Source organism: Amblyomma americanum, chromosome 2 (genome assembly GCF_052857255.1).
Source record: "Amblyomma americanum isolate KBUSLIRL-KWMA chromosome 2, ASM5285725v1, whole genome shotgun sequence".
Classification (NCBI taxonomy): Eukaryota; Metazoa; Arthropoda; class Arachnida; order Ixodida; family Ixodidae; genus Amblyomma; species Amblyomma americanum.
In genome coordinates this window covers 215,046,194-215,180,895 of record NC_135498.1, presented here as the reverse complement: position 1 = coordinate 215,180,895, position 134,702 = coordinate 215,046,194, and the positions used below count along the sequence as shown (strand labels likewise).

Genomic DNA, 134,702 nt, shown 5'->3' with positions numbered 1-134,702 from the left:
TGTAGAAATTATACCTGGTAAAGCTGTTGAATTCCCAAGTTCTAAGCCTTGTTTCCCAGAACGAAGTCCAATTTCAGTTCAGGTTTCAAAAAACTGGCTGCAGTGCAAAAAATAGTTCTGCCAAATTCCACTGTCAAATCGAAGCCTGTTGGAGGCATTGGTGTGGAATTTTTTCATTCACACTGAGAGTAGTTGAGTACAGTCATATCTTTGTATTTTTGCTGGAATTGCAGTATAGGAAAGCGGTGCTGCAATGTGGTGGGCAAAGCCACCCTAACCACCTTGGTCTGAACGATCGCTCGCTCTGCCTTGAATTGTACGAGATGCTAAAAAAGAAAGTTGTACTGCTCTCCAAATAACAGGAATACCTCTTGGCTTATTTCTGTCTCTGGTGAGACGTGTGACCACATAATCGCGTGCCTGATTCTTGCAGACATGGTAGAGAATTGACACTCAGTGTTTGAGTAATGCGTAGTCATGCAAGCAAAAAAAATCGGGGGCGGTTTAGCTTGGGGTTAACCACGAGTTATCGTGCGCTAGCACAATTAGCCCTGGTTTTGAAGGATTTATCTTGACTTTCTATGCTTTTGCTTGACCTGAACTTGCTTACTTGAGTTGATATATCATAAGTTTGTGTGATATTGCATCATTTTAGACTTACACTGTGGTAGAAGTGGTCAATTCTCTACGTTCAGGGATCCATGGGAGTCCTGATTCCGCTCCTGGCGCAGAGGTGCAGTGGTTAAGCCATGCGCCACTGCCTTGCGATGGCAGGTGCTACTGTCAGTGGGGCTTACAAGACCCATGTCGTTCCTGAGGAATCTCTCGCGATTAATTATAAATTGAACTGCCATGGTGGGCAGTTTGCTTGCAATCTGGAGCTTGTGATGACGTCACAACGTCACGTGTAAAGGTGTCCCACGTGCTAGAAGCAGGCCTCGGACAGACAAACAACCGCTTTTCGACGGAGTGGAAGCGCTAGTGCACCAAAATGGCAATCACAGGAATCGTTCACTCCAGACTCGGGGAGTAAGTGAAAACCATTATTCAGCCTTAATGCATTTTAGCTTCGCTGCTGTCCATGTCAGCCTCCTTGTTTCTTGTCCATTGTTCATTTTGCGCTGGTTCTTCTGGAAACTACCCCAACAACAAGTTTTGCTGAAAGCATTTTAGCGACCCGTTTGATTTTCAAGTGGCCTGAATATTGTTTTATTTTAAGCGACAGCATAAGAACCTCACTGCAGTGGAAAGCCGGCATTGCACTGGGGGAAGACACTATAAAGAAATAAAAAACTTCATAGCTGTGGGAATGGGATCCGAACACGTGGCAGCGCTAAAAAATTAGTTCAGCTGGCCACTATTTCAGACCACTACACCATTGCCACAGCTTTTTTAAGCATGGTATTTATTACATTGAAAATATATTCTCTTTACATTAATTAAATTATTTACAAAGCTTTTAGGTAATGCCACGAAACACATCGCAATAAGACAGAGCAACAAAGTGCTAGACGCGAGGTAAGGCTGAACACGTCACCAAGAGGGAATGCCACTCCGATTTAAAGGCTGTCTGTTCATACACTTCTCTCAGATGAACAATCAGTTGGGAGAAACCTTAACGTCCTGCCTGTATGAACTGCCAATTGAGCTCTCGAGCTATGCTTGCAATGTAGTTGTCTTTGTCACGTACGCGCACGTGTCAAACTGCCAATGTTGTTGCCTCAAAAACGATGGCACATACCCATGGTGCCAGTCCCTTCAATGTAGGTAGGTAGGCCTCAAACATTGCTGGCACATACCCACTGCGGGGGAGTGGCCATGACACAGGCGGTTAATTGCTGGATACGGGCAAGTTTTGACGGGAAAAGGAGTGGTAATAGCATGTAGGCTGATAGATTGGAAGACGCAAGGACAGGGGTCCTGTTAACTTGGAGATTGAAGAACGGGACAATGGCTTAATGTGCATAATAGTACACAATGCCTGTAATGTTAAGTGATCTTTCCATCTTTCAACGCACTGCGACAATCCGTTTTGCGGCAACGAGTAGTAAAGGTCTTTTACATCGACTGAGAAGGCAGCCATGTTCTTTCCTTCACTTTGCATGAAATAAAATCAGTTGGAAGTAAGCGCTCGTGTTGTCTGTCTTATTCTGTGTCCGTGTTTTTTGCGCTTTTACGTTCAGCATGGAAAACCAACTCGCCCAAACGCGGCCATTATTGGATTATATTTCAAGTACAATGGGCTCTTTTTCATGCGTGAACATGGATGCATATTTTCTGGTCTCCCTCACCGCAAACGCCATCTGCCAAGCTCGTGCTCTCTCCTTCTGTATTCGCTGCTACGTGCTACCTCCGGCTGTCACAGCCCTGTTTGGAACCCTTCCACCTTCGGTCAGCCATGGCAAAAGGATTCTCAAGATACTTCGGGCGGAGTGGAGAAGGCAAGCAAGAGTGTACAAGGACTGCTTGCAAGCAAGGCTTTTCACAGGTGAGAGCCTGCCGAGTGCCAAGAGAAAATGGCAGCAATTCGCTCGAACGCTCGACCAGGCCTCCGAGTTTTTGTGGAGTACTGTCCTGCCAGGGCTTCGCAAACTGGTCCCTCCACGGCAGTCTAGGTCGCACAACCACGTCCGAACGTTTGGGGAGGTAACACTTCCTGAAGAGGTGTACCGTGCACTTCAGCTGGGGCCCAAGTTCACTGTGGAACAAAAGAAATCAAGATCAGAACTCTTGGCCATGGTCCGAACAGTCTCGAAACTTGCACCTACGGGTGATCAAGGGAGCTGCGTGTCGCAGGGCGTCGACGTTTTAAAGTGTTTGACGACAAAGCCTCAAGTTTCCCCTTTAAATGTTTTGAGAGTCCTGAAGCAAGACGATTTATGTCTCCTTCCTTGTGATAACGAAGGTGTTTTTGCCATGATGCCTAGGAGCCTTTTTCATTAAAAACTCTGTCACGCTGTTGAGAAAGTGTTTGATAGGCAACAAGGTATAAATCTGTCAAGTAAGATTGAAAGCAAAAAAAGTTGTGCATCTCCTTGAATCTCACCCGCTTAGCTCTGTCTGTAGGAAAGGCCAGTGGTCCAAGTCTTAACATGTTCTTTTCCGTTGAAAACACACGAAATGGAATGTCCCTTAAGAATTATCGTTTCGGAAGCATGCACCTGGCAAAAATCAGTCTCTGACTTCCTACAGAAAAGTCTAAAACAGCTAGTTGTTGATGATCCTTTCATGATAAAAAATTCCGGAAGTGTAATTGATTTTCTAAAGCAAAGTGAAGGAAAGAACATGGTTGCCTTCTCAGTCGATGTAAAAGACCTTTACTACTCGTTGCTGCAAAACGGATTGTTGCAGTGCGTTGAAAGATGTATTGAGAATGCTGGCCCCATTGCTTTCCAGAATTCAGCAGGGGCGAGTGTTGGGGGATTTTCAGAGCTCTTAAGTACATATCTTAATTCCACTTTTGTAATGTGGGGCAATGACCTGTTTTTGCAGAAACAAGGAATATCTATAGGGTCCAGCGTTGCTCCTTTGTTAAGTGACCTATTTTTAGCTGAATGTGACAGAAGGCTTTTTGCCTGCCTTGAAGACGTAGGGGTGTTAAAAGTTTTTCCTTTTGTGGACGATTTTTTAATCTTTTTAGACATCACTTCAATCGCCCTCGATGAGGCGGTAGGAAGCATTTTGGATCATTTTAAGCTTAGCTTATCTCCACATATCGTCACGCATGAACTTCCTGAGAACAGTAGAATACACTTTCTGGATATCAAGTTAACTTTTTTAGAAGACCACACCTGCTGGATTTATCATCCCAGGGATGGAAAAATGCCCTTACCTTTCAGTTCCGCGTATTCAAAGCTCATAAAAAGAAACATAGCTTGTTTAGGGTTTGCCAACTGAATAAAAAAGTCATGCGAACATGCAATTGAAGAAAGCCTTTTCCTGCAGTCCAACAAGTTGCAAGATATGAGTTATCTGTTGCACATGGTGGTTTCTGTGGCGAAAGGACTTATCAAAAAGAAAAAATGGGAAGCCAAGTCTCAGGAAGAGCCGGAAAAGACAAAAGCAAATAAGAAATTTGCAGTCCTTCCTTATAAACATAAGCTTTCGTACAATCTTAAGAAAAAAATCGGCAACAGGGTAAACTTTGATGTGTTGTTCTGTGCCCCAAATAAGCTGAGTTCATTATGTAAGCAAAGCACTTCAGAAAATTCAGGAAAACCTGGTTGCACAATCGGGCATCAAAAGCCGTTCACTAGGTGGACAGAAGGTGTTGTTTACAAAGTGCCGTTATCCTGTGGTAAATATTATATAGGCCAAACAGGAAGATGCCTAAATGAGCGATTGGGTGAGCACGACTATGTTGTGAACAATGATAAAGGGAGGCACATGAGCATTCATTGTCTAAAACGCAAAAGCAAAGGAAAAGAATTGTCGTCCTCTTTTTCAGAAGTGCAAAGTCCTTTACGTGAAAAAATGTCAAATTACGCGAGAAATTGTTGAGGCTTTGGAGATAGCGCGAGCTGGCGATGATTGCGTAAGTGCTTCGTCAATTCTGTTGTCCCAAAAAGAGATGTCCTATTTTACATCATTCAAGTGTGTCCCTCGATGACTGTTATCTTTCACCACTCTGTGGTAATGCCTTGCAGGCATTATTGAGAGTATAAAATTCCGCTTCTTACATGAAATAAAATCAGTTGGAAGTAAGCGCTCGTGTTGTCTGTCTTATTCTGTGTCCTTGTTTTTTGCGCTTTTACGTTCAGCATGGAAAACCAACTCGCCCAAGCGTGGCCATTATTGAAGTATTTTGGCAGAGTTTGAGGGTGCCTCTGGAAAGTCGCATCGAATGGGATCGTTGGGCGCAGGCGTTGGTGGCCTTTCTTTCTAGCGAAGCGTCCGACGTTGTCAAGCGCCTGTTGGACGGCGGCTGAGCTAACTACATTGAGCTGAAAAGCTTTTTACTGCTGAGATATGTTTGTCACCGGCGTACCTTCACGAAAGGTACCAGCACGAGCAAAACAGCACCAAACCGTTTCTCGATTTCACGTAAAAGTTTAAAGCCGACATTTTAGAATGGCTCGAAAATGGGGAATGTTTGGATGATCGTGACTAGTTATACAGCACGCAGCTTTAGAACAGCCCTGTTCGTGTGGCACAGAGAAAGGTAGTTCGTATGTGGCAGATGTAACTGCTGCTGTAACATTAGATGCCCCCCATTCACCAACTGAGGGAACCTGTCTACCTTCGGATAAGGTATAGCTACAGCATCGGACGATACAATTATAGAGGTCTCGCCCCTCGAGATGGGAGCGGAGTTATCAGAAAGTGGATTTCCTAGCGTGTCAAAAGTTGGACATTGATGAAGACGCCACTGCCGACGCAAGCGAAGTCTAAAAGGATGACACACCCTCTAGTGAATCGCATTAAACAGAAATGCAAAAACCTGAAACTCTCAGTCAGCGGAAGCAGACGCATATAGAGTTTGCGGACGCTGAGTTGTTAGTGTTTGCGCGGCAATCGATGCAATACGAGTCTCGTGCTTTCGCACCGCTGCAGCTTAGTCAAAGTCCAGAAAGCAGCTACAGTGGCGGCAACACCGCAACTGAGCTGAAACTGAAATGCGTCAGAGGCGCAAGGGGAGGTGCCTATATACCAGCACTCATGTCGGGAGATTTCGCCAGCGCCTCAAGAAGCAAAGGCGCTGGACGACACTGGAGCGCAGGACCTGCCAGACGACATGGAGGTTATAGACGTCATTTCATTTGAGATGGATGAGGACAAATGTACACTCAGAGACTCTTGAGGCGGAAGACCCAGCAAACATCGTACCTCCCCATGTGCACCCAGAAAGGATGGAATGTCCCAGTCGCAGTACAGCATTTATCGAACATTTCCAGGCTGTAGAGGCAGGACACAGAAACACAAGCAAAAGGGCAGTGCGTCCACTAATGGCCAAGAAACGTTTTTTCGAGAGTGTTAAGCAGAAATAAAAAAAAATCATAGCATTTTGCTCCCTGAAAGGTAACTGGGAGAGCTTTTTTGGGACCAATGCTTTTCAACAAAAAAATATAAATTCACTCCTCGCTCCCATTTCTCTCCCTTGCGCCAAAAGCTGCGGGGAGAGAAGGTTTTGCTCTTGCACTCGCCGTTTTGAGAGATCAAGCAGTTTTGCTTGAACAGCCGAAGGAAGAGCAGTTAACCCCGCATCTCTCTCGTGGGCCGTCGGAACCATGCTGCAGGCAGGCAGGCAACAGCGGTCTGCCTTTTCATTGCACCGCCGGAAGCGGCGGTCACCAACGTGCCCGTCTTCTATAGTGTTTCCGACTTTAGCACGGTGCGGCGGTCCCTGCAGGCACCTCCAACTACAAGCAGTCCTCGTTGCGCCGCTGTCTAGCACAGGCGCAGTAATGGCCTCCCATTGCTCGCCCGGCTTCCTCGCTGGACGGAAGCCATCTTGCGCACACGTATTCGCGCAGCCCCTAACCGCTCGCGCGCAAGCCCCAGCGCGCGGCAGCTCTTGCTCTCATCACTGGGCTGTTGTGAACTTCGTAGCTACGGATTCATGGCTGCTTTCCCGCGCACCTCGGCATGCCCACACAATTCCTTTTGGAACTGATGCAGCGGTGCGCGGCACGTCGCGTCTTTTGCGCAGCTTCACGGCCCTACACCATAATGGCGCTCTTAATTATGTATACAGGCGTCGTTCGCGGCAGTGGATTTCAAGGCAATGGGCGACTCTTAGTGCGCACTCTGCATCCCTCGGCGCCTCCGACGACTGTGGCGTGTTGTTGGTGGCAGCGTGGCCGTCCACTGCGGTCATAGGCGGGAGAGATCTTCGGAGGCCCAACAGACTCTTGCTGCGAGTGCCCATGGATTAACCTGCTCTACTTATATTGCCGTCCTGTCGCAGCGGTATAGTTTGTGTTGTGTTCGCGTCGCTGACTCCCAACCCACCCCCACCGGATTACTTGTACCTTGATCTCGCCTCCTATGTCGTATTGGGCCGCACGCGCGGTCTGCTGTACCATGGGTGCGGCGCCCCAGGGCTCCTACCTCAAGACCTCCCTACCTCCCCCCCTTTCCATCCGGCTCCAAGCAGTCTTATCTCCACACTTAGTCACAAGAAAATAAAACGGGGGTGTAACGAGGATGTAACACGTATGTTTGAGCGTTCGCTGTGCCGTGAGAAGGCGCAGGACAAGGCTGCGTTGAATTCATATATATATATATATATATATGTGTGTGTGTGTGTGTGTGTGTGTGTGTGTGTGTGTGGCATTTCCCACAGTCTCAAAAAGGTAGGCGCAAGAGCTGGTGTAAAAGTGCTCATGTCAGCACCCAATAAGTCAACAAGCCTGTGCGCCAAAGTCAACATTGAGCAAGGAAATCAATGCAAGAAAAAACACCGGAAAAAACGTGAAATGTGTGAAAAGCGGGATTTATGAAATACCTCTGTCATGCGGACGCACCTACATTGGTCAAACAGGGCGCTTTGGAAGCACAAGAAACATACACTCGGCAAAGAAAAAATATTTAACACATGACGCTTCGAGACACGTACGGGTTCCTTGTTCACAATGAGGATGGGCGGAATGGGCCGCTACTTATAAGCAGACTTGACTGCACAGTGAGTGGGCGTAGATATCAGGGAGATTCCCTCTCGTCCTGTTGATGGCATTCTTGGTCGTCTGTATGTAAAATGATTCGAAAAGTAATCGTGAAGATAAAGGCTTCTTGACGTCATTCTTGTGTTCCCTTATTCTTCTTTTAAAATCGTCTGACTCGCCAATGTATGATGCATCGCAATCCTTGCAGGGGATCTTGTATACAACGCCGGGGTAACATGTGCGCTCTAGGCGGTCCTTCACGTGGCACAGCTGCTGTTTCAGCTTGCTGGACGGTACGTGCGCAATTCGAACGCCGTATTCGGCAAATATTCGCGCCAGAGCCTCACTTGTACCCCGAGAATACGGTACAGTCGCGCGTTTCTGTTGCCCAACAAACTGGGGCTGAGCAGGTTCCTTACAGCGGCGTTATTGATTGTTTAGCATCTGACGGGGGTAGCCATTATTTTCAAGGTCGACGCGAACTTTCTGCTGCTCGGAAGAGAGAAGGCAAGGACTAGAACATAGACGACCAGCTCGCTTGAACAGAGCGGACGGGACGGAGCGTTTGTGGCCTATGCGATGGGCAGATTTAAAATCGAGGTACTTGCCGGTATGTGTGGGCTTTCGGTATACAGTAGTGGCGAGCCCATCGGGAGTGCGGAGAACGAGAACATCGAGAAAAGCAATACTTCTGGCGGCTTCTTCTTCCATTGTGAACTGAACTGTTGGTTGAAAAGAGTTCAGGTGGTCCAAAAACGGTTTGGCATCCTTGCACTGAATTACGCAGAAGCAATCGTCCACATACCGTAAAAACAGTTTCAGACGAGTATGAAACGATTGTAGGGCCGAACTTTCAATACACTCCAGCTCGAGGTTGGCACAGGTTACGGACACAGATCCACCCATGGCCGTACCAAACACCTGCTTGTAATATACGTTGCTGAACACGAAATGTGTGTTCTGAAGATAGAAGCTTAAGAGGCGGCACAGATCAACTGCTTCAAAAGGCATACGGGATGGTAGTGATGGGTCTTCTTCCAGTGCCCTTTCACAGCATTCAACAGCGAAGTTTACTGGAACGCATGTGAACATCGATTTCACATCGAACGAGACCATGGCCCATAGACCATGACCCATAGGCCACAAACGCTCCGTCGCGTCCGCTCTGTTCAAGCGAGTTGGTCGTCTATGTTCTAGTCCTTGCCTTCTCTCTTCCGAGCAGCAGAAAGTTCGCGTCGACCTTGAAAATAATGGCTATCCCCGTCAGATGCTAAACAATCAAGAACGCCGCTGTAAGGAACCTGCTCAGCCCCAGTTTGTTGGGCAACAGAAACGCGCGACTGTCCCGTATTCCCGGGGTACAAGTGAGGCTCTGGCGCGAATATTTGCCAAATACGGCGTTCGAATTGCGCACGTACCGTCCAGCAAGCTGAAACAGCAGCTGTGTCACGTGAAGGACCGCCTAGAGTGCACATGTTACCCCGGCGTTGTATACAAGAGCCCCTGCAAGGATTGCGATGCATCATACATTGGCGAGTCAGGCGATTTTAAAAGAAGAATAAGGGAACACAAGAATGACATCAAGAAAAGTCGCACTTCCTGCAACGCACTTACAGAGCATGCCCAAATGATGCAGCACTCCATTAACTGGGAGAACGCCACACTCTTGGACACGAAGAAGCATTTATCTTCACGATTACTTCTCGAATCATTTTACATACAGACGACCAAGAATGCTATCAACAGGATGAGAGGGAATCTCCCCGATATCTACGCCCACTCACTGTGCAGTCAAGTCCGCTTATAAGTAGCGGCCCATTCCGCCCATCCTCATTGTGAACAAGGGACCCGTACAGGTCTCGAAACGTCATGTGTTAAATATTTTTTCTTTGGCGAGTGTATGTTTCTTGTGCTTCCAAACAGGGCACTGTTTGAATAAACGGCTTTAAGAGCACAGAAGATCCCTAAAGGGCGCCATCAGCAGTGAATTAGCAAAACATTGCAGAGAGCATGAATGCGCTCCGCAGCTTATCAACACAATGGTCATCCCGTCATATTTTGATCAACGAATCAGGGAGATTGAAGAAGCCTTCAACATCGACCAAAGAGCGACGTATGTGTCCGCATACCTTAAATAGCGCTTCGTGACAGAGAAATTGATTATCTGCGTGCGATGTCTTAATATTTCACCACGTGTACATCTTGTGCGTTTTTCATGCTTTTTTTCTTTTCCTTCTTATAAGAGCGAGATGCATATATTCGATGACGTGCATTAAAAATATGGTTGTTATTCAGCGTCATGTCCCGCCTCTTTCTTTTTTTGTTTCGTGCTGCGCTGCTCCAGTCACAAGATCATGCACCAACCAGCCCAAATTTTCACCTTCTTAAAGCACATTTCATGTAAACAGGTAAGTCTGAATGGCCTAGCCAGCAAGCATTCATGCGAGTGGACATATCTATGTATTACACCACCTGTAACGTAAGCATGGGGCTGAAATTTGGCACATATGTGCACTTAGATGCCTGAAGTCTGCATGAAAAAGAAAAAAAATTTTATTGAGCCAGAGCCGAGAAATCTAGCATTAACCTTTTGGGGCCGTCCCTGGGACGCACAACTTTTTGGACACGGCTAGTTGTGGGGACGTTTTTTGGATGTCTTCGGGACAAATGAAGACCTCCTGGGGACATTCCAAATGTCCTGATAGGATATTTCTGCGAGATTTTGAGGAGGTTTTGTGTTTATTGGGAGACATGTACAAAGCATCGCCATTGGACAAAAGAGCGAAGCACATATATAAGCGCGCCGAGGCAGATCGATCTGGGCAGTAAGATAAACTGCAAAAAGAAAGCTTACAAGACAGCACCGTCTTGTATCTTGGAAGCGAAAAATCCAGGAGTGTGACAAAGGTGAATCTTGCCGCGAGCGCACGCAGAGCATGATGCGCAGACTCCACCCCATCCTTCCCTCGACTATTATCACCAGACACTCCGGAGCCAGCTCCAAACACGCACTTTACCCTCCCCTTATATACGCTCGCGCTATCACCAAGTCCACACAAACCCCTCCTCTACCCTCTGCCACCACCCCAAAGCCACTCTCGATCATATATCCTTTTCCTCTGCCCGGCGGATCCTCCCCCGCGGGGCCTGGAGCACCTTACCACTCGGGAGGGTTGTTAGACCCTACTGCGCTCCGAGGACCCGACCAAGCAAGCCATCTCCACAGGCCAGGCTGCCAGCGTCATGAGTCTCCGGGACATGAACGTTTAAATGCCGTGGGGCCGTGTGGGGGCCCAAGGACCTGCGTGTCCTAAACTCCCCCGTGTCTATTACGTTTTCACCACCACCACCTACTCTCATGCAGGCTGTCACTTTCCACCGCAATCACGAAAGAAACCGCGGTCCGACCGGAAGAGGCAAGCGCGCGCATAGAAAACGCGTGTATGGCGCATAAAGAGCGAGATTGTACGGGGACGTGGCACCGGCAACAAGATAGCTGGCACGAACAAACCGACTAAGCACTCGGTCAAGCACAGATCTCGCTATGAAAAGCCGCGAATTGAGATAATGCTATTCAGGACACGTAAAATCAAAAGGCCGCATAGAGGCGAACCTCGCATTGAGCGAAACGGAAAACGGGCGCGCAAGGAACTAAACACTCGTGGAAGGTCTCACTTGCCACCACGAACAAAGAAAAAGAAAGGACGGTCCCATCCGAAGAATTAAGCGCTTGCAATAGACAGTCGCGACTGGTGCATGAAGCGTAAGGAAAGGGACAAGTCAGTCAGAGAAAGCAAATCGTTCTCGTCTTGTTCCCCCCGTAGAAGCTGGAAGGACAAGTACCGAGAGAGAGAAAAGCGCGGCTACTGTGAAAGAGGCAGAGACATTTCTGTGGTATCGAATGTCGTTTAACGTCTTTTAAAAGAGACTTCGCCGCTGCACTAAACCGTGCGCTCTAAGAAAGGCTGCCTTCGACCTCCTCGTGACTTACATTTTGTCCCCTCGCGAACAGCTATGAAGTTCGGTCGTAGACCGGGGCAAATTTGATGTCTTTATTTGCAGCCTCAGCGGAGTGTTTTCTGGTCCGAGTGATAATTCAAGGGAGCAAATTTATTTGAATTCAACTCGTTCCGTGTTACATGCGTTCGACACTTTGAGTTCCGATTTTAAGAGATTTGTGTCGATGTGCCTCTTGTTGAAGAGGGAGCGATAAGGGGAACAGAACTATTGCTAGGTGAGGTTTTATGACCTTGAAGTTTGGTGTTTTGACGGGTGACAGAAGGCACTTGCTAGTGTTGGGTGTTGCCGGTTGTCGGTCGGTTCTGGTAAAGTTGCACAACGATCAAAGCCGGTGCTGAGAAGCAAGACCACCAGAAGAACCAAGCGAGGCTGGTCGACACACCTGGGCGGCAAGGCAGCAGAGCAGTGATGCTGGCTGGATGAGCGGGACTTGTTCAAGGAAGGAAGCGTGCAGCCACCTCCGGCGGAGCACCGGACGAAAACTTTGAGGCGCCTGGCTTACGAGCGCACCCCGCATCCTATCCACGTGGAAGCAGCTCGTCTTCGTATCGCATTGTCTGGCTTCGGCGGTGCTGTTATGCCCGAGCATGCATTCCGCTGGCCTCCGTGAAAGCCAGCGCTGTGCGCCTGCCAATGCAAGCCCGGAAATGTCGTGGCTTGCATGCAGCAGGATTAATCCAGGCTCGCCCGGCGGAATCCTCCCCCTCCCCTCTCGCAAACGCCGGCTTGAGCCACAACCGACGCTTCGCCGGCTGAAAACTTCGAACGGCCGAGCTCCTCTCGTCCATTTGTCAAATTCAAACTGACCAGTGCCGTGACCCGATTGGAGGGTCTGAACGACTGGCTGTTGCAACGGTCACCAGAGGCTGTAACCGAGCCGTGCCACACGGGAGTAGGAGAAATCGAGAGACGCTCTCCCGGCATATTTCCATGCCCCTTTGCGCGAGCCGTTGTGCTTTCGGCTACTGCGACGATACGTCCCCGTCCCCCCCCCTCTTTTTTTTTACTGTATATAAATGTTTTGTTGACTCCCCATCGCCTTTCCGTTTCGTCGCTCAGCTCTGAGCAACACTGGCTGCAGGCTGATATGCCCCTGTCCCCACAGCATAGACAGGCTGGGAATGGCGGCCGGGTCTTCCCGAGCGCGCCGCATTCTTGGGACAAAGCCATCCCCGAACATTTGCTGGGGAAGGTGCCGAGAGCGCGCATTTGCTGCACTCACTTCACTGCCTGGAATCAGAAGTCCAGCAGCAAGGCACGACCTTCCGCGCCTGTCGAGGAAGGTGACGAGTGTGTGCGGCTGCAACCGCTCGTGACGCTGGCCGGATTTCGAACAGACTCGCACCGGCTCTGCAGAGTTCCGCGTAACCTTCGAAGTGGCGCTCCCGTCGCTGCTTTCACTTCCCCCATGAGGGAGACTTCCCTCCTAGCCCAGCCGGTGCTGTCCTGACGCACGATGATGATGGTCGGCCGTGTCGAAACGGAGGGAAGCGTATAACTTCCTCCACAAGCTCTTTTGCCCAAGCTTTTTTACGCTTTTCCACAAACGTAAATGCAGCAGGCAAGGTGAGCTGCTGCCCATGCTTTACAGTCAACAATGCCAGTTTCGTCTTTATTGATCAATCACCCTACACAAACCCTTCCCAGTAGTCCCCAGATAAAATATACACTTTGTTGTCCTCCTAACTTCGTCTTGCTAAGTCCCATGACACTCAATTTAACAATTTCTCAGAGAACAGCTAGACTAACATTGTAGACAAAGGTCTCTCATTAACACTGCCAATTGCTTCTTTACACCAAGTGTTGGGTTGCAGGTATGACTGCTGCTTGCCATCTTGAACTTCTGCTCTACAACCCTTCAGGAAAGTGTGTCGTCTGACAAACCAGGCTGACCAGCCTCTGCTCTACTGAGGGATCATCTGCTCGTCTAAAGGTTGCACATTAACCGGCTTGCGTAGCAGGAAGTGATCCCTGGGATCGGGCAGTACCCTAAGTCTGGTTTCAATTCCATAGACACCCTCTGTAGGATGAAAATTTCGATACAGATGAAACCAGCACAGCTAATGGGCACTGACTATGACCTCTTTTTTGTTTTGGGAACCAGCTGGCCACCTGATAATTGCGTGGCCCAGTGATATTAAGGTGGCTTGCAAAACAATAAAGAGTTCCTAGTCTGCACCCATTTTGTCCCCGTTTAGCTGCACCTGTATCTGACCACTTGTTGCTCCCTTCTTTCCCTTTTACTGCGATGTATCTGCGGCAGCACCGGAATTCAGAACCAATGCTTCAGCTCTGCAGCAAGAGTGCGGTAGTACATATTTGTTCTGGGCTGGAAACTTCAAAAGCCGCTACCTCTTTAGCCAACAATGTTGCCAGCACCTTGGCAATGCATCTCTGGCCCTGGAAACTAATAAAAAGCCAAGATAAACGGACAGCTGGCACTTGTGCCGTATTCGTTTTCCTATCTTTGTGCTTCTTTTGAACTTTTAGATGAAGAAATACCATCAGCTCATTTACACTTAGATTTCTCCCATGAACATTAATATTGCAATGTATGTTTTATGTCACAGAGCCACAACTTGTGTACTATTTTGCAGCTTCAGAAGTTGCACTGAACATGCCAACTAGGTTCAGCATTCATTTGAGAGCTCCCCATCTCACGAACAATGCTTCAAATGCAGTCCAGAAACTGAGGAGGGCAACATCAGGTGTGTTGTTTGCAGTCAGCCAATAGAAGTTTCAACCAACAGTACAGGAGGAGTGCACACTTCAGCTTCCACCCTACATGCTAGGCTTTGTCAGGGCACCCAAAGGGCCCTGGCAACAGGCATTCTACAAAACACTACCACACAGTGCTGTGCAGTGCTCTCTATCTTCACAGCATGCCCCGGGTGAAGACACCCTCTGGGGGCGTTTCCAGGATGGACCTCTTGTCTGCAGTGTCGACGTAGCGCTGGAACCGTGCCAAGGTGGCCAGGCCCTGTACAGATCAAAGATAAGGATTTCCTTTGTGATGCAAATGCAAAACAATGCCGCAGCCACTGGCACATTCTTCATTCCTTCCCAGCACCTTTTGTAGTGGGAGCTACCCTACGCTAGCACTTCGAGCCTTCAGCATGGCACCCCTTGAGCTCCGTGGCTGCTCACGTGGTGTGGAGCACCTGTTGCTACTGGCGGCGCGGTGCGCCGGCGAAACCGAGTGTGGGGTGGGGGGGTGAATCTACGTCCAGGGACGAAGGTGAAGAAGGAACGCCAAAAGACTGACTGCAATTCGACTGAGTGAGTTCCACTCGGTCAGTTGTACTCTCGCGTCACTCCAGGTTTAACCAGAGCTAAACCACAGCCAACTTTTTTTTTTTCACCACCTTGCTCTGGCTCAGCCTTCTGGAGTGGTCAGTACTGTGAAAATCCCTTCCACACAAACACTACATGACCGCCAACCAGGTAGGCCATGTTTTTGAGAATCTCACCCCTGCCTTACAATGAGATGAGACAGTTTTGTACCTACTTGCTCAAAATGAATATAAATACACTTTGCCTTCCACATAAACAAAGCTACGTGGATGCAAGGGCACTCACAACAACAGCAGCAACACCAGCTGGATGCTGCAGCCATGGTGGCAGCAGCACAAAAGACAGCCTGAGAGCCAGGCTGGCGTCCGTTTGCACACAAGCAACTCGGCCCTTTCATTGCCCTGTCTGCCACTCTTCCTAGCCAGCCCATACGAAGCTGACGCACTGACCCCTCCCTCCCGCTTCTGAGTACATCCAGACATTGTTCCTGTTGTTGACACATATTTACTAATGCATTAGCATCAGAAGGGTGCAAACGGAAATGGCAACTACCGGCTGTCATTAGCCAGTGGAAAGCACCACCTTGGATACAACAACCTTTCACGTGCTAACCTCGGATGTAACGAAGCTTAGTATGGCACCTTGGATATAACGAACCTTAGTGCGTAAAACTTGGATATATGGAACCTAAGTATGCCACCTCGAATATAACAAGCGTTCGTGTCTGGACCTAGGATGCAACAATCTTAGTGAGTTGACCTCGGATATACTGAACATTTGGCTGCTAACACACTTTAAACATCCACTGAGGATCCCCTAAGAATTTTTCAGGACACTGAGCTGCACTTGTTAAGAGCCACTGCAAGAAGCCTTCATGTGCAGCAGGCTCTGCCAGTGCACCAGAAATGCTTCAAGAGGCCCTTTCTTGAAACATGGGATGCAGCGGCAACTAACAACTGTTCTCAATCTTTTTTTCTTTGGGGAGGGGGGGGGGGGGGGGGGGGACTCCCAATGGCTTTCAAAAGGTGCTAGGGAACCCTCCTGCCTAACATGTATGCAGAGAGAGCATGCGGACGCACGTCCCCTCGGGAGTAGAGTGACGCAGCCTGCTGTGAGCAATTGCATTAAGATCAGAAATTCCAGATAAGAGGTGCGCCTAAAATGCATTCCAAGAAACCTGGTCCTGTCTTTGCATTCCAACAAGGCCTCTGACAAGACAAAACTGCTGCAAAGAGAATCTAACAAAACAACACTAGCATCCATGCCAGCAGCTAACGCTCTATATTGCATGTGTACAACGAGCTTCACGCTACTCTATCCCATATCAAGTGAGCCTGACCTATCATCCCCTTCTGCTTCATCACTACTGAGGAGCAGTACAAGACCGCGATCCACAGCTAAGAGCCAAGCCTTCAGGCTTGGCTCACCCAATGGGGCTGCACAGATGCATAAGCTCTTGGCCATCCGGCGGGGCTGCGTTGTGAAGGACTCACTCAGCTAACAAAGTTTATTGCCTGTCTGTCGAAAGTGTAGATATGCATCTGTACACCAGCGGGTCTCAAAACAAAACATGGAGCACAATGGCTGTGCACTTTTTTCGGCAAGACCAGTAGGTGCCTGACATGGGAAGCCACGAGTAGTTTTCAAACTTCCTGCATCTAAACTGTTTTAAGCTAATCTGTACTGCTTTCCACTCGGAAGGTGCCTTGTGCCTGCAGGCACACTGAATGCACAACCTTGAAGGTATCGGTGAGTGCTATGAAAATATGAAAAGGGACGAACACACAGCCCCCAACACTGTGTGTTCAGACTAGTCCCAGTAGTAGCTCTTTTGAATGCACAAAAACAAGGAAAAACTCCTAAAGGCTGACTCTCTTCTGCAGGAGGTGAAAAGAACAGCGTGCAAAACGGTCAACAAGAAAAGTTCAAAACCCAAGCTGGCTCCTTGCATGGCATCCCATAACCTGAGAAGAGTAGCCATGGTGGATTTGGCACCATTCCAACTTGCCAAACTCCACTCTCGCATTACAAGAGAGAAATACAGAATGGTTTTGCCCTGTCGTGCACTGCACTACAATGTCTGGCTGTGCTAGTTATGTCTAAATGAAGATTTTAGGGGAGATCAGCAGCAGAAGCATAGCAGCCTGCAAAGCAGTGGAAATTTTTTCACAAAGGAAAATGGCCAGGAATGAATCAGTGAAATTATGCTCTGTATGTCAGTAAAATTGCCTTAGTTCTTTGTTGTAACAAGTGCTTGCTGCTCGCTACTTGCAGTGTGTGTGTGTCCGCATGTGCGTGCACACGTGCGTGTGTGTACGCACAAGCGCCTTACTGCACATCATCGAGTTCATGCAAATCACAGTGAGTCTAAAAAAAAAGCAACCAAAGAGCCTGATATGTTTTCCTAACCAGGCATGTGTGAATATGCAAATAATAATTTGCAATTTATGGCTAATTGCTGCTATAATTTGCAAAATCAACTGCAACATACAAACGGCAGCGGACACAGATTGCTACCACTAAACACGCACGAAACATTGCAGAAGTATGAACAATACCCTGTATGCAAACAGTGCTCCTGCCTTAATCTCCATTCAATATGAGCAGTTTTTGACTGCTTATTTTGAGCAAAATAAAAATTTAAAGAAGCGAGGCATCTATTTCATGTGGACTGGGACAATGAGGACAGACGTTCTGTATTGCTGAATGTCAAAACCGGAAGTTTTGCAGCATCATCGCTGTGAAGTCCCTCGGTGTGACCCAAGGAGATGTCGTTAGTAAGACTGCAAGTTTCTATTAAACAGCGTGCGCTAAGAGGACGGACACAGGAAACTTGGAGACAGAGGAAAGAAGCACACTTCTTTTGCGCTTCTTTCCTATGTCTCCAAGTTTCCTGTGTTCGTCCTGTTAGCGCACGCTATTTAATAGAAATGTGCCAACTAGTCCGTCAGAAAGTTCTTCTCCAAGTTTCTGAGCCAACTGGGTTTTTTCCTTGCTGTTTGAGCCAGAAAAAAACAGTGCATGAATGCACCTAACGGCAGCTGAACATTCAATGTTCCCAAATCCATCCTGAATATTGCCACCCGGGTCTATTCAGCAGATGCCAGTGAGCTAGAATAGAGAATGGAGCACAATGAGGCAACTCTGCAAAGAGCCAACTTGCCTCACTTCATCAGACTGCCCAGCCCTAAATCAGGCATGAGAAATCACGATCCCTTCACTGCTTTTCCTGCAGGGTTATTCATTTCTTACCACAGTAGCTCCGATGTAGCCTGCTCTATGCATACCTCTGCACAGTGCTGGCCAGCCATGTGACCCTCTGGTTTCCACTAAACCTCCTTCATAGCCAACCAGGTTAAGTAGCGCCAACTTCTCCCATGGCGCTATTTCTATGGAGGCCCGTGTACTGTGCGATGTCAGTGCACGGCAAAGAACACCAGGTGGTCGAAATTTCCGGAGCCCTTCACTATAGCGTCCCTCATAGCCTGAGTCGCTTTGGGACGTTAAACCCCAATAAGCCAATAAACCGACCAACCAAACATTAGTTTTCAGAAGCACGACTACTTTGTTATTTTGCTCACGCCCATAGCATCATCTTTTTTTACTTTCTGGTAGGAATATAAAGCTGAATAGTACTACTATAACACTGCAGTTGCAAGCGAATGTACATCACATGGCTTCAAAATTAAATGACCATTTCAAGGCACAGCCTTCTTACACATGACCAAAACCTTGCCCACTTTGTGAGGCACTGTCCCTTTTAGTCACCTTGAATGTCCGGGGCTCCGTGTAGGTGATGTCGGCCAGGATGTGGCGGTCCAAGGCCACTTTGCACTGAAACAGAGCACAAGCAAGAGACAACTGAGACTAGCTGAGGCTGCTGCATTGCTATTCTTGGCAACAAACATTAAGGGGAGATGCGGCTTTCAGCAAAAATTTTTTTATTTCTTGATATATTTGCATGCAATTCTTTTAGCATTTCAGAAATAATTTTATGGCTACTTTCACAAAATTTTCGTTATACCTCCAGAAAATTGTTTTCCAATAATATATATATATTTTTATGAATCTTGTAAAGCTTTAACATATATTAATTTCCCACTGACGTACTACAGGTCAAGACATTCTTAGAACTTTTTTCTTTGCAAAGCACAAATTTTTGATTAGAATTTCTGCGAAGCAGTGTCCACTGATATATCTAGAGTGAAAAGAAAATTTCATACAAGAAATTTAAAATTCACAAATTTGAAGAACAATGTTTTGTCCTGTAGTATGCCCCTAGGAATGCAACAAAACAAATGTGGTCAAAATAGATAAAACAGTCGCGAAGAAATACTTCACAAGGTGAGAAGCTAGTCAGAAGACCGAGACAAGAGAAAAACACATTGTTCAAGTGCTCCTCCACAATGCACAGCCATTGCTGTTCACAAAACAATTCTTTTAGAGTCCTGCCGCCGATTTCAGCAATAAAACTTCATGACCTTGGATACAACAATTGTAAAAAAATGAATTTTTTGGCCATTTTTTTCAGGATTTAAAAGCTGCGTCCCCCATTAATCTGTCGGTGTAATTGGCACTTTGGCCCAGAACAGCCGGCTGCTAGGGCAGAGCTGACATGTGCCTCAGGCTCCTTACACTTTGAGCTTCCTAGTGTGGGCACTCCAGTCAATAATTCAAAAGCAGAACAAAGCTGCTTGAGTTGCATGCAGATTAGTTCAAGGGGAGCCCTTTTAATCCACCTGTTTCCACTGTACAGAACTTGGACCAATGCAGTTTGACAGCCACCTCTTCCACGAAGTCGGCCACGCCTGCACTGCCAGCAGTTTGGCTATGTGCGCACCATGCTGCTGCTAGGGCCGAAAAAGCAGAGCGCTCAAGAACCCCAGAGTACTGCACAGCTGTTTCATTTACCCAAGGCACCACTGCCTTGTCTGCCCAAGCCAAATCTAACACACTACGAAATGTGCCAAATCCAGAACCCAAGACATTTAAGTTGAATTTTGCTGCAACGGAAAGCTTTTGCATACACCTTACTTTTGCAAAAGCTGTGAGAACGAAGCGCCCAGCAACATCTAAAGAAAAGCCTGTGCACAAATCCTCTGTCAAATCAAAAATGAGCTCAATCTGGCTAATGTACGGATTAGAATGAGCCAAATCCACTCGTGAGAGCCTTCTCTGCCTGCTTGAGCCTCATAGATTGGACTGTTTCGATCATAGTGTCATTTATTCCTTCTCCAGTGCTACTTTCTCATCGACTGCAAAGGATATGAAGAACTCCGTGGAGGATCTCAGCCGAGAAGACAAAGATAACGATGTGATCATTAGTTTCATCGCCGATGAAGCAAGGATGTGCTTCTGCTACAATGATTATTTAGTTAAAAGTGTTTTGTTGGGCTAGTGTTGACAGTGCCTTTCTCAATTCACTATTGCAAGCGAAATAGCAGAGGTAGACAGTAAACAAAACTACTAGCCATTGTCTTGTATGCGTCTGCTATTTTGCTGCTACTAATGAATTTGGACTGCAACAGTGATGTAAAATACAATCTAGATCATTCCAGCTACTGTGCACAATACAAAAGAAGGTTGCCACATCAGTGCTTGCGACAGAAGCCTGCTTTACTTTACTTGCCTGTGTTAAAGCACAGCGGTGCCTCTGATAGTACACAATGAATGTTCCAACTTTTCCTGCTGTATACACACCATAGTCATTTTAAAGCATTATTTTAATAAATAGAGCTTGAAAACAACCAGAAATAGTTTTCCAAGCAAAACTGGGTCAGATCCAAAGTTTCAGCCACCGCGGTGGGGCTCGAACCCGACCGCGGCGGCTGTGTTTCGATGGAGGTGAAAAGGCACCCGTGTGCTGTGCCATGTCAGTGCACTAGGGCATCTCTTTCTTCCTTTCTTCTTTCACTCCCCCCTTTGTCCCTTCCCTCAGCGCGCCCGCCATCTATATGTGACAGATACCGCACCATTTCCTTTCCCTAAAAACCAATTTTCATTTTCATTCATAAAAAAAAGTCAAATCCAAAATTTGCATGCTTATATTGACTAAACTGCAGTAAAACCTTGTTGATACGTTTTCAGTGCACACAATTTCCTGGTTCGTAAGCTCAAAATCGCGGACATTAAAATTGTACCATAGAGTTGCGCTATATTTCTCCCTGTTAATATGTTCCCGGATAGCATGATTTCCCGTCTACTACGTTCCAAATTTTGACAAATTGTGGTGGTATGATACGTTTACTGATAAACGACACATGTGCAAACATACAAGCGGGACGAACACGAGGGCACGCGACGCAAAGAGCTGCCATGTATTGGCAGTCACCTGCTGTGGCGGCTTCCCTGCAGTGCCGAGGTGCAAGGAGGCGAAGCATTACCACCACTGACACCACCCCCACCACTACTACTAGCACCATTACCGTCACCATCAACAACAAAACAGTGCACTAGTATTCCAGAGAGCCGTTTTTATGGGGACGAGACATGAAGAGGAGAAACGCTGAGGTTTCTTCACGGTGCATAAGGGAAAGGGGGCGAAGCATCTATGAACTACAGAGATGCGCTTTCAGAAGAGTGGGCCGGCTCTGGGAGTTGCCATGGTGGCTTCCTCGCAGTACGTAAGTGCAAAGGAGCAAAGCATCCAGAAATGACAAGGAAGCGATTTTACCTTCGTGACTGCCGTCGATGGACCGAATGCGTTACAAAGTTCCTTCCACGCTTAAGACAGCGCAAACATGGGCTGAATTCTGCAAACGCTAGAAAAGGATCTGTTCAAATCTTATGCAAAGAAATGCTAATCGACATTTTTATGAAGTGAAGTTGTGAATGAATGTCTTTGTACTTCATTGGACAGTTACATTACTGAAAATTAGGCGGTTACGTTTTCCCGGCTAATATGTTTTTCCCGAATTTTTCTTTTTAACATATCAACAAGGTTTTACTGCATTTACAGAATTTTTCATTGCGGTGTAGAGTTATTCTAACATGTAAAGCACATCATAATACTGCTCTGATAGCGCTACGATTTGTGCAGTTAACGAACTTGCACGTTTTCTCAGTTTGCATATAGTTGGATTTGGAAGAAAAACTTTTCACGCTAAACCTTAGACATAGAGTTTCCTTGAAGAATAGGACATTGAAGTTGTCACTTAAACAAATTCAATTTTCCTTCCCGTTTGTGAAGTGGCAACTTCAAAACCCCATAACTCAACTTCTATGACATGTAAGATAATTTTACTCTTACTCCATAGCTTGGTGCCAAGAGAAGCCAATGGCATGCCTTCTAGCAAGTCTCCTGCAGCAAAATTTCTTTAAAGCGCTTGGCAAAAAGTTACACAACACATTATATAAGCACACAAGAATTTGTTCAACATAGAATTAAATGACATATTTGGAATCAGCACACAAACATACAAATTCCTTGATGTTTTCATAAATATGACCTTATTAACAAAATTTTTTTTCTAAGACCAGCTTATGCCCTTAAGTCTGCAGCGAAGCTGATCCCACATTCATGACTGCCACACATGATCCCTCTGTGACAATAAAAAATTGGAGGGTGGATCAGATACGGCTATCAAGCAAGCGGCCTGATAACGTGCCAACGCCTTTCTTCCTTTCCCTTTCCCTCGCTGCAGTCGCAGTTATACATCTATGCGTAATAAAGGACCAGGGGTCTTTTCTGGCCTAGCTACTGATGTGTCGCGTCTCTGCATGAAGCGATCGATACATGGTGTCAGAAGTGGCCCGGTGTGCCCAGCTGGATTTTTCAAGCAGCCGAAGCAATGGACATCGTGAAACCGCCGGGACCACTTCAGTTGACTGGGAATGTCAGAAGAAACTGGCTAATATTCAAGCAGAAGCTGCAACTGTTCCTGACAGCGACGTCGACCGCCACCCCAAGGTCAGCAGCGGTCGAAGCAGCGATCCTTCTAAGCGCTGCCGGCGACGAGGCACTGGACATCTACAACAACTTCAGCTACGCGAAAGATGAGTCCAAAGATGATTACGACACACTGCTCAAGAAATTTGACACTTACTTCGACGAAAAAGAAAACGAAGTCTACGAGAGGCACGTATTTCGTATGCGGGTGCAAGGTGAGTCCGAGCCATTTGAGCCCTTTGCACGAGACCTCAGAACGCAAGCTAAGCTCTGCAATTTTGGTGGCCTTGAAGAATCCATGCTACGTGACCAGATTGTTTTCGGCACTAATAGTACCCCGCTCAGAGAAAAAATGCTACGAGATAAGAGTCTCACAATGCAGAAAGCAGAAGAGATGTGTAAGGCAGCGGAGATTGCCGCGCAGCAAAATGCTACCTGGTCCAAAGGCGACGTCCACGTTGACTACGCCGTAAGAAACCAGCCTGGTAAAGAAAGGCGGATTCGATGCAAGCAGTGCAACCAGGCGCACGCGCCGCGAAAATGTCCAGCTTACGGGAAGCGCTGCTACACTTGCAACAGAATGAATCATTTCTCGTTGTGCTGCAGAAGCCGCCAAGTCAACCAAATACAGGAAGAGGTAGAAAGCGATGAAAACTTCCAAGTTTTGGACGACAGCATATGTGGTGTCAACAGGCAAGCAGGGCTAGATTGGACAATGCAAGGCCAGATTGCCGGATGCGTCATCAGTTTCAAAGTTGACACGGGCTCCCAGGCAAACCTTCTTCCCTTCAGCATCTTTCGACGCATCTGCAGTACAACGCCCCTGCGCAAGAGTACAGCGCTTCTTACTACCTCCAATGGCAGCGTTATCAAGCACGTGGGTGTCGCCACAGCATCACTGCTCCTGAACAAGACGGATTTTTTTATCGTGAAAAAGGGCCGACAAGCAATCCTTGGCTTTAACACGTGCCTGCAATTTAGCCTCATCCCAACAGTTGTCGATGCCGTTAACAAGCAAAATGGGCATGAAACACCAGAGCAAACGGCCCCGCACCTTTTCAGTGGAACCGGCTGCGTCAAACGACACTACAAGATGGTCCTGCGGCCCGGTGCGGTTTCAGTGGTACAACCAGCTAGGAGGGTACCCTTCTCACTAAGGGAACCACTACATGAAGAGCTCAACCGCATGAAGAAGGCGTCTATCATCAAAAGGGTAGACGAGCCCACCGAATGGGTAAGTCCCTTGGTCACAGTTCGCAAAAAGAATGGAAGCCTCCGGGTGTGCATGGACCCAAGAGAAATTAACAAGCACATCATGCGTGAGCACTACCCTATGCCCGGACGTGAAGACATTGAGTGCGAATTGTCAGGGGCACGACTGTCTTCCCGCCTTGACGCCAACTCCGGATTCCACCAGATACCGTTAGATGAAGCCACGTCGCGGATATGCACGTTTGCGACTCCGTTTGGCCGCTACCGATTCCTTCGGCTCCCTTTCGGTATTTCGTCTGCTAGTGAGGTCTTCCAGAAGACGCTCGCAGAGATCTTCGACGGCCTGCCAGGGGTTCATGTATATGTTGACGACGTGCTAATCTGTGGCAACAGCAAGCAGCAGCATGATGAGCGCTTGTGAGCAGCACTGAGAAGGGCAGATGAAGCTGGTCTTACGTTCAACCGTGAGAAGTGTGCCTTCGGTGTGAAGAAAATAACATTTCTTGTAGATGTCATCAGTGAACATGGCATACTGCCAAGTTCTGATCTAATTTCAAGCATTCAGGCTATGCCACACCCGAATGACAAAAATGCAGTACGCAGGATGCTTGGAGTCGTTAACTATTTCCGCAAGTACGTGCCTCAACTGAGCGATAAAACGTCCCTACTTCGCAGCTTGGTGAAGGAGAACGTCGTTTTTGACTGGAGTTCGGCTCATGAGCGTGAGTGGAAAGAGGTCTGTGAAGCATTAACAACGCCTCCTGTGCTGGCCTTCTTCGACGCGAAGAAAGAAACCAAAATTTCGGCTGACGCATCCGGGCTAGGGTTAGGCGCAGCATTGTTGCAGAAGCATGGCAGTGAGTGGCGCCCAGTCATGTACGCTTCGCGAGCGCTCACCGATTGCGAAACACGGTACTCGCAAATCAAGAAAGAAACCCTGGGCATTGTTTTCGCATGCGAAAAGTTTCACCACCTGGTATATGGCTGCAGGATTGTCATTGAAACGGATCACAGACCTTTGCTGGCAATCACGAAAAAGGCAATCGGAGATATGCCACCAAGGCTGTAACGTTTCTTTATTCGTCTTCTTCGTTACGACTATGAACTGCAGTTTATTCCTGGCAAGGACCTGCTGCTGGCGGACAATGCTCTCAACATTGCATGCATGACAAAGTTGTAAGGATCTTATCTAGAGTTAGCAGTGCTTCCATCAGACTATGCGTCCATCAAATGGTCCAACTGTGACGTGAAAGAAGATAGGGACTGAGTGCTAGTAATATTATGATCCAAATGATTCCATTCACTAATGGGGAGAGGAAAGAAAGAATGCTTGAACATGTCATTATGACACATAATTGGTTAGAGTGCATGGGCATTTAAGCCACGATGGTCGTGACCGTGAGTAGGTCACATGTTTTTTGCAGATCTATTTTGTAAGTATGTTCTACCAGAACAATGACACCACTGACTGCATGACATCTAAGCACTGTATTTTTTGGTTTGTAAGTTGCACCTCCCTGCAAATTGCAGTTTTTCTTTTAAAAAAAAAATCCTGAAGTCCCACCATCTATTCGGTAAGTGCTGTAAAACGTGCTGAGAATCCCTTCGACAGGGAGTCCGACACGCTTGCAGGAGCTGCCATGCGCAGATGACTCTTGTGCTCTGGCCAGTGAGCCTTTTTCCCAAGGTCTGCTTCTTTTGCTGGCTTCATTGAGTGGAGCCCTCTTGAGGCCTTGCACCAGTCCCACATCACTTTTTCACACACTCCGAACTGTCGCCCTGCTGTGCGATTCTCATTCGCCAGCGCACATATCCAATATCATGCAACTTGAATTTTTCACTGCAGCCTCGTAGGCGGCGCCATGCTGAGCAAGAGCAATGTGCGATCCAGAAAACTGGAACAGCTAGAATGGATGTGAGACTAGATGCAGTGGTGGCGCATCACTTTTCACCATGTATAAGTAGCACCAATGTATAAGATGCCCTGATAAAAAATTCAGAAAAAAAATGCAAGTTATACATGGGAAGATACAGTAGGTGATGAGTGAGCCCTTAGCAAATGACTCCTGAACACGTGCACAGGAGCACAAGCCTGACGTGTGCACCATCGTACAGACCATCCTGCATGTTCAGAAATCCGAGAACTGCTTAAAATAGTATTAAAGACATACTTTGTTCAGGGAGATGTAGAATGGCTCGAAGGGGATACCATGTTCCAGTGACGCTGCGCCTATGCGGCCCATCCACAGCTGGAGGAGATGAGGGAGAGGTAGGAGCCACAATGAGCAAAAGGCACTGGGCAGAAGGGCTGCATTACGCCTTTGTGTCAACACATTCATTCATGTGCTTTCACATAAGTCGTAAACTAGAGAATGAAGTCTGCTTATAAGGAGGAGCAACTGGCTTGCACAAACATAGCACATCCACAAACACCATGCAAGGGGGAAGTTTCACTCCCCAGGAAAACAAAAATATATAACACTTCAAAATGTCGAGGCCCCGTATAGCTGAAAGCCATGAGTGAACATGACATCGTCTTTCACATTGTCAATGTTATCAAGAAGTAACACTTCAGATGTGCGTGGGGCACAACCACGCACAGCTAAGCTTCCCACATGTTAGCGCTAGGCCTGCGTGAATATTCGATGACTGTAATTAATTGTACGTGAAACATCGAACCAGAGAAAGGTCAAACACAATGTCCCACAAGTCATGTTATGGCAGCACACTCCTGAACACTGACACGACAGGCTTGGCTCATGATAATGAAACAAGACAGACCCATTTCACCGTTACTAGGACCTTTAATCGGCCTCTAAAATCAACACGAATGTTACAGGCTGGCCATGGCATGATGGGTATGGCATGAGGATTTTTGTGCTGAACTTGGCACATAGCACTGCCTCTCACTTGGTTGGCAATGGCACTGCCAATTCATGACCACTCAACCTATGGCTTTCAAGGCGGAAAGCTGGGCTAGTTGGTGTGTCATCATTAATTAAAAGGCTGTTACAAAAACTGTTACAACCCAGTGTGCCCATGCACCACCAAAGTGCATTTATGTACCTCTTTGTCACAGTAAAACCACAGCTGATGTTTAACGCTCGTCCTGTCTTCTTCTATGTCTATGTCCTAGTTATATGCGCTAGTCTTTTAATTAATAATGACAACATATGGCACCGGGCAATCATATTGCATTTTACTTCACTCCAGGATTCCCTGCGTGCAAAGGTGGCGCAACTGTAGCTTCAAGGCATGGGGTTAATGATCAACAATTCCTGGCATTAGTGATCATGAGGTTGCAATCAGTACTATTCTCTTTAAACCATAAAAATTCAGAACCCACCTCCATGTAAGGTCTTTTTGTACAATCGAGGCACCTTGGCAGAACAGAGGGCCTGTTCACTCTTATAACAGAGTTTGAAGACTGCTCTGAATTCATGGGAATTAATAGCCTATGGAATCTTTTCAGGTCCGTATTCGCTTCTTTTCTTCACCGACATGTCCCATTCAAAATGATTATTGGAAAACGCAGAAACGATAAACCATGGTTCAATAAACACATACGGGCTCTTATCAGTAAAGACTTTTTCAGTGCTATAGGAATGGGAGGCCTGATTGTTTGTGTGACTAGCTCAAGCAACTTGGCTCCTGTTTGAAAAAACTGATAAAGGAAGCTAAGAATAATTTTTTTGTTCTGCTGAAAAACATTATGTACAAAACCAAAGGAAGTGTGGAAATATGTGAAGTCCAATAGAACAGAGTATGTTCGTATTCCGGCTATTTCTAATGGTCAAACTACTGTACATGATGAAGTTGGTAAAGTGATGCTTTTTAATGCATACTTCAAATTAGCATTTGTAGAATGCTACAAAGGAAACCTACCACCTACCATGCAGTATCTTCCTGAACTCATGCCTGATACTGTAGCAGTCTCGGTGAGTGGAGTGTTTTCACTACGTACGTCTTCTGCTCCAGGGCCAGACACATTATCTAATCATGTTAAATATTCTGAGACAGTGACCCCCCCCCCCCCCAAGCTGTCTTCACGGCACAACATTGCGAGCCGCCCACTGTGTCTGAGGGAAGGACGCCTCGGCCGCTTCCAAGAACAGTTGGGAAGCGCCCATTAGTCCCTCCAAGGGAGAGCGGTATCGATGTGTGAGGGCCGGTTGCGCGGAGGGGACGATCGCGTGCCATGGTCAGCAAAGCCAGACACTCAGCGACCCAGGAGAAGCGAGGCTCCCGTTTCGACGCTCTCCGGCCAGTGTTTCTTTTCTCTTTGTGTAGTTGCAAATAAATCCTCGTTCGTTGTTTTCAATGGCATCACTCTCCCGTACGTCATTGAAAAATGAACAATTCTTTGGTGCCGAAACCCGTGAAGAAGAAGAAAAGAGCAACGGCAACGTGAGGATAGCGATTGCAACTACAGTGGATGGCGGCGATAGAGCGGCTCCAAACAAAGAGGAAGGTGACGCGCGCCGAACTGGACCGGCTCAACGAGGAGCTCGCGGGGCTATCGACGACGTAGGACCTGGGCCCCCAGCAACTAGATCGCATCGCAGAAATCTCAGATGAGCTGGATGTCCTTGCCAAAGAGATAAAGGAGCAAGATACCCTTATTGAGCCGCATATTCGTGACGAAGATCTAGCGGAGGAGTACAACGGTGTTCGTCAGGGCCAAGCGCTCAGCACACGAATGCGGACCCGACTTCGGCGTTACAGTGAAAGAAATTCTTCTAACGAAGCAACGAGCACTGTGAATACAGAAGCCCCCGTGACCGCATCATCTACTGACCGCACCGGACAACTGAGATTGCCGAAACTCGAGCTCCAGAAATTCAGCGGCGACAAGCTTCAATGACAACCATTCTGGGAACAGTTCCGGCAAGCAGTCCACGAAAATAACGGCCTAACAAGCACCGAGAAGTTCCTCTATTTGCGGACAGTGTCGACGGGGAAAGCGGCAGCAGCACTGACCGGCATACAGGCGACGGAGAACTACGACTATGCTGTAAAGACACTCGAAGAACGCTTCGGGCGACAGGATGTGCTCGTGCAAGAACACTTTACGCAGCTGTTAAACCTCCTACAGGTTCCAAGTGATGTGAACGCGCTGCGACGTCTCCACGACCACATTCAACGAAACATCGCAGGACTTGACATGTTAGGCGTCAAATCGGACAGTTACGGCGCGATGCTGTGCGTGGCTTTGTTTCGTGTACTGCCCGCTGAGTGGGCTGTTGAGTATCACAAGGCCCACAGTACGGACAAGGATGTGCTCGACAGCTCGAGTCTCCAAAGCATTCTACAGTCAGTTCGCTTGGAAGTAGACAGCAGGGAAAAGGTACACGGAAGAAGCACACACATTCCTCAGCAAACATCGACAGCTGAACGCTCCAGAGAACGACTTCCCGACAGTGTCAAGGGCAAGGGCTCACGCAGCGGCCAGCCTCCAGGTGGGTGCCAAATCTAGCAAGTAGAGGTGCCGTTCCTGCGCTTCCGATATGCATGAGGCGGCAGAATGCAAAGCCCCTATCCCAATGGAGAAGAAGAAGAGAAAACTGAGAAACGAAGGAAGATGCTACCGATGCTCGAAACGAGGGCACATGAAGAAAGAGTGCAAGAATTGGTCACTACGCTGTGCGAAGTGTGGCCGACGTCACATCACCTCGCTCTATGACCCCACCTGCTCCGAATGCCAGCGGAGAGACCGCAACTGGGCTGCACTCAACAGCGTCTCTCAGCAGCAGCAACAAAAACGCCGTGCTGCTGCAGACTGCACAGGTGTGGGTGGACGGGACTGAAAGAAAGCGCCTCGCTCGCTGTCTGTTTGACAGAGGCAGCCAGAGATCATTTGTCACCAAGCAGCTTTCGCGAGAACTGAATCTGGAGGTGACCAGCGAAGAAGTGACCACCTACCCTTTCGGTGGCTCGGCTAACGTCATGAAGGAAAAATGACGCCAAGTTAGAGAGTGGCCTAGAAGCCAATACAGTCGAAAAGAGCACTGCATTGAGGCGCTGGAAATTGAAGAAATCTGTTCCGACACGCTCCTTCTCCCAGAAAATGCTATCGAGATAAGTGAGGTGGCTGATTTGGAATTCGCGGATATCACTGTTCCACCAGCTCGCCAATCATCATCATCATTTATTTACCCTTAAAGGCCCTTGGTTTAGGGCATTACATAAGGGGGGGAGTAGTCGTTACATATACAATGGTACAACAAAAATCAATACAAAGTGCAGGGTTCTTGTTAAACATTAACATCATTACAAGCATCAACACTAATAAAGACACAGCGGCTCAAGAACAACTTGGAAAAAACAAAAAACAAGAAACAGACGCATACACATTCAAAAACACGGCAAAATATCTCAGCCCTTAAAATGTGCTGTTAATAAGTGCCTGAATTTATTAGGTTCTACTTCAGTAACTATGGAATCGGGTAAGTCATTCCACAATGTAATGGAGCCAGGTAAAAAGGATTTATTAAATGAGTTTGAGGAGCCATGTATGCGCTGCAAACTTAAAGAATTGAAAAGTCGGCGTGAGGTGCGAAGCGGCAGGTGTAATACAGAATTTCTTAGCTGTGGGAAGGTATGGTACAATTTGTGAAATAGGCAAAGCTGTGAAATTTTACGCCGAAGTGCCAGGGGTTGAAGATCAAGGGATGCCTTGATAAGAGTTATACTGTGTCGTCTGTCATACTGCGATGTGATAAAACGGGCTGCGCGATTTTGGATGGCTTCAAGCTGATCGATTAGATATTTCTGATGGGGATTCCAGATCGCCGAGGCATATTCGAGTTTTGAACGGATGAATGTTACATAGGCGAGTTGACGGATAGAACGGGGTGAAAAAGTGAGGGATCGTCTGATAAACCCAAGCAACTTGGAAGCATCTGTACAAAGTTTTGCAATGTGCTCAGACCATGTTAGTTTGTTGTTCACGATGATTCCAAGATACCTGTTTCAGAGAGTGGTGTAGAATTTAATGAACATGGATAGCTGAGGTTATTTCGCTTTCTTGATACATGCATGAACTTACATTTGGAAATGTTCAGTTGCATAAGCCATGACGTACACCAGGTTTCTATGAGATTTAGGTCGTGTTGAAGCAGAGTGTGATCATCGGGAGTAGATATGCGGCGGTAAAGGACGCAATCGTTTGCGAAGAGGCGGATACAAGATGATATGGCATTAGGAAGATCATTTATAAATATCAGAAAAAGGAGTGGTCCCAGCACCGATCCCTGGGGGACACCAGAGATGACTGTAGTATTTTGCGATCTGTGGTTCTCTATCACTGTATATTGTGAGCGTTCGCGGAGAAAGCAGTCAATCCATGACAAGATTAAAGGGTTAATGTGGAGGCAGGACAGTTTTGCCATTAAACGCTGATGTGGAACGCGATCGAAGGCTTTGGAGAAGTCTAGGTAAATGACGTCAGTTTGGAAGGAAGAATCTAAGTTTAAGTGAAGGTCTGTGGTGAATTCAAAAAGCTGGGACTCGCAAGAATGGCCTGATCTAAAACCATGCTGTTTTTCATAAAAGAAAGCGTTATTGTCGAGGTGTGATGCGATCTGCGAATATAAAATGTGCTCCAGTAGCTTGCATGGAATAGATGTTAATGAAATTGGGCGGTAATTAGAAGGATCGGATTGATTGCCTGCCTTAAATACTGGGGTTACTTTACTAGTTTTCCAATCATTTGGTATTTCGCCGTTTGAAACAGACTGCTGAAAAATAATGTGCAAAATACGGCTAGAAATGCTCACGGTGCCCTTCAATATTTTGGCAGTTATGTTGTCTGGCCCAAGAGCGCTTGACAACTTAAGGTTGTCGATGAGTTTAGCGATACCCTCATGGGTTATAAAAACTGGTGGCATTTGGGAAAAATTAGTGGCAGGTATTGGGGGAATACCAAGTGCAGGTTCGTGGGTGAACACGGAGGAGAAATATGAATTCATGACATCTGTGCGCTCAATATCAAGGAACATGTAAGCCATCATGGTTAACCAAAGAAATGTTTTGAGTACGGCTTTTGCACGGGGTGACCAGATTCCAGAACTTTTGGGGGTTAACGCGCATAATGTTTTCAAGACCTTCATGAAAAAATTTCTTTTTAGAACGTCGTATGCTAATGTATTCATGTAGGCATTTGCTGTACGTTTCCCATTTTTCTACAGAATTTGTGTGCTTGGCCGCGCGATAGAGGCGCTTCTTTCTGTTTGCTAACTGTCGCAAGGCGTTGTTATACCAGGGCTTGTTACAGTCACCACGTATGCAGACAAGGGGGACATAGGTTTCGACAAGAGATAAGATTTTATTTTTGTAGAGCAACCAGTTTTGTTCTACTGATCCAGTGGGTGCGGCCTGCTGGAAAAGGTGGAAAAAAGTTTCTAACTCACGGTTAATAGTGCGAAAATCTGATTTATTGTAGTCGCGGATGTACTTTGTGGAGCGTTGCTTTGTGAGGATGGGAACGGAAAAATTTAACACAAGCACCTCGTGATCACTTAGACCAGTGATGCTTGTTAATGACTCAATTAACTCCGGTTTGGAAGCGAGAACAAGATCTAGAATGTTGTCGCCACGAGTAGGCACTTTAACTGTCTGGGTGAAGTTAAACGTGAGGACTAAGTCAATAAAATTGGTCGACGGACCGGACCGTGCTGACAAGGTTTCCCAGTCGATATCGGGAAAGTTAAAGTCTCCACAAAGTAGGAAGTTCGCATGGACAAACCGAGAGTGCAGATCAAGTAGGACGGAGTGAAGGTCGGTAAGAAAGGAGGAGTCGCAATTAGGAGGTCGATAACAAGCAACAAAAATGTTTGTACAGCTAGGAAGGGCCAGTTTAACGCAAAGTATCTCGTGAGAGGAACTAACATGGACGGGGGATGTATGCAATTCTGATTTCGAGAGAACAAGAACGCCACCACCCCTTCTTCCCGCTCTGTCGCGCCTGTAAGCAATAAAAGGTTTCGTTTCGGAAAGAAGTTCTGTGTCCTCGATATCTGGAGTTAGCCAAGACTCGGTGAAAATAGCAATGTCCGCGGAACTATCTGCAAGAAGGGACCCTATTGCTTCTTTCTTTGGGAGGTAACTGCGGATATTTGTCAATATTAGAGTCATGTTCTTAGAAGACCGCATATTTCTGTCAGCAAATGATGATTGACGAGGATTGGCACGTAGTGAGCGGAAAACAGGTGGTGGTGATGGCTATGATGACGATAGCTCTGTTACAGTATCAGTTGTGTCATTGTAGACGTATTGCTTGCTACCAATAATAAGTTTGTTGAAACGTATCTTGAATGTAGCGCTATTTTGCTGAGCATACGCAAAAAGTTTTTTCCGGGCCAATCTGACACGGGCTGAATAATCTTCGCGAACAGTATACCCTGAATTTTTAAGTTGAAATGTTGCTGAAAGTATTAAGGATTTGGTTTTGAAATGCGCAAATTTTACAATAATGGGGCATTTCTTTGCTTCCGTGTAACGACCCATTCGGTGCGCGCGCTCAATGTCAGCCGGATCAATTGACACAGAAAGTTTGTCGCGGCAGAAGGAAACGACATGTTCTTCAGATTGCGCCCACGTTTCTTCTTTTACATCCGAAATTCCAAAAAAGATAACGTTCGACCTGCGGAGGCGGTTCTCCGCGTCATCACATTTTTCGGCGAGCTGTTTGATTTCAAACGTAAGCTTAGTACTGTTCTGGCTTGTATTATTGTGCGGGCAGGGGCTACTCGATTGAACATTCCCAATATTTCTTTCCAAATCATCGACACGCAGCGACAGACGATTGACAGTTTCTTCTATGTTAGACTGCGCACCACGAATAGCTGACAACTCGGCAATTATTGTGGCATGAGATTGCTCGAGGCGAGCGAAAGCTTCAGAAATATCCTCTAATGACACAGGGGGCCCAGGGTTAAGTTCAATATCACCTGACTGAACAAGCATAAAAAAAACAAGGAATGCATTAAAGTAGTGGAAACATGACAGGCGAAGCATTCGGCGACAACAATCGAGCATTTCAGGGGGGCACGCCACCGCGAGCAAGAACGGGTCATTTGAACGGAACGATGCCGAGGACGGCAGGTAACTAACCTGCGTAAGAAGGGGCGAAATCATGACCAAGTTCCGAGCGGTGATGTGCCCCAAGTGGCTCCAGAGCAGATGCGTCTTTTGTAGTCGATGCGTATCTCCCGCGCTGATAGTTCCGCCAGGTTGCCAGGTGTCGTACTTGACAAGCGGCTGGAACGGCGGTGGAAGGCAGGTTTCAAGTTCTTCGTGGACGGTGACGGAAGGGTTCCAAGGTGAGTTGATGAAATCGAAGAATCCAAGGGATAGTTGAAGCAGGAAGGCGGTGGGGTGGTGCAGAGCAGAATAAAAGCCTGCGTAAGAAGGGGCGAAATCATGACCAAGTTCCGAGCGGTGATGTGCCCCAAGTGGCTCCAGAGCAGATGCGTCTTTTGTAGTCGATGCGTATCTCCCGCGCTGATAGTTCCGCCAGGTTGCCAGGTGTCGTACTTGACAAGCGGCTGGAACGGCGGTGGAAGGCAGGTTTCAAGTTCTTCGTGGACGGTGACGGAAGGGTTCCAAGGTGAGTCCATGAAATCGAAGAATCCAAGGCGATAGTTGAAGCAGGAAGGCGGTGGGGTGGTGCAGAGTAGAATAAAAGCCTGCGTAAGAAGGGGCGAAATAATGACCAAGTTCCGAGTGGTGATGTGTCCCAAGTGGCTCCAGAGCAGATGCGTCTCTTGTAGTCGATGCGTATCTCCCGCGCTGACAGTTCCGCCAGGTTGCCAGGTGATATGACTGACGCCAGACGTGGACGATGAGCGAAGAACGTTTATTCAAACGCACACAGGATATATATATAGGCCCGAGCGGCGTGATAACAGAGCACGGAATCATGGTTCGTCATAGGCTGCGATAACGTCACAGCACAGCGTCGCGCTATCACATTTCTTCCCCCCCACAGGCTCTACTTAAAGTTCTCATGTGTGAACCAGTCCGGTTGCTTGCGCAAACGAGTGCCTCTACGAAGTGGTGGCTCCACCCTCGCAGTGGATGGCGTCGGCTCTGATGCTGGTAGCCGCCCTGGACTTTGCTGCGGTGGCAGGTCTGCACTAGCAGAGGTTGGCACTGCGTCCTCCACTAGAGGCGGTGGAAGAGGGGTCGGATTCTGTTCTCCTGCTGACAGTTGAGATGATTGTGCCCCCTCATCAAGCAGAGGACCGCTGAGTGGCGACCGTCCATTCAGTGTTTCTGTTGCAAATGGTCGCTCTGAGGCTGCCGCAGGGTCTGCATGGTGTGGCCGTAGATGGTCAGCGTGGGTGAATCGAAGGTGCCCGTGCACTTCCACAATATACGTCACAGCACTCACAACTTGGTGCACCACACCTGCCTCCCAAGAGGCATGTTCCCCGCGCACCGTTTTCACGTACACGCGATCACCTTTGCAAAACACGCGCTCAGCACCACGCGCCACGTCACGCTTCTTTTTCATGTCAATTTGTTTTTGCTGCATGTCCCCGACAAAGCTGGGCTTGAGCAAAGAAAGCTTCGTGCGCGGTTGACGCTTTAGAAACAACTGCGCCGGTGTTTGCCCCGTCACACAACTTGGCGTATTTCTGTAGGCAAAAATAAAACTATCAATACACTCCTGAAGCGAACGCACGCGAGTGACGTCGCGTTCCATGACCTGCTTTAACAGCGCTCGTTTGACCGTCTGCACGGTGCGCTCAGCCGCGCCATTGGACGCGGGGTGATATGGCGGGGTACGGACATGCTTCACACCATTGCTCTCCAGGAAATCCGAGAATTCTGTAGATGTGAACTGCGGCCCGTTGTCGCTGACCAACGTTTCAGGCAGCCCGTAGGCCGCAAACAAATTGCTTAATTTCTCAATTGTCTTCGTGGTAGACGATGATAACATCGGCCAAACTTCCACCCATTTGGAAAAAGAATCAACAACTAAAACAAGGAACACACTAGAATGTTTGCAAGCAAAATCAACGTGAACCCGCTCCCAACACCTCGACGGGTAGCTCCACGGATGGAGCGGCACGGGTTGAGCAACTGGTTGAACTGCCTGACAGATTTTGCACTTTCGGACGTACATCTCGACAGCTTGATCCATACCAGGCCACCATACAAAGCTTCTAGCTAGCATTTTCATGCGTGTGCTGCCTGGATGTTCGTCATGAAGCAAGTCCAATACACGTTCCCGCAGCTGATCCGGTATTACTACTCGAGTGCCCCATGTTAAGCACCCTTGCTCATGAGACAACTCATAACGGCGCACGTGATATGCCTTCATTTCTTCAGGGTATTGATTTGGCCAACCATTCAGTGTGTACTCAGACACACGGCTCAATGTTAGGTTCCGCTTTGTGGCCTTAGCAACTTCCGCAGCATTTAACGGCAGGCTCTCGAATACTGCTAAGCATTCTTCCGAGACATCAGTTGCCTTCTCTGCCTGCGGTAATCTGGACAGCGCGTCCGCTACTTCCAGGTTCTTGCCCTTGCGATACCTGAGCCGATAATTGTAGGCAACGAGTATCATGGCCAAACGCTGCATGCGCAGTGCGGCCAAAGTAGGCGTTGGTTTATCCTGGCCAAGGATTCCCAGCAAGGGCTGATGGTCAGTATAGAGTGTAAATTCCCTCCCGTATAAATATCGGTGGAATTTCTTTAACCCGAAAATCAAAGCCAAGGCTTCGCGTTCACATTGCGGGTACTTCTTTTCTGCGGCTGTCAGCGTTCGAGAGGCAAAAGCTATGGGACGTTCGCTGCCGTCTGCTGTCTCATGAAAAATAACAGCTCCCAAGCCATACGATGATGCGTCGCAGAGCATGCCGATAGGCTTATTGACATCATAGAAGGTAAGCACTTTGCTGCTTGTGAGCAGCTTTTTGGTGGAGTGGAAAGAGTCGCTGCATTCTTTGGACCATGACCATTTTTGATCCTTCTTTAGAAGTTGGTAAAGTGGCTGTGCTACTGTGAACACGTTATCCAAAAATTTTGAATAAAAATTTAGCATTCCCAGATATGCCTTCAGTTCGGAAACTGAACTTGGCTCCGGTGCTTCCATAATCGCCTTAACTTTGGCGTCAGTAGGATAAATGCCCTCCGCTAAATGCTGCGGAAGTTGCGTTGAAATTCAAAAACCCCCAAACTAGTGTTAATGGTCAAGAGTGGTCTGGCTTCTGGAGCGAGCGGCACTTGCTGGTAGGCAGCAGACAAGTCCAGCACACAAAAAATCTTTCCGCCTGCTAGTGTTGAATACAAGTCCTCTGGTCTTGGTACCGGGTAGTGTTCGGTTTTCAACACTGGGTTTACCGTAACTTTATAATCTCCGCATAGCCGGAGGCTACCGTCTTTCTTCTGGACCACCACAATTGGCGTTGCCCAGTCACTGTGTGAAAATTGGCGAAGCATGCCCGTTTCTACCATATGACCTAGTTGTTTTTCTACTCTTTCACGTAGCGCGAAGGGAACTGACCGTGCGCGACTGAAAACCGGAGCAGCATTCTGTTTTAGCACCATCTTCGCCTCAAAGTTGCGTACTGTGCCCAGCGTGCTCGAGAACACTGAAGGAAATTTTTCACGCAGTGCGTCAACGCGGCTTTCGCCTGAAATTTGGCCTATCTGTCGCCACTCCAACTGAAGGCGTTCAAGCCAGTTGCGACCTAACAGTGCTGGTAGCCGCCTCCCGTTATCGCGCGTTACGAAAACAGGCAGTTTTACATGCTGATTGCCGTACACAACTGAAACGTCACACTGTCCTTTCAAAGACAGCTGCTCTCCCGTGTATGTGCGCAGCGACATGCTAGTTGGCACACACTTTACATGCGAAAAGCCAGAATTGTACACACTCTCTGGAACAATTGAAACAGCCGCGCCGGTGTCGATCTGCATTTTCAATGGCTTGCCTTCCACTCAACATTCACTTCGTAACTTGATCGCGTCAAGTTTTTAAAATGGTACACGTCTAACTCCTCTTCCTCGTTCTCAGTATCATCCATTGCATTCACGCGCTTTGCCTTCGGGCACATTTTCTGCAAGTGACCAACTTTTGAACACTTATGGCACTTAAAATTTTTGTACCAGCACTACTGTGATTCATGCTTCCTGCCGCATCTTTCACAGGACGAATTCACTGGCACTTGGTCAGGAGTCGATCTCGGCAATCTTTCGTTCCTTGCGCTCTTGCTCTTAGCCTGCAAGGTATGCAACGATAAGTTTGCTTCCTTCGCTTGCATTGTCGCGGCGTCTTTTGCAGCCAGTTCCCGGTCCAATGCAATTTTGCACGCCCCCTCGAACGTTAAATTCTCAGCAGCGAACAATGCGCGCAGGCTTTCCTCGTTCCGCAACCCTGCAACTAACCTGTCCCGCAGCGCATCTTGCAAGAATGTGCCAAAGTCACACTTCCTGGCCAAGTGTTTCAATTCAACAATAAACTCTTCCACACCTTCATGCTCTAGTTGCACGCGGCGATTGAATTTGCAACGTTCGGCAATCACAGAGCTTTTCGGGCAGTAATGGGTTTGAAGCAAGCGCTTTACCTCAGTATACGTGTGTTCAGCGGGCGTTTTCGGAACACTAAGACTCTTTAGCACCTCATAAGCTTCCGCGCCAATAACAGTAAAAAACACAGACCGTTTTTTCTCCTCAGCGATTTCGTTCGCGCCAACAAAAAGTTCAAAACGTTCCACGTATGATTCAAAGTTCTGCGGCTTAGCATCAAACTCCGCTAACTTTCCGTACGAAGGCATTTTTGGCAATACTCATCACACGTTGCGTCCGTTGTCACTTTCCTCCGTCGGCAGTTCCGCTGGGCGTCTGTCGATGCTTTCGCTCGCTGTCGTGCTCCTTGAACACGTACTGCTTAGTCCACGGTCAGGCTCTCGACAAACATGCCGGTTCCTTCCGCTGGTCTTCTTCGTGCAGAACGTTGCTGCCGCCGTGCCGAGCCGGCCTCCCCCGCGTGGCCGAAGTGCCTCATCGCCAGATGATATGACTGACGCCAGACGTGGACGACGAGCGAAGAACGTTTATTCAAACGCACACAGGATATATATATAGGCCCGAGCGGCGCGATAACAGAGCACGGAATCATGGTTCGTCATAGGCCGCGATAACGTCACAGCATAGCGTCGCGCTATCACACCAGGTGTCGTACTTGACAAGCAGCTGGAACGGCGGTGGAAGGCAGGTTTCAAGTTCTTCGTGGACGGTGACGGAAGGGTTCCAAGGTGAGTTGATGAAATCGAAGAATCCAAGGGGATAGTTGAAGCAGGAAGGCGGTGGGGTGGTGCAGAGCAGAATAAAAGCCTGCGTAAGAAGGGGCGAAATCATGACCAAGTTCCGAGCGGTGATGTGCCCACAAGGGGAATCGAAATTCTGATCGGCGCGGATTACTACTGGACTGTGGTGCACGCCGAAATGAGAAGAGTGCAAGGAGCCTTGGTTGCGCTGAAGACAGACTTCGGCTGGACCCTGCAGGGACCTAAAGTGCGGTCTGCTTCAGGTGTGTCGTGCTCTATTGTAGCCGTTCTGCGCACCAATGTCTGTGACAAAGAAGCCAGCCTATCGGACGAACTTCGAGCATTCTGGGAACTGGAGAGCCTCGGTATCACCTCAAGCAGCTGCCTTCCAGGAAAGGAAGAAGAGCAGGTGAGAGAAGAGTTCTATCGTTCTCTTACTTTGATTGATGGGCACTACGAGGCAAGCCTCCCGTGGAGGCCACTAGACCAAGAGCTAGCAAGCAACAAAGCTGTAGCAAGAGAATGCCTGGGCAGGTTGATGCGGTGTCTGAGACCCAACAGAGATAGACTAATGGTCTATGATGGAACTATCCCCAACTACCTGGACCAAGGCTTTGCTGAAAGGGTTCCAACAGACGGAATCTACAGCACTTCTGCCTGAGTGTACTATATGCCTCATCATGCTGTGTTCCGCTCCGAAAGCTCGACGACCAAGTTTCACATTGTGTTCGACGCATCTTCTAAAGCACATGGCTGCCTGTCGCTTAACGATGCCCTCTCGACCGGACCGAACCTAAACCCAGACCTGCTCGGGCTTATTTTTAACTTCCGTTGCCATGAAATAGCATTAACTGCCGACATCGAGAAGGCCTTCCTTCAAATTGGCATAAAAAGTGAGGACCGCGATGCACTTCGATTCCTCTGGTATTCATCTCCGCCATGTGAAGGTTCAGCACAGGTTGACGTAGACGTCTGGCGTATGACAAGAGTGCCATTTGGCGCCACAAGTAGCCCTTTCATGCTGGCCGCCACAATACAGTATCACCTGGCTAATGCCTTTGAGGACCTCTCTCACTCAGCACGAATGCTCGGAAGTTGCCTGCACGTTGACGATTTGATAACCGAAGTCGGCAACATAGAAGAGGCAATAAAATTTTATGAGGAGGCTCAACGAATAATGAGTTCAGCAGGAATGAAACTGCGGAAATGGAGCTCCAACAGTAAACTCCTGCAACGATTTGATGCTGATGGCGTCAGAAATCCCTACGCTGACACTGCAATGACGACATCAGCCGAGAAAACAACGAGCTGAAGTATTCCCTGAAAACAGCGCTGGAGCTTCTCACAGTCAACAGAAACACCAAACGCTTCATGCTGCAAGCCTCAGCGAGAATATATTGTTACAGGTTCTATTTACAAATAATATTTACAAGGCAGGACGAGAGGAGCCTGGTGCGCCGGCGGCAGGATACTTGACTTTCTCTTCTACTTCCAGCCGCCGCACGTCTTCTTTATTCCTCAGAGCCCATGCGCAGCACGTGACATTTCCCCGTTCGCAGACGAAGCCCTCTGGGCCAGTCAATCAATCGGGGTCCCGAGAGTGGAATGGCTTCAGCCGTGCGACATGCACGACCTGGGTTGTCCTTGAGCGGCGTCCTTGCGTTGATTGGGGAGAGATGACATAGTTGAGGTCATTGAGGCGAGCAACAACGATGAACGGGCCTGTGTAGTGGGATAGCAGCTTTTCTGATAAGCCACGCTTGCGTAGGGGCGTCCACAACCATACAACGTCACCGGGCAGGTAGGAGACATCCTTGCGCCGGCGGTCATAACGCTGCTTAGAGCGATGCTGTGATGCCAAGGTGCGTATCCGGGCAATCCGACGGGCTTCTTCAGCGCGACATAGAGTGTTGGCAATAGAAGGCTCGGTGTCGAGAGAGAAAGGTAAGATGCTGTCGAGGGAGCTTCGAGGCGGACGGGCATAAAGAAGGAAGAATGGGCTGTAACCAGTTATTTCATGCCTCGACGTGTTATAGGCGTATGTAATGAAGGGAAGCACGTCGTCCCAGTTCTTATGGCGGGAATTGACATACATGGCCAGCATGGTCGTGAGTGTCCGATTGGTACGTTCAACCAGTCCATTAGTCTGGGGGTGGTACGGCGTCGAGTGGCGAAAATGGCATGAACTAAGACGCAGAAGCTCTTCCACAACGTCTGCCGTAAACTGGCGACCGCGGTCACTGATAACAACTCGAGGAGGTCCATGCCGGAGGATGACAGCACGAAGAAGGAAGAGCGAGACCTCAGCAGCGGTGGCGCAAGGTAGGGCGGCGGTCTCACAGTAACGGGTGTGGTGATCAACGCACACTATAATCCAGCGGTTACCGTTGGACGAGCGGGGAAACGGGCCGAGCAGATCGAGTCCAACTTGTTCATATGGCGTGCTTGGAGGTGGCAAAGGATGCAGGCGTCCAGGCGGAGAAGTCGTGGGAAGCTTGAACCGCTGACACTGCACGCAGGTGGCCACGTAGCGCTGAACCATGTGACGCATTTTTGGCCAGTAAAAACGTTCTTTGATGCGGTTAAGGGTCCTGGCAAACCCCAAGTGCCCAGCCGTGACGTCATCGTGCATTGCCTGCAGAACAGAGGAGTACAGAGTAGCCGGAACGACAAGGAGAAAGCGCGCACCTCCAGGCCAGTAATTCGTTCTGTAGAGTAAACCGTAGCGAACGCAGAAAGGGCTTGCGGATGTCGGGTCACGGGCTTCGGCAAAAAGCGGCGCCAAGTGCTGATCCTTGCGTTGTTCCATCTGGAAAGTGCCAAGATCTGGAAACTCTTAAGAAACGGCAGCGAGATAGTCATCGAAGTTTTCATCATCGGAAGTAGTAACCGTGAGCGGCAGCCGCGAGAGGCAATCTGCGTCGGCGTGTTGGCGGCCACTTTTGTAAGACACTTTGAAGTTAAACTCTTGGAGGCGTAACGCCCAGCGGGCCAACCGACCGCAGGGGTCGCGTAGATTGACCAGCCAGCACAGAGAGTGATGGTCTGTGACGACTGTAAAAGCACGTCCATAAAGGTACGAACGAAACCGTTGTACGCCGAAAACAACGGCGAGACACTCTTGCTCTGTTACAGTGTAATTGCGTTCCGACTTGCTGAGGGTGCGACTTGCATAAGCGACAACGTGTTGATTGCCCTCATGGCGTTGGATAAGCACAGCACCCACGCCGATGCCGCTGGCGTCAGTGTGGAGTTCAGTCGGTGCTGTCGGGCAGAAATGACGCAATATTGGCCGCGAGGTGAGGAGAAACTTGAGCTGCCGAAACGCGGAGTCGCATTCGGGAGTCTAGTGGAAAGGGGTGTCTTTCTGCAGGAGACTTGTAAGCGGGTAGGCTAAATCAGAAAACTTGGGAACGAAACGCCGAAAATATGAGCAAAGTCCTAGGAAACTCCTGAGCTCTTTCACTGATTTGGGTTCTTTGACACTGCTTACAGCTTCAACCTTCTGCGGATCGGGTCTGAGGCCATCCTTGTCAACGAGATGACCAAGCACAGTAATTTGGCGTTCACCGAAGCGACACTTCTTCGAGTTCAGCACGAGGCCCGCTCTCTCTATGCAGTCTAGGACAATGGCTAAGCGGCTGTTATGTTCGGCGAAGGTCCTACCAAAAATAACAACATCGTCCAGATAACACATGCAAACTTGCCACTTCAGGCCACGTAAAAGCGTATCCATAAATCGTTCAAAAGTGGCAGGAGCGTTGCAAAGGCCGAAAGGCATAACATTAAATTCATACAACGCGTCAGGTGTCACGAATGCTGTCTTCTTTTTGTCTTGCGGGTGCATCGGGATCTGCCAGTACCCGGACCGTAGATCCACCGAGGAAAAGTAGGAGGCTGAGTGGAGGCAGTCAATGGCATCATCAACGCGCGGGAGCGGGTAAACATCCTTCTTTGTGACAGTGTTAAGCCGGCGGTAGTCGACACAAAATCGCCAAGTGCCATCTTTCTTTTTGACAAGGATCACTGGAGCAGCCCACGGGCTTGAAGATTCCTGAATGATGCCGCGGTGCAACATGTCACGGACTTGTTCATCGATTATCTGACGTTCGGAAGGCGAGACGCGGTATGGCTTCTGGCGAATCGGCTGTGCAGATCCAGTATTGATCATGTGATGGGTACGGGAAGCTGGAATCGGCGGTGGTTGGTCGCGACCAGTCAAACATGTCCGCATGCTTCATAAGAACGGCCACTAGTACCTGGCGGTCGCTAGTGGGTAGGGATTTGTTGACCATGGCTAGGAATTGAGAGTCGCTCAGATCGTGGCGTCTAGTTGGACGACACACGTTGTCAGTGATCGCGGCAACTGGTACAGAAAAACGTTCTTCAAAGCCAGCAAGTTTTAAACCACATGGCAATACTGCAGGTTCGTTGGAATGATTGACAGTCCAAAGAGCGGCATGGCCCTTGGTCACATGGACGACGCTGCGGGGTACTAGCACACTTTTCTTTGCACAGTTAAGGGAACAAGGTTCCACCACAGCATCGAAGGCATCAGAAATCGTGCTCGAGGACACAACGGGAACGAATATGGCAGACATTGCTGGAACGACGGTATCTTCAGAGACAGAAAACACTTGGGCAACCACTGGCGAGACTTCTATGAGAGCTGACCGAAGGCCAGGACTTAACGATATGCCACCACTGCGGAAGTCGAGAGTAGCGCCGCACTGGTGCAAAAAGTCAATACCGAGGATGATGTCATGCGTAGAACGAGGGAGCACCGTGAATTCAGTTCGGAACATGTGGCCAGCGATCACTACATTCACAAAACAAATACCAATCGGAACCAATGATTCTCCGCCTACACCCCGGAATATAACAGCATGATCCCAAGCGAACATTAGTTTACGACCCAGACGGTTCTTGAAAGTTGAACTCATCACTGACACCGTGGCACCAGTGTCCACTAAGGCCATGACGCAAATACCGTCCACTAAAACTTCAAGGCGGTTCCTTAACATAACAATGGGCAGAGGAATTGGCACTATCGATGATCCGGCGACCGCACCTCCATCGGCCGCACACGCTAGTTTCCCGGGGACGGTGGGGAACGACGTTGGGGGGAAGGCGAGCGGCGAGAGCGGTGCGGAGGTGGAGTCAGACTTCGGTCAGAGGCAGGGGAGTCGTTCCGTGGTGGCGCGTAACTGGATGGGCGCTGAGACGATGTGAAGACACGGTCATGAACAGGCGCATTGAAACTCAGGCGAGGGTTCGACCATTGGCGCTGGGAGCGGGAAAACTGGCCCCGGCGACGGCAGAATCTAGAGATGTGACCGATCATACCACAGCGGTAACAAAGTGGTGGGTCGGGGGTGCACTCGGGGTAACACTCCTCGTAGCCAGTGTCGAAACGACCATCGTACTCCGGCTGCCGCAGGTGGCGTTGCGGATGAGCTGGCGCCCTGGGGCCGGGGCGGGTGATCCGGGGAGCGTCGCTGTAATCAATGCGAGTAGCACTGGTAGGGGCCTGGGCAGACAAACTCCAAGGGGAGGAGCGGTAGGCGGGAGCCGCCTGCAGAGAACAGCTCCCATACGGGACCTCACTGCGGCGCGCAAGATCTTGATGCCGGGAGAGTTCGTCACGCACGATTTGACGAATGACGTCAGGGAGAGTCGCCGCATTCACAGGCTCATGGAAATCCACGCTGGCGACGGTGGTGACGTTAGGCAGGCGACCGAACTTGGGAGTAATTCGACGCAGTTTTAGAGCTTCAAAGGTGCGGCAGTGCTTGATGATATCCGTGGGCGAGTCTAAATTTTCTTTACTAATAAGAAAGCTGTAGACGTCCTCTGCGATGCCCTTGAGGAGATGACCAACGCGATCTTCGTCGGACATACTGGGATTAACGACTTTGCACAGCTTCAAGACCTCTTCTATGTAAGTCGTGCAGGTCTCTCCAGGCACTTGCGCTCTCTGAAGCAAAGACTGCTCAGCGCATTTTCGTTTGGCAACAGTATCCCCGAAGCAGCTGTGGAGCTCTTCCATGAAGCGGTCCCAACTTGTTATTGATGCCTCATGGTTTTCGAACCAAGTTAGCGCGGTGCCATCGAGAAAGAAGACGACATTGGCCAGCTGAAGAGTGGCATCCCAGCCGTTGTATTTGCTCACCCGCTTGTAATTGGTGAGCCAATCATCCACGTCTTTGCCAGCCTTCCCGGAAAACGTCCGCGGCTCACGGTAGTGCTGCCAAGCGGGCGTTGCGGCGCCGGTCGGACGTGCGTCGGCTTCCTTGGGCATTTGCACGGGCAACGGTGGCAATCCGGCGATTCTTCGGCTGCAGCAGTTGCGAGAGGGGTCCGTGGTGATCGACCCAGCACCTGCACCACACTGTTACAGGTTCTATTTACAAATAATATTTACAAGGCAGGACGAGAGGAGCCTGGTGCGCCGGCGGCAGGATACTTGACTTTCTCTTCTACTTCCAGCCGCCGCACGTCTTCTTTATTCCTCAGAGCCTATGCGCAGCACGTGACAATATTGATACGTGGCGGCTAGAAGCAGCAGTAGAAAGAGCAGAGGTAACCTGCTACGCAAGGAACCGATGGCTTGGAGTAGACTCTCAGCTCACAAGCGCGCACCTCAGCGTTGTCTTCGTTACCAACCACTTCGTCGTCCTCCCAGCGTCCGCAGCATGACCCCCCCTCGCGGCAAAAGCACCGTCCCGGTGCGCACTACACAGGCCAGCTAGACGGCGAGTTGTAAGGTTTGAGGCGGGACACATGGACGATGTCGGTGCGGGGTGCAGCGGCCGGAGATGGCGGATGTAGCGGGGTGATCTCGTACATCACCGCGGTCACCGGACGTACGACCCGATAAGGGCCTGTATATCGGGGGAGCAGTTTTTCACAAAGGCCCACACGGCGGGAAGGGATCCAGAGTAACACAAGGGAGCCAGGAGAGTAGGTGACTTCACGACGGCGACAGTCATGACGTCGTTTCTGATTGACTTGGGAGGCCGACAGCCGCTGGCGGGCGACAAGACGGGCAGCGTCGGCGCGAGCGATGACGTCCCGAGCGTAAGGACTCGTGGAGGCGGTGGCGGGCAGTACACTGTCGAAGGGCAGCAAAGGATCGCGGCCAAAGAGAAGGTAAAAAGGGAAGAAACCGGCTGTATCGTGACGCGTAGAATTGTAGGCGAATGTAACAAATGGGAGGCTAATATCCCAGTCGCGGTGATGGTCGGAGACATACATGGAAATCATGTAGGTGAGGGTACGGTTCAGACGTTCAGTGAGGCCGTTCGTCTGCGGATGGTAGGCCGTGGCGAATTGATGACGGACGGAGCAGGAGCGGAGGAGTTCGGCGACCACTTTGGATAGAAAGCAGCAACCGCGATCGGTGAGCAGGTGACGGGGAGCACCGTGGTGGAGTATGACGTCGTGCAGGAGAAAGTCAGCGACATCAGTTGCGCAGCTGGTTGGGATCGCTCGAGTAATAGCATAGCGCGTGGAGTAGTCCGTCGCGACCGCAATCCATTTGTTTCCCATAGCAGACACCGGAAAAGGGCCGAGCAGGTCGAGGCCGACACGGGAAAACGGGTCTACGGGGATGGGAATCGGCTGAAGGTGCCTGGGAGGGAGAACCGAGGGCGTCTTCCGCCATTGGCACAGTTCGCAAGCGGCCACATAACGGCGGACAGAACGGTATAGACCGGGCCAAAAGAAGCGGCGGCGCACGCTGTCGTAGGTGCGGGAGACTCCAAGATGACCGGCCGTGGGAACATCATGAAGCTGTTCAAGGACACTGCTGCGCAGGTGTTGAGGGACCCCGAGCAAGAGGTCAGCGCCGTCAGGCCGCATATTGCGCCAGTAGAGGACGTTCTCATGGAGCACAAACGGGGCGAGGGACGCATCACAGCGGTTGGCAGTGAGGCGGTCAATGAGGGAACGTAGCGACGAATCCAAGCGCTGTTCTTGCGCAATGTTGCGGAAGGCCGAGATGGATAAGACGCAGGCGTCAGCCTCGCATTCGTTGGAGGAAGGCGGATCGACAGGGTAATGGGACAAGCAATCCGCGTCCTGGTGCAAGCGGCCGGACTTGTGGACGATACAAAATGTGTACTCTTGAAGGCGAAGAGCCCAGCGCCCCAGCCGGCCAGTAGGGTCTTTGAGCGAAGAAAGCCAGCATAAGGCGTGGTGATCCGTGATAACAGAGAAAGGGTGCCCAAACAAGTAAGGGCGGAATTTTGCAATAGCCCAAACCAGAGCGAGGCATTCCCGCTCGGTGATTGAATAGTTGCGCTCTGACACAGAAAGGAGACGGCTGGCGTACGCAATAACGCGAAGCTTGTTGCGTTGCCGCTGAGCAAGTAGGGCACCAATGCCATGGCCGCTCGCATCGGTCCGAAGTTCCATAGGGGCTGAAGGATCAAAGTGCGCCAACACAGGTGGAGCAGTGAGGGCACTGATAAGGGCTCTGAAGGCGTCAGCTTGGGGGGGTCCCCAAGAGAACGGGATGTCCTTCTTGAGGAGCGTGGCAAGAGGTCGGGCTATTTCCGCAAAGTTCTGGATGAACCGGCGGAAATAGGAACATAGGCCGAGAAAGCTGCGCACATCACTGGAGGAGCGCGGAGTAGGAAATGAATGCACGGCGCGGACTTTGTCGGGGTCGGGTTGGATCCCAGCAGAATCGACCAAGTGGCCAAGGACCTTGAGCTGACGGCGGCCGAAGGTACATTTCTTCGAGTTCAGCTGAAGACCAGCGCGGCGGAAGACGGCAAGGATGGCTGAAAGGCGATGCAGGTGGCTTTGGAATGTGGACGAAAAAACAATCACGTCATCTAAGTAGCAGAGGCATGTCGTCCACTTAAAACCGCGCAGGAGGGAGTCCATCATGCGCGCGAAGGTCGCAGGGGCATTGCACAGGCCGGAAGGCATGACTTTAAACTGGTACAGGCCGTCCGGGGTGACAAAGGCGGTTTTCTCCCGATCCCGTTCATCGACAGCGATCTGCCAGTACCCTGAGCGAAGATCGATGGAGGAAAAGTAACTGGCGCCGTGCAAGCAGTCGAGAGCGTCGTCAATTCGGGGCAAAGGGTAGACGTCTTTCTTTGTGACGGCATTCAGATGGCGGTTAGCGACGCAGAATCGCCAGGTTTGATCTTTCTTTTTAACAAGCATGACAGGGGACGCCCAAGGACTACTCGAAGGCTTGATGATGTTGCGGGCCAGCATCTTGTCCACCTCAACGTCGTCTGTGCCGCAGAACGTGCCCGGTTCGCGGTGGTGGGCGACGACGACCGCTGGCGGTGTTGACGGAGAGGGAGATGGCTCGGACTCGGTAGACATGTTGGCGAGACGGCGGCCACGACGGAGAGCCAGCTTGAGGTCGGGGATCGAATTTAGCAACCTCCACCAAATGATACGTGGCGGCTAGAAGCAGCAGTAGAAAGAGCAGAGGTAACCTGCTACGCAAGGAACCGATAGCTTGGAGTAGACTCTCAGCACACAAGCGCGCACCTCAGCGTCGTCTTCGTTACCAACCACTTCGTCGTCCTCCCAGCGTCCGTAGCAATATGATCCACTCGGTCTCTTAAGCCCAGCGACAATCACAGTGAAGATGCTGTTTCAAGAACTTCGGACGCATGACTTGGGCTGGGATGAAGCATTGCCACAGGGCGTGAGTGAGAAATGGGGGAATTGGATTGACACCATGCATCACCTCAAGGACGTTTCCCTACCTCGTCGATACGAGTGCAGTTCCGACGGCGGCACCGAACTTCACATATTTACGGACGCAAGCCCTCAAGCCTATGGAGCTGTCGCCTACCCGAGAAGCGAGAGCGATGGAAGAACAACGGTTTCCCTGGTCATGGCCAAAACGCGTGTCGCACCGATCAAGACACTATCACTGCCACGGTTGGAGCTTCTTGGGGCCTTGATAGGCGCGAGGATGTGCGCATACCTGAAACAATCTTTGGCCTTGAACCTCGACGAGGTAACTTTATGGACAGACTCCATGATTGCACTATATTGGGTAAATGGATCAGCTGCTCAGTGGAAGCCCTCTGTGGCTAACCGAGTCCGAGAGATTCAAGAAAAAACAAACCCAATCAACTGGAGACACTGCCCTGGAGTCCACAACCCCGCGGACCTCCTAACTCGAGGAATTTCGCCAGCCGCAATTCAAAGCTGTGAAAAGTGGTGGAAGGGACCCAAATGGCTTGCGCAGTCACCGGCAATCTGGCCTGACACACTGATATTCCTGCTGAGACAGTCGACAAAGAACGAAAACCTACAAAGTCAGCAGTCATCCACGTTGCAGCACAGGCACTGCAACCATTAATTGAAATCAAGCGTTTCAGTAATTCGAATCATTTGCAGCGAGCTACAGCTTGGGTGCAGTGGTTCGTGCACAATTGCACTCGGGGGAAAGATCGTGTGGAGGGTCCGCTCAGCGCTGATGAAATCGGGAGGGCGCAGCATTTCTTGCTACAAGAGGTTCAAAGAGAAGCATCTGGCGACGTGAACTGCCTAACAGACCAGTGCGGTCATTCTCATGGACCACCAGAACTGAGAAGTTTAAACGTGTTTCTTGACGACACTGGACTGCTGCGACTGAAAGGACGTTTACAACACTCAGACCTCAGCTATCAGACGGCTCATCCAGTTGTTCTGCCTGCATCTCACCCTTTCGTCGACCTCCTGATCCAGAGCACTCATCAACGACTCCTACATGCGGGATGCCTGGGCACTCTGACTCAGCTGCGCGAAAGATTTTGGATAATACGAGGGCGACAGATCATAAAGTCCTCGGACGTTGTATGATATGTAAAATAATGAGCCGCAAAAGCGCCACAGAGCCTGTAGCGCCACTGCCATGAGACAGGGTGTCAGAGGCAGCTCCCTTTGCAGTCACAGGCCTCGACTTCACGGGACCACTTTTAACAAAGACTGAAGGCAGGATCAGAAAGTCATATATTTTGCTGCTGACCTGCGCAGTGACAAGAGCAATACATCTGAAAACTGTGAGCGATCTCTCAACGAGCAGTTTACTCTTGGCGTTCCGCCTCTTCATAGCGCGACGTGGCATCTGCCACACAGTGTATTTTGACAATGCTAAGACTTTCCACCGGGCTGTAGCGGTGTTGAAGAAAGTTTGGACAGTCGCTCGCCATGAAGAAGTGCTCAACTATTTGTCCCAACAAGAAAATGAATGGAAATTCATCATAGAAAGGGCAGCTTGGTGGGTAGACTTTTGGGAGCAGATGGTGCGCTCAGTAAAAACACCATTAAAGAAGGTGCTGGGTTGCAGCTACGTGAACTTCAAAGATCTCTGTACCATTATAGCGGATACTGAAGCCGTGATCAACTCACGGCCCCTGACAACGGTCCCCTCTGATGCAGGAGAACCGGAGCCATTGACACCGGCACACTTTCTTGTCGGAAAGCGCGTGACATCTCTGCCAATCTGTGGTGGACATCCCACGGCTGCCAGCTCCGGCGAACTCATTCGTCGTTGGAGGTACCGACAGCGCCTGACCAAAGGCCTGTGGAGCCGGTGGCGAAGCGAATATTCGTGTTCACTGAGGTCACACCACCATTCCACTCTGACAGCATCAAGCGACCTGCAAGTCAACAATCTGGTGCTGCTTCATGACGATTTCCACCCTCGACAGACATAGAAAATTGGCCGCATCACGGAGATGTTTCCTGGACGAGACGGAAGAAAACGCTCCTGTGTGATACGCCTGCCAGGTGGCACGACAGTAAGGTGTCCCATCCAACTCCTACACCCGTTAGATGCACAAAAGGAATGAATCAACACTCATTTGACGGGGAGGATGTTAAATATTCTGAGACTGTGACGCCCTCCCCAAGCTGTCTTCACGGCACAACATTGCAAGCCGCCCACTGTGTCTAAGGGAAGGACGCCTCGGCCGCTTCCAAGAACAATTGGGAAGCGCCCATTAGTCCCTCCGAGGGAGAGCGGTATCGATGTGTGAGGGCCGGTTGCGCGGAGGGGACGATCGCGTGCCAAGGTCAGCAAAGCCAGACACTCAGCAACCCCGGCGAAACGAGGCTCTCGTTTCGACGCTCTCCGGCCAGTGTTTCTTTTCTCTTTGTGTAGCTGCAAATAAATCCTCGTTCGTTGCTTTCAAAAGCATCGTTCTCCCGTACATCATTGAAAAACGAACAAATCATGTTCTGAAGAAATGTGCCCGGGCAGTGACATCCTTCATTGTCCTTCTATTTAACCAAACGCTACAGGCTAATGAGGAAGTCCACAAATTTAGTACCCATCCATAAGTCATCCAGCAAAGAATTAGTTACCAACCATCATCCCATCTCTCTAACAAGTGTAAGTTGCAAATTCTTGCAACACATAATATATAGCGCGATAATGAAGAATCTAGAAAACTCCAGTGCCAGCAAGGTTTTCAATGCAGATTGTAATGCGTCACCCAATTATGTTTGGTTTATGGGGGTTTAACGTCCCAAAGCTCGCCCAATTATGTGAATTTTCAAAGGACATCCTTGTTTTTTACGATAAAAGCCTTCAAAATGACTCTGCATTTTTGGACTTTAAGAAGGCATTCGACACCGTTTCACATGCTTCTCTTATTGCACAGATTGCCCGTTCTTGGTATACCTGCCTTGCCAAAGGGTTGAAGATTACGTGTCGAACAGAATACAAAGCGTTTTAGTTTACAGTATATCCTGCCCATCTGTTGAAGTGATGTCGGGTCTGCCACAGTGGTCGATTTTAAGGCTGCTACTTAAAAAAAATTTTATCAATGGTCTTACCAAAGGGATCTCGTCTGACATATATGCTTTTACACTGACGACTGTGTTATTTACAGATGCTTCTGCAATTCAAGTGATGTTAACATTTTGCAAAGTGATTTCAATTGTGTGATGTCATCATGTGATTGTACATCGAAAATGTGCCTCTACATAAAGAAGTATCGTTGCATGCAGTTCACACGAAAACAACAGCCTTCCCCATCCCACTACCACATCAATGGCAACTTCCTTGACTGTGAAGTATATTTCTCATCCAACTTACGATGGAACAAGCATGTCAACTACTGGACTAACAAAGCTAGTGCTGTATTGAATTTCTTTAAGGAAAAAATTCCAAAGTGTTCTCCTGGCTCCCAAAGAAGCATTCTAACTAATACATGCCCTATTCCGGAACATGCATGCACAATCTGGGACCCACATAGACACAACCTGATTAACAAACTAGAGCGTAATCAGAACCGAGCTACATGCTTCGTCACTGACAGTTGCAACTTTAGCTCCAACATAACAAACATTAAAACCAAGCTTGGATGGCAGCCCATCCAAAAGTAATTACCTCAAGGCCCCGCACAATATTTCCTCTAGGACTGATCACTCGAACAGAGTTTGAGAGATTACTTGGCTTACGAATGTGTTTGCTCATTTATTCTTCCCTTTTACAATAAATAAATAGTATCTATTGGCCAAGAGAGTAATCAATGTTCCACCCCAAATTCTCTTCAGCTTTGCTTGAGGTCTGTTTTCTGTGAGTATCATTGTAGTTTTTTTGCATATTTTATATGATTTGTTGTTGTGTTCGGCCTTCTTTTTTGTACTTGACCTTTTTTTTTTACAGAAGACACACAATGTTCGTAACCTCCTGCAATAATGCCCCATGGGCAATGTAGGTACAGTCAACCTCGATGTAACGAACTTCAATGGAACGAAATCCTCGATATAACGAAGTATTCTAGTTTTCATAACTTCCCATGCATAGAACACCATGTATTTTTAGCCTCAATATAACGAAGTAGATTTTGGCGCACTTGCAATGCAACGAAATTTTGTTGCTGGCTGGAAAAAAAACCTGCGGAAAAATTGTATCTCGGGCGCGAGTGGTTGAGCGGAGTGCGTGCCGAAGCGCGTAAGTGAGTGCATCCGTAATATGGGCGCCGCACTGCTTTCACATACAGAGCGCATGTCAGACGTAAATACGATAACGATCATAGTGGTGAGCCTGCAGCCGGCCGGGCCATCTGGGGCAATACCGGCTAGGCTGGCATGAGCGCCTGCGCAGCCTTGGCAGCCTGCCAGGCCAGCCCGTGGCTCTCGCTATCTCGTCCAAAATCGGCGAATCGGCGCCGAATGTGACGAGTGCTTGCGCTTGAAGTCAGCGCGCCACATTTATCTTGTTTACGGATGCCCAAAGCTTGGTAAAAGGACTGGAAGGTCAGTGCCATTGGCACACCCATCAGCTGTGAAGCCCGTTGCGCGCTTCACACCTGACAACCTCGCTTTAACTGAGAAGATGCACGCATGTGCAAAAAGACACACACTCGGGATTATGGCAGAAAACAAGGAGCTGTGTTGGCCCGATTTCATTTCATTGGTTGATGATTGGAGGACAGTCTCCTCGTTCTTGCTGTCATGAAGAAAGAAGGGTAAAGGAAATGCGAGGGAGGGAGGGGGCCGATGGCGTGGCACATCGCGAGGCCACTGTCGACGGCGACGAGGTCGCAGAGGTGACAGTGGCGGAACGCGACGTCATATCTGCGGTGTGCTCGGGGCGCTTACAAGAGGATGATGATGATGACAGCAAAACCAAAACTCGAGATGAATGCGTCGTTTCCGCCACCCACGAGGTGGTCGGTGCGACGGACGTGCTGGGCTGGCTCGCGACATAAGACGCGTAATGCCATTGCTGCTGGCGAAGAAAAGGCAGAAGCATTTTAATCGCAAATAAAGGCTTTTCCTGAGAGTTATCCGAAGCACGTTTTTGGCGGATTCTTTGGCGAATTTCAATGTTGCGAAATTTCAATATTACGAAGTATACTGTCAATTTTACTGACTTCATTAAATCGACGTTTAACTGTATATGCTAAGTAAAAAAGTGAACATAGCCACACCCAAGAGGACTGTGTGCATGGCCTGTCAGGGTCTTCTTCTCTGGTCAAGCAAGCTATGGCTGTGAATGACAACAGACTGGGGAGCGTCCAGTGAAAGGTGCCATACCATTTCCTTCAGCGGGGTGCCAACCATAGTTCCTGGCCTGCTGATGATCCTAAAGAGACAACTTGAAAGAGCCCACCTGATGACTCATGGTGACACCAGACACCACATGATAAGAACTAAACACACCCTGCACTGGCTTCTGGTCAGGAACCTGCTCACACTGAAAACCAAGGCTAAAGCTACTTTGTCAATCTGGCTCTAGCTTCATCACCATTATCAGCCAAACTACATTCCTGGCAAAACAAAGGCCTCTGATCTGCAATTAAACCAGTCCTGTGTCTCATCTTTCCACCTGACCCTCTGCTGCCCCCTGCTGTGTTCCTTTTCTTGAAAGAAACCTAGAGAGACCACTTGTTTACGTACCTGCTGCCCATGTCCATCATCATCATCAGCCTGACTGTACCCATTGCAGGGCAAAGGCCTCTCCCATGTATCTCAAATTAACCCGGTCCTTTGCCAGCTACGGCCACCCTCTCCCTGCGAACTTCTTAATCTCATCCGCCTGCCTAACCTTCTGCCTCCCCCTGCTATGCTTGCCTTCTCTTGGAATCCACTCCGTTACCCTTAAAGACCAGCGGTTGTCTTGCCTTCGCATCACATGCCCTGCCCAAGCCCATTTCTTCCTCTTGATTTCGACTAGGATGTCTTTAACCCGCGTTTGTACCCTCACCCACTCTGCCGCTTCCGATCCCTTAACATTACACCTATCATTTTTCTTTCCGTGGCTCGCTGCGTTGTCCTTAACTTAAGCTGAACCCTTTTCGTTAGCCTCCACGTTTCTGCCCCGTAGGTGAGTACCGGCAAGATACAGCTGTTGTACACTTTTCTCTTGAGGGATATCGGTAAACTGCTATTCATGATCTGAGAGAACGTGCCATATGCGGTCCACCCCACTCTTATCCTTCTAGTGATTTCCCTCTCTTGATCCGGATCAGCTGTCACTACCTGCTCTAAGTAGACGCATCTTTTACCACTTCCAGCACCTCGCTTCCAACTGTGAACTGCTGTTCCCTTGCCAAACTGTTGAACATTAATTTGGTTTTCTGCACGTTAATTTTTAGACCCAGCGTTCTGCTCTGTCCGTCTAACTCATTGACCATGCACAGCAGTTCATCTCCTGAGTGACTCAGCAAGGCAATGTCATCAGCGAATCGCAGATTATTTAATTATTCTCCATTAACTCTTATCCCCAACTGTTCCCAATTCAGGCCTCTGAATACCTCCTGTAAACAGGTGCGGCTCCCATGTCCACCTGCTCTATTTCATTTCAGCTACAGCATACGTTTTTTTCTCAGTTCCATCCTGTTACACCCCTCATTTTCCTTTCCCACTGCATTAAGTCCCACGCCTTCTTTTCGCTCCTGTCAATTTACGAGTGCAGTCCATTCTTATTCCTCTCAATCACTACCTGTCCTAAGCAGATTACCTATTTCCAATGCTCTGCCGCCTATAGTAAAGTGCTGTTACTATCCCAGTTTCAGGAAGTAAACAGTGTGAGGCAAACCTGTGCTGGGGTTGCACTGCTAGTCCAGCCTAGAGCACTCTTTCCTCGAGTCAGCACACCAGGATGACGTCAGCAGTTCCCAGCTTTCAGAAAAAGGTTTCTCTGAGTTCTTTCGCCAAACCTAGGTCCTACCTTCCATCACTAAGAGATGGAAGGGGATGACCATGAATTTTCTGCAACATATATGCAGGCCAAGGCAGTTCTGTAGTGGCTCAATATTTCCTCAAGTGTCTGGCTCCACTTTCTTCCTGAGTTAGGTGTCAGGTACTGTTTACAGCAACGTAGCAAAGAACTCGCATTTATAATCTTCACCTCGAGACCCACACCATTGAGCTCCTAAAGAAGTGGTCAAAGTGGTTGGCCACATAAAAGATTTTCCATTTCCCACATATAACTGCTGCAGCAGAAGAAACACTGCACAGTGTACACTGAGCGAAGCCCATGTAGGTGTGAGCTGTCACTTGCACCGCACCACATCCACAAAAGTTTGCCGGTACGCATGATCCTGCTGGTCAAGCTTTGTTAGCTGACCATAAATGCACCCCTTGGTACATTGCTCTGGGCTAGAATAAGAGCCTGAGCATTGTGTGCTCAAAACTACATAACCGTCTGCTGACATGGTAAGTGAGACAGATGAATCCAATGGAAAATGCCCAGACTACAAGAAAGACACAGTGGCAACCCACCTGGCTCAGCTCATTGCGCTTGGTCCGCCGTCCTGCCTGCGAATGGGTCAGGGCTTTTTCCACACTGCGAAGGGCCAACCGGAAGCAGTTGCGCCGCCTACCGTAGAAGTTCTGCACGCACACAGGCAAAAGCCATGGTCAGACAACAAACAGGCTAGCATGGGAAGGCTGCAACTACAGTTCACACATTTGCTGATGGGAGAAGCCTGCTTCAGTGTCTAGACTTTTGATCCAGAAATTTGTGAGTCTGCAAAGAATGCCCTAATTTCAACTAAAATTGTCACTGTGGCTGGTAACACTTGCTCTTATAAGGTTGAAAATACTGCCAGGATAACACTTCTTCTCTTTTCAAACAAATAAAAAACAGTGAGCCATCAATTAAAGGGCATGACAGTGAGTTCTAAAAGAGTTTACCTAATTTCTCCCATTTTTAAGAAGCGTTAGCTCGTTTTTACATGAGTCATGGGATAAATGCCGAGCAGCACTGAATTTTTCACACACTGTGTTCAGACCATTGAAGGCACAGTGTTGCCACCTGTTGTGTGTGTCGAATGCTAATAATCCACTAAGTTCCGATTATGCTCAAAAGATCGTATAAGGTTTCTATGGCAATACAGCAATGGGGACCAAAGAAATTCCGATAAGGCTGATTACTGAGCCGGTACCAACACTGCAGCTAAGTAGTGCTAACTAGTAGGCTGGTTAACTAATACTGAATAGTAAACTTTTTAATTATTACTGCTGGTCTCCTAATTTACTGACAGGCATGCAGCCCACCGTAAATAATATTCATATTAGTTTCTTGAATTTCGAAAACGTCATTACTCTCGGTGCTGTGGCCCAACAAATTTTGGCCATTTCATTGGGTTAGGCATAATGGAAAGGTTGCTTTGCCTGCAAGCTTCTAGAAAGTGCATGTATTTTGGCGCGATGTAGCCAAACTTGGTGGGGCTACACCGCCGGGGGTAAAAGCGTTTTTGAAATTAAAAAAACTTTATAGATATTACTTATGGTGGGCTACATGCCTCTCAATAAGTAAGAAGCCTAACAGTAATAGTTCGAAAGTTAACCACTAGTTTACCAACCATCGATTTAGCCCTCCTTAGCTCTATTCTGATGCGCTACACCGCTGACGATGCTATGCCGGAAAAAGCACTCTGCTAATTCAAAAAGCCTACTTCTAAAACTTACAGAACATCTCAAGTAAAATGCCCAGTATACAAACGTAAAAGAGACAAACACAGTAGTGACTTGTACGGACGATCATGATAAAATCTGCTATACATAAGCTGGCAAAGGAAGCTATCAAAACAAAGCTATAAAATATGGATAGAGGAAAATGGAATAAAGGGAAACTGCAACATGGTCTAGGCAGGACAAACGTTGGAAGGACAAACTGTTTGTAGTAGCACACTGCACTGAAATAGCTACGATGCAAACCAGGCCACTAAGGCTGGCTTTTCAGACATTAACGGTGCATAAGACCAGAGATGGGCATCCACACGAGGGCGAATCCTCATGAGGTGAGGGCGAGGGAGGGAAGACATGACGAGGTGAGGGTGACGGAGGGCAGAATTCATGCCAGTATGTTTTTGCAGGCTAGTTGGTGCCTAAGCATTCTGGGTTTTTTGCGCAAAAGACACGACACAAAAGAAACGAGGTAGACAGGACAAGCGCTTACTAACAACTCAGGTGTTTATTGATGGAACATTTGCTTAAATACAGCAGCTGCTCTTATCAAACAAGAAGAGGGAAAGAAGAGCCTTCGCATACATACATATCAGATCAGCACAGATCCCATCATCGCACGAGTGAAGGCATGTGTCGAGCTCTAATTCTGCGCAAGATAACTGATTTCTTTTTTTGAGAGTACAATTGAAGGATTGCTGACACACGAGTTACCCGATTTTCCTATCTCATTAGCCTCAATTATCTCTCTTCCAAGTTGTGTCTTGCACCGGCGCAGTACTGACGTTTTTTCGAGCGCGGGAGTGCAGTTGCGGCAATTCCGAATATGGTCAATCATTTTGCTACCTGACTTGTTCTTGACATCTCTTGCGTGCTCCCTCAGCCTTTCATTAAGGCACCTGCCAGTTTGGCCAATGTACTGCTTACCACAGGCAAGTGGAATCGAGTACACAACGCTCTTTTTACAGGCCACGAATCGCTGCTGGTGCCGCTTCGAACAAGCGACGGCCGCTTCCTCCGCATTCACTCTCTTGCAAATCCTGGAGAGTTTTTCAGGAGCGTTAAAAACCACTCTAACACCAGCCCTAGCACCGATCTTCTTAACGAAATTCCGTGAATGTACGAAATAACCGCCAATTTCGTCCGGTCAATTTGATCGGGTATGCTGGCTGGTTTCTTCAGCAGGTTCTCGGCAGTTGATGCCAGCAAGGCCGGCTGGCAGCCTGCGCTCGAAAGGCGCTGCAACTGGATGTCAAAGCTGCGTCCTACCAAATGCAGGCAGGACTTGCTCAGAGCGTTGGAAAGGCACGATTTCACAATGCCTCGTTTTACGGCTTTGGAGTGTGCCGAGCTGAAGGGAAGCAGGGGCTTGTTGCCTCTGGGCTCAAAGGCCCAACATACGTGTTCACTTGAAAAATGAAGCCCTATATCTAAGAACCTGATGAAATTAGCTTCCGGTAACTCGTGCGTCAATTCTAATGGTGCTAGGCACTCTGAAAACGTCGTTAGATGCTTATGTACTCTAGCAGAAAAGGATTCTTTGTCACAATCCACGAACACAATGAAATCATCAACAAATCTAAAAAGCTTTAAAACGTTAGTGTCGCGAAGGCAGTCATGCAGCACCTTGTCACGTGTCGCTAAAAAGATGTCACTAAGACATGGTGCTAGGCAGGATCCAATGCATATTCCTTGTTTCTGAATGAATGTCATATCTTTCCACTGCGCATACGTGGAAGTCAGGTACATTGTTAACAGTTCGATGAAGTTGTCAACCGATAAACCTGCATTATTCTGGAAGGCTGTTGCACCATGGCTGTCAATACAATCGCGGACATTTTTTAAGAGACAATCGTGACGTATGGAATAATACAAGTCCTTTATATCTACTGACAGGGCTGACATGCGTTTGCTGTTATTTGATTTTAAAAACTCAATTATTTCGTCCGAATTTTTTACCCTAAAGGGATCGTTAATTTCTAAAACACTCAACTTCTCCTGCAATCCTTCAGCAATCCTTCAATTGTACTCTCAAAAAAAGAAATCAGTTATCTTGCGCAGAATTAGAGCTCGACACATGCCTTCACTCGTGCGATGATGGGATCTGTGCTGATCTGATATGTATGTATGCGAAGGCTCTTCTTTCCCTCTTCTTGTTTGATAAGAGCAGCTGCTGTATTTAAGCAAATGTTCCATCAATAAACACCTGAGTTGTTAGTAAGCGCTTGTCCTGTCTACCTCGTTTCTTTTGTGTCGTGTCTTTTGCGCAAAAAACCCAGAATGCAGAATTCAATGTTTGAGGGCGAGGCTGGTGGCCCGAACCGCACTCCGGGCTAACGCTTTTGTCTGTGCCGCCCGTTATGAATTCACTTTTGAAAGCGCTACTTCTTAGGGTGAAGATCCCGGGGAAGACGTAGTTAGTTCCTGCATCTGGAGGTACACAAGGCGAACACGTAACGCGGGTGTAGCACACCTTCTTCGTTGCAGTGACGTACTACACCACTGAAAAAAGCGCTCTTCTAACTCAAAAACCTTCTTTTTTTTTAATGTGTAAAAAAATTCGGCGAAACACCCTGTATAGTGCGCTAACAAGAGGCCACTGGCCGGGCCGTGCAGGGGGCCGCCAGTCCAACAGGAATTATGGTACCACAGTCAACAATTTCATTACCAGCCCCGAGTCTGTCAGATGATCAGAGTGTAGTGTAAACTATATAGAAATTATACCAAGTAAGGCTGTTGAATTCCCAACTTCTAGGCCTTCTTTGCCGGAATGAAGTCCGATTTCAGCTTAGTGAGGTTTCACAAAACTGGCTGAAGGGCAAAAAAAAAAAAGCTTTTGTGAAATTTCACTGCCAAATCAAAGCCTGTTGGCGGCGTTGGTGTGAAATTTTTTATTCACGCTGTGAGTAGTTTAGTACAGTGATATCTTCTTTCTGTGTTCTATTTTCTCTGGAACTGCTGTATAGGAAACCGGTGTTGCAGAGTGGTGAGAAAAGGCGACCGCTGTAATCTTACCATGAAAATAATGCAGCACCTTAACCACCTTGGTCTGCATCATCGCTCGCACCGCCTTGCATTGTACGATGTGCTAAAAAAGAAAAAGTTGTACTGCTCTCCAAATAACATCATCTCTTGCTTTATTTCCACCCCTGGTAAGATGTGTGACCGCGTAATGGCGCATCTGATTTTATGAACCAAATTTCAAGCAGGCATGATAGGGAATTGACACTCAGCGTTTGAGTAAGGCATAGAAGTGCAAGCAAAAAAAATCACGGGCGGCTTCGCTCGGGGTTAACCATGAATTATCATGCGCTAGCCCCGTTAGTCCTGTTTCGCATGGTCTATCTCGACTTTCTATGCTGTTGCTTGGCCTGACCATCATGCTTACTTTGGTCGATATGTGAGATGATGTAAGTTTGCGTGTTATTGCATCATTTTAGACCTGTACTGCGGTAGAACTGGTCATTCTCTACATTCACAGATGCCTAGGAGTCCTGATTCCACTCCAGGCACAGAGGTGCAGAGGTTAAGCTTACAGCCACTGCCCTGCGATGGCAGGCACTGTCATCGGTGGGGCTTGTGAGACCTATGTTGTTCCTAAGGAATCTCTCGCGACTAATCATTAAATTGAACTGCCACGGTGGGCAGTTTGCACACAATCCGATGGGCATCTTGTGATGACGTCACAACGTCACGTGCCCAAGGTGGCCCACATGCCAGAAGCAGGCTTTGGACAGACAGACAACCACTTTTTGGAGAATTGAAAGCGCTAGAGCACTAAAATGGCAGCCACAGGAATCGTTCACTCCAGACTCGGGGAGTTAGTGATTACTATTATTCAGCCGAAATGCTGCATTTTAGCGAGCCGCTTGATTTTCAAGTGGCCTCAATAATGTTTTATTTTAAGTGACCGCATAAGAGCCTCACTGCTGTGAAAAGCTGGCAGCGCACCGGGGAAAGTCACTAAAAAAAAAAGGAATATAAAGCTGGGGAAGTGCAATCTGTACTCGTGGTGGCACTAAAAAATCAGTTGCGCTGGCCGCTACTTCAGACCACTACGCCGTCACCACAGCTTTTTTTTTAAGCATGCCATTTAAAAAATTGAAAATATATTCTATTTACACTAACTAAATTATTTACAAAGCTTTTAGGATATGCCACGAAACACATCGAAAAAATACAGCAACAGAGCAGTAGAAGCGAGGTATAGGCTGAGCCAATCACCAAGAAGGAGTGCCACTCCGGTTTTAAGTCAGTTGGTTTATACACTTCCCTAATTTGAACAATCAGTTGGGAGAAATCCTAGCATCCTGCCTGTACGAACTGCCAAGCTCTCGTGCTGTGCTTGCAATGTCGTCGTCTTCGTCACGTAGCCGCATTCTCAAGAGTTGTTGTTGGAAGTGCCAGTCTCTCACGCTGTAATTTGAAAGCGTGCTCTTCATCATCTTCCATCCTTGCGCGTGGAAGCGTCATCAGACGAGCATGTAGTAAACCGCACGAAATGGCGGAAGATTAGAAGCAGTGAAATTCAGAAGACCCAGTGCAATCGCAATGTCATCGGGTAATAATAGTTAGCGACCTACAAAATTTCCTTGTTCTGAGTCTATTCTATGCTTAGCACTTACTGTAATCGTGGTAAACACTACTGAATTGTTTTCTAAATACTCTTGGCGTACATTAGTTTTTGTACATAGACACAACAACGCTCTGACTGATTTTAGCAGTCCATTTTATCACAGTGGGCATGGCAGCAGCAAACGAGGCAGCATGCTAAGCAATCCTTTTTGCTTTGCTATCCAGGCTAGTGATTCCAAATCTGCACACTGATTCAAAATCTGCACATTTCTACAGGAGTGACGATCGCTTTCTAGTGCTGCTGCCCTGCCCACTGTGTGTTCAGCGTTTCCTTTCTTGCGTGATTGCATTATCAAAAAAGATCTGTTGTCTTGTGGCGGTGTTGAAACAAATCGTGGCCAGATTGAAAAACAAATGCTATCCGAATTGCTAGGTGGCCAGAGCAAGATTAATTCAACAATGGAGGGCCTGCAGGCGTCTCAAGACATAACGGAGAATAAACTTTCCGGTTTAACTCAGCGAATTGCATGATAGCATGATAGCACTGAGAAGCAGTTGTTGGGCCTAAATGTCTTAGCCACGAAGGTAAAAGACATGGAATCGGCAATATGGGAACTTCAGGAGCAGCTTAGTACAGTTAGGAAGCAGATAGACGATTTAGAAAACAGAGGCAGGAGAAATAACCTGATCATTTAAGGGCACAGGGTAAGCCCTATACTTTCCATGCATTTTAGGCCATGTTGAGGTACATGTTTCTCACTAACTAATAACAGTAGCCTAATAATACATATATCATTGTTTGCCAAATTTTGTGCTCTTTTTACTGAACTAGAATATTTGAAATGTGTTAAAAATTCGATTTTTAATAAAATTTTTTCCGGTAGTACACAAATCTGGCCTTTCTTTGCGCATTTCAAAATTCATAACAGAATAACTGCTCAGTGAAATTGCTTAATTCTAGTTCAGTAGTTGGCAACACTTATGTAGATGATTGCAAAAAAAAATCAGCCGTCTGTCTTGAAAGGCATTGGAAATAATGGTACCTTTGTAAGAAAAAACACTGTTTTGAGATAATAGAGCGTAAAGAGAAAAAAGATGTGAAAAACCATTTTTTATTCGCAGAAACGCCTCCATAGTAATTGGTTTAATAGCCCCCTGCTCTGTAGTCACTGTCGCCGTCATTTTTTCGCTTTTCGGCTTGTCGTTTTGACTGTCGGGCCTCTTTTGTAAGCTGTCGTGTTGCTCGGTCCGCTAAGTACATGCGCTTATGGTCAGCTTCCCTCAGCCACTTGATGGTGTTGCTCCCTGGGTTCAATCCACACGCCTTCAATACGTTGGCCCGTGCGATGCTACCATCATTAAATGAAAGAACAGCATCCAGTGTTGCCATCCGTAGGGTCCGAAGCCTAACAAACACATTCTTTGGCGCGCGTTCCCAAACAACATGGTTGAACGACTCATTTGCATTTTGAGTTCGCCCATGCAGGCACTTCTCTAGGAGCTCAGCCTTCGATAGCTCCCTATAAATGGGTTTGATAGCCTCCAAGACAGATGCAGGCAAACTCTCCTTGTGGAAAAATGGCTTTCCCTCTGACTGACTTCGGTTGAAGGCACACCACGTATCAGGTCCCTTTGGGCAAAGTCCATGGCATGGGTCATCGTCTGTGGCCGATAAGTGGAAGAAGGTTGCCCAAACGGCCTTTCGCATTTCATCCAGGTTTCCTACATTTCTTCTGAAGGCCAAACCATATACGTCTGGAGCTTGTCTATTACTGCATCAGTCAGTTGGCCTCGGCCCGAGAGGCTCTTTCCATCAGAGAGTTTTCCTGCTTTGTTTCCTTTTTTTAGCCTTCGTAACCTTGTGCCCATCCTTTTTTGCACGTGCCCTATGCACTCAACCTTGGATATTTCAACGGAACCGCCATATGGCATTTGTGCCTTCACAGCCATAAAAGCCTTGCTGTCACCATCCCCAAGGTATTTGACGTATCGAACGCCGTGAAGCTCCTCACTCCTGCCGAAAATTTTCAGTGCTCCTGCGACTTCCATTCCACCGCTGGTGCCTTGGTAGTTGCTTTGGCACACCTCTCTATGAAGGGGGTCACTGTTTGTACCCTTGATGCTGCACTTTGGACAACGTTTAGACAAAACCTCCACATCCAGCACTTTCCCAGAGTCTACACTGGTCGCAGAGACTATGCCGTTATTGGAAGTATGGCCTCGCTTCTGCCAGCTTCCATCAAGAGCAACTGCAATGTCTTTATCCCCCTCATTCAGCTGCACAGCTTCGTCAGCTGCCCTTTTCATCGACTCCTGATCAGCAGCTTCGATGTGACCTAGAAGCTCTTGATTGTATTTCGCAAACTTTGTCGGCGGCTTAGGAAGGTTTAGCATAGCACAGAGTATATTTCCTGCAGCCATTCCCTTACCAATGGACCTCAAGGCATACACTAACCTGAGGTTGGCTTCATAGAGGCCAGAAGTAGTTTTCTTCGACGTCTCAAATCGTTGTGCGGCACTACACACTTCACAGTTCAAACTGTAAACGCTTGCAACACCTACCCGTTTTGTGACAATTTCGATGAGCTCAACACTTCCACCGCACTCTCTGCACACACAAATCTGTGTAATTGCGGCACAAATGCCGTCCATGTCCATTAAGGCATATTGGCTGCTGCTGTGTAGCACATCCTCTTCCTGGAAGCACAGAGAAAATCTTGAAAGCTTCGATGTCGAGGAGCTGGCGCGTTCGGCGTTCGGGATCTCATTCGGTCGTGGACATCCTTTTGCTTTTTCACGATGAGCGTAGCGGTTGCCGTGAAATTCACGCCTGACGAAGGCTTTCTTTGCCCTGGGCATCTCAACTTATCAGCAGCAACCAACACCGGCACAATTTACAATACTGATCGAAAGGGATAGCACTCGGACGCAGCTGCATGAAGGTTGCAGAAACGTGGAAAAAACGTGCAAAGCGTCTCAGGATTGTCTTGGCTAAAAAAGAGGAGCTGTACAATAGTTGCCAGACAATTTTTTATATGTAGCTGATTTTAGACAAGTTTTGAAATCAGGTGGTGGACTTTTTGGTTGAAAAAATTGACGTTAATCCTGAAAGGGGGCGTGGCCGCTCACTACTTGGTTTCGGAAAAAGCGTTTTTCAGCCGTAAATATGGCTTTCTGAGGAAAGTGCGATCATGGAACATGTGTAGAAAGAATTGAACTTCTAAAATTCCAAAAGAAAAAAAAAACGATTTTTTTCTAATTTTACCTTACCCTGTGCCCTTAAGGAACAAAACAGCTTAGCGAGGAGTTTAGCGAGGAACTGGAAAAGGAAGTAATTAATGGTGTTTTTTTCTGGAACCAGGTTTAACGGTGAGTGGTGTCGAAAGATGCCACAGGGTGAGGAAAAAGGAAATAAACAAGGCGAGACCAGTCGTTTTGAAACTCCTCGACTTATGTGAAAAAACTTCAATATTACAATCATGCTATTAACTAAAAACACCAAAATCAGCTCAAAATCCAAACACCAAAAAAAAGCTCAAAATCATTAGCTGAGGACTTTTCTAAACGAATTAGGAAAATACGGAAACAACAGTGGAAAAGCTCTGAAGAAGAGGAGAAAGAGGGCGCCAAGCTTTACAGCTAATCTATGACAAACTAAGGTTGATAGCGTACTGTATGGTTGGGGTAAAACAAGAGCTCCTCGCTTTAGGCTTAGAAAGAAATCAAACTGACTGTGCTCTAAAAGATCTCAGACCCTGAAAATACTAAATGTTAATTGCAGAAGTGTCATAAACAAGACAACCGAGTCGGAGGCTGTTCTGCTTTTACAGACGGCAGCGACGGTGGTGATCGGACGCCCCCTTATCTGCTTTGTTTTCGCTTTACAGATTTCAACGACGAACCCTGCTGCGCTGGCCTCAAGACAGCACTAAGTGTGACGTCACAGACTTTTGCGCCCCCGCGCTTCTACCGGCCGAGCTGTAAACGGGTCACACGAACGGCAGCGACGGTGGTGATCGGACGCCCCCTTATCTGCTTTGTTTTCGCTTTACAGGTTGGTGAAAAACCTACTTTTCTACTTGCCATTTTTTTCTTTCACCACCGCTGCTGCTGCCGTGTTGCTCGCTGCTGCCTTGTTGCTCGCTACTGCCTTGTTTTCTACTGTGCTATCAGTTGTAGTGTTAGGAGAAAGATTTTCCGAATTTAAGCCTGTATGCTGCACAAGCTATACCAAGGCTAACATGCCGGAGACATGCCCTTCCTGCGAAGAATGTCTGCCTAATGACGGACTCGCCATCAAGTGCGCCGAATGTGAGTACACCTACCATCTTGGCAATTGCTCTGGTGTTTCTGCGTCAACATATAAGGGAAAAGGCGAGAAAGGTCGCAAAACGTGGCGATGTCCAGACTGTCGCAAAACAAACGCAGGAAGCTCGGACACACCCAGTACGCAACCTGACCTTGCTGGCTGTTTAGCAGGCATATGTCAAAAACTTGATGCTCTTGCTGGCCTGCCTGGCCAAGTCGATGAAGTGAAGAAGTCTATTGAACTAATGTCAAAAAAATACGATGATATACTTGTGCAACAGGTAAAACATGAGAAAGAGATCTGTACCTTAAAGAAACGTGTCAGTGCACTTGAGACCAGAGTCGACGCTGATGATGTTGAGTCATTGAAAATGACTGTAAACGACCTTGAGTGGCGAAACAGAAAGCTGAGCCTTGAGGTGCACGGCATACCGGTGACAAATGATGAGAATCTGATGGAAAAGGTAAATGACGTAGCAAAATCTGTGGATTTGCCAGAGCTTACTTTGAATGACGTCGATGTTGTGCACAGACTTCCTTCAAAGCCAGGAAAGGTGCCTGGGATCATTGTATGGTTTTCAAAGCTCTCAACTCGTGACATGTGGTTTCAGAAGTGTACAGCTTTAAGAGATGCTCACTCGGATGTATCTGTCAGCGAAAACATGACGCGTCAAAGCCGTGAGCTGTTGCGCTATGCAAAGGCTCGAGCAGGTGAAAATGATTACCAGTACGCTTGGCACCGGAATGGGAAAGTGTTCGTTAGGAGGAAACAACATGATCCTGCGATTGTCATTCATTGTCCAGCAGACTTGGACCAGTTGTAAAGCCAGTAATGTGTGGCAATACGCGGCACTCTTTTTCCAATGGCTCTTTCTACTGATCTAGCTAATCTTTCTGACATCAATAGTTTCATTAAGCCTGATAATCTTCATTGTTGCTCTTGCATTCATATTAATCTCAGATCTGGTCGAAATAAGCAAGAAGAACTTGACTGTTTTTTCAGAGAAGTGGAAACTTGTTTCAATGTTGTTATGTTTTCTGAAACGTGGTTTACTTGTGAAGGTGACGTCTATGTGATTCCGACATACAAGTGTTTCTATATGAACCGATCCTTAAGAAGGGGAGGTGGTGTTTCAATGTTAGTTTCGAATCTAATGGAATCAGAAATGTTGCCTGAATTTTGTTGTATTACACCCCATTACGAAGTCCTGGCAGTCAAGTCTGGCACAAGGATATTTTGTGCCTGCTATCGTCCACCGGGTAGCAGTTCTGCTGAGCTCTTTTTATTTCTTGATTCATTCCTAGAATTTGTTAACATGAACCAATATGAGTTAATTTTAGGTGGCGATTTTAACATTGACATGCTGGCCAACAATAACACAACAATCGAGTTCAATACTTTACTCAACGTTCACTCCTGTGTAAATGTCATTTTGTCACCTACACGGATTATGACAGAATCAGAAACACTTCTAGATCTTTTCATAACAAACTCCAAAACAGAAAGCTTGAAATCAGGCACCATTGCTTATGCTCTGAGTGATCACGTGCCAATATTCATATCTGTTAATCTCGCTCCGAATTCTCAACGACAACCCGACCAAATGTCATTTTATCGCGTTATAAATCATCATACGTTATGCGAGTTCAAGGAACGCTTATCTATTGTTAACTGGGAACATGTTTTTGAGGAAAGCGACCCTGACAAAAATACGAAAATTTTTTAGAGATTCTTACTGACATTTATAATGCTTCCTTTCCGCTGAAGAAATTCTCCCAGTCAAAGAAAAGTAAGAAACCATGCGTCGACGAGGACATGTTGCAGTTGATAAGAAAACGAGATAAACTTTACAGACTGTTTTTACAAAGTAGATGTCCTGAAGCGCTGAAAACATTAAAAAAATTTAGGAACTTCGTCACAAAGCAACTTCGCGTCGCTGAAAAGCAATATATTTATAACCGATTTAATTCAACTGGTGGACAGTCTGAAAAAGTTTGAAAGGTTTTAAAATCTATCTTCAGTAATTCTTCCGAACCGACCACAAAAATTATTCATGAAGGGATTGAATTAAAAGGTTCTGCTCTAGCAGATGCCTTTAATGACTATTTCCTTTCCTTTGCTGACACGTCAAGCGGCGACGTAAATCTGTCCTATATGAGTGCCCGAAATGGTGAAACAATATTTCTAACGCCGGTTACAGTAAATGAAGTAATTACAGAATTTTTAGAGCTTAATAATAGTAAAGCCACAGATGCGTCAGGTTTTCAGATACAGCCCATAAAATTTACCATCGACATTCTTGCACCTTGCCTCACCCATATCTTCAACCTATCCTTGGTTTCCGGCGTTTTTCCGCGTCTTATGCAAAAGGCAAAAGTGACAGTAGTGTATAAAAAAGGAAACCAAAATGAAATGGGAAACTATCGCCCGATATCAATCTTACCTGTGTTTTCTAAAGGCCTCGAAAAAGTTATTCTTAAACGGCTATCCTGCTTCACTGAAAGATGTAACATTATCACTACCGCTCAATATGGGTTTCGTAAAAACAGATCGACTGAGTTAGCTCTCCTTGCTCAGAAAGAATTCATACTAAAACATTTTGAAGCAAAAAACATGGTACTTGGATTATTTTTAGATTTTTCAAAGGCGTTTGACCTTATTATACCCCTGTCACACGGGCATTTCGAGGGCCCTCGAACCGATAGTCTATCGACTCAAAGGCGATCGAGCGCTGCCACACGGGCAGTTTCAATGGTGATCGAGTCAATAGCCTATCGAGTCAACGGAGTAGCGCAGAACTCCATCGAGATTTCGAGGGCCTTCGAGCGCTGCCGAAGGTTGCTAGCGTTGCTCCGAGCGGCGCCAAGCGCACTTTCGTACACGACACATTCACGGTGAAAAAACATGAACAAACATTATTCGCATAAAATTTAATGTAAGCAGCCTGTAAAATTATTTTAAAATTATATTAGACTGGTTTTAAGCGCATTAAGCGCATTCATTTTACGTTGCAGTCTTTGCGTTGCTTGCGTACTTAACGTTGACAACATGGCGGCACCCTGCCCGCCCGCTTCACAGCGATAACAGCTTCGTCGCTAATCCCTCAAAGCAATATCGTGTTCTAAGCTGTTGTATTCGCCTTCGATTTGCCCATTCTTACTCTCGCATAAAGTTTCAAGAGAAAAATAGCTCTTGTTTTTCAGATATCATGGCGATGTCCCCGGTCTTAAGCCTGACGAAGCAGCGCTCCGACGCAGTTGGACTGGCTTGGTTTTGGCTCGTCTTGTATTAAAGTGGCTACAGCAGTGTATGCATATGTACGTCGCGTACGTGCAACTAAAAGGGTTTTTAACGACTTTCGCGTATGCCTGTATTTCAGCATTTAGTATACATTTATCAACTATTTTTGTTATTTTTGCAAAATCAAAAGTAGCGATTGTGGCGCCACTCATCTGTGGCGTAAGACACGAGAACCATTTCAATGACCATTGAGATTTGCCGTGTAGCAGCGGCGAGTTCGATGGCGATTGAGAATCTCGAAGACCCTCGACTCGAGGGTGATTGAAACTGGCCGTGTGACAGGGGTATTAATCACTCTGTGCTGCTCAAAAAATTAGATCCCTACGGCATTAGAGGCATAGCCCATATGCTGATTTCCTCATACTTGCGACATAGATCTCAGTTTGTTAGTATTGCCGGTGAATGCTCCCAGTTGAAAGCGGTAGCTTCTGGTGTTCCACAAGGGAGCATTTTGGGTCCGTTTCTTTTTGTTCTCTATATCAATGATATTGTTCGCATCGATAGCACTGCTAAGTACATAATTTACGCAGACGACACTAGTCTGTTTTTTTCGGGTACTTCAACGGTTGATCTCGCAAATCGAGCTAATAAAACCTTAAAAGAAATAAATACTTGGACTGCTGATAATCACTTAAGAATTAACGTTAGTAAAACTGCAGCCGTTATGTTTCACACACGTCACAAACACTTTGAACTTCCTCTAATTGAGTTAAACAATACCAGAATAGAATTTGTGCAGACTGTGAAAACTCTAGGCGTTTACTTTGCAGCAGATATGTTGTGGAATGACCATATTAATTACGTCGTTAAGAACTTTCCAGAACAGTTGGTATCATGCGCCGCCATTGCTTTAATTTTCCTACGTCAGTCAACATGTTACTTTATCACTCTTTGTTCTCTTCCATAGCCAACTACGGATGTATGGTGTGGGCAACAACAGCCGAAAATATTAACAAACTCACAGTCTTACAAAAACGTATTATACGCATTGCATGTAAAGTGCCGTATTTCTTCCACACTGCGAGCCTTTTCCACCGACACAACGTTATTCCAATGAAATCCATGTATAATTATAGGCTGTGCCATAAATATAAACTTGCCATAATGAAAAATGATGACTCCTTACTTACACTTGCTGGGTTAGAGCAAAGCAGAACTGTGTATGATACCCGCGCAGCAGAGCTTTGGAATGTTAAGAAATGCCGCACAAACTATGGTAAACAAATGTTGCAGCATACTTTACCGACACTTCTGAACCAGTTGTACTGCCACAAGAATCTTGATGTCTCCAATATTTCTCTGAAAGAATTGCCCCAATTGTTCCTGTAGTTCTTTTTTCTTGCTATTACCATTTTGAGTGGATGTGTCAATTTTGCTGTCCCTTATTTTCTCCTCTCTGCGTTTGCCTTTATAGGCTCTTGGACCTAACGTAGTTCTTTTTTCCTTTACATGCAGAATGTACTGCGTACTGAACGTACATGTGTCGTTCTATGTACTGAACATACGTGTTTTTTTTCTCCTTACATTTTGTTTGATGTCCTTTTCTGCCGCCGTCAATGCTGCACTGTAAGAGGAAGCCAGGACCTTTCAAGCTGTCTATACAGCTTTTTTCCTGGCTGTCCTCGCAACACCTAGTTGCAGAAATAAACCTTCAAACCTACATGGCCCTGAAAAAACGGTTTTGACAGAAACTTGGCTTACTAATTGTTTGACAGTGAGTTCGTTACCACTGGCTACAGTTTGTGCCGAAAGGATCGTGATGGCAGAGGTGGAGATGTCAGAATTCGGCTTAATTCATCCCTGTGAATTTTACCAAATGCCTGATGTACCCAATGTAGAGTGCATTTTTTGCACAACGTCCTATGGAAACGTTAGATATATTATTGGAGCAATGTACAGGCCTCCCCCCCACTCTACCGTTGCCGTATTATAGAAACTGAAACAATATTTGTGCACGAATGTTAAACCCGATAATCGTATTATACTGTCAGGATATTTTAATTTGCCTGAAGTAGACGGGCCAAATTTTTCAGTTAAAAAGCTTGACCACCAAGGTGTAGTTATGTTGGACATTGCTTTTGCCTTTGACTTATTGCAAATTGTAGAAGAAAATACCATATTTAAGGGCAATTCTCAATCAATGCTCGACATCTTTTTTTTTTAGCGGATCAATTACTGCCAAAACAAATAGCCTGATAGCAGATGGAATATCGGACCGCAAAGCTGTACTCCTGCTCACTACTGCAGATGCTACTTTAGATAAGAAACCTAAATGCATGTATTCATCGTATCGAAACTTTTCTCGAGCTTTTCTCAAGATACATTAAAAGTAACTCGGACTCTTTATCACTAATGACTTCACTTGGACTAAGCACATTGGCTACATAACGGCTAATGCTAATCGCAAGTTGTTCTTTCTGAGGAGAGCTTTGAGACCTTCTACGCCTTCTGTCCGACTGCTCGCATACAAAAACGTAAATCTGCCGATACTAAACTATGCATGCGTTATTTGGGACACTTTCACTAAAACTTGCACTAATAAGATATAAATGATGCAACGAAAAGCACCTCGCTTCATTTATAATAGATTTGGATGTGCGTCAGTGACAGAACTCTTAACTAAAGCGGACTTGCCCCCATTCACGCAAAGAAACAGTGTGTCACGACTAAAATTCCTCTTTCAATTTATTAACGGCCACAATAAGGCAGATCTCACGAGGATAATTTCTTTTTCATCTGGTTACGCCACTAGGCAAAGACATAACCGCACAGTAAAGCAATTTACCACGCGTAATAACGGTTTTAAGTACTCTTTCTTTCCACGAACAGTAATTGAACAGAATCTCCTAACCAATGACCACGTTTCAAAATCATCTATGTCAACATTTCTTTCCAGTATTGTTTAAAAATCTTTTGTGTATGATTATTTCAAAAATTTTCTAGCTACATTATTCTAATTTGTTCTTGTGTTTATTGCCTATGTTATTAGCTGTGTTTACTTATCTCTATCCTACTCTGCTAAAATCCCCAGTGGGGACTGCAGCATAAAAGCACAATAAATATAGATAACAATGAAGTGCAAGGCACATATATGCATGCAGTGCGTGCCATAAGTAAAGGCAGAGTGATAATTTAGGACCAACTCGTAGCTGTCTCGGTTTTTTCTCATGTATTAGCTCAAACAGCTCACACATATGTACCCGTACAAACACAACAGTATAAGCATCTAGCCTTTCGTCCAATAGAGCCTTGAGGGCTTGTCTTGTGTGTTTATTACTCAATAATATCGCCAGAAGTTGCAGACCAGAAAATATAACTCGAATTTTAAAATGACTGCTAGTGAGGGTGAGGGAGGGCCAGATAACTTTTCAAGATGAAGGCGAGGATGAGGAAAAGCCACCGATTCAAAAGTGAGGGCGGGGGAGGAAAAGTAAAAATGAGGGCATTTGCCCACCTCTGCATAAGACAATGTAAGCCTGGAATTACTATGCAACTTTATAGAGCTAATAAGGGCAGTACACAAGGACATTAAAGTGCGAATAAATGGAGGAGGTGAACACACTACATACAAAGAGGTTTACAACAGGAGGTGCCCATTGTCACCACTCTGTTTATAGCAGGAGAGCTGGGTCTAATTTAGCATATAGTCAACAAGGACCAGGAATAGCTTAATGCTAACTGGGTTTAGTGTGCTCACACGATGTGGTACTTTCTGCAGATAGCCAAAGTGAGCTAAAACTTATCTCAGATGTGATACCATGCATAGAGAAGTAGAAATACGGGAGGGGTGTGGATTAATGAATGAGGAGAATGTTTAAAGACCCATGAAGACAAAAAGAAAGAGGGATGCCACCTTAATGAAGCGTAGAGCACTATGGGGATGCAATGATATGAATACAAGGGCTGTAGAAGGGTACAATGCTTCCAAGGGCTGACATATGCGAGCGCAGTAATATACTTGAATTTCAATATGCTACAGAGGCTGAAAGATTAAGCAAAGAATGATTGCCAGATTGGCTCCAGGAGCTCCCGCAAAGCCTTCAAATGAAGCTGTACAGGGGGATATGGACTGGCCGTCCTCTTGAGGTACAGGAAGCACAGAGCAAAATATTGTTTGAGTAGAGACTAAGAAAAAAAGATGACAGCAGGTGGGCAGCCAATCTCTTCAGGTACTTGTGAAGTAAAAAAACATGGACACACGGTGGGGGAAAAGGACCAGAAAACTTATACGAAGGCAACAACTGGGAAAAGGAAGTTACCACAAACATTAAAGGTCCTCGAATCCGAGACTGCTAACTGAAGACACAAAACAGAGAAAAAGAAGAATTACTGTGTGAATACAGAGCATTCTCTCTTTTGAGGCTAGATCAGGTTGACTTAGAAGTAGGCAATGCAGAATTAAGTATGAACAGGGAGATTATATTTGTGTAACATACGGGAGCAGTGTAGAAAACATTAAACACGCATTGGTAGACAGTAAAGCTACACATCCAGATATCAAAGAGGACATGGTGACCCTCCAGAAGCTCAGGGTTTTAGGAGTAGCAAAAGCAAAATTAACACATCAGCAATGGAGACAAGCAAGACAAAACATGTGTGCTGGTGGTGTGAAAGCAGAATGCAAATAATGCACGAACTGTCACAGAAATCAAAATAATATAGGGTCATTCCACGCCAAACGTCCCAGACGTTGCGCTCGACCATCTCCAATTCGTTCAAGAAAATTCACGGACACTTATCCCAGTGTACGTAATGAAAGCCTGGCACATTTTTGCCGAAAAAAATTTATTCGCATGGTGAGCGCAATTTGAACATTTAGAAAGCGCGAGAAACTAGGCACTGCTCAATAATTAATAAAAAATCAAATATTTGAGAAAACACTCCACAATTTTTTCAATGATATCTACACAGTTTCCGGCTTTCGATAAAAATCTGAGTATTCAGCTTTATTTTGCACAAATATTTAAAAAAAACTGAAAGAGTTTGTGAAAATGTTTCATTTTTGTCGTTCTTTTTCTTAAATATGAACTTCCTCTCAGAAATTCTGAAATAGCCTTTTTGCTTCTCTAGATGTCTAGTAGCTATAAAAAAATGTTACAGGCGACGAAACTTTGAACATAGAAGTTAACAGAATACTAAAGTTGCAAAAAAGTGCATTTTGAGCCAAAAACGCTCACCAATTTCACCCTGAGGTGGTCCTAGTAAAAATACAAAAAATAGCGGGTTACATAGAAGGGTTTATTGCCTTCCCTTTCTGAAAATTTAATCGAAGTAATTTTTGTTTTAAGTAAGAAAATAATTTTTGAATTTCAGCTCTTGCGCCGCAAGCTTCGTCGTGTCTTAGCGCCTCTTCTCCACAGAGCACGACACTGTGGCCAGACGAAACGCAGAGTTCTTGTTCTCAAGTGAGGTTTTCACTGCAGGCAAGCATGGGAACGTTAAGAAGTCTTAACAGGTATGCGAGAGATATTTTTTTAACGCTGCCGGGGCGGGACATGCTCCAATCAGCTAGTTGTTAGGTGTGGTCCTCTCGCAGTCAGTCATTTTTGTCAGCGCCATGACAGACGTAAGCACCCGCATAAGACCTTCTGAGACGCCAATCTGGATATGACCAGAACCATCCGCTGTTGAAGCAATCCGCGATGTAGCAGCACCACGTGGTACCTTACCCTTGCGGCCGTCAGGGGCTCATGCCGGATTGTTTTCGATGTGATGTCTAGGTTTTATTTGGTTTAATTGTTGCGATTTCTGCCTTACTCCAGTGCAGAAATGGGCTTTATAACTACAAATTCTCTTGTACATGAGTAGGATGTAAGGCCAGCTTGCAGCCTGAAAGGTGATGTTGGCTTGAAGTAATAAAAACTCCGTGTTCCTTTGACAGGGACTGCTGAACAGAATCTTGGAGCGAGCTGAATTCGTTTTTCTTCAACCATTTCTTTTGGCATCCAAAGGATCACAATACCTTTGATGTTATTTTTGGCCCAGCTAAATAACTCATAGGGTGTCATGATTTGATTGTTGTAGGGGCTTTGAAGGCTCGCCCTTGCTGCCAAACGCTTCACGGTGCCCCCAACTCCATCACAAACACTCTTCCCGTGGGAAGTTGCAAAAAAATTCCACTGAGCACAAATTCCGAAGTCATTTTCATGCTGACAGAGGTTTGCGAAATTCTTCTTGTTCTTGTACTGTGATGATGCTCCGTCAGAGAAGTAATGGATATTTGAAATTTGTGGAAAGTCTTCCTTCAGTACCCTAATTACTTCACTCTGAAATACAGAAACGGCCACCGTGTCCTGGTCTAGACAATCAGAAATAAAGCTGAAAGATTTTACAGAAATTTCTGCAGTGTCTTCGTGCTCACGAAGGTAGATTACAACAGGGTGTACAGAGGCTTGAGTATTCACCCAGTGATAGCATTGTGGAGCGTCCTGTACAACGAAGCTATAATTTTCGGCGAAGTCCATGAGGACAATTGCCTCATGTGTCCCGATCTTCCGTTTCAGCTCCCGCAAATAGCGCGCCTGCTGTTTGCTTACAAAGTGGTGGGCCTTAAGCTCCTTAAGCATATCTAAGAATTTATCACAGAACTGGTCTGGTGTGAGTAGAATTGTTTCCAGTTGGCAACGCACCCCGCCAATCCACTGTTGCACTTGGACGCAGTCTGTTTGTTCCGAGTCGAGAACTGGAGCGCTACGGAGCAAAATATCTGCACAGTTGGTTCCCGGACATTTGGCACACGCTCCAAGCATGCACTCCTCTTTGCCCAGTTCACATACAGAAGTGGCTAGAAGTTCTTCGGCACTTTCCTTTAAACCCGCAGCCTGTATCATTAGCTTGAAGTTTTGGTGCTGCATGCACACACAAACTGTGCGAGTGCCGCTCCCTCCAGCTAAGACGCAATGTGAAGGTCGGAGACTCGAAAATGTCGAGAAGCCGCACCTTAAGTGAGAACTTTTTTTCCACTCCTCATGCACTTCCTTGAGGTTTAGCAGCAAGAGGCGCTTCTGACGACCCTTTAGCACGTCCTTCTTTCCTGGAAGACAGTACGAAACAGCGTCATCTTCATAAAAATTGATGATGGATGCCTTGACTCCTTCACTCAACGGGCGGCCTCTACGCTTTGGTGGGGTGCCTAATACGCCGCCTTCTGTTCTCATGTTCAGAGCTTGACGCACTTGCCGTTCAGAGGCCCCGAAAAAGTCCATTATTTTTTGCCGAGACCAAGACTAGGGAGCCAACGTAAGAAGTTGTATTCGTGTTTCTCGACTTTCTTCTCGGCCAAACTTATCTTTGACATCTTGCATAAGCTTCACGTAATCGCTCAGAACAAAACCTTCTCTCCGGTCACGCTGGAGGATTGATTTGTGGTGCAGTCCTAATGATTTAAAAATCCTTTTTTCCGCATTCGCTTTGAGCTTTCGAACCTTCTTTTGCGCGTAGGTTTCCCGGTCTTTTCTCCCGCGTTTTCGTTGAAGGGGGCTTTCTCCAATGGCTACAAGGGCCTCGTTGCAAGCCTCGAATGCCACCACGATGTCATCTTGCTCGCACTGGGCATCGCGAGCCTGATGAGGTGCGCCGCCGATGCCACTCTTCTTCAAGTTGAAGCAATGCCGCCAGCATGCCTGGCACAGTCGGCTACCAGGAATAAGATTAAAATCGGGGTGTGCGTCTGCCAGAGCTAATGTTATGTTGTTTGTTCCACGGTAGTTCTTTCTGTGTTTAAAGAAAGGGTTAGAACACCACTTAGATGCAATCAGCGATGAATACTTCTTAAGAAAAACTTGATAGTGATGAGCACACACGGTACTGATGTCTTCTTGTGGGTGCCCTGAGTGCAGAGAAAGAAGTCGCTTGTGTGTGTCTGTCAGTTTTTCATAAATGATAATGGAACGCTTCTTGGTCTGTGTTAGCTTGTGGCACCCACTTGGACCAAGCGAGCACGGAAGAAGTTCGGTTTCTACAAACGAAACAGAAATTCATGCGCATCTATAAAAACGCCTTGACTCATTGACACCTGACTCATGCAAGTTTTACACATACATAATTCAAATAGGACTCCACAACTCAGGTGTATAATGTAACTGCACTTGTCTTTAAATAGTTGTTTGCGTTGGTTAATTTATGCCCATCTGTGTCTCATATACCATGAACTAACCTTCATTCTACAGCGAGCATCATTCTTTTTTTATGGTCTCACTGAAAAGGCAAAACAAAAAAAAAAGATAATGCAGGAGCTAATACTGACAGAATACGTAGACCTAAATTTAAGCAACGGATACTATCACCTCAATTTAGCAAAACCAAACATTAAGATTTCTTTACTTACCCGCATCGACATCCGCAGGACCCGCAAAACTGCTAGATGGGCCTGGTTCCTCCATGAGACGAAAACAACTTCCGTCCTTAGCACACAACCGACTGCAACTGTAGACGAGCCTCCTGGCTAGGGTGTCTAGAAGGGGAGGTGTGTAAACCGGCCAGGAAAAGCTGGCCCCTTCTGCGTGACTGCCGCGCTGACAACAGCCGCGCCGCTGTTCACACAAACATGGAGAAACACAACAGTATCTTTGGGAATCTGTATTGGAACAGTATCTTTGGGAATCGCACCGAAATACACAATGACGACTGACCAAACGACGCTGTAACAACCGCCACCCTGTCGTCAGATCCGGATTTCTGACCGCGCCCCAGACCGCAGCGCTCGATTTGGCCCTGGCGGCCGTCACGCGCAGGGGACCACACCTCTCTATGGGTAGAGCGCCGCGTTTTTCACACCTCCCCTTCTAGACACCCTATCCTGGCTGAAGCTTCTTCATGCGTGCGACGAGCCTACACACTAGCGGGCTGCGCTCACCGCCAGCGAGTCTCGGGTCACTCGCTGCAGTGGTGCACACTTCGCACCGTCATGTGCGCTCCGCGATCTTATTCGGATAAAAAAATATGGATGTGGTTTAGCTCTGGTTAAACATGGAGTGACGCGATAGTTACAGCTGGCCGAGTGGAACTCGCTCAGTCGAATTGCATAGTCATTTTCACCGCGCCGTTTCGCTGGGCGTTCCTTCATCTATGTCCCACTTGACACGGCGCATGTGCACAGCTTTTCATTTAGCTCTATCCCTAAAAATGCACGACAGCAAGCGACGGCAAACTGAAGCAGTTATCTCGCCAAAAGGATCGTGCCATGCCAGGTGTCGTGTTCTGCGGTGAAGTGGCGTTAAGACACGACGAAGTTTGCGGCGCGAGAGCTCCAATTCAAACATTTTTTTCTCGCTTAAAACAAAAATTACTTCGTTTAAAATTTCTGAAATTTAAGGCAATGAACAGTTCTATGTAACCTGCTATTGTTTGTATTTTTACTAGGACCACCTCAGGGTCAAATTAATGACCGTTTTTAGCTCAAAATGCACTTTTTTGCAACTTTAGTATTTTTTTTAACTTCTATGTTCAAAGTTTCGTCACCTTTAACATTTTTTATAGCTACTAGACATCTAGAGAAGCAAAAAGGCTATTTCTGAATTTGCGAGAGGAAGTTTATATTTAAGAAAAAAAACGACAAAAATGAAACATTTTCACAATTTATTTCAATTTTTTTTAATTATTTGTGCGATATAAATCTGCACACTCAGATTTATATCGAAAGCCAGAATCTGAGTAGATACCACTGAAAAAATTGTGGAGTGTTTTCTCAAATATTCGATTTTTTATTAATTATTGAGCAGTGCCTGGTTTCTCGCCTTTTGTAAATGTTGAAATTGCGCTCACCATGCGAATAAATTTTTTTCGGCAAAAATATGCCAGGCTTTGATTAGGCACATTGGGATAATTGTCCGTGAATTTTCTTGAACAAATTGGAGATGGTCGAGCGCAACGTCTGGGACGTTTGGCGTGGAATGACCCTATAGCTTAGAACATAGAAAACAGATTAGAATGAGAAGGAAGCAAAACGAAATTCAACGCAAAAAAAAAGAAAAGTAACTAAATAAAACAGCCACTTTAGTTCACCAGGCAAGGTGGCTCTAGGAACCACCCCAATTCAAAGGGGATGCTAATCTACGTAGTACATACGAGATTTTGACCTACTTCTGTTAGCACTATCTGCACTTTGCTGCAACATTGAGTTCACTCTGCAACGTTCACCTAAATAATAATCCAGGGCCCATATTCTGGAAGTGTCCGCACTGAATGGTTCGACTATGGAGGTGGCAACAGCACACCAGTCTAGCCTGTTTAATCCTTTCGGCAGAAACCACACTTGCTACAGCACCAATAATTGCAGTGGAAAACTGAATATCACGGAACTTCAGATACTTGTGATTTATATTAAAACACTTCAAAGCAAAAACATGTAGCTTGATTTAAAGGTGGTGGGTCCAACAAAACAAGGCTGCTTCATGGGGTGGCTTGATTGGGGGTAAGAGAAGGTGCCTTTCTTGTTCTTATCCAATCACCTTTGAGCAATGAGCGAAATCAGCCCCAAAATCGTAGGCTACTGCTCTTAATATTTTACGTTACCTTTGCAGCTCACCTCTCAACCAGGCAGATTTCTGTGAAAATGTTCGCACTTCAAGAAAACCTCTGTACATGAGCATTTTTTCATTTTGCTTTCATCAAAAGGTAGCCACTGCTGCCGTAAATCGGAGCAGCAAAATTGTGCTCAACAAAAATAGAACAACGCATTCTGTTTGAATGCCCAGCGTATGCTGACGAGCGCGCATACTATGAACATTGTATGGTTCGTACAATGAACCCTCCACCTGCTTTACGCAGCACAGATGTGCAATTGCTTTTTATTTGCTCATTTAGATGACGACGATATACTCGATGAACTGCAGTGCCTCTGCTCTCCATTATGCCCTCTTCATGCAGTGAACTTTGTCTGCTCTTTTGTAGGACATTGCACTTCACCATTTAATGCACCTTGGACCAAATTTAATGCCCATATATTCTTTTACTTCTTTTCATTATAATTTTGTGCACCTCTCTCCCTACAACTTTCTCCCCAATTTCCTTCCACACGCAGAATGGCATGTCAGCGAATTTTACATGCCGGCTAAAATCTGCTTTTCATTAAAATGTTGCCCATGCACTGCAGAGGGCTTCCCCACCACCTCTGAACGTCACTCGGGGCAGATCACTCAGCTCCAGGTGTGAAATTCACCACACAGCTCCCTCCAGACGAAACTGTGGCGGCCCCACGGTACGCGCATTGCGCCTTGTTACAGGAATTTGCTTGGTCGATGATGTTCACATGAAAGTTTCCATTCATACCTTCCCACACGCTCCACAACATGCACTCGATGCGCTCTCGTTCAACTTGTGGGCTAGTCAACATGCTGCAAACAAAGTGACACAGAAGAACACGCAACGTGTTTCATAGCTGGGTCGTTGGTGCCATGTCTTTACGACACCTTTTCATGCAAAACAGACTGTTTGCACATACTGGGTAGCGCGACACCGCAGCAAGCACCGCCGGTCAAAATGAACAGCACACGTATTACAGCAAGCTTCACAATTCGCTACGCTCAGCCATAAGGCACAAACGTGACTGAGATTCCCCAGAAAGCCAAGCTTCCACATGTCGAGAGAACAATTATCTTCACTCGCGGCGCAGTCGACTCACGAGGCCGAGAGCAAGTCGGCAGCTCTTACCGCAGAGAGCTGAAAGATGCGCTGCCTCTTCCAAAACTTTCTGGAGCCACTCTTCACCTTTTGGCCCAAGTTTAGAGCTGTAAGGAACACCATTATGCCAGCGTTGAAAGGCTTAAAAAAACACTAGCCCAACCTCACCACGTGCACAGACGCCGAGCTAAGTCTCGGAGCCGTCGGCAGGAGGGAGGAGCTTTCTTCATACACGTGATGGCCGCGCGCGCGCGATTTGAACGGCTTTTGGGCGCTTGCACAATCCACGGAGCTGTGCTGACGTGTCTCGCATGGGCTCCCGCCTCGAAGCCACTTTTCGGCAGAAAGAGTGAGCCTTCGGGCTCGAATATTTTGGACGACATCCGGGCCATTGTCCAGTGCCTGCTGCAGCCGGATTTTGCCAATCTACGGACACCAAGGCATATTGCCGGCTGACTGCCGGCCTAGCCATCGAGCTCGACCTAGCTCGTCACCTCTCCGCCGGGAACTGAGCGCTCAGGGACCCGCACAGATGGAGTACGCCGTGGAAGGCGAGAAAATATCACCGTCGGAGCTCGAGGCCGGAAAATGGGAAACCATTCTTCGTTACCGCGACCGACAACGAGGCCTGAAGAATAAAGGGCCCGCATCAACCGACGACGAGCCTGCGCAGGGGCACGGCCAAGGCAAGTCTAATTCCAATTTTCCATCGCGAAAGAACGGGAAGAAGCTACTTGCACTCAGCAAGAAAGCCCTTCTCCCGCGCTTACCGACCGACGACTACAAAATCGTCTGCCGACCACAAGGTTGGAATCTGAGGGACTTTGCGCCCGGACTACTACTCTTCTGCGCCTGTGAGGTGGCCAGGCTGCCGTATGATACGGTGAAGAATGAAGACATTATCAGAGTCAATACGGCCAACAACACCTTTACGCTATGCACGCCCGATCGTCAACGGGCGACTGCATACGCCAATATTGAAAAACTGAACCTCCAAGATCAAACCTACAACGTAACGTCGTACGTGGCGGCGCCCGAAGACTCGGTAAAAGGGGTCATTTACAACGCCTACGCGGGAGACTCGCCCGAAGCGGTTCGCCAAGGCTTCGGAAACCGAAACGAAGGAATAGAAGTTGTGGATGCCCGAAGGATCGGGAAATCCAGAACAATACAAATCACCTTTTTTGGAAAGAAGCTACCCAGCCAAGTAATCTATCAGTACGGCGTCTTTCGGGTCCACCCCTTCAGGGAGCAACATGAGGTATGCTACAACTGCAGGAGAGTAGGACACCGGCGATGTCTGCTACAAACCTACAACGAACCTTTGCCGCCGCTGCGGAGAAAATCACTCGCCTCCACCTGAGGGAGAACAGCCAACCTGCCAACCCGTATGCATCGTCTGCAACGGGGGCCACAACACAGGCAGCCGGAACTGCAAATTCCGGCTGATCAACAAGAACAAACAAGGAACGCCCCATGGCAACCAGACACCCAAGCAAGGGGACAACGACTCATCACTACACGGACACCAGTCTAGGCCCAGGCAGAAGGAACACGGTGCTACCGGAAAAGGAGGAAGCCACAGCCGGAACAACTCCAGCTCCTTCCCGCCCCTGGGGAACCCTGCAGGGAACGACAAGAGAAGCTCAAGCCGCGGACGCAGCGATAGCCGCTCCAATAAAAAGGTGAGCTGGCCAGCAGAGGCCTCCCAATCTATTGACGCTCGAGAGAAGGAGTTTCAGATCCAACTACAATCCCGAGACAGAGAAATTGCCAGCCTTAAAAAAGAGTTGGCTGACATTAAACGCCTGTTACAAGCGCATCAGGTACAGAATGCCACTGCGGCTAGAATGCCACCCACCGCGTCCCAGGATTCGACCAATAATGCGATGGAAACAGACGCTATTTGCCACACTCCCTCCAACGCGTCCCAGTCTTCAGCCCATAACGCGACGGACACAGACGCCAGAATAGCAACTAAAAGACCGCATCCTACAAAAGAAGGCGAGGAATCCAAAAGAAAGGCCGAGGCTTCGGAAGCCGACACCCCGCAGCCGTCGAAAGCGCCTACCAAACTCAGGGCAGACATCAATACTCTGTCAGAGAGAACTAGCGCTATATCAACAGAACAAGCAACCTTCCAAGGCCTCGTTACTACCAAATTTGCAGAGATAGATATTCGCTTTGCAACACTAGAGGGACAGGTATCCCAAATAGCCACCTGCATGCAGCAAATAATGGATAGGCTTACAACTATCGAGGCCCGCCTACCCCCCACCTTGGATCTGTCCACGACGCCACAACCATCTATAACCCAACATGGCACCACGCCAAAAATTTGAAATTTGGCAATGGAACTGCAGAGGCTTCCGCCGCAAGCGGGCCCACTTGCAGCTCCACATCCAACAAGCACCGTCTGTTCCAACCCCAGACGTGATTGCATTGCAAGAAGCTAGCGGCAGGGCTACACTGCCAGGCTATAAAGCATATCTGCCACCTCATTATGATACTAGTAACGCAGCCGGCTCCTTCACAGCCACTCTGGTGCATAGAAATATCACCGCAATTCAACATTTTATAAATGATTCGGAAGAAGATTATACCCTACTTGAAATAGTACCAAGGCAAAAAGGAGGCTCAAATCTCTTCATCCTTAATGTATACAACCCTCCCAGAAACAAAGGCAATGGACTCCCACACTTGTTGATAAACACAGTAAAGCTGGCTGCTAGGGCTCAACTATTAATTGTGGGAGACTTCAACGCTCAACACCCAGCATGGGGATATACCAAAGCAACTCCGAAAGGGAACCTGCTCTGGCAAATCATACAGTCACTAGGGCTCACAACGCTAAACAACCCGAGCGACCACACACGCATGGGTAACAGTGTATGTGTAGACACATCTCCAGACTTATCCCTCTCTAAAAACGTCAAGGACGCAAAGTGGGTCAACACCGGGCAAAACCTTGGTAGTGATCACTTCATCCTTAGCATCACCTTCCCCACGACAAAACTTAAAAACAAAGCAAAAGAAATACGAACCACGGATTGGGACAAGTTCAGGCAACTTCGCGACAAAACAGCTCCAAAGGAGATCTCTAACCTTAGCGACTGGGTTATCTCCCTGAATGAGGATGTCAGCTCCACTAGCGTTGTGGTGCCAGTTGAGAAGGAGGAGCAGATTGCAGACTCAAAACTGTTACACCTGTGGCAGGCACAAAAAGGCCTCCAAAAACGCTGGAAGCAGCAAAAACACAACAAGCGACTACGCAAAAAGATCGCTGAAATCGAGAGGCGAATCGAGGAACATACACTTACTCTCCAAACACAACAATGGAACCAAATATGTGAAAGCGTCAATGGACAGCTCGGAAATAAGAAGACATGGCATCTTCTAAGACACCTGCTCGATCCAGAACAAACACGTCCCGTGCAACAAAGTCAACTGTACAGACTCATACATAAATATGAGGGTACAACTGAAGACCTAATCAAAGAGCTAGCAGAACGTTATCTAAACACGGATGATAGTACCACACAACCAGACTACCGGGGGACTCCTAATCCAAATTTAGACGCAGACATCACAGACGCAGAGGTCTGGTACGCAATTGGAAAACTGCGGACAACATCTGCGGCAGGACCAGACAAAGTAACAAATAAGACTCTCAGGAACTTAGACGCAACGTCGATCGCGGCGGTTACAGACCTTATGAACAAATACTGGCATGCAGGCAACATACCACCAGAGTGGAAACACGCGAAAATCACTTTTATTCCTAAAGCGGGTAAGAAACTCAGCACTGAGAATCTACGCCCAATTTCATTAACATCATGCCTAGGTAAACTCATGGAGCATGTCATCCTCAATAGGCTCCAAAACTATGCGGAGGACATGAACCTCCTACCTGAAACAATGTTAGGATTCAGGGCCCAACTATCTACCCAGGACATTCTCTTGCAGCTTAACAAGGACATAATTGAAGCTGACGAGGGAACAGGAACGAAAGCAATATTGGGTTTAGACCTTGTTAAAGCTTTCGACAACGTCACCCACAAAGCCATCTTGACAAACTTGTCAGAAATCAACCCCGGAGAAAGGACGTACAACTACATCCGATCCTTCCTCACTAACAGAACAGCAGTGATAACGGTCAGAACAATAGAGTCTGCCCCAATCAAACTAGGAAGTAAAGGAACGGCACAGGGCTCCGTCCTGTCCCCTTTCCTTTTTAACCTCTCCCTCATCAAAATTCCCCCCAAACTGGCACAAATACCAGACCTACATCACACGTTCTATGCAGATGACATCACACTTTGGGTAACCAAAGGATGCGAAGGCTACATAGAAGACACACTCCAAGCAGCAGTGGACATCATCGAGGCATGCGCATGGGATTCCGGCCTCACTTGTTCTGAGCAAAAATCTGAACTCTTCGTGATCCGTCGTAAACAAAGAGGTAGGCGTACCACGACATCCCCCCCGCAAATAAACGTCTATGTTAATGGACGATCTGTCAAAGAGGTACAGACCATGAGAATACTGGGGTTGTATTTACAAACAAATGGAAAAAATACTGACACACTCACTAAGCTAAAACTCACGGTAGAAGCGACGGCGCGATTACTCCGCCGCATAGCTAACCGCAGACAAGGGGTGAGGGAAAGAGATTTATGCCGCCTAGTGCAGGCCTTTGCGCTGAGCAGGATACTCTATGCCACCCCTTATCTGAAATTTTCGAAAGCAGAAAAGGACAAATTGGATAGCATGATACGGCAGGCCTATAAGGCTGCGTTAGGACTCCCACTAAATGCCTCAACCGAAAGGCTTATGAGGTTAGGAATACATAACACCTACAATGAACTGAAAGAAGCCCATTTAATGGCTCAAACAGCGCGATTAGCCAATTCCAGAACTGGCAGGAGTATTCTTACCAGGCTCGGAATTAACTTTCAACCTACGAATAACGATGCTAAAGTAGACTTACCCCGCGCCTATAGGACGGCCCTACTAATCAAACCACTCCCCAAAAACATGCACCCCTTACACCATGAGGGTAGAAGACAAGCACGAGCCAAAGCCTTACATAAGAAATACAGACAGTGCGCTGCAACACTTTATGTAGATGCGGCAGAATACAAAAATACCAATGCCTTTGCAGTTGTGGTTGTGAACGAGAATGGTGACCACATCGTCTCGGCGACAATCAAAACGAAATCCTCTGAAACGGCAGAAGAGGCGGCTATAGCCCTCGCCCTAGCACATACCCAAGGCAGCATCATCCTCAGCGATTCCAAAATGGGTATCAATAATTTCGCTAAAGGGCGAATTACAAACACCTCCCTTAGAATCCTTAACGCAACCAAATTCTCACCAAATTATTCCGAATTGATATGGGTCCCAGCCCATTCGGGGAATCCGGGGAACGAGGCAGCCCACAATAAAGCCCGAGGTTTCGTCGACCGGGCAGTGGATGAGTCTGGCTCCCTGAATTTCACGAAGGACTCAATGATCACATATCATGATCTCACCAATCATTTTAAACTAGAGAGGAGAATTTTCCCCCCTCCAGACAAAAGACTTACTAAAGAACAAGAGGTTACGTGGCGTCGTCTACAGACGAGATCGATACGCACCCCATCACTCCTCGCGCACATTTATCCAGATCTTTACAACCCAAACTGCAAACACTGTGGCCAACGTGCTACCTACGATCACATCCTGTGGGACTGCAAAATAGAGCCACCTCCGGGTGATCTAGTTACAGCTCCTTCTCTCGAGCGGTGGGAGACCGTGCTGGCTAGCTCTGACCCCAGAACGCAAGTTTTGGCGGTGGAGTGGGCTGACAAAGTCGTCGAGGGCTATGTACTCTCGACCACTTAACGCGACCTCTTGCCAAGCTCTTCCCGGCGAATAAAATGTTTTACAACCAACTACCAGTTGTGATGACCCCCATAATGCGCAGGTCCACACGGGACGGAGAGGCAAAGAGACACCGTATGGCTCAGTTTAAACAAACAGGTATATTCAATAATTACACATGATTAAGGTTATACATCAGAGGCTGGGGCGTCCGAGCCTACGTGCCGACGACTTCATGGGGCGATGGAGTGGCTCCGGAGTTGGGCTCGAGCGGTTGCTGGCAGAAGCTGCACGCCGTCGGGCTTCGGCGCTGAAGGCCCTCTTGGCGAACGATGTCGTCCTCAGCTCAGACTGGACTGCATCCGTTTACATGTGCTTTTAAGCACTTGATTAACAAAGGACTAAGGGCGGTCATTTCCAGTGGCCCGCCCAAAGCATCAATTCTCCAATCCAAAATAACATGCGAGATGTGGACAACCCCTTGGGTTGGGCTTAGCCTCGAACCCAGAGTCTGTTAACAATACAAACTAAATAAACAACAAAAACGCCACCACTCTCTCTCAAGTGAGAGTATACACAGGCTCTCTCTTCGGAGCTAATTCACTAGCGCCTGTCTTTCCACATTCTTGGCGAGTACTGCCTGTCCGCCATGACAGGTGTCCGTCACGGCCCTTCTGGGAAGGCGCTTTTGTTCACGAGGCACGGCGGGAAGCTGTGGGTGCCTTCCCGGCGATAGCCCACGTCGAAAGGGGAAGGAGGGAAAGAATGTTGTCTTCGCGGTAGCGCATAGCGTCGGCTGTGGTACGGCGCGCTCTGGCCCGCTGACAGCTCCCTTGTCCTGGAATGTGCCCGGGAGGATAAAGCCTGTTTCCCCGGGGCGGCGGCGGGTCCGGTTGTTCTGGTCGTCACTCAAAGAGCATGGCTGGGTAATTGATGATGCCGCTGTCACGGGTCTCCGTCTACGCCGCGCCGTCGAACGTGGATCCTCGTAGCACACACGGAATGTCACACTCGCTCACCCTCCAGAAGAATGTTCTCCGAACATTTGAGTCCACGCAGCTCCCCTTGTCTTTCTGAATCGCCTCGCACAGTGCGTCCGACAAAACACTTTTCGCTGCACTCAACACCACTGCACAACACCATATGCCTCCGCGGTCAATACTGGCGTCTCCAGGGGCAGCACTGATCTTCTTTTACAGATAAACATGAAACTCAGCACCCAAGCCTCTCCTTTCTAGTCCAAACTGGACGAAATAAATTTACCACAGTTACAAAGGAGCTCCCACTTCTAGCACGATCACGGCACAGACAAAAATATAGATAACGAAAGGAAGTAGGGCAGGTTCTGCATGCGCTCCGCATGCTCTCCTGTGAAGGTGTTACTTAATGACAGAAAGGTTTAACTACCAACTCCGATAACTTAACACATAAGCACATAGCAATGTTATGAGCTGCGGCATTACACAATTCTAACCAGTTCACAACTCCGCTCTGTTTACGCCATTAGTCCGACTTAGCTTTCCGATTTCGCAGCGGATATCGGCCTTCATGAGTCATACTAAGTAAGTCTGTGCCCCTTTGTCTGCTTTGGGACTCGCGAGGGCTCGTGGCAGGAGCCTCTCCTGGCGTTATCTGCGCGGCAACCTCGCGCGCTTCTTCTTCTAGCAATGCATGAAGTAAATCCGGTGGCATTCCGGCCGTCACCTCGGGCGCCTGCCGAACAAATGCAGGAGAGGGCGTTTCTTGCGAACTATCTGCGCGCTCCGCTTCACTTCTGTCCCCATCAAAATCCGCGCTTTCCCTTTCCTCATTTCGTGAATACTGAACCGGTGCCGACTTGAGGCGATTTGCGTGTATCCTTATCAAACGCCGGTTCACGTCTCGGACTCTGAAGTTTACCGGAGAAAGCTTCTCGACAACCTCGCACGGTCCTCTCCACTTCGTCTGGAACTTACGAGCTAGCCCAATCTGCCTTTGGCAGTTTTCAATGTACACGCTGTCCCCCACATCAAACGGCGCGTCTCTAGCACTGCGATCGTGCACCTCCTTCCTGCGCTTCGCCGCTTTCTTTAAGGACTCCTTTGCGATGTCCCTCGCCACTTGCAAGCGCGATTCTAGCTCAACCTTATAGTCGTCCAGTGAAGCGTATGGGACACGACGGGGGCCCTCTGGCACTTCACTAGGCTGGTCCGGGTCTCGGCCGTAGAGAAGAAAGAATGGCGATTCGCCCGTGCTCTCGTGTGCTGCGGAATTGTAGGCAAACATTGCATACGGGAGCCACAAGTCCCAGTCCCGCTGGTCGCGCGAAACAAAATGCGACAGGAACCCGGCCACGGTTTGGTTCAGTCGCTCCACCGCGCCGTTGCAAGCCGGATGGTACGGTGTTGTCTGCTTCTTAGCGATCTTAAGCAGCTCGCAAACTCTCCTCATTAGCTGCGACACGAAGTTCGTTCCCCGATCTGTCAAGAGTTGCCTCGGGGGTCCATGTCGGAGCACGATCTGTTCGACAAATGCTCTTGCAACCGTGTCTGCCTTCTGATCTGGAAGTGCTACCGCTTCCGCGTATTTTGAAAGGTGGTCGACAAATACTAAAATGTACTTGTTTCCGGAAGTGGTCGTGGGCAATGGGCCCATTATGTCCATACCTGTCCGCTCGAAGGGAGCCGAAACCTCAGGGAACGGCTGAATTGGAGCTGGTCTTCGTCCCTTGGGTGTTTTTCTTTCGAGACAGGAATGACACTTCGCACAGTAGTCTCTAACATCCTGTCGCATGCCACTCCAAAAGTACAAACGCTCCACACGCCTGCGTGTCTTCGCAACGCCAAAATGACCGGCGCATGGCGCATCGTGAAACGCGCGAAGAACCCTTTCTGTCCACGACCGAGGTATGACGACTCTCTCCCAAGCGGTTTTCTCTGGTCTCCCTTTCCTGGTTGGCCTCGTGCGCCGACACAGGGTGCCGTCTTTGTCAATGAAATAACCTAGCTGTTCGGGGTGAGACGGTGCGCCCTCTAAGCTTTCGATTATTCGCTTCAGGTCAGGATCTTTGCACTGCTCTGTGCGTAATTCGGCGGGGTCGACTACGGGGACAAACTCTTCTATAGCTGCCACGGCAGCTGTGCGGCTGAGTGCATCAGCATTCAGATGTGTCTTTCCTGACTTGTGCTCAACTTCAAAGCAGTATTCCTGCAGGTGTAGATTCCATCTAGCGAGTCGCGAGCTAGGGTCCCTGACACTCATCACCCATTTCAGAGGATGGCAGTCTGTGACTAGCTTGAATTTGCGGCCGTAAAGGTAGCATCTGAAGTGCTTTACTGCCCAGACAACGGCGAGGCACTCCCTTTCCGTAGCTCCGTACTTTTGCTCTGTGGGGCTCAGCTGTCGGCTAGCAAAAGCAACGGGATGTTCTTTGCCCTCGATAATCTGAGATAGCATGGTGCCAACTGCGAACTTTGACGCATCTGTGGCCATAACGAAGGGAAAATTAAAATCCGGGTGGCGCAACAGCGGTGCACTCATTAGCTTCCCTTTCAGGGCCCCAAAAGCATTCTCCGCGTTTTCGTCCCAGCGAAAGGCGACATTTTTGGCTGTTAAGGCGGTGAGCGGCTTAGCGAGCTTGGCGAACTCCTCTATGTGCCTTCGGTAGTAACCGATCAGGCCGAGAAACTGCCGGACCTGGCGGACGCTAGTCGGGGATGGAAAATCCGAGACACACCTTAGTTTCTCAGGGTCCGGTCGCACGCCGTCAGCTGAAACAACGTGCCCGAGGTATTTCACCTCGTTTTTGAGGAATTGGCACTTAGAGGGCTTCAGCTTGAGACCCGCTGCTCTTAGTCGCACCAAAACCTGCTCAATATCGCGCAAATGGTTATCAAAACTGTCACTGTATATGATAATGTCATCCATATACAAGAAGCACAGCCTCCCCAGAAGACCTGCCAGGATAACATCAGCGGTTCTCTGCCAGACAGCAGGGCTGTTGGCCAGACCCATCGGCATTCTTTTCCATTCATAGTGCCCTGAGGGCGTGTTGAATGCCGTTTTCTCGGCATCTGCCGGATCCATTGCTATCTGCCAGAATCCCGCCGCCATGTCCACTACCGTGAAGTACCTGGCAGAGCCCAGCTGAGAAAGCGTCTCCTGTATATTGGGGATGGGGTATGGATCGATGCGAGTTACGGCATTTAGTTTGCGGTAGTCCACTACCAATCGATATGAGCCATCTGGCTTTTCCACCAATAGTGCTGGTGCTCCCCAGGGTGACTTTGAGTGTTCGACAATGCCGCGATCAATCAGGTCCTGCACCTGCCGCTCCATCTCCTCACGTTGGGAGTAAGGAATCCTGTACGCACGCTGGTAAACGGGCGATGAAGTGCCGGTTTCTATCCTGTGCTTTATAACGCCACAGCAGCCCAAATCCAGGTTGGACGCGGCGAATACCTCCGAGTAGTCGTTCAGCAAACCAGCCAGAGCCTCCCTCTCCCTGGACTTTACGTGAGAAAGATCGAACGACACCTTTGGAGCAGCCGAAGGACTAGCATGCTCTACAGTTGCGAGTACCGTATCGGTGGGCTCACGTTGCTCTATCGCAGAGGTGAAGAAAGCCAATGTTTTGTTCTTGGGAAGGCTCAGTGGCTGCTGGCTACAGTTAACCACCCGTAGGGGCACTCTGTGGGCGTCATTAACTGTCACGAGGCACGCGGCTGCCTTCAGGCCATTGCTGAGAGAGTCGACCGGCTCAAGCACTCCCACGGCGCCGCTCTCTACATCTGAAGGCACAAACACGTACAAAATGTGCTCCGACCAAGGAAGGACGACCGCCTCCTCGACCAGCCGGACGGCAACCCGCGAATATACCTTCTCTAATGATCCCACTGTTTGACGGGTGTCAATATCGGTAATGCGAATCTCAGCCCCTCTCCTGTTCAAAAACGGAACTTTTGAGCTGCCCGCATTAACCTCTTCCTCAGAGAATGAGACTACTACCTTCCCTTTTCTCAAAAAATCCTGCCCTAATATACCTGACACTCCGTTTGGCAGAGACACCGTGTCCGGGCATACGTAGCAGGGGTGCTCCAATGCAATTCCGCCGAGAGAGAAGTGTAACCGGTAGAGTCCACTTATGCCAAGAGGATCCCCCGTTATGCCTACAAATTTGGTTGCCATACCACCAGACGCTTCCAACACCTCGCGGTCCCCCTTCCTTCGAAGCGTGTTAAAACTGCTCTCCTTAAGCAATGTCACCTTTGACCCCGTATCTATCAACAATTCCATACAACAACCATTTAACTTGCAACGCACAACAGGGCATGCCTCGTCGGCCACACAAACTACCACCACCTCATCATCTACTGCTCCCTCCCCACGCTCCTCAGGCTGGGGAGGACTAACTAGTTTTTTGTCTCGGTATCTGGAGCCCCGCTGTAGGCTTGCTTAGGGCGTGTCTCGCCTGCTTCTCTTTGTGGCTCCCCACGGCGCACGTTTTGGCAGAACCTGGCGATGTGTCCGCGACCCTGGCAAGCGAAGCATACGATTTCTTCAAAATCTCGCATACCGCGCCTGTAGCTTTGTGGCGGTCTCCGGTTTCCAGCGAATGGGCGCTGTTGAGCACGCGCTTCAACCTGGCGTTCTACCTGCTGAGATAGCAGCTGTTCCAAGCGGTCTAACCGCTCTGTCAAGAGAGCAACCTCAGGGTTGAGCACCGCTCTCTCTATGACGCGTACTCTCGCTGCGGCTGTCGTTAACGCCTCATTTCGTTCCTCATCCAATGCGGCCTCCACGGCTTGGTCGAAATTGCTCGGCTTGCGCGAGAGCACGAACCGGCGCACGGGGTCTTGCAGACCAGCCACGAACAAAGCGGTCATTTCCTCTTTAAGTAGATCCTCCGCGTATTTCTTCCTTAGCTGGTCTCCTTCCTCCTCCCTGCTTAACGTATCGCGTGCTAGGCGCTGAAGCCGCGACGCAAATGTTCGCACGTCCTCCCCTACCATCTGTCCGGCGTCACGGAACCTCTGTACCCGCACGTGACGTGGTTCAGTGTCGAAATGCTCAAACGCGAGCTTCTTAAATTCCGCAAATGATTTTGTGGATTTTACTTTTTCGTCTCGCCATGCAAAATCATGAGCAGCTCCTGCCATCTTACACCTCGCCATTCCCAGGATTTGAGCATCGGACCATCCCCCCATTTTCCCAATCTCTTCTAGCATGGAAAAGAAATCGCAGATTGGAACCCCTGTCTTATCTCCTGTAAACGTCGGAATGACGCTTCCTAATGCCAGCATGCTTGCTCCGAGCGACGGCTGTGGAGTGGGAGCTCCCTCAGATAAAGACATTTTTTTTTTCAAGCCCTCCGGTGCCTCAAGCCCCTCAAATGGGGGTAAAAGTCCCACAATCAGTCCCGTGATTCCCTTTTGATTACAATTTTGAAGTCATGAATGTCGCAGCATTCAGAGGACATTTGCTTTTGAGACCCCACTTCTGACACCAGTGTGATGACCCCCATAATGCGCAGGTCCACACGGGACGGAGAGGCAAAGAGACACCGTATGGCTCAGTTTAAACAAACAGGTATATTCAATAATTACACATGATTAAGGTTATACATCAGAGGCTGGGGCGTCCGAGCTTACGTGCCGACGACTTCATGGGGCGATGGAGTGGCTCCGGAGTTGGGCTCGAGCGGTTGCTGGCAGAAGCTGCACGCCGTCGGGCTTCGGCGCTGAAGGCCCTCTTGGCGAACGATGTCGTCCTCAAATCAGACTGGACTGCATCCGTTTACATGTGCTTTTAAGCACTTGATTAACAAAGGACTAAGGGCGGTCATTTCCAGTGGCCCGCCCAAAGCATCAATTCTCCAATCCAAAATAACATGCGAGATGGGGACAACCCCTTGGGTTGGGCTTAGCCTCGAACCCAGAGTCTGTTAACAATACAAACTAAATAAACAACAAAAACGCCACCACTCTCTCTCAAGTGAGAGTATACACAGGCTCTCTCTTCGGAGCTAATTCACTAGCGCCTGTCTTTCCACATTCTTGGCGAGTACTGCCTGTCCGCCATGACAGGTGTCCGTCACGGCCCTTCTGGGAATGCGCTTTTGTTCACGAGGCACGGCGGGAAGCTGTGGGTGCCTTCCCGGCGATAGCCCACGTCGAAAGGGGAAGGAGGGAAAGAATGTTGTCTTCGCGGTAGCGCATAGCGTCGGCTGTGCTACGGCGCGCTCTGGCCCGCTGACAGCTCCCTTGTCCTGGAATGTGCCCGGGAGGATAAAGCCTGTTTCCCCGGGGCGGCGGCGCGTCCGGTTGTTCTGGTCGTCACTCAAAGAGCATGGCTGGGTAATTGATGATGCCGCTGTCACGGGTCTCCGTCTACGCCGCGCCGTCGAACGTGGATCCTCGTAGCACACACGGAATGTCACACAGTCTTTCGTAAAGGAGAAGACATTGAGCTCGAACAATAATGAACAATCTTGCCCGGGACCCGCCGGGTAACTTAGACTTATGCGACGCAGCCTGTGCGCTCGATGGTGCCTCCGTCATTGCCGCCGTTGACGGGAATGGGGAGAAAGTGACTAGCATCGATTAACACTAGGAATGCGTTAGTGGCAGAGGAGGCTGCTATTGCCCTAGCGCGCGTTAGTACCAAAGCCAAGATCATCTTGTCTGACAGTAAGGCAGCTGTTCACAACTTTTGTAAGGGGGTGGTCTCCAGTCAAGCCGCCAAATTACTAAGAAGATACCCCTCAAGCAGAGAGATCTCCCTCATATGGGTTCCTGCTCATGAGGGCATTCCGGGGAATGAGGCTGCTCACAGCTTTGCTCGAGAATTATACATCCGAGCTGCTCTGGAAGTGCCCCTGAGTGGGAATAAAGACCCTCTCATAACGTATAATGAAATAACCGAAACACCTAGACTGGATAGAACACTCACTTCCGGATAGGTCACTCACTCCAAAGGAATGCAGGGCCTGGAGGAGGCTTCAGATCAACAAATTATTTCCGTATTCTATACTACACGATGAACACACTGGGGAGCCTGAGCTCTGCAGTAGCTGCCACCGAATGAATTTGGGGGTGTCAGGATTCTCCTGGGGCTAAATCACAAAGCATCCCAGACCTTGAAGAGCTGGTCCGGAGCAACGACCCGGATCAGCAAAGACTCCTCATCCGTCATGCGGAGACAGCTTACTACAAGACTCTCTCCGCGGTCTCCGGTGCTGAAAGCCGGCTGGGAGGCACCCCCTCCTAATTGCTGCGCCCCGACCGTGAGGCCCCATGATGACGGGATTAAAGTTCAACTCATTCATTCATTCACTACCAGTCTTTCGTGCCGCACCACGTATCGCAACAGCCCTTCGCGACCACCCTGATACACGGGAACGTAACGGCCGTGAACCACGCGCTAGAGAGCATAGAAACCGAGATGCCGACTAAAAAGCGAGATCTCCCCTCTATATTCATCCTAGAGGCATACAGCCATCCTAGAGCCAAGTCGAGGTCGAGCCCATGTAGGAAGGAAAATTTAAGGAGAGGCCATCACGCATGGAGGAAGGAATTTTCCTCCCTCCATATGCCGAGAAAGCCGAGAAAAGATGCCATTGTAAAGGGAAGAGACGCCACATTTTTGTTTTGCACCTCTCGGTTGTAAATAAGGCGTAGCGATTATGGAAGCATGGTACACGATGTTACAAGCACGAACTAGTATTATATAATTAATAATCATACTATTTGTACCCACCAGTTTCGGTTTCGGTTCATAGTTGCCAGGTTTCTACACGACGTCAGAAACCAGACAATGTGCTGTCACGTGGACCCGGAAAACCGTGACGTCATGTGGACACGTCGTCCGCTTGACACGCACGTGCGTAAACACGGAGACGACGGGAGCAGGGCAAGTCGCTGATCGTGGGAGACGCACAGCACGTCGAGTGGGGACACGCGAGGAATTCCAAAGGCAACAGTTTAATGGAACTCTTTCAGCAAAGGGGACTAAACTAAAAAATTCAGGGGGGCACCTTGTTGGCCTAAAGTGCGGTGAGGCGAAAGCCTTTAGCGCGGTGTTGCTGCTTGTGTCACTGATGTGTGGTTAAGATGTTAAGTACGTACACAATTGTTTGTGCATCTGAAATGCTGGAGACACTGGAGGGCGTTTGGTAGGCATCCGTCTGATTCGACGCCTTTCCTCAAACACTCTCCAGCGTCCTAGACAAGGAGAGCTACATATGCGTCGGCAGGAAGTAGCGTAGCTTCTGCGGACCTTTCGACAGCCCTCATTTTTACATCAACTTTAAATTCCTCCCACTTTTCTGCCCAACAGTGTTCATAACTCAACCAAACTTTTTCTAACACTTTCTTTTGTTTCTAAAAGAAACGTATCGTCCTTTAATAATTTTGCATTGAGCTTCCACAAGTTCCAGCTGAATTTCGCTTGAGGTGTCACGACTTTCCCATGGTGAATATGACACAACAGTGATCGCTAAATAGAACCGGTTCGACGATATAGTTGTCGCAAACACGCTGAAAAAGCTGAACAAACAAAAGAACCTAAAACAGATGTTGAAATAACTAATTATAGAGTAAAATAGAGATCCGGGACTATACACTGATCTTAGCAAAGTTAAAGCCAAGCTTGAGGTTATCGATGTGACAAGGTTTCAGGGAGCTGCAATACATGCACGAACAGATCGCTTGCTGGCAGATGATATGCCCAGTAGGCGGAATTTCACGACAGAAAAAAGAAACGCTAGAAGGAAACAAATCGTAGAAATTGAAAAAAGAAAAGGTACTCTAACGGACGATCCGAAGGTGATATGGGAGGCTTTCAGTCAGTATCACCGTGATTTCTTCGCTTCCAAATCGGCGGATTTACAGGCCTTTCATGCTGGATTTTTAAGTCTATTACCCTGAATGACCAGTGAAGACAATGACAGCCTGTCTGCCGACTTATCAACAGCGGATTTGGGATACGCTATTGATGAGCTCCACTTGGGGAAATCGGCCGGTCCTGACGGGATAACAGTAGAATTTTGTAAGGCGTTCAAACGCGAAACTGCTCACATTTTACAACGCCTTAATGAAGAGTAATTTAGAATGGGTATCTTACCACCATCGTTTTCCCGTGCACATACAGTACTTATACCGAAAACTGACAATCCTGCTATGCTTAAGCAAGTTACTGGTTATCGGCCGATAACGCTTACTAATGTTGATTATAAAATTTTTATGACAGTGTAAGCCAAACGTTTACAGTCAGATGAATATCTTGGTTGCCCCCACAATGACGCGTGAATTCAAGGGCGGACCATCTTCCCGAATGTTCATGCCACTCTGAGTATACCGGAATGCTGTGACGCCGACTTTAGGCGAGTCGCAATGTTGCAAATTGATTTAGAGAACGCCTTTGGCAGTGTATACGTCATGACATTCTTTTTAAAATCCCCAGACATGTATGTGTTGTAGAAGTTATTTTAAAAGGGGTTAAATGGCTTATAGTAACTGTACAACGAATCGGGTTGTTAACCGAGAGCTCACAGACAGAATTGCTGTTAGAGCATCCATGCGGCAAGGCTGCCCATCGTCACCGCTACTTTTCGCTGAGTAAAGGTACTGCGCAAAATAATACAAACATGGACAAGAAGGGCACAAGGACGGGCGCCCGTCCTTGCAGTACCTTTACTCAACGATGTACGACCGACTCGCCCAACAACATGCACTCCTGGAACTACTTTTCGCTCTGTACCTAGAGCCACTTTGCCGGAATGTGATAAATAGCAGCTGTATTCGTGGTTTTTAACCGGAAGCGTGTGAAATTAAAGTATTGGCTTATGCCGATGATGTGGCAATTTTTTGTAGCGACCACAGCAACATGCATGCGATGTCGGTTTTTCGCAGGTTTTGTGATGTAACCAATATCGTTGTTAATCTGGACAAATGTGTGGGCCTCTGGCATGGGAACTGGGCATCAGCGCCTTCGTTTCATGCAAGTGTAAAGTGGTCACATGTCCCTTCCAAGTACCTAGGCGTTCCTCTTGACAAGTATCGAGATAACGATGACTTTTGGAAGGAGAAAATTCAAGAACTGTCCTCGCGTACACAGAAATGGTCGGGAAAGGAGCTGTCTATATTCGCGTGCGCAAACATATGTAGTGTATACCTGGTTTCAAAACTGCTCTATTTGTTGCAGGTCCTTTCGTGCTCTCGACTTAACATTCAAAAGTTTCATCGTCTCTTCGCCGTTTTTGTATTGCAGTCCTCATGGGAGAGGACTAAACGTGATAATTTATTTCTGCGTTTGAGAAAAGGGGGTCTTTCTTTGCCACACTTGTACCTGAGGCAGGTGGTGTCAAGATTTCTGTTTCTTCGAGATCAACGCGACCCTTTCCTGCGGACTTTTATTCAAGTGAGGCTTTCTTCGACTTTGCCAAACTATGTTATTTCCACTGTAGACAGGAGGCGATACAGTGCAAGTAGATTTTTGAAAGAAGTGGTCTTTGCTTTACGGTATCTAAATGCTCGGTTCAGTTTGGAATACCTTTCAAATGTCACGCGCAAGAAATTGCTAAAAGATTTGCTTGACTGTGTCTTCCGTGAGCCAATATATCGATCTCTGCATTGTGGAGGCCGAGGAGGAAATGCTTTAAAAAGAGTTCGGGAAATAGTGGTGCCAGCGGGTGTGAAGACATTTTTCTTCAAGTTGCACGCTGGTACGTTTCCGGTTAAAACATGGATGGAGGAGAAGGGATTGTTTTTACAATGGGGTGCTGACTGCTTGTTCTGTCACGAATCAGAGTCAATAGAACACGTCTTTATTGATTGCTACAATACAATAAAGAAAGACTTACCCTTGGTGCCGTACGGGATACGATTCCTGGACGTTGAGCCGGATCTTTATAAATACGATGTAATTTTCCTTCTTGGCCTGCAGAGCATTTGGTGAAGCAGGATGGCTTACGACACTGCGATGAAGATGAGCGGTCTGTCCGACATTACTTCAATTAAAACATATTTAAGCTGCGTGAAGTGTACAAGGAGCTATGTTTTGGAGATGAAGTTATCGAGTTGATGGGAGAGTTGTGTTCCTTGAAACAGTTTTGATTTTCTCACTCAAAGAATCCCGCCATGCAATCTTCAGTACACAGGAGCTCTGAACACTGATCTAGACGAGCCCATCACGGTGGCTGAAGTATATGCGACAGCAAGAGCCGCCAAACGCAATACAGCCGCAGGAGCAGACAAAGTGACCAACGCAATGATAATAAACCTTAGCTCAACACATATTGAGCAAATGACCGACTACCTTAATGGCCTGTGGGAGGAAGGACGAGTCCCAAACGAGTGGCGACATGCAGAGATTATCACAATTCCTAGGGCCGGAAAGTGGCCCACCCTTGAAACATTAAGACCGATCTCCCTTACATCCTGTCTCGGGAAGCTCTATGAGCGAGTTATCCAAAACCGCCTCGTGAATTTCATTGAGGACAAGGATCTCTTTCCACAGTCCATGATTGGCTTCAGGCGCGGTCTCTCAACCCAGGACGCCTTTCTCTTGCTTAAGGAGGAAGTTCTTACAGGCATCCCAAGAGGAAGCGAGCATCTGATCCTGGCGCTTGACCTAAAGGGAGGTTTTGACAATGTCACATACGAAGCTATCCTCCGGGAACTGAACTACCTGGGATGTGGACAGAAGATCTTTAACTACATTATGGCTTTCCTCACGGACCGCACTGCAACAACTGGAATTGGAAATACCAGATCAGATACCATACCAATGCCAAACAAGGGCATTCCGAAGGGATCAATCATCTCTCCCCTCTTATTCAATATTGCCATGACAGGATTGGCTCGTCGGCTGCAGGAATTACCCGATATAGGATTTACACTGTATGTAGACGATATAACTATCTGGACGACTAAGGGATCCCTTGCACAGAAGGAACAAGCCCTACAGGAAGCGGCATCGATTGTCGAAACATTTGCCGCTAGTAGTGGCCTTCGCTGTGCACCGGAGAAGTCAGGAGTAATCAGGGTGCACGGTCAAAATTACAAAAACTCTGGACCAATAGATCTCTATGTAGAAGGCCAACCAATTCGAGAGGTCTCGGTCATTAGAATTCTCGGACTTTGGATTCAAAGTAACCTACGCGCTGAACATACCATAAAAACTCTCAAAACAACCACCCACCAAATTAAACGTATGATTCGTCGTATAACACGCCACAAGAAAGGCATGCGTGAGGAAGACACTCTACGTCTTGTACAGTCCTTGGTTATCTGCAGAATAGCATACGGCCTTCCATATCATCAACTCACAAAGGGAGAACTTAAGCAGGACGACATTGTCATTCGCAGCGCGTATAAAACAGCTCTCGGCCTTCCTCCAAGCACCTCGACCGAACGTCTAATCAAGCTTGGAGTCCACAACACCTTTGCGGAGATCAGAGATGCGGTCTTAGCATCGCAGAGAGCCCGACTCCAGCAGACCACCACCGGAAGAGCCATTCTTCAGCGCATTGGTACACCACGAGATCTACAAGAGCTCTGGCGACACACTTCCCTACCTGCAAACATAAGAAGACAGATCTCGGTGGCTCCGCTCCCAAAACATATGCATCTAGAAATCCACAAAGGCAGACGGCAGGCTAGGGTCACTCATCTACGCCGGCGTCTAGAGTCAGATCACAAAGCAGTCTATGTAGACGTGGCGGCGTACACTGAACCGAGCATCTTTGTTGCAGTCGCCCTTGACCACAATTTTCAACTACTGACGAGTGTTTCACTCCGGGCTGAGGATCCTGCCGCGGCGGAAGCCTCCGCCATCGCCCTTGCCATAAGGCATTGTGATCTGGCGGACAAATCAGCTCACATAAGCGAGCCTGTCAATATTACATTACAGGGAGAGTCCCAAAAATGACAGCGGCTCTACTCATACCGTCGGGCCTCTCACCTACACTTCAACGCCCCCATAACATTACTTGGACCCCGGGCCATTCAGGTCTTGAAGGCAACGAGGCGGCAAACGATCTAGCTCGTGAGCTAACAAACCGAGCGGATCCTTGCCCGTACCTCACCCCTCTACCATCAAACTATGGGGAACGGCTGGAGATGCTTAGATTAGATCGTAGGATATTTTATTTATTTATTTAGTAATACTGCAGGCCAATACTTTGGCCCAAGCAGGAGGGGCATATCACAAACAAGAAAACACAGAAAAGCGTATACAATGCAACATGAAATGAACATAATGCACTAAAAGAAGCACAAATGATAACGTCAACATCGCTAACTTGCACAAAAATGATTTTGCAATGCAGCCATGAAGTCGTTAGACCGAAATACACTAATGGGAAGTGAATTCCAATCGTTCACCGTTCGAGGGAAAAAACTGTACTTGTAAGCGTTTGTTTTCGCGAAGATCGGTGCAAGCAAATACTCATGACTGTGTCGTGTTCTCCTCGTAGAAGGCCGACATACGGAAGCTGGTAGCGTCATATTATTTTTTCCAGAAAGAGTGTTATGTAGTAGTACAAGACGATTAATTTTTCTGCGTATTTCGAGTCTCTGTATTCTATTTTGTAACATTATTGAGGACGGCGAATCCTTCCTGGCATATTTCCCGTAAATAAATCTCACTGCTTTTCTCTGTACTCGCTCCAGTTCTTTTGTGTTTTTCATGGTATGCGGGTCCCAGAGTTCGGAAGCATATTCTAACTTTGATCTCACTATTGCATTGTAGGCTAACATTTTAGTCCTTACAGGCGCGTTTTTAAGCTTTCTTTTTATCAACCACAATTTTTTTAGCGCAGCTGAGCAAACATCCGAGATATGAGCAGATTTTTTTCTTGTTACTTGTAAAAGTACAGTTTTTTCCGCATTGAGCTCCATTCCCCAATTGGAACACCAGTCAGTGATTTCAGGAAGGCATCTTTGCAACAAATAATGATCATCATAGGACACAATTTCCTTGAAGATAACACAATCATCCGCGTATAACCGAATGGACACATTACCAGGAATAACATCAATCAAGTCATTAACATAAATTAAAAATAACAATGGTCCTAGCCCACTGCCCTGAGGGACTCCTGAGGTGACCTGACGAGCACTGGAAGTACAATTCCTAATATCAACAAACTGTTCTCTGTTTTTGAGATAAGCACATATCCACTGTATGATACCAAATGGGAGTCCAATTTTATCTAATTTATGTAATAGCTTTGCATGGGGAACTTTATCAAAAGCTTTGCTGAAGTCCAGAAAGAGCACATCTATTTGTCCAGATAAATCAAGTATGCGGGATAGCTCATGTACGGTTGTTACGAGTTGAGTTACAGTGAAGAGTCCTTTCCTGAAACCATGCTGAAAAGGTGATAGTATGCTATGATCTTTCAAAAACTCTTGTATAAAACCAGCGACAATATGTTCCAATAGCTTACAACACGAGCTAGTAATAGATATAGGACGGTAATTTGAAACAGTTTGGCGGTCTCCTTTCTTGTGTACAGGCACAACACGTGCTTTACTCCAGACTGATGGTATTGCACCTAATTTTAAGGATAACTGAAAAAGATTAGAAATGAATTCAGATAATTGCTCAGAATATCGCCTCAAGAAAGCATTAGGAATGTTATCGGGCCCAGCTGACTTCTTAGTATTTATATTTAGAAGCAATGCCAGGACACCTTCGCGACTGATTAAAATATTATCTACCGATGGGTTACTTGTACTGGAAAGTTCACACTGATCACATTCTGTAAACACACTTTGAAAATATACATTGAAGTATTCAGCAATGCAGTGCGCAACCTCTATTTCAATTCCGTTTACGTTAATGCTTTGTATCTGTTGTTTTCTCTGGCTTAGATGCAGCCAGAACTTTTTAGGATCGCTAGAAATAAATTCTTCTAGATTCAAGCTGTAGAACTCATCTCTAGCCGAATTTACCTTTCGTAGTAAGTCTTGTCTCAGCTGCGTAATGTGCGGGGTTGTCGCTTTGTTCCTCTTTCTCAGCCTTTTTATTTTACGCTTGGTCTGAATAATATCTCGATTTATCCAAGGATTTAGGCGCTGTTTTCGAACTACTTTTAAAGGGACAAAGTGCTCCGTACAGTACTTTACAGTCGCCTCAAAACGTTGCCATGAATGTTCAACATTATTTTCGATTATATCAAGTTGTGTATCTAAATAATCTATAATCGCAACATCATCTGCCTTAGTGAAATCTCTAATTGTTTTAACTGTTCTATGATCTTGGTGCTTCTGCGCAGGAACTTTCCAGCAAAAAGATATCAGCTTGTGATCTGATATACCAGGCTCGACCGTTGTTGTTCCATCAGAAAATACTTCGCTCAGGAATAGAAGATCGAGAATATTATTTCCACGGGTATCACTATACACAGCCTGCTGGAGGCCCAGGCTGAACATAATATCTATCGCCAAGTCACCAGAAACCGATGAACCATAGTTTAAACGATTCCAGTTTAGACACGGTAGATTAAAGTCACCTGCTATTATTAAGTTTTTTCCCTTTAGTTTCAGAAGATGATCATACAACTGATGCATAAAAGAGTCATCAGCCCCTGGGGCCCGATATACAGAGCACAAAAAAAAAAACATTCCCCAGATAGATACCTTCAAGAGTAAACTTTCGTGTTCCTTGATTGGATCTGCAACTGTTACATGAACACTGGATTTTGTTATGACTGCAATACCCCCACCGCGAGAACCCCTGTCTTTTCTGTACAGATGATAGTTCGGCGGAACTATTTCGTCGTCGCGAATGGCTTCGTGCAATAATAATAATAATAATTGGTTTTTGGTGGAAAGGAAATGGCGCAGTATCTGTCTCATATATCGTTGGACACCTGAACCGCGCCGTAAGGGAAGGGATAAAGGAGGGAGTGAAAGAAGAGAGGAACAAATAGGTCCGTAGTGGAGGGCTCCGGAATAATTTCGACCACCTGGGGATCTTTAACGTGCACTGACATCGCACAGCACACGGGCGCCTTAGCGTTTTTCCTCCATAAAAACGCAGCCGTGCAACCAAGTTTCCGAAATGATGCAGACATGGGGTCATATAACAAAAGCAAATCTTCCAGCTTATCTGTTTTATTTACAATACTTCTGGCATTGAATGAGAGAAGCCGGAGCTGGTGCGCCTGCAAAAGCTAGCTTTCGGACGTTGAGCTGTTCGTTCTAGAATTTTGTTTGCGGCTCGGTGTACTATCAGTTCCAGAAATCTGTTTACGGGAGTTGGAGGCATCATCCCAAGAAAAATACTGGTCATCAATTCGCAGCTTATCGGGAATCAGCTGAACCTTTTTTCCGCTATCTTTGTCTGCCTTCGCACTAGTCCAAAGCAGTTTGCGTTAGCGCCGCGTGTCAGTGCAGTAATTCTGAATAGAAATGTTTGAACCTTTTAGCTTAAATGCGTTCTGCATGACTGAATGTTTTTCCGTGTAGTCCTGGAAATACACGATAATCGGCTTGCCATCTGAACTCCTCCCAAGCCTATGTATTCTTGCCACCGACGAACAGCTCAAGCCCAATTTATTCAGAAAGACGTCGTTTAAAACCTTGTCACGTAAGAGCGACAAAGTTTCATTGGGAATTTCCGGAACGCCAAAAACTATCAGATTTGATCGCCTACTTCGATCTTCTAGGTCGATCATCTTGGCTTTCTGTGATTTTAGTATCTCTTCCATTTTACAAACAGTTGTGACCAAGGTAGCAGCTGTGCTCGTATTTTCTTGTACGTCTTCTTCCAACTGAGTCAAACGCTTGTCAAAACAATCGACCACTTTTTCTGTATTTTCAAGGCGCATTTTCAAGTCCGCGATGTCACTTCTTATTGCCTGTTGTCCTTCTATCAAGGATTGAAACATTTCTTCAACTGTTGGCCCAGGATTTTCCTCAACATCGCCACACAACATCAGTTTGCAGGAGCAAAAACAATCATAGGCTATACTTATACAAAGTTGAGGGCACGGCAGAACAACTAAAAACCTATTGTCACTACGAAACGAACAGTTGTGACCAACCTGTACAAAGAAGATGAGGCGCATGGTGAACGACCTGCGCCAAGCGCTTTCGCCGTGCCCACTGAAGATCCTCGGGTGCGGGACAGTCTTTATAGGGGTAATGGCCGGTGACGTCACGAATCCATGGCTTGGGAAAGGGGGCGGTTCGATGATGACGTTGAGTATCCGAGTTTGATTGCTGACGCTTGGTGTTGTCGATACCGGCGTTAGCGTGGTTGCAGGCGATAAACCTTGCGCTGACAGCAACAGAGCCTGTACAAAGAAGATGAGGCGCATGGTGAACGACCTGCGCCAAGCGCTTTCGCCGTGCCCACATCCCCCCTCCCCATATCCCCCTCCCCATATTAAACTCACCACAGAAGAAGCCACATTTTGGAGGCGAATACAAACAAATACCTTCCTTAACCTGTACTTGTACAGCTTCATTCACCCTTCCAAATACCTCCCCTTCTGTCCATGGTGCGGCGATAAGCCTACGCTGTTTCACATTTCCTGGAATTGTCCCCCAAAACCACCTCATCTAAAAACATTACAGACATCCTACGAGCAGTGGGAGGCAGCCCTGACCAGCAATGGTCTGGAGGACCAGTGTCGCATCATCAGTCTGGTCCAGGCATCCGCCCAAGCCACCGGAGTCCTGAACTGAGGAGTCCGCCTACCTGACTCGTAGAACACTTCAATGAAATAATAAATGTTTTATATCTCTGTCACGTGAATGAAACTCACGTCCGATCTTGATGTTTGAGCGTACAGCGCAGAACATATGTTTGTGATCTCTTGTAAACTGTCAAAACAGGAAATAGAGAAAAAAAACAGGAAGTAGCGTAGTCGTTAGCACGCTCGGCTGCGGAACGGAAGGATGGTGGTTCAAATCCAATCGTGCGCAAAAATTTTTTTCTTCTCGAGTTAAAGAGCTTAACCGACGGGCGGTCTGACGTCCCTTAAGTTGTCGTGAATTCCGGTTGACGATGTAACGGACGGACAGGATCTCGAGCGGGAGTAGGAGCCATTAAAGGCTTTCGCCTTAATATACAGACCCTTTGTAGCCTACGAGGATAGGAAGCAGTGTCAACAGGGACACATGCCCAGGTTCAACTGCAGGCAAAATCTCCCGCGGATCTGGCGTGGGCACCCCTCAAAACCTATACTCCGTTTCATACATCAGGCTACAGTGAACTAGAAGTTGGGTAGTGTGCTCACTGCGCCGCGCCTCCATAGGCCGAGGTGAAGTCGCCGGTGTCGACAATTTTAACGCGACAGCGTAAAGGAGCTCGTGTTCCAAAAAAGCCGGTGTCGTCGGTGTCGGATGTGAGCGAAAAATACTTCCTCCTCCGCGTGAGCGAAAAATATCTCCTCCTTCGCGTGAGCGAAAAATGCCTCCTCCTCCGCATGTGCACCGTGGCGTGAGCGAAAAATAATACTCCTCCTCCGCGTGAGCAAAAAATCCCTCCTACTCTTCCTCCTCCTCCTCGCAATGTACGCCACTGCCCCAACACATGGCGCGCGACGGCAGTATTATTTAGGGTGCCTGGATGCCCACCGAGGCACCCTAGCAGTATTTTCTCTTGTACATATGCCGTAGGGGCGGTAGTTTTAAACCGTGTTAAGGGTAGGAAGGCTAGCGGAAGTGTGTGTGCCGAAGGTTTTTGTGTAGGAATTTTGGCGAGCTTTTACGATGCGTAGTGCCGAAGGTTTTTGTGTAGGAATTTTGGCGGGCTTTTAAGTTGCGTAGTGCCGAAGGTTTTCGTGTAGGAATTTTGGCGGGCTTTTACGTTGCGTAGTTGGCCGGACGATGGGTCTACAAGCTAGGAAAATCAAGATGGACGGGGAGTTAGTGCAGTGCCAGGAGTGCGACCGTTGGCGTTATTTAGACGAGACCGAGTTCAGGAGCTTAGCCGAGGCAGATGGGGCTAGCTTCGCCTGAAAGATATGTAAGCGTTTTGAGGAGGCCGTTCAGACATTGAAAGGGGAATGGGCAGCTAGGATTAAGGAACTAAAAGGGGACCTGAAGGTAGAACGAGGGGAACGGATTAAGTCAGAAGCTCAGGACACCGAGTCGCTTAAGAGGTAGGAGGCTAATGCCGACCTGTTGGAGCGAATTGTGGGCGAGCTGAAGGAGGAGCGGGAAAAGCGGTCCCAGCTAGAAGAGCAGGTAGAAGCGCACAGGTCGTGCCGGTAGGGCACCCCGGTTCGGAGCAGTGTCAGGTGGGGGACGAGGCTCGTCGATCCTACAGTGCTGTAGCGCAGCAGGCTTTGAGTGGGGAAGAGAGAGAGGTAAAAACTCACACGACAGTAGCGTACGGCGGTGGGAGAGACAGGTAGTGCGATCCGGATGGAAACAGTCGCAGTTAGGAACCGAACGGTTATAGCGGAGGAGGGTTCTGGTAGCCGGTGACTCGAACGTAGCGAGGGTTGAGGGAGGCGTTTTGACGACAGTGAAGGCGAACAGGCGGGTGCAGGTGGAGGCCCAGTCAGGGAAGTGCATGGTAGATGCAATGGCCAAAGCCCAGGAGGTGGTGGGGGGCAGCATGGATGGCGAACACCTTGCCGTTATCCATGCTGGTCTCAACGATGTGCTGAAGGCTAGGAGCCAGAATCTCGAGAAGCAGTTAGAAGTGGGGACGCGTAGGCTTAGAGAGGCCTCTGAGAGTGTGCATGTGACCATATGCACAATCCCAGAGGTCCAGAGGCAGGCTAGCGAAACGGACAGGAGGGTCGTTGAGGCTAACCGTGTAATTAGGTTAATGAGTCGACGACTAGGATACGGGGTAATGGATGTTAACAGGGAGGTGTACGAGGTCAGCTCCCGTCCCACCATTTTGCACAGGATGGCATTCACTACGGTGGTGCCACTGGCAAGAGGGTGGGTAGTAGGATAGGTCGCCAGTCAACAGCTTTTTTGGGGGGACCCGGACCTCTGAGGGAACCAGTGTAGAGAAGGAAGAACCAAGGTCAAAGAGGCGATGGAACCATAGGAGAAGAAATAGACACAAGCGCCAGGGCCAAGTTAATTCAGATATAGGTTTCATTAACATGCAAGGTGGCAGGAATAGACTGAAATGGGGGAAATAGAAGTACAGTTAAGGTAGGAGGAATGAATGGTATATGGTTTAGTGGAAACGCATCTTAAAGACATGGAGCAACCACCCTGTAATCCAGACTACACATGGGAATATTGCAACAGAACAGAGGGCAGCAGAAAGGGGGTGGAATTGGGACATTCATTCATAAAAGTATGAATATTCAAAGGGTTAAACTGGGATGTAAGGAACATTTATGGCTAAAAGGAAAAGTGGCAGGATAGCAAACACTCCTTGGCTTTGTATACCTGTGGACAGGAGCTAATGCCAAAGAGGAAAACAGGAAAATGTTAGAATGTATTGCAAGCGACATTGATGAGTTAGAAGGACAGGGCGAGATAATTACATTAGGCGACATGAGCGCACATATAGAAGACCTGGATGGTACACAGATTCGACACGAAGCATGCTGCTGGATATGTGTGACAGACACAATTTAGTTGTATGCAACAGTACCGAGAAGTGTGAAGGGCTTATAACATTGGAGGCAAGGAGCTAGTCTGCACTCGACGATAGATTAAGCAGTAATGTCACAGAGGATGTATAATAGATTAGAGGTAATGAGCATAGATGAACATGGTTCCAGAAGTCTAGGTAGTGATCACAAACGTATCAAGTTGAGTTTCAGAAGAGGAACCAATGTAGGACTGAAGCGAGATTAACAATCAGAGGGGAATTTTTACTCAGAAAAGCAATTGGAAGCATCAGCCAAACAAACTGAGAAAGTAATTTTTGAGGATAATGAAGCAGAATGGACTTATACCAAATTAACTCGACTACTCGAGCAAGAGCTAGCTAAGGTGCGAGTCAAGCCAAAAGGGAAGAGACGCAAACCCAAGAGTTGGTGGGATGAGGAGGTCAAGAAGACGATAGAGAAACGTCAGGAAGCGTCCAGGGAACACATATATTCCAAGAAGAGGGGAACCAGAAGCTGAAGTAGACAGAAAATGGGATACTTTCATAAATTGTAGAATGGAACCATCCTATTTGAATAATGAGAAAATTAGAAGAAAGGGTGCCCAATGGATGTCAAAAGTAAATAACAAGGATAGAAAAGCAGCTCAGAAATTCTGGAAACATCTAAATGCAATGAGTAATAAGACTAGGCTAGAGCAAAGGTTTATTGTTACGGATCAGAGTATTCGACTAGAAGGGGATGAAGCAATGAAACACATAGGAACAAGGATGACAGAAAAATTAAAAGCAATAAATATTGCGCATAATTTATTGGAGGATATAGACCGGTTACGGCAATTGCATCACTTGAGCAAAGAGAGTGGGAAAGGGCAGAGGAGAAGGTTCCTAGCGGCACGTCGACAGGACGAGATGGTATTCCGATTATGTTAATAAAGAAGCTAGGACCAAAATCCAAGCAAACATTAATACAGGTAGTGAATAAAATGATAATGAATGGCAAAGTTCCCGATGAATGGCGATTAAGTAGAATGAACATGATATATAAGGGAACGGTGGACAAAGCTGACGTAAGTAACAACCGTCCCATAACAGTGACGTCTGTGGTTTACAGGGTGGTGATGCAGATTATAAAGGACAGACTCCTGGCATGGGTGGAGAGCGAAGGGTTGCTAGCAGAGCTACAAAATGGGTTCTGGAAACGAAGGAGATTGGAGGACAATCTGTTTTCATTGACGCATTGTGTCGAGATTGCTGAAAAGGAACACAGGCCGCTATGACTAGTATTTCTGGATACTAGGGGAGCCTGCGACAACGCTATTCAAGAGTATTTGTGGGACATACTGGGCACATTGGATGTGGAAGACAGAGTAATTAATCTTTTAAAAGATATACATAAAGGTAACAGACTATTTATAAAATGGGAAAAAAATGTATCAGGACCTATAGAGATACAGCGGGGGCTTAGGTAAGGATGTCCTCTGTCTCCTTTGTTGTTCATGTTGTACCTGCAAGGGTTAGAGACCAAACTAGAGAGGAGCGGACTAGGCTTCAACCTTTCTTTTTCCAACAAGGGGAATGGATTAAACAGTCATTGTCGGGACTAATATACGCGGATGATATAGTGCTAATGACTGACAACAAGGAAGATTTACAGAAGTTGATAGACATTTGTGGTACAGAGGGAGACAGATTAGGTTTCAAGGTTAGTAAGGAAAACTCTGCAGTCATGATATTAAATGATGAGGACGGCGAGCATAGAATGCAGGAGTTCACGCTATAGAGTAGTGGATGAGTACAAGTATCTTGAGGTGCAGACAAATAACGGTGCTGAGTATCTGACAGAGCATGAAAAATATGTAATAAATAAAGCTAGTAGGAATGCCGCTGTCATGAAAAATACGGCACTGTGGAATTACAATAGGTATGAAGTGGTAAGAGGGATATGGAAAGGGGTGACGGTTCCTGCCTAGCTTTCGGCAATGCGGTCCTGTGCATGAGACCAGATGTTCAAGCAAGGTTAGAAATCAGACAACGCGGAGTAGGGAGGCTAGCTTTGGGAGCACATGGCAATACACCAAATCAGCGGGTACAATGTGATATGGGATGGGCGTCGTTCGACAGCAGAGAAGCTAGCAGTAAGATAGCGTTCGAGGAGCGATTGAGAAAAATGGGAGAAAAGCAGTGGGCTAGGAACGTTTTCAGATACTTGTACATGAAAAATGGGGAAACAAAATGGATAAAGCGAACTAGAAAATTGACAAGAAAATATCTGAAGAGCAGAATGGGGGTCAAATTAGCAATTATCGGTTAAGAAAAGGTTAAAGAAACAGAGAGAGCTCTGTGGAAAACAGGGATGCTGACGAAGTTGGCACTGTGAACTTACAGGATCTTTAAGCAGGAAATTGCCAAAGAAAATATCTATGATATTTGTAGGGGAAGCTCTTTGTTGCTTGAGGGCAGGATGGGAGTTTTGCGGACTAAGACATATAGAGTAAGGTACCACGAGATAGACACGTTGTGCGTTGCGTGCGGAGAGGTGGAGGAAACGGCTGAACACTTGATACTTTTCTGTAAAGGGCTTCACCCTACAGTGGAAAGCAGCGGGGCTGATTTAACCAAGGCATTGGAGTTTAAGGACAGTGAAGGGAAAGTATATTTTAAGCGGGTAGTAGTAACCAAGCGAAGGGTATCTGATTGGTGGCTAAAATCAAGACAAGAGTAAAATTTCACAAGTGATGGCTAAGTGGCTTGAACCACCACCCGATTTAAAGGGTTCTGCATCCATCCATCCATCCATCCATCCATCCATCCATCCATCCATCCATCCATCCATCCATCCATCCATCCATCCATCCATCCATCCAACCATCCATCCATCCATCCATCCATCCATCCATCCATCCATCCATCCATCCATCCATCCATCCATCCATCCATCCATCCATCCATCCATCCGTCCGTCCGTCCGTCCGTTCGTCCGTCCGTCCGTGCATCCATCCATCCATCCATCCATCCATCCATCCATCCATCCATCCATCCATCCATCCATCCATCCATCCATCCATCCATCCATCCATCCATCCATCCATCCATCCATCCATCCATCCATCCATCCATCCATCCATCCATCCATCCATCCATACACTTGTGGTGTCTTCGACTGGTCGCTTTAGATCGCTCAGAGCACTCTGACTACATTCAGCTGGCTCTTACTGAGCGCTCGCCTCCAACTCAGAGTGCTCTTACGCGCTCCGAGAAAAAGGCGGAGCGGCTCCGATATGAGTTCCCGTGACAGAGCCACTTCCGCCATTTCGCGAAAGCGGTTCGAGGCCTCGGCGTCACCTACGCGTAGGCAGAAGCAAGTGTAGGCTTTTGACGCAGTCACGCAGTTAATGTAGCGCCCTTGCTGCGTTGTGTTTTGCGGGTGCCGCGCTGTGTGGGGCAAAATGTCCAAGAGACGCCGGATAACTAGGCTAGGAACAGTAGTAGCTCTATGCTAGGAACGCGATCTGTGTTGCTGTCACATGACTGTTAAGGATCCCCGGAGAACAATCGGACTGAAAGAATGGACTAAGCGACAGGTGTACCCAGACTCACGCACATTTAACACACCCTACGTGACACAAACAATAGCACAGAAACTAACACAAAACACAGACTACCCATACACACGACCCGTTAACACTGCTATTAGCGTCTACTACTAGCGTTCTACTATTAGCGGTCGGCGTTCGTGCTCACGGTTGGGTGCTGATGCCGCGTTGCATGGGTGCAGTAGCCGGCGTCGAGGTGGCATTCGAAGTGCTCAGGCTGGCGTCTATGGCAGCGTCGTTGGCGGCGTCGTACGAACTCCCGGTGCAAGTGCCTGTGGAGGTGCTCCTGGTGATGTTGGCGCTGGGGGCACCACCCGGATGGGTGGCAACAGCGCTGGAGGCACCCCTGGCCGTAGCAGGTGGTTGCGTCATCCATTGACTCCCCGGAACGGGCTCAGGAACGGCAGGAAGTCCACCACGCCGTAGAACTCGGGATCACCGGAGCAGTAGCCGGCGTTGCTCTCTTTCATCGAGGTGTTCCTGACCCGCCGGAACCTCCGCTTCTCTGTTCTCCCCCCCCCCCCCCGCCCAGTGCCTCGCTCTCTTTCGCGCTTTTATAACCTTGGCGTTGGTACACGTCATCCTTGTCGTCGTCCTCTTCTTCTCTTCTCCACCAGTTATCTCTTCCCACCTCACTGAATAGTTATTCATCTCTCTTTAATCTTCTGTTAATACACGTCATCCTTATCATCATCCTCATCGTCTTCTTCAAACCTATTTCGTTCATAATTCTATTTGAAACTCCCTATTATACGTGACAATGACAACAGCGATTTCAGCAGCAGCTCAGACGAGGACGACAGTGCTATCCACTAGGCGATGTTGGAAAAATTAGCGTCTTGTGAGACTGAGAGCCGAGGTAGCGATCGATAAAGGCTAGACGGTGACCGCGATGCACATTGTGTGCGACCACGTGCTGCTATTGTTGACACCAGCAGCCACCAGCAGCGGTGCCGCGTAGTGGTTCCGAAAGTTAGGTCCTCCTTTTGCTTCCTGCGCTTCCGCTCTACAAACTCGCTGACCATTCGGCTTGACTAGTCTCGCTACGCTCTCAGAGCAAGAGCGGCTCCCACTCTGCCAAATCCTAACCGGATCACGGGAGCGACCCGTCGAAGATACCATTAGGGTGCCTGGATGCCCGCTCGCGGCGCTGGCCCATAGAGGCACCCTAACAACACTGGCCGAAATCATGGAGGATGGAAAAATTAGGGGAGAGGCCGTCAGGTGACATATTTTGAAGCCGGAAACGAGCTCGGCGCCGTGTTATCCGGGCGCGCCCTTGTTTAATTTGTAGCGAGAGCTACAGTGGGCTACCTACACTCTAAGAAAAAAGGGTGTGAGAAAGGGGTAAAAAGGACTTTTACCCCCTTTAGAGGACTCTAGGAATAACTTTGCACCCGTTAAAAGCACGCTACTGATCACTTACCCCCTTTTAGAAAACTTACACCCTACTTACGCTCTCTACCAGTGTTGATAACTGCGCGTCCTTTCTTGCCCCCAAAACAGCGGGGTGATTATACTTTGCTCGCATGCCGCAATGGGGCGCTCGAGGAGAATTTTGTGTGAAGTGCCTCGAGGCGCATGCCGACTACATAGAGGGGCCGGAAAGAATTTATATAATGGTTGATTTCTCTTGTGTGGCAAATACATCAAGTAAAAAGATTAAGCTTAGCAGTCTACGCTCAAAACGGAATTCAAATGCTTACATCTTTTTTCCATATAGACTGTTTCTAGTACGACTAAAAACATTCCATGCTTTAATTTGACATGATGCGGCGATCAGCTCCAACGCTCACGTTCTATGCGCATTTAATCTGTGTCCGTTTCAAGCAGTGCATATTTCCTCCTCGCGCTCAGCTGCACGTAATGGCAACATCGGCGGGCCCTGATGTAGTGTCATGATTAAACTTGCACCATATGCTCACGCTCGTCTGTAGGACATTCGTGCTTTACATATTACTTCATTTTATGTTACGAGTGATAACGCAAATGCAATTTGCCCTTGACAGCCTTGCCGTTAACAGGGCTGGAAGTGAGCCCAAGGTAATCTTTTACAAATGAGCAGAAAGAAATAGGGAAATGCTGAGTGGCGCACACGCAGATGAACCTACTGATTTGTGGGAAGGAGTCTTGGGTCCTCTGACTCTTTCTCCTCCTCCCTGGCAATTGATTTTTTTTGTTTATTTCTCAATTAAATTTGAAAATGACTTCTGAATGCTCTACGCCAAGAGAAAAACAGAAAGCAGAAAACGTGCTTGTCATAAATAATTATGGTGTAATCAATAAAAGAGTGCTCAAACTTTGTTATAGCTCACATTTCTCATGGCACACTCGCAAATTTCTGTAGCAAGGGCTGGGCAGGAAAGGGGAGAGAGAAGGCGCCTTTGGCCACGTGTCACTCAGCAATTAGTCCAAAAAGTTTTTTGTCGCGAGTCCGCTTCTCCAGATTTTTAATCCGCTTTGTGCTGCTTCATTCTTTCGGCGAAGTTCCTGGTCTCGCCGATGTACGACGCCGAGCGCTATTGTGCTCCTGCGCAGAAAGCTCTGACTTGAATCATCATTCAGACGCGGGGCAATGTTAACACTCCCTAGGAATACTTGTACCCTCAGGGTCTACGTTCAGTGACCCGGCGGATGACTAACCGAAGGCGGGATAGAGCAGCGGACGCGCAGCTCGGAAGCCACGCTAACCCCTCACCATGCTGTCCTTGCTGTCTATGCACAGCGCTGACTTCCTGCTCACAGGAGTACACTCAAGGGTTTGAAGTTATCCCGCATTAGAAGCTTTTCGACTGATTTGCTTATGCGAGCGCAAGTGAGCGTGAATCCTAGACACACGTGTGAACACTGCAAGAGCGTTGTGAAACTTATTTTTTATTAAGTATGCTTTTTGACTGAGCAAATTTCACTACGTTCAGGTCAGCGCACAAATCTGTGTCCCACATCTTGCGGACCATCTCTACATGCACATTTTATCGATTATATATGTGTGTGTGTGCCTAAGGCTTTGTAAATATGAGTAAACTAGTACCTGTATTTTTAGTATACATTGGCTTGATTTGCTCTCCTGTGACAACTACAAGCTGACATTTGCTTGATTTTGATATCTGGCACATTGTCTTGGCCGTTATTTAATAATAACGCTTGGAAGATCTTTCAAAGTATGGATGGTTCATGGTTTATGAGGGTTTAGCATCCCGAAGCGATTCAGGCTGTGAAGGATGCCGTAGTGAAGTGCGCCGGAAATTACGACCACCTGGGGATCTTTAACGTCCACTGACAGCGCACAATACATGGGCCTCTGGAACTTCGCATCCACACAAATTCGACCGCCACGGCCGGGATCGAACCCGCGTCTTTCGGGTCAACAGCTGAGCGCCATAACGACTGAGCCACCGCGGCGGCTTCAAAGTATAGAAGATATGACGATACGTACCAGAGTTGTACGTAACGCATTACATGTAATTGATTACTTGTAATCAGCTGCCCTTTCTTGCAATTTTGTGGTTAATTTATTACTTTTTTTTCAAACGGCAAAGTTCCAGGCAATTCAATAACTTTTTCTGTAGTTGATTACAGGTAACCAGTTCCTTCTTTCCAAAAAAAAAAAAGAGCTGGAACCAAAGGTACAGCTTTCCTGACGGCAAGCAGTTTTCTTTGTGACCGAGCGACAACAGACCGGTTGCCGAGAAGCATCGCGCACGATCATGTCCGCACCACAACCGGGTGAACGCCGTCTTCTATGGTAGTTCTCCTCCCGAGAGGTATCACGTGACCGCTCTGTAACCCCCCCCCCCCCCCCCCCGCGGTCTTGTCAGATGGCGCCGCAGCTCACCTCTCATTACACCCAAAATCGACGCAAGGTGTTGTAAAAGTGATCAGTGCAGCCGCTGATCACTTCGCGAGTAAACGTAGGAATGTTTTTGACCGCAGCTTCGAAAAACAATTGCCCTCGGAAATTAACAGCGTGGAACAAATCATTGCAAACTAAACATTTTGACAGATTTGTCTGTCTGGTTGGGTTTGAAGACTTGTAATAAACTGCACTTCTCCAAACAAAAATTTCAATTTTTGGTTGGAACATTCCGAGGACTCCGACCATAGAATCAACCTCGAAGGAACCCGCGTCCTGGGAACCGAAACAAATTACCACAAGAGGCTCTTTCTGGAATCCTGGCATATCCAAACCACCTCGAACAACATCAACCGCACGAAAGGAAACCTGCCCCCAGTGTATGCCCAGGGACTTCGCTCTTCAACTCAACGAAAAAAACGTCGCCATTGACCGCATCCCCACAGTGCGACAACGTGACTAACAGCCTTAACGCACCTCTCTCTCTCCACCATGCCTTTCGCATCACAGCTCTCATTCCTTTGACCCCCTCCTCCCCTCTATACTTAAAAGACACTAGCTACAGCCCTCAGTCACCCCTGATGAAGGAGCCGAGTCAGGCTGGAAACGTTGGGTTAAAATTAAAAATTTTAGTTGGAGATGTGCAGTTTATTAAAAGAACAAATCATCAAGCAAGCTGCTGCAGTTCACTGCAGTCTGAGTAAATTTGTGTCATGGAACTATAAATGTTGGGAGGAAAGTAACGGAAGAGTAACCGCCTAGTTTTCTGTAATTTTTACGTTACTTTCCTGAGACTGTAATTCACCCCGGTATTCATATACATTTCTGATGGAGTCATTTCAGTTGTACTCGGTTACTTATTTTCCGCAAGGTGTTGAAGAATGATATATAACGGAGCTTTGTCAACGTTTAGTTTTCTTTCTAGCAATAGTAGTAGCAATTTGTCATACATGTAAGAATTAGCAGGAACAGAATCCGAAAACAGGCTTTTTCCGCACAAGTGCGTGCACTTGCTCATTTTCTAACTTATACGCAATATTTCAAATAACTTATATTAAAGCACGCTTGCACCACCTTCATAGTGGCTGCCATTTTAGAGGCGAGAAGCGCAGAGCTTATGTACATTCGGCATATTTCCTACGGCACACTTTTTTTCAGTATTCAGCCGTCAAGAAAACAGGCGACTTTTTATGCCGACAGTTAACCAAGGAATTTTTTTTACATATGCGCAGAAGCAAGCACCCGGCCGGGAAGGGCCACCGCACGTGCACAACAGAAAGCACACGCGGGGGGGGGGGGGGGCACGCGGAATCCGGAACGAAAAGAGGAAAATAAAAAATCTGCCCACAAAAGGAGGAAAGGGTGAGGGGCGGGAAAGAAAGGGTGCAGAGGACGGGTGGGTTCGCTCATTCGCCCTTCCGCGAATACAGCGCTACCGGTCGTGTCACTGCCTAGTACTGAAAGCTGCTGGAGGGCGCAGTTTGCACTTTGCGTCTCTGGACAGTGCCTGTCTAGCTATCTGTACCTGTGGTGTGCAGTCACCGAGCGAATAACGCGTCTCGATAGCCTGCCAACAGGCTAACTTTGCGATGACACCATATCAGTCCTGGTAAGTACAGTCGAATGTTTATCTGCTTGTATTTTGTAGAGGGCGGGTGGTGGTGGGGAATTACTTACGCTCATGTTCACTTTTAGTAAAACAACTCAATTTCGCCCTCGCCAGTTCATGGATCTTAGAATAGATATTAATTGTCATGGTACAAATTGTGCACTGCACCTTTGAATCTCCAGTAATAAGTTTTAGATACGAAGCAATTAGCTGTTTTCGACACAGTCGCCTTTCTTGAACTCTTGGCGGCGGGTGTACGCTGCAAAATGCATGCAACCTCAAGCATGAGTGCAGCTAATGTGGTCTTTGAGCTTCAGAGGGTGAGTCCTACTTTCTTTCGTAACCTTGATGATTGCTCTGAGTGGTTGAAGTTTAGAAATTGATTAAACTGGAGTATAAACCTTTTTTATGATGAGGCGCAAAGCCATATTTTATCTTTTTTCCCGACGCAGCTGAGTATCGCGGTCAGGATTTTCTCTTCTTTTTAATGCAGAAAAAGGGCCTGTTTTTTTCCCCGAACTCGAGCATTACCTCCCTGCTGCTATGGCCCTGCTTAACCTTCACCCGCAAACATTTTTCTATCGCTATTTCAAGTCACTTAATCCTCACGAGAGTTGACAACTTGCAAAATAGACCATTTGCAGAAATGTGTAAGTCAGCTTCTCCGCAAGGCTTGTTTTCCAACCAAAAGGTCTCGTTCCCGGACGACACTCTGGCATTTTTTTTTGTGGAAACGAAAAGAGTGAAGTTCCCTCTTCTTAGTAAACTCAGGAATGTCGCCAGTTTACTTCAAAGTGGCCTGGAGAGAGCCATCAAGAGTACAATTGTACTCATGCAGTCAACCTTCGGTAGCACTGCAGTAGAGGCTAGGCAGGGAATAGAAGGCAATGGGCCTTTGTTCCTGTGCGCCGGAAGTAGTGAGCTACCTCACGCTTAACTTTCTAAATCTTTTCTACTGAACAACACCGTCGCGTTAACTTCCTCCCCTTCCCCCCTCCCCCGCGCACTCCTAGCCAGAACAAGGAACAACCCACTCCCCACTGCTCTGTGACGAATGACGGTATCCCTCCTTTTTCTGCCTACACTCTGCTGCAGGCAGTCGGCGGCCATCCGGAGTTTTCATTCGCTCGAAGAATGTGAGTGTCCTCTGGGTTCGAGACATTTACCACCGTCTTCGTTATCACTCCCTGTTCTTGCCACGAAAGGGGAGATGGGTTAGTCGGTCCCGAAATAGATTAAGGGGAATCCAACCTTTTTCTGAAAATGCGAGACTGCTGTCTGTAAACGAGTACTTTTGGTCGGAAGACATCCTTTTGAAGAAGCTGACTTATAAAATATTGCAAGTTGTTGCAGAAAGAAACGCACTATCTCAGTGCACATACGCTTTTGTTGCGCGCAGGCGGCAAAAATTCAGCCACAATTTTGCTAGCTAGCGCCAAAAGCATAACTAGACAACAGCTGAACAAGAGCTCACTTCAGGTCATTTTTGTTTGTAAAAAATGTTCCATGGTCATACATTGACTCTAACTAGATGGTAGCACCACTGCATGCACGATAGCAACGGGGTGAGTGAAGACGCCCTGCTTATCATTTTACAAGCGTCAAATATACTGCGGTACGGTTTCTTATGTCTTGCAGATTTCAGCTGCAAAATCGAGCCCCTTTGAATCAACGCCGAAAGAACGCTGTAATTGAAAAAAAAACTAGGCCATTTACGGAAGTGGGAGCTGCGCTCTATACTGCCACTGCATGTGAGATATGTGTACTGCACACCAAATGTAGGAGCCTTCTAGTTTGGTCTAGCTGGTGGGGCATGCATGTCCTTCAATCAGTATTGTGACATTCCTTGTGTGCTACGAGGTACATTCCTTGTGTGTGCTACGTGGTACATTCCTTGTGTGTGCTACGAGGTTCCACGTTCAACGGCGCGGCGTAGACGGAGACCCAGATGACAGGCATCATCAATTACCCAGCCATGCTCGTTGAGAGTGACAACCAGAACGAAGGGGTTCGTCTGTCGCTCCGGGAAACCAGATTAAGGGTCGCCCCTGTCTTCCCACATTCTTGGCGAGTCTTGCCTGTCCGCCATGACAGGTGTCCGTCACGGCCATCCTGGGAATGCGCTTTTGTTCACTAGCGCCTGTCTTCCCACATTCTTGGCGAGTACTGCCTGTCCGCCATGACAGGTGTCCGTCACGGCCCTTCCGAGCACATTCCAGGACAAGGGAACTGTCAGCGATCCAGAGCGCGCCGTACCACAGCCGACGCTATGCGCTACCGCGAAGACAACATTCTTTCCCTCGGACTCAACACGTGAGGGGGGCGAGACAATAAGTGCGGTGGTATGTTTGTGCGCCCAGGTGAAAGCCCTAGCCCCCCCTCCTTCCCCTCCGGCGTGGGCGTCCTCACCCTAGGGAGTGTGGAGAAGAGCATATAAAAATCGAGGAGCAGTACGGAAGGGGGACGCTCAGGACGACATCGTTCGCCAAGAGGGCCTTCAGCGCGGAAGCCCGACGGCGTGCAGCTTCTGCCAGCAACCGCTCGAGCCCAACTCCGGAGCCACTCCATCGCCCCCATGAAGTCGTCGGCACGTAAGCTCGGACGCCCCAGCCTCTGATGTATAATCTTAATCATGTGTAATTATTGAATATACCTGTTTGTTTAAACTGAGCCATACGGTGTCTCTTTGCCTCTCCGTCCCGTGTGGACCTGCGCATTATGGGGGTCATCACACTGGTGTCAGAAGTGGGGTCTCAAAAGCAAATGTCCTCTGAATGCTGTGACATTCATGACTTCAAAATTGTTATCAAAAGGGAATCACGGGACTGATTGTGGGACTTTTACCCCCATTTGAGAGGCTTGAGGCACTGGAGGGCTTGAAAAAAAAATGTCTGTATCTGAGGGAGCTCCCACTCCACAGCCGTCGCTAGGAGCAAGCATGCTGGCATTAGGAAGCGTCATTCCGACGTTTACGGGAGATAAGACAGGGGTTCCAATCTGCGATTTCTTTTCTATGCTAGAAGAGATTGGGAAAATGGGGGGATGGTCCGATGCTCAAATGCTGGGAATGGCGAGGTGTAAGATGGCAGGAGCTGCTCATGATTTTGCATGGCGAGACGAAAAAGTAAAATCCACAAAATCATTTGCGGAATTTAAGAAGCTTGCGTTTGAGCATTTCGACACTGAACCACGTCACGTGCGGGTACAGAGGTTCCGTGACGCCGGACAGATGGTAGGGGAGGACGTGCGAACATTTGCGTCGCGGCTTCAGCGCCTAGCACGCGATACGTTAAGCAGGGAGGAGGAAGGAGACCAGCTAAGGAAGAAATACGCGGAGGATCTACTTAAAGAGGAAATGACCGCTTTGTTCGTGGCTGGTCTGCAAGACCCCGTGCGCCGGTTCGTGCTCTCGCGCAAGCCGAGCAATTTCGACCAAGCCGTGGAGGCCGCATTGGATGAGGAACAAAATGAGGCGTTAACGACAGCCGCAGCGAGAGTACGCGTCATAGAGAGAGCGGTGCTCAACCCTGAGGTTGCTCTCTTGACAGAGCGGTTAGATCGCTTAGAACAGCTGCTATCTCAGCAGGCAGAATGCCAGGTGGAAGCGCGCGCTCAACAGCGCCCATTCGCTGGAAACCGGAGACCGCCACAAAGCTACAGGCGCGGTATGCGAGATTTTGAAGAAATCGTATGCTTCGCTTGCCAGGGTCGCGGACACATCGCCAGGTTCTGCCAAAACGTGCGCCGTGGGGAGCCACAAAGAGAAGCAGGCGAGACACGCCCTAAGCAAGCCTACAGCGGGGCTCCAGATACCGAGACAAAAAACTAGTTAGTCCTCCCCAGCCTGAGGAGCGTGGGGAGGGAGCAGTAGATGATGAGGTGGTGGTAGTTTGTGTGGCCGACGAGGCATGCCCTGTTGTGCGTTGCAAGTTAAATGGTTGTTGTATGGAATTGTTGATAGATACGGGGTCAAAGGTGACATTGCTTAAGGAGAGCAGTTTTAACACGCTTCGAAGGAAGGGGGACCGCGAGGTGTTGGAAGCGTCTGGTGGTATGGCAACCAAATTTGTAGGCATAACGGGGGATCCTCTTGGCATAAGTGGACTCTACCGGTTACACTTCTCTCTCGGCGGAATTGCATTGGAGCACCCCTGCTACGTATGCCCGGACACGGTGTCTCTGCCAAACGGAGTGTCAGGTATATTAGGGCAGGATTTTTTGAGAAAAGGGAAGGTAGTAGTCTCATTCTCTGAGGAAGAGGTTAATGCGGGCGGCTCAAAAGTTCCGTTTTTGAACAGGAGAGGGGCTGAGATTCGCATTACCGATATTGACACCCGTCAAACAGTGGGATCATTGGAGAAGGTATATTCGCGGGTTGCCGTCCGGCTGGTCGAGGAGGCGGTCGTCCTTCCTTGGTCGGAGCACATTTTGTACGCGTTTGTGCCTTCAGATGTAGAGAGCGGCGCCGTGGGAGTGCTTGAGCCGGTCGACTCTCTCAGCAATGGCCTGAAGGCAGCCGCGTGCCTCGTGACAGTTAATGACGCCCACAGAGTGCCCCTACGGGTGGTTAACTGTAGCCAGCAGCCACTGAGCCTTCCCAAGAACAAAACATTGGCTTTCTTCACCTCTGCGATAGAGCAACGTGAGCCCACCGATACGGTACTCGCAACTGTAGAGCATGCTAGTCCTTCGGCTGCTCCAAAGGTGTCGTTCGATCTTTCTCACGTAAAATCCAGGGAGAGGGAGGCTCTGGCTGGTTTGCTGAACGACTACTCGGAGGTATTCGCCGCGTCCAACCTGGATTTGGGCTGCTGTGGCGTTATAAAGCACAGGATAGAAACCGGCACTTCATCGCCCGTTTACCAGCGTGCGTACAGGATTCCTTACTCCCAACGTGAGGAGATGGAGCGGCAGGTGCAGGCCCTGATTGATCGCGGCATTGTCGAACACTCAAAGTCACCCTGGGGAGCACCAGCACTATTGGTGGAAAAGCCAGATGGCTCGTATCGATTGGTAGTGGACTACCGCAAACTAAATGCCGTAACTCGCATCGATCCATACCCCATCCCCAATATACAGGAGACGCTTTCTCAGCTGGGCTCTGCCAGGTACTTCACGGTAGTGGACATGGCGGCGGGATTCTGGCAGATAGCAATGGATCCGGCAGATGCCGAGAAAACGGCATTCAACACGCCCTCAGGGCACTATGAATGGAAAAGAATGCCGATGGGTCTGGCCAACAGCCCTGCTGTCTGGCAGAGAACCGCTGATGTTATCCTGGCAGGTCTTCTGGGGAGGCTGTGCTTCGTGTATATGGATGACATTATCATATACAGTGACAGTTTTGAGAACCATTTGCGCGATATTGAGCAGGTTTTGGTGCGACTAAGAGGAGCGGGTCTCAAGCTGAAGCCCTCTAAGTGCCAATTCCTCAAAAACGAGGTGAAATACCTCGGGCACGTTGTTTCAGCTGACGGCGTGCGACCGGACCCTGAGAAACTAAGGTGTGTCTCGGATTTTCCATCCCCGACTAGCGTCCGCCAGGTCCGGCAGTTTCTCGGCCTGATCGGTTACTACCGAAGGCACATAGAGGAGTTCGCCAAGCTCGCTAAGCCGCTCACCGCCTTAACAGCCAAAAATGTCGCCTTTCGCTGGGACGAAAACGCGGAGAATGCTTTTGGGGCCCTGAAAGGGAAGCTAATGAGTGCACCGCTGTTGCGCCACCCGGATTTTAATTTGCCCTTCGTTATGGCCACAGATGCGTCAAAGTTCGCAGTTGGCACCGTGCTATCTCAGATTATCGAGGGCAAAGAACATCCCGTTGCTTTTGCTAGCCGACAGCTGAGCCCCACAGAGCAAAAGTACGGAGCTACGGAAAGGGAGTGCCTCGCCGTTGTCTGGGCAGTAAAGCACTTCAGATGCTACCTTTACGGCCGCAAATTCAAGCTAGTCACAGACTGCCATCCTCTGAAATGGGTGATGAGTGTCAGGGACCCTAGGTCGCGACTCGCTAGATGGAATCTACACCTGCAGGAATACTGCTTTGAAGTTGAGCACAAGTCAGGAAAGACACATCTGAATGCTGATGCACTCAGCCACACAGCTGCCGTGGCAGCTATAGAAGAGTTTGTCCCCGTAGTCGACCCCGCCGAATTACGCACAGAGCAGTGCAAAGATCCTGACCTGAAGCGAATAATCGAAAGCTTAGAGGGCGCACCGTCTCACCCCGAACAGCTAGGTTATTTCATTGACAAAGACGGCACCCTGTGTCGGCGCACGAGGCCAACCAGGAAAGGGAGACCAGAGAAAACCGCTTGGGAGAGAGTCGTCATACCTCGGTCGTGGACAGAAAGGGTTCTTCGCGCGTTTCACGATGCGCCATGCGCCGGTCATTTTGGCGTTGCGAAGACACGCAGGCGTGTGGAGCGTTTGTACTTTTGGAGTGGCATGCGACAGGATGTTAGAGACTACTGTGCGAAGTGTCATTCCTGTCTCGAAAGAAAAACACCCAAGGGACGAAGACCAGCTCCAATTCAGCCGTTCTCTGAGGTTTCGGCTCCCTTCGAGCGGACAGGAATGGACATAATGGGCCCATTGCCCACGACCACTTCCGGAAACAAGTACATTTTAGTATTTGTCGATCACCTTTCAAAATACGCGGAAGCGGTAGCACTCCCAGATCAGAAGGCAGACACGGTTGCAAGAGCATTTGTCGAACAGATCGTGCTCCGACATGGACCCCCGAGGCAACTCTTGACAGATCGGGGAACGAACTTCGTGTCGCAGCTAATGAGGAGAGTTTGCGAGCTGCTTAAGATCGCTAAGAAGCAGACAACACCGTACCATCCGGCTTGCAACGGCGCGGTGGAGCGACTGAACCAAACCGTGGCCGGGTTCCTGTCGCATTTTGTTTCGCGCGACCAGCGGGACTGGGACTTGTGGCTCCCGTATGCAATGTTTGCCTACAATTCCGCAGCACACGAGAGCACGGGCGAATCGCCATTCTTTCTTCTCTACGGCCGAGACCCGGACCAGCCTAGTGAAGTGCCAGAGGGCCCCCGTCGTGTCCCATACGCTTCACTGGACGACTATAAGGTGGAGCTAGAATCGCGCTTGCAAGTGGCGAGGGACATCGCAAAGGAGGCCTTAAAGAAAGCGGCGAAGCGCAGGAAGGAGGCGCACGATCGCAGTGCTAGAGACGCGCCGTTTAATGTGGGGGACAGCGTGTACATTGAAAACTGCCAAAGGCAGATTGGGCTAGCTCGTAAGTTCCAGACGAAGTGGAGAGGACCGTGCGAGGTTGTCGAGAAGCTTTCTCCGGTAAACTTCAGAGTCCGAGACGTGAACCGGCGCTTGATAAGGATACACGCAAATCGCCTCAAGTCGGCACCGGTTCAGTATTCACGAAATGAGGAAAGGGAAAGCGCGGATTTTGATGGGGACAGAAGTGAAGCGGAGCGCGCAGATAGTTCGCAAGAAACGCCCTCTCCTGCATTTGTTCGGCAGGCGCCAGAGGTGACGGCCAGAATGCCACCGGATTTACTTCATGCATTGCTAGAAGAAGAAGCGCGCGAGGTTGCCGCGCAGATAACGCCAGGAGAGGCTCCTGCCACGAGCCCTCGCGAGTCCCAAAGCAGACAAAGGGTCACAGACTTACTTAGTATGACTCATGAAGGCCGATATCCGCTGCGAAATCGGAAAGCTAAGTCGGACTAATGGTGTAAACAGAGCGGAGTTTTGAACTGGTTAGAATTGTGTAATGCCACAGCTCATAACATTGCTATGTGCTTATGTGTTAGGTTATCGGAGTTGGTAGTTAAACCTTTCTGTCATTAAGTAACACCTTCACAGGGGAGCATGCGGAGCGCATGCAGAACCTGCCCTACTTCCCTTCGTTATCTATATTTTTGTCTGTGCCGTGATCGTGCTAGAAGTGGGAGCTCCTTTGTAACTGTGGTAAATTTATTTCGTCCAGTTTGGACTAGAAAGGAGAGGCTTGGGTGCTGAGTTTCATGTTTATCTGTAAAAGAAGATCAGTGCTGCCCCTGGAGACGCCAGTTATGACAGCGGAGGCATATGGTGTTGTGCAGTGGTGTTGAGTGCAGCGAAAAGTGTTTTGTCGGACGCACTGTGCAAGGCGATTCAGAAAGACAAGGGGAGCTGCAGGGACTCAAATGTTCGGAGAACATTCTTCTGGAGGGTGAGCGAGTGTGACATTCCTTGTGTGCTGCGAGGTACATTCCTTTTGTGTGCTACGAGGTACATTCCTTGTGTGTGCTACGAGGTTCCACGTTCGACGGCGCGGCGTAGACGGAGACCCAGATGACAGGCATCATCAATTACCCAGCCATGCTCGTTGAGAGTGACAACCAGAACGAAGGGGTTCGTCTGTCGCTCCGGGAAACCAGATTAAGGGTCGCCCCTGTCTTCCCACATTCTTGGCGAGTCTTGCCTGTCCGCCATGACAGGTGTCCGTCACGGCCATCCTGGGAATGCGCTTTTGTTCACTAGCGCCTGTCTTCCCACATTCTTGGCGAGTACTGCCTGTCCGCCATGACAGGTGTCCGTCACGGCCCTTCCGAGCACATTCCAGGACAAGGGAACTGTCAGCGATCCAGAGCGCGCCGTACCACAGCCGACGCTATGCGCTACCGCGAAGACAACATTCTTTCCCTCGGACTCAACACGTGAGGGGGGCGAGACAATAAGTGCGGTGGTATGTTTGTGCGCCCAGGTGAAAGCCCTAGCCCCCCTCCTTCCCCTCCGGCGTGGGCGTCCTCACCCTAGGGAGTGTGGAGAAGAGCATATAAAAATCGAGGAGCAGTACGGAAGGGGGACGCTCAGGACGACATCGTTCGCCAAGAGGGCCTTCAGCGCGGAAGCCCGACGGCGTGCAGCTTCTGCCAGCAACCGCTCGAGCCCAACTCCGGAGCCACTCCATCGCCCCCATGAAGTCGTCGGCACGTAAGCTCGGACGCCCCAGCCTCTGATGTATAATCTTAATCATGTGTAATTATTGAATATACCTGTTTGTTTAAACTGAACCATACGGTGTCTCTTTGCCTCTCCGTCCCGTGTGGACCTGTGCATTATGGGGGTCATCACAGTATCATGATTTGGTATCCAGAGCTCGTGTTGTTCATTCTTTTACTTATTTCTTGGCCTGTACAGCATGCTCGCTTGGAAAACACCACACATACGCCTTCGCGCTTCAGACCAAATTGTCGCAGATGAAATTTTGATCTTATAATTACAATTTATGCGCTAAATGTGTGTACTGCTCGTCACGTTTCAAGGATTTCTTTTTGTCACACAGGTTCGCTTGGAGAGTGGATGCCATCATGACGTTGACAGAAGACTGCTGAGTTATGTTGCCATTTTAAATTCAGTAAGAAATAAACCCTGTCGTGCATACTGGTGTACAATCACTGGAGTCCGAAACTGCACTCTGAAGTGCAGCAGAGCACGCCACAATCTTATCACACTAACACGAACATAACCAGGAATGTGGAAGAGAAAAACATCTGTGAACTTGATGACAGTGAGGTGCTTATCATGCCTTTTCAGCAAGCAGCTTTGTTCTGTAGGTGTATTGTAATGCTGCGTTTGGTTTCGATGTGTGTAATACATTAAAGTAGATGCACCATTACCGACACCTACAAAGTGAAGTGGTTTTCTTTACAGGCCCAAAAACGATCTTATTTACTTTAATAACAATGGATGCCTAGTATCACAGCGAACGTGTCTGTGCCTTACATTCGAGAAGTTGTAACAATACACTGTAATATGGGATACATTCATCTGGACGGTAACTTACCCGTCCAAAAGAGACGTAATGATGCACCTAAAAGAGCAAAACATACACACTTTCAGATCAATGTTATGCCCACTGACGTGGTGCAAAGTTGCACCATAGAAGCGTTGTAAAAAACTCATTAGGTAACTATAGCCCCTGCGAGGGTAAGCTTACGCTTACGTTACCCTTCCTAACATGGCGTAAAGGTGCACCTAAAAGAGGAACCCATATGCTCTTGCAGAGCAATTTTACGCCCATTGATAAGGTGCAAAGTTGCTCTGTAGGAGGGTTGTAGTAAGCTCATTAGACAGGATTAACTGTAGCCCTTGCAAGTATAAGTTTGCACCCTGGGATTGAGCATAAGCTTATTCCGAGGGGGCGCAAACATGCACCAGAAAGTGAAGCATATGTTTACACTTTCATGGCCTAAGCGTTAGTCCTTCTGAGGAGGGGTAAAGTTAGTCATCAAGGGGTTATACTTACACTTGGCCAGACGGAATAACATTACCCCGATAACAGCCTAAACATTACACTCTGCGCACTAAGTCCCCCGACGAAGGTGTAACGTTACACCAAAAGGGGGTCGCCACAGCGTCAGTGGATTTACCCCCTCAAAGGACTAAGACCACTCCTTTTTTTCTTAGAGTGTACCAGTCGAGCATTTCGTGGTGGCTTGGAGAGGCCAGTTGTGCGCATGCGCCGTTACCACGGCAACCGGAGAGGAGCAGCAGGTGCGGCGTGCTCTTCGCCGTCGGAGCCGCCCGCGACGTCAGGCGGATGAGCAGTTGTGCGCATGCGCCGATACCACGGTGACCAGAGAGACCTCACAGGTGCGCCGCGCGCTTCGTCGCCGCCGCGCCGCACGCCGCTATCGCCCGAACCGCGCGACTCATGAGCAGCATTGCGTATAAAAGGCGGAGATGTAATAGGCGGCTGTATCACAACGTTTGACATGGATGCAACGAAGGAGAGTCCAGCCGCTGCTAAATGGCGGTATAGACAAGAGAAGATTAACTGTTCCAAAATTGAGACCGCTGCATGCCACTTCACAGATCATCGGGCAGTCTTCGTCTCTGTCAAGCAAAATGAATAAAAGATGCGTACACCCAATGTCTCTCATTGCTAAATATACAGCGACCACAACAAGCTCGGCCAGGGAAACGTGCCTCTCGCTACGTATATCCTGGCATAGCCGAGCTAAGCCACTACCAATTTTTTTCTCCGCGCTCTTCTTTACGTTTCTCCTTGCGCGCGTTTCAAACCACGTGAAGAAGCTGGCCTAAAGGACTCCAGTGCGAGTGGCGCTTGGTTTATGGCCGTTTTTCATGTACGGGAGACCTCTGAAGTATTGGCGCGAGACATTCGGCGGCTTCCAGTTATTGCTCTTTGCCGCGTCGTCTCCGCGCCATCCCCGCTCTCTCGTTAGAACGAAACAGTCCGACCTTGAATGGTCATAATCAAGTAGAATTCGACGAAGGCACTTATCGCTGCGGTAAGCGCGGGAAGGAACTTTCACTTATTGCGGTGGCCCACCGTGGTACGTAGTGTCTTTCGCCGCTTTTGCCAGCGTCGTTTTGCGATGGCGGAGGTATGTTTCCTGTGGTTCCTTGCAGGCTGCACTTGGCGAAATTTACTGGTATACCTATAGACATCCGGTTAATCCTAGTCTCGTGTTAATCGCAGGGCTAGGAGGTCAGCTTCACCAGATGAGGTAAAGGGCACAAAATTTTAGTTAATTGAAATTGTGTATAAATACGCAACTGCCGCCAAAATCCAAACAAAAAACCAAATCTAGAATACACTTTGAAGAGCATGCTTGTTTGTATTCTCTCTTTTTATATATAAACGGTTCCACATTGTGCCACTGAAATATAACTTGTTACTTTGTGCCGTGTATCATCCTTCATTCCTTTTTTTATGAAGTGTGTCTTGGATCGCGCTGTATATTTCATGATGCTTCCGAACCACCTTTCCCACCTTAATGCAGTGTAAAGTAGTGTGTTGTGTTAGGTTTTATGGCACATAGGCAACTCAGGCCATCATGAGCCAAAGTCAAGGTAAGGAAAATTATTTCCTGCAGACTTTTTTTAGAAGTATTAATTATCGGTGCTGTACAGGGCGTAAAACTTTGTAGATGGCGTATTACCTAATGATGAAGGAAGAAATTTTATGAATGGTTAATATTAAGAGTATGAAGGAGGTCGGGTAGTGTTAGCAGGCATCCTGGCTGGGCAAGGATATTGAGCCTCCCTACCAGTAAAACAAAACCGCATACTTCTCAGAAATGAAAAGGTGGCTGTGGCATATCAAAAAATGAAGCGAATCAGTGGGTAAAAATTTAGTTGCTGAAAAAAAACCTGCTTCCCTTAAAAAAGCTAAAAATGCGTGTTGTGTCAACAGTTGCATCTTCACTCAAACGAAACTTTGGGTGAAAAGTAATTTGTTCATTACAAAACTGAGTATAATATTTTTCCTATGTTTTTCAAGTTTTGTGCATGAATATGAAATGTGATTGACTGTTAGGTCATCTCCACATTTTTCATAAATTGGTTTGTTCTTTTTGTCAATAGAAAATTGTGTCTGGCCTATACGAAGAAGACATAAAATTTATTTTATTTTATTCATTTATTTATCACATACTGCGGACCTGTGCACGGCGGACCTGGGCCGAACATGTCACTTACGAGAACGCTGTTCTACGTTCTACAGGTTATCCTGGGTTCCGCCGCGTTACGAACTGGACACGTGTGGCCCGATGACATCTGTGGCAGCGATGGAAATCAACTTCACATCGACAACGCATCAGACTGGCTGTCGTCATTTGATGACACTGTTCTTCCAGCGACGACATTCATCCATCGTACCGTGACGTCATCGGAGTTTACGGGTACAAAAGAGGCGACGCAGGAATTCGCCTTCAGTGGGCACGGCGGACCTGGGCCGAACATGTCACTTGAGAGGACGCTGTTCTACGTTCTGCAGGTTATCCTGGGTTCCGCCGCGTTACGAACTGGACACGTGTGGCCCGATGACATCTGTGGCAGCGATGGAAATCAACTTCACATCGACAACGCATCAGACTGGCTGTCGTCATTTGATGACACTGTTCTTCCAGCGACGACATTCATCCATCGTACCGTGACGTCATCGGAGTTTACGGGTACAAAAGAGGCGACGCAGGAATTCGCCTTCAGTGGGCACGGCGGACCTGGGCCGAACATGTCACTTGAGAGGACGCTGTTCTACGTTCTGCAGGTTATCCTGGGTTCCGCCGCGTTACGAACTGGACACGTGTGGCCCGATGACATCTGTGGCAGCGATGGAAATCAACTTCACATCGACAACGCATCAGACTGGCTGTCGTCATTTGATGACACTGTTCTTCCAGCGACGACATTCATCCATCGTACCGTGACGTCATCGGAGTTTACGGGTACAAAAGAGGCGACGCAGGAATTCGCCTTCAGTGGGCACGGCGGACCTGGGCCGAACATGTCACTTGAGAGGACGCTGTTCTACGTTCTGCAGGTTATCCTGGGTTCCGCCGCGTTACGAACTGGACACGTGTGGCCCGATGACATCTGTGGCAGCGATGGAAATCAACTTCACATCGACAACGCATCAGACTGGCTGTCGTCATTTGATGACACTGTTCTTCCAGCGACGACATTCATCCATCGTACCGTGACGTCATCGGAGTTTACGGGTACAAAAGAGGCGACGCAGGAATTCGCCTTCAGTGGGCACGGCGGACCTGGGCCGAACATGTCACTTGAGAGGACGCTGTTCTACGTTCTGCAGGTTATCCTGGGTTCCGCCGCGTTACGAACTGGACACGTGTGGCCCGATGACATCTGTGGCAGCGATGGAAATCAACTTCACATCGACAACGCATCAGACTGGCTGTCGTCATTTGATGACACTGTTCTTCCAGCGACGACATTCATCCATCGTACCGTGACGTCATCGGAGTTTACGGGTACAAAAGAGGCGACACAGGAATTCGCCTTCAGTGGGCACGGCGGACCTGGGCCGAACATGTCACTTGAGAGGACGCTGTACTACGTTCTGCAGGTTATCCTGGGTTCCGCCGCGTTACGAACTGGACACGTGTGGCCCGATGACATCTGTGGCAGCGATGGAAATCAACTTCACATCGACAACGCATCAGACTGGCTGTCGTCATTTGATGACACTGTTCTTCCAGCGACGACATTCATCCATCGTACCGTGACGTCATCGGAGTTTACGGGTACAAAAGAGGCGACGCAGGAATTCGCCTTCAGTGGGCACGGCGGACCTGGGCCGAACATGTCACTTGAGAGGACGCTGTTCTACGTTCTGCAGGTTATCCTGGGTTCCGCCGCGTTACGAACTGGACACGTGTGGCCCGATGACATCTGTGGCAGCGATGGAAATCAACTTCACATCGACAACGCATCAGACTGGCTGTCGTCATTTGATGACACTGTTCTTCCAGCGACGACATTCATCCATCGTACCGTGACGTCATCGGAGTTTACGGGTACAAAAGAGGCGACGCAGGAATTCGCCTTCAGTGGGCACGGCGGACCTGGGCCGAACATGTCACTTGAGAGGACGCTGTTCTACGTTCTGCAGGTTATCCTGGGTTCCGCCGCGTTACGAACTGGACACGTGTGGCCCGATGACATCTGTGGCAGCGATGGAAATCAACTTCACATCGACAACGCATCAGACTGGCTGTCGTCATTTGATGACACTGTTCTTCCAGCGACGACATTCATCCATCGTACCGTGACGTCATCGGAGTTTACGGGTACAAAAGAGGCGACGCAGGAATTCGCCTTCAGTGGGCACGGCGGACCTGGGCCGAACATGTCACTTGAGAGGACGCTGTTCTACGTTCTGCAGGTTATCCTGGGTTCCGCCGCGTTACGAACTGGACACGTGTGGCCCGATGACATCTGTGGCAGCGATGGAAATCAACTTCACATCGACAACGCATCAGACTGGCTGTCGTCATTTGATGACACTGTTCTTCCAGCGACGACATTCATCCATCGTACCGTGACGTCATCGGAGCTTACGGGTACAAAAGAGGCGACGCAGGAATTCACCTTCAGTGGGCACGGCGGACCTGGGCCGAACATGTCACTTGAGAGGACGCTGTTGTACGTTCTGCAGGTTATCCTGGGTTCCGCCGCGTTACGAACTGGACACGTGTGGCCCGATGACATCTGTGGCAGCGATGGAAATCAACTTCACATCGACAACGCATCGGACTGGCTGTCGTCACTTGATGACACTGTTCTTCCAGCGACGACATTCATCCATCGCACCGTGACGTCCTCGGAGCTTACGGGTACAAAAGAGGCGACGCAGGAATTCTCCTTCAGTGGGCACGGCGGACCTGGGCCGAACATGTCACTTACGAGGACGCTGTTCTACGTTCTGCAGGTTATCCTGGGTTCCGCCGCGTTACGAACTGGACACGTGTGGCCCGATGACATCTGTGGCAGCGATGTAAATCAACTTCACATCGACAACGCATCAGACTGGCTGTCGTCATTTGATGACACTGTTCTTCCAGCGACGACATTCATCCATCGTACCGTGACGTCATCGGAGCTTACGGGTACAAAAGAGGCGACGCAGGAATTCGCCTTCAGTGGGCACGGCGGACCTGGGCCGAACATGTCACTTGAGAGGACGCTGTTCTACGTTCTGCAGGTTATCCTGGGTTCCTGCGCGTTACGAACTGGACACGTGTGGCCCGATGACATCTGTGGCAGCGATGGAAATTGACTTCACATCGACAACGCATCAGACTGGCTGTCGTCATTTGATGACACTGTTCTTCCAGCGACGACATTCATCATCATCATCAAAACGTTTATTTCCACCGAAATGAAACTCCTTTTTGGACCCCCCGGCACGCAGGCCTAAGGGAGCCCTACTTAGGAGCCTCGCAAACTAAGGTCTGGTGAAGACACATTGTCGCTTCACGGCCTCAGCCGCCAGGCGGATGGCTTGTCGCTGCTTAGCGGGGTCCTCGCTCCGCAGCAAGCGACGACATTCATCCATCGTACCGTGACGTCATCGGAGCTTACGGGTACAAAAGAGGCGACACAGGAATTCTCTTTCAGTGGGCACGGCGGACCTGGGCCGAACATGTCACTTGCGAGGACGCTGTTCTACGTTCTGCAGGTTATCCTGGGTTCCGCCGCGTTACGAACTGGACACGTGTGGCCCGATGACATCTGTGGCAGCGATGGAAATCAACTTCACATCGACAACGCATCGGACTGGCTGTCGCCAATTGATGACACTGTTCTTCCAGTGACGACATTCATCCATCGCACCGTGACGTCCTCGGAGCTTACGGGTACAAAAGAGGCGACGCAGGAATTCACCTTCAGTGGGCACGGCGGACCTGGGCCGAACATGTCACTTGAGAGGACGCTGTTGTACGTTCTGCAGGTTATCCTGGGTTCCGCCGCGTTACGAACTGGACACGTGTGGCCCGATGACATCTGTGGCAGCGATGGAAATCAACTTCACATCGACAACGCATCAGACTGGCTGTCGTCATTTGATGACACTGTTCTTCCAGCGACGACATTCATCCATCGTACCGTGACGTCATCGGAGCTTACGGGTACAAAAGAGGCGACGCAGGAATTCACCTTCAGTGGGCACGGCGGACCTGGGCCGAACATGTCACTTGAGAGGACGCTGTTGTACGTTCTGCAGGTTATCCTGGGTTCCGCCGCGTTACGAACTGGACACGTGTGGCCCGATGACATCTGTGGCAGCGATGGAAATCAACTTCACATCGACAACGCATCGGACTGGCTGTCGTCACTTGATGACACTGTTCTTCCAGCGACGACATTCATCCATCGCACCGTGACGTCCTCGGAGCTTACGGGTACAAAAGAGGCGACGCAGGAATTCTCCTTCAGTGGGCAC

At 48.1% G+C, this 134,702-nt stretch overlaps 1 protein-coding gene across 4 annotated transcripts; it reads right to left on the bottom strand.

Annotated features, from left to right (window-relative positions):
* Positions 1-13,222: 13,222 nt before the first annotated feature.
* On the bottom strand, positions 13,223-81,722 carry mRpL20 (mitochondrial ribosomal protein L20). Of its 4 annotated transcripts, none has more exons than XM_077655689.1 (6): positions 81,532-81,703; positions 78,209-78,334; positions 56,511-56,621; positions 26,190-26,267; positions 18,687-18,752; positions 13,223-14,604 (listed from the first exon to the last, which is right to left on the bottom strand). In XM_077655689.1, the coding sequence occupies exons 2-6, from the start codon at positions 78,218-78,220 to the stop codon at positions 14,500-14,502; spliced, it is 372 nt and encodes a 123-aa protein (XP_077511815.1). In that variant the 5' UTR covers positions 78,221-78,334; positions 81,532-81,703; the 3' UTR covers positions 13,223-14,499. The 4 variants fall into 4 exon arrangements, with proteins under 4 accessions (XP_077511815.1, XP_077511814.1, XP_077511810.1 ...); XM_077655688.1 differs by having other exon boundaries at positions 78,209-78,413; positions 81,532-81,697; XM_077655684.1 differs by lacking the exon at positions 78,209-78,334 and having other exon boundaries at positions 81,532-81,722.
* Between the last annotated feature and the right edge of the window lie 52,980 nt (positions 81,723-134,702).

Bases quoted from the DNA above. Each gene is read 5' to 3' on its own strand.
- mRpL20 (XM_077655684.1), bottom strand. From the start codon at position 81,624: ATGGTGTTCCTTACAGCTCTAAACTTGGGCCAAAAGGTGAAGAGTGGC. The intron at 26,268-56,510 runs GTGGGTTGCCAC...CATCTCCTCCAG, and splicing joins AGCGCAATGAGCTGAGCCAG to CTGTGGATGGGCCGCATAGG. The intron at 14,605-18,686 runs GTGACTAAAAGG...TGATCTGTACAG, and splicing joins CGGAGCCCCGGACATTCAAG to GGCCTGGCCACCTTGGCACG.